The sequence below is a fragment of the Artemia sp. Qi Xiang Cuo genome, chromosome 21 (assembly GCF_049724085.1).
Source record: "Artemia sp. Qi Xiang Cuo chromosome 21, ASM4972408v1, whole genome shotgun sequence".
In the NCBI taxonomy this organism is placed as follows: Eukaryota; Metazoa; Arthropoda; class Branchiopoda; order Anostraca; family Artemiidae; genus Artemia; species Artemia sp. Qi Xiang Cuo.
The window spans coordinates 26,258,759-26,377,779 of NC_142814.1; the positions used below are offsets into that span (position 1 = coordinate 26,258,759).

Genomic DNA, 119,021 nt, shown 5'->3' on the forward strand with positions numbered 1-119,021 from the left:
TTGGAAAGTTATGTGATTATATGTCCACATATAAGAGACTAAGCCTAAGAACACAATTTCTTGGGCCTAGGCATTTTTGTCATATGCGTATTAAAATATGATACTATACTTTTAGGACTGTTCCGCAAGTCTTGACTGAAACTTTGCATGAAGTTCTTCAATTCACAATTTGATAGGCCTTCTATTCTACGAATATTAAAGCCAATGAAATAAAGCAATGAAAATCATACTAATAAAGCAATTCATTTAACTACATCACAACTATTTTTTAGCATCCCAACCTAACAAATTCCAAAATTTGGCTCCTCTATAAACAGTGGCGTCAGTTCAAAAAAAAAATATTTTTAAAACCTAAGGGTGGCGAAAACCCATTTTTTCTATGAAAATACCAAACACCGCTATTCTTAAAAACACCACCCCTTCCCTCCCCCCTCCCAGAAAAAAAAACTTTTTGAATCTAGGTGGGGCCAAAAGTCTTGAGTATACATGTCTCCCCCACCCCTAACTTCACCTAGGTGTAACCAAATTATTAGCATAAATTTTATTGGTCGACTTATTACCATGGGAATGAGCATCATCAACATGTGTAAAAACACACAGAAAAGGGCAGACTTCGACCCAATCATACATGAAAACACAAATTAAAAAAAAAAATTGCAGACACCAGCCTATGGAGTATTTTCAGCTTAACGTGGACCTGTCGACACGGTTGAAGAAAATTGAAGAAAGTGAAGAAAGTGTGGTTTATCCACAAAGATTCTGCTTGGTACCAGGCAAAATTTTAAGATACGCATTTTAGTTAGGATATTTCAAAAATCTTGAAGAAGTGTATCTAGGGACGACAAAATGCAAAGCATTGGTAAAGTGAGTCTTCTTAGATACATTTAATCGACAATTGGGCATGTCCCCGGTCGTTTGCGTAAGGGTCATTTATGGAGCTGCAATACCAAATTTGGCGTATTAGAAAATGCTGAACTAATTCAACTCGACTCAGAGGACTCAAAACAGTTAACTCTGAGGAGGTACCTAAAACAATGGAGAGCACAACACTAATGACTCGACACATGAAAAAACACCCTTGTCATCACTATTTAAAAATCTATAATTTAACCCAGGCCAATCAAACCAGACGAAGGATGATTTAACTCAACAATAAACAAGTCAAAACATAAACAATTCAACCAAATTGACTCAACACAGATAAATCAAACAAGGACAACTCAACAAAACTAGCGTCTCAACAAAGGTGACTCGAAATTCAGTCAACACAGACAGGAGGAGGAGGAGGTTAATTTTCCGATTTTTCCGATTAAAATGCCACAAAAGATATTTTTCACTAGAAACACCAAAAAAGGTAAATTTTAAAATCCAGGGGGCAGAAAATCCATGGGGGTAACCGTTCCTCTCTGCCCCCCGATTGATTCGCCAAAAAACAGAGAGCAACTTGATATGCCGAAACCCTAACCTATTCAACTCACAGCTAACTAAATAAAGCAACTCAACCCAGAGCAGATTCGTGAGGATCGGAGATGTTCCCCCCAATTTTTTTGTTAACGCAAGAAGTTTCAATATTGACTTAGATCTGAATCAGTTTCGAAGATCTAATCAGTTTCTTAGTGCCCAATTTTAGAGACATGCTAAAAATACTGAGTTTCAAAATCATGTTATACTTTTTTTTTTATCTGACTATTTTTAAAATAACTTTAAGCGATGATCCAGAAGTAAAGAAGGAAAATATTCTGTTTGGACTTTTGCACTATAAAGTTTAAAGGTTGCTTTTGAAATTAAGGCTTAGGCTTTTTAATCATATTTAATTTTACAGAAAAAAATGTTCTTTTATTTCTCATAAAATAAAATATTTCCTGTTTTAAAACTCATTCAATGAGTCTGCCTCTAACGTTTCGGAGACCTCAGTTTTAACACGCTACTTTAAGGTCACGCCAGTGAGGGTTAACCAAAATCGTAAGTTATTCAGAAACCTCTATTCTACGTGATGACTATTAAAAGGAAGCGTGGGAGAATTAATCATTCAACAACTTTCGCTTCTGATTTTTAGCCATAAATCGCCTGAGCTAATTTTTACTTTTCAAGGTTAATCCAAATACCGCATTTAGGCTTACTTGCTTCAATGAAGATAAGCCTAAATAGCACTACTTGCAAAATATTTAAATTAGGGAAGTTGTAACAAAAGTATGTTTTGGTGTCACAAGGAAATACGGATGCTGCATATTTAACAGGTATAACCAACTAAGGAATAAAGATACTTTCTCCTCTCAGTTGAAGTTAGTTAGTGAAGACACGAGGGCTTCGTCTTAAGGATTGAAAGACTTGGTAAATATTATATTTAGTAAAGCTTGGAAATAAAAAATTTTCAACCCTAGTATCTAAAATTGTTTGACTGTGTGACACTTGGATCCAACAGAAGTTATATTCAATTATCACGGCAATTTCGTTGCCAACATAACCAATTTTTGTCTGCTCTGCCAAGCAATTTATTGGAGTTGAGAAAATTCACTTTTTATCCAATAACTAGGTAGTTATTTTTAAACAGCATTATCAGCTATGTGCATCGTTGTTTACATTCTTTGTAAATAACAAGAACAATCCCGGAAGAGACGGTGTAGTTTAAGCCTAATGGCAATTGAAATTGCTCAGTGCTGCAATTTATAAATCTTGGCTATCGCAACAAATTCCGTCTGGGAAACTGAGAGCTGGATCTTAGTTTTAGCTTCTAAACAAGACAATTCCTAGAGCTGTCCCAAAAGGACGAATTTGTGTAAGAAGGAAAACCTTGGATTGTTGCAAAAACCAGAACAAATGCAAATAATTGGCAAACTATGTGGAGATAAGACATTTTGTGCAAAATCGTAAAGATCTAATAATCTCAATGACTACAAGTGAAAAACTTCTTTCTCTCTCATCTTATGTACACACCAATTATAGTGGCATCTATTGCCACAGTACTTCATATGATACCAGATTCAATCCCTCGGTTAGTGTCCAGCTTTGATCAATTGTGTCAGGTTGTAAATCAACGATTATGTTCTGCAAACTAACCTGTTAAACTCGAACTCTCCGTTTCTCTCAACTAATGAATCCGGAACAGTCACGTACTCAGTAATTTGCCCCGCCTGTTTCCTAGCGTTTAGAAAATATAGAACTTACTATAATAAAGAAAAGAAAAATGACATGATTTTGCAAAGTCTTGAGGCTTTAATGTATTATAAATCCATGCAATACAACCCTTTGCTGTTATTCATTCCAAATGAAAAGAATAATAACATAAAACAAGGTTTTGCTTATACAAACATTACGACATCTTGTAACATTTCTCAACAATGTAGAAAGTAAATTGGATATAGCCGTTGAAAATAATATTTTTGGGAAACTAGAGTTTTTTTTTAATTGTATATTTCTAAATAAACTGGTAGTATTGTTGCACACAGCATGATTTACTGACCATAGTTCTTAAAATGAAGAATCAATTGTGTTAGCCAGGGCCTTAGTCAACAATTGAATAATAAAAAAATAAGTTTCTCCAGCTGAAATTAAGGAGCACCACAAAAGTTGAAACAAACAGAAACTGTTCCGTATATGAGGAGGCTGCCCCCTCCTCAATCCCTCGCTCTTCATGCCAAAGTTTTTTAGTACTTTAAAAAAGCTTCTTATTCTAAATGAACAGCCATTGTGTTACAGGAGCCGTTCTTAAAGAATGGGGGCAAAAAGTCAAACTTTAGCATAAAGATTTAGGTATTGGGGGGGGGGGGGGAAGCCCCTCTAACATTTGGAATAATTACTGTTGGTTTTAAGTTAGTGGTTCCTCACATTCTGCTGATAAACTTATTTTTTTGTTTAATTTCTGATCATTTTTCAAATAATGACGGGAGATCCACCCCATCCTACCCTTCAAGGAAAGCCCCCACGAAAAAGCCTCCATAGAAAGTTCCTGACACTTAAAATCCCCCACCCCTAGAAAATTACCCCCGGACACTTCTATCATCGCTGAAAATCCCCCCCCCCCCAAAAAAAAAATGCGAAAAATTCCGCCTAAAAAACTCTCCTTGGTCTATTTTCATTTGAAAAAAGCTTATTTTTCATTTAATTTCTGATTGTTTTTCAAATCATACCGACCCCTTCCCCGTGGAAAGTTTCTCCCGTGGAATAATCCCCAAAGGAGAATTCTAATCTCCCTGAATAATCCTCCCAGAACACTTGCAAAATTGAGTCGCCAAAGAGAAAGTAAGACAAATAAAAAGAATTTCGTTTGGGAATTCTGGCATATTCCACCCGTGACAAATATCCTCTGGAAAAATTACCCCTGAAATTTTTGTTTCTCATGGAAAATTCTCCCTGTGGAAAATACCCTTTGCAGAAAATTACCCCACCCCCAAAACACGTAAGTATGCATCCCAATAGCGAATACTAACTGAGAACAATGGGCAAATTTCATGCGTTGTAGCCCTTTTCCAAGAGTCTGTGGAGGGTCATGTCATCCCCAGAGGCATAATTATTTGACCTTTCAATTAATTTGAACAAAATTTAACAATTTTTCTTACCTAATATTTAGCTTTAGTTTTAGTTAGATTAGTTTTAGTTACCTAAATATTTAGCTTTGCTTTTTAGGATCGGAGGAGGGCTATAAAGAACTTCAACATGCAAAGATTCCTCCCTTACACATTCTTGCTGGTTGAGGAGTTATTTAGCTTTAACTGCACATTTCAGCTAAATATGTGATTATTACTACGATAAGAAAAACTTTTTTTTGGGTCACCCCCAAAGCCAGTCGGAATAATCGGTGACGTTTTGGGTTATGTTACTCATTAAAAGTTACGTATCTGGACGAATAAACTCGACTTTGTGTTACACGATGGATCTTTTCCAGATTTTTCTGTTTCTGAAGCAACGCACTGGTTTCGTCCTATTTTTTTTTTTTTTTTCTTCTTCTACCAATTTCAGGTTATTGCAAGAAAAGTCATAAGAGTATTACCTCTGTGACATCTGGCTAGTTTGATAAATAGAATGTTAGATTTTGAAAAGCTGGACATAATTCTTATATGGGGCCGAAAAGGATGGTTTTCACTTGTCCTTGTCCTGTGTCAGATCCAACAGTGTGAGAGCTGAGTTTTAGTTTTATATTCTGCATCGTATGAGGACTATCTGAAGTTGTGTCTAAAAGCTTTCCATGACTTTTTGAACGATTTTTCTGCTTTCGAGAAGAAAGCTCTGTTCAAGTGTGGGGCTAGGTAGTAAAATATTATCTTCAATTCACGGTTCATTTATAACTAAGAATATTGATTGAAAACAACGAAATAGTGAATAATCGAGTTAAACATGTTAAATCCGAAAAAATTGCAAGGTGTTATATTTTGAGGCGAAATAACTTAGTCTTAGCCTTTTAGAAATAGCCAAATATATTATGTTGGGTTTAATTTTTGGGGCTAAGTAGTAAAGTATTAGTTTTTTTTTTCACGGTGCGTTTTGCAACGAAGAATATTGATTAAAAACCACAAAATTGTGAATAAATTAGTTTTAAGAATATATTATGCTTTGAGACAGTTTTAAGGGCAAGTGGTATTGCCTTTTTTAGTATAAAATGTTTCTTGCTGTTTTTTCGAATTCAACCAAGCAATTTCAATACCTTGAGGTGTTGACCACTACGATATTTAATCGATGAGGAAGAGACAAAATCAGAATGTTACTTTTCCAACACGTTTGTCGGTGATGCCTTACGTTACCTTGCAGCGTAAATCTAGTTAAGTTTGGGCTTATTCACCAAAAACAGGGGCGAATCTCCAGCATTTTATTGGGGGGGGGGGTCAATAGGGGTCCATATCTGGATAGTCAAATGGCATGGGATGTATAAACGTTTTTTCTCCACACTATTGGGGGGGGCAACTTAACCCCCCCCCGTTGCCACCCCTGAAGTTAGGATGGTAAAAACGGCAATCCCCATCATGGTATTGGAACCATGGAGATAATGTAACATAATTTATTGACAGTATTACTAGCCAATCAGAGTCTAAAAAAGCTGCACACACATCTGCTCTGCCTCTTTGTTTTTAGAGCTTCACTATTTGCTCCCACCCATGAAGTTTTTGCTTCCTGCCAAAGCACGTATTTTTGTGCTGAATTTGTCTGGCAAAACAAGCAAACTTTAGCTCTTGATTGATCATAAAAGGTCAAATAACCATTGAAAGCCTTTTTTCATTTTAGTCCTAAATAGCAGGGTCGGACCACATATTTCGTAAAGCTTTATATCTAGTACACTGTCGCTCGAACGAGTATCAGTGGCTATTTTTAGCTAATTGTCCCTAAGCAATTCCTTCTAGTGTATCTTCCTCAGTTTTGCGACCTATATTGCAAGACCTTTTATTACTGCGACATTCTAATCGTATCTTTGTTAAATCAAAAAACATTTTTTTTCAGTTGAAGGTAAGTAGCAACATTAAAAAATAAAACAAACAGAAATTAGGTAGACATATATGAGGGAGGCCGCCTTTCCCTCGACCCTTGTTCTTTACGTTAAAATCTTGAAGTTCTTTAAGAATACTTCTGATTCAAATTCAACGGCCCTTGTGGTACGCAGTCTTTCTTAAAAAATTGTGGCAAAAAGGCAAATTTATGGTAAAGAGTGAGGGCTGAGGAAGGGGCATGCCCCTCATAATCTCCTGGAAAATCTCCTTCCTTCCCCGTGTGAAATTTCCCCTGGAAAATTCTCCCTAGGAAAATTTATCCCAGTGGAAAATCCCCTCCCCGTAGAAAATTTCCCCCAATAAGTTTCCGTATATTTCTCAATAACAAATACTATGTTTGAACAATGGGCAAATTGCGTTGCTTATAGCCCGTTTCCCAGGGACCATGGAGGGTCATTTCATCGCCAAAGCATAGATATAGGACCTTCGAACTATGCTAAATCAAATAACTATCTCAAGATTTTGATCAGATGTCTGTGGGGAAAATGGATGTTGTAAGGTGGCTGGTTTTCCTCCAATCCTTTTGGCCACTTAAATACGACACAAGTGGGTTTGAATGAGCCCACTCTTGTTCTTTTAGGACCATTGGTTCGATACGATAACCCTTGGGAAAAAATATTGGTATCTATGTTCTATTCTCCACATATTCCTTACTAATATCAAAGAACTTTAAAAAGGAGAACAGAGGGAGATTCATTCCTATTTCTTCCCTTCCCCTCTATAGAGAACCAACAATATACAAAAACGTAATTTTCAGAATATTTTGAAAAGCTTATCATGCTGTTCTAGAAAAAAGAACCTTTTTTAAACAGTGACTGTCCTAGAATTTTTTTCCATTATTGCGTCCTCCTAAAAAAAATATCAGCGGGTGCTTAAGCTAATATGCTAAACACAAACCAATGGTGGTTAATTCTATGAAATCAAACTTTCAGTTGCATAATTTTAAGAGAATTCAAGACAGTAATGCTTCGCAATACACAGTTTCCTTAACAGGTGTTGCCTTGGCATTGTAGTGTCTTCTTTCCTTCTTTTTTCTTTTTTTTTTTAGTGAGGATGCTCAAAATTAGAAAATGGAACTAGATCAACGTAATTACCACGAGGTAATGCATGTTTAAATATGTCAAACTTGGGGCTATGGATTTGTTACCCTTAACAATTTGAGAGCCTTTTTTTCCTAAGAAGTGTTCTTACATATTATGATCTCTTATCTTTCTAGAAATGAAAGGATTTACTCAAGCCCTGTTCCTCTTTGGAGCGATTGTTGCAGCTACTGCCATCCCCAGACCTAAATGGCCTTTACGATCGGAAAGAGCCCAGCTTTCAGAATCTATAGAGAAGCCTCACTATGAATACAATCTAGACGTTCCACAAAGACGCCAAGCAAATGGATGGACTGTGGCCCAGAGCGTTGCCAAGTGGGCAATGAATACATTTAAAAGAAGAAACGACGAGCCAGCACCAATGGCAGTCCAAATCTGGCGGAAATTCTCACCAATTATGTCAAGGAATGGGTCTCCCTCATTAAGAAATACTCCATTCAGTGCAGTCAACACTGAAATGATTGATAACATGATTCAAGTTATGGAAATGTTTTCACAAATGAGAAACAACAGAGTAACAAGATCTGCTGATGACAACAATGGCATTCTTGAGCACATTTCTTACTGTTTCGAAAATGAGGATTGTATCGAAAATGTACTAAGTGCAATTGTTTAGACCTTGTAATTTTTTGTTATTCTAATTTATTTATTTATGTATTTATCTACGCTACCAGTGATGCTTACGTTGAATAAATTTTTACAGTAGTTGTTGAAATCAAACTCCTAATTTTCCATTATCACAAGAAATTTTCTAATAAGAAATGCAAGTTTTCTGGGAATGACCAGGTCGAAGAGACAGTTTTCAGGAGGGCTCAAACAAACTATTTTGGAACATTGCAAATATTCGTCTCCAACAAAATCACTACTATAATTACAATACAGTTTGGGTCTTTCAGAAGCCAACTTGATTTAGTCTACTTTCCTTACTTGATATTTGACCTAAAGTAATGGTTCATCACGATTCGTCCACCGTCACCTAGTGTGTATATCGGATCGGAGTTCCAATTGCTCTATCGCACGGAAAGCACTCTACGTCATTACACACTTCTGCAATAACAAGCCACCCCAAATGGCAGACTTACTTTAGACACGGCACGTGTATTATAATGTGCACGATTTTTCAAAGATGGTAGTTCCTCAATAAGTGTTTGAATAGCTCTGAACTGTGTGCGCTCATAAGAATATTCTCAAAGAGTCAAAGTGCTTGATCGACACTCAATACTGTGAACAAAAAAAGATTGAAGGCTAAACACTGGCCTTACTATAGCAATAATCTTTAGAACCTAATTGGATTAAGCTCAAAGCAAATAAATATTTTTTGTTTTTACCATCAAACAATTAACATATTCAAACACGCAGGAAGATGAGGAGAGATGTCTAATACCAAGAATTTTAGAAATCTCCCACTATTGGGAACAGAAAATGTATTTTACTTAAGTGTAAGATCCTATGACAGGCTTCACATACCCCCCCCCCCATTATAAGGGTCTAGTTTTTGCGAACTTACGGAAATTATAAAAAAAATATGCAAGTATGCTCTCGGCTAAGAAAAAAAAGACAGACGTAATTAAGATAAGAAGATAAGATAATATTTAATCTTCATTAGATACACATATAATATTACATGTTATTATTCCCCCAAAGGCTCATTGGCCTGTAATTAACTCTCAATAGCGCACTATTTAAAGCAGCAACACTAGTTTGACAGGATCGAGTTTAATTTCAGACTGTTCTTCAAACCATGCTAGGAAATCCCCTCTCCCCCCTGTGTAAATTTCCCCTGGAAACTTTCCTCTCGACGGAAAATTGTTCCAGTGGGCAATCCCCCCTCCCTGCAAAATTACCGTATATTTTCCGATAACAAATATTTTATTTATGCAAGGGGCAAATTGCATAATTTACAGCCCTTTCCCCACGGTTGTTTAGGGAGAGTTTCAATTAAACAAAAAGACTATGTGCATGCAGGTTATCAAAAGGGCACATAAGCAGTATTCTAGGCAGCACTGCTCTATCATAACTAGTAACCTCGTTGAAAATTTTAAAAGAGCCAATTTGATTGGAAAATAAAAGTTGTAGTGCCATTTTAAGAGTCAAAAGTAATTGCAGGGCAAGCAGCCCTCCTCCCAAGCCCATTCATTTTCCAAACACATGCAATCAAAATTCTCAGACAGTCAATTTTAACAGCATAGTTGAATTGTCTGGTAATTATGTCTCTAGGGATATTGGGTATGTCAATAACCCACAGTTATGCAACCTGCCCATTACACTTTAAAACTAAATATTGCTTTAAAACTAAATTAAAAGGCACTGTGTGTATACCGGTTTTCAATAAGACATCTCAGCAATATCCAAAGAGTTACAGAGGGTATTAAGTTGAAATTTTCAGGGCTATTATTATTTCAACTTCTGATCTTACAATTTGACTAAATCAAAAGAGTGTAAGTGCATTCAGGTTGTCAAAGAGAATAGATATAATTTTTTGAGATAGTATGAAATTCATTTCTGGTCAACTAGAGGATGCATAAAACTAAACTAAACAAAACCGTTTGCGTCAAGATTTTCAAAAGGGTGATGGCCTGTTTTGTTGAAAATTGTTGAAAAAAAAAATATGAAAGAAAAGTAAGGAACTCCATTAAATCAAAAATGAGCAGAAATAAAATCAAATAATCTACCAAGTGAAAACTACCACAAACCACATCAATAAATAAATGAAAATCAAAACGAACAGAAGTTACAATCATTTACCAAGTCAAACTCTAAACAAGCGGAAATTAACATAAGTAGGGCTTACGACCCTAACACCTTCTCAAGACCAGAATTTAATATTATTTGATGCTGTTTCTGCTCATTTCCGGTTCAATAGAGTCTTTACTTTTCTTTGAAAAAATTAGTTAGTGGGAATTTTTTTTACTGCTCAGCATAAAAATCCAGTTCTTTTCATGTATTGATTGTTAACATTTTTTTTAAGAGTTCCGGTAATTATTCCGCTAGTCGCTTTTATTAGCAGTTTGTTCCCATGAACTGTTTGATTAAAAGCTTGTTTTAAGTTTTTTTTTTATTATACAAAATATACGCTTTATGCATTAGCATATACACCTAAGTAAAAAGGGGTGAGATGCATGTCGATCGTGACGTTTCTATTCAAATCATAGGGAGCACAGTAGTGCTGCCGAAGTCAAGAGTGATTTGGCTCCAATGTAATACTGTTTGGGTTTTTTCTTTTCTCAGTGCCGCTTTGTATCGAAGGACTGGCCGCAAAGACTTCAGTGGGGGCCGCTACCACTACATTTATCTGTAATGGCTAGTTCTAGGGATGATAGATTATTTACTAGATCAATATTACGCAGTAATGTAATAAACATTTTTTATGGCAATCTAGGTTGTGGGCACATAATAAAATTGTTTTTAACATCAAACACATCAGAAACAAATTACTAGGGTTATATTTTCAGGAATGTTAACGAAGCCATAAATTGTCCATGCTAATAAAATAAAAGTTCAAAATAGGGATAAAATAAAATTACTACTGATGACGGTCACTGCATATGTGACCGAAATATCTGGTATTTTTGTGAATTTCAGTACACTGTCTATTAAAAAGGATATTATCCCTATTTTGAACTTTTATTTTATCGTCATGGAAAGGCAGTGTGGTCTCCGAAATTATCTATGTCCATGCTACGTTAAAAAAATACAACGGCAAAGATTAGTCCTCATTTCATGTTTTGAGGGGAAAATTATACAGGATAATATTGTATAAATATTGTGTTTTTAGATATCCCTGATGACTGGGTTTTGGGAAAATAGAGAAAAAAGGTGGTTTAAGCAGAAACGCAGCATGTGACAATTCTTAAGGAGCTTGTCATTTTTTTTTTTTTTTTTTTTTTTTTTTTTTTTTTTTTTTTTTTTTTATAGCAAAACTCTTCTTCGGTCAATCCATTCTAAAAGTGTCAAAGGAATGGTGGCCACAACAACACTTAATCGATGAGTTAGAAGTAAAACCAAATTGGTGGTGCATTTGCTCGAATAAAGTCAGGTGTAGTGTGCTTCAAACTCTGTGCAGGGGCTTGGTTCCATGTCGCAAACAGTATGCTACCCAGCCGCATATATCGAACTTAAGAAAAGCTCAAAAAGTCCTATCAGTTAAGGCACGCATGGGCGCCCATATGGGGGGGCAGGGGGGGGGGGGCTCTTGCCCCCCCTGGCTGAATGATGCTGCCTTATTTTTATATTTTTGTTCTGAGATTTCTATTATATAGCATTAAAAGTAGCAATTCGACGCAGTTTGCCCCCCCCTGGAATTCAGCTTATGGGCGCCCATGAAGGCACGCTTTCCACTTCATGGTTATACGACATGATATTTTTCTAATTTTTCCAATAAGGGTAGAAATGAGAAGAAATAAGGGTATTTTCATATCATGGAGGCAAAAATAAGAAGTTTGAGAGCCAGTGGACGCAAGTATTATTTGTGCTTTACTAAAAAGGAAGTGTACACTTAACAGTTTTTTTGTTTTTGTTTTTTTTAGTAGGAAACTCAATAGTGGTGCAACCATTTCGACTAACCGTCACAAGACGTCATAACATCTAGCCGTCAGAACCACTAACCGTCATAACATCGACAAAGAATTTATAAGTTTATATAATAGTAATAAGTATATAATAGTTTCGAAATAAATTTCGGCTATATATTTGCACATCAGGGGGGTAGGGTAAAGCATAGCATATATTAAATACATAAACTAACCTAGGTACCTTTCCCCCCCTAAACCCCAAAAAACTAAAGCTTTAAAATTCCAGATGTTATGACGGTTAGTGGTTCTGACGGATTTTTTTTGCCGATGTATTAAAGTTTTTTTCGATGTCCTGACGTGAGTGGTCCAGACGGTTAGATGATATGACGCCTTCCCAACTCAATATACTCCTCAAACTTGAAGAAAAACTTTTGTTTGTAATGCTAGTTTAATCGGCTTAGTTTTGACAGTCTAATACCATTTGTCTGACTCACTTTTGTTCTTTTTCAGTTCATCCCTTTCAAATGTATAAAAATAAAACTGTCTGTATTGAAAATGTCTATTTTGAAGAGAAAAAAATTGCCGTGACCAGGATTCGAACCTGGGTTACTACGGCCACAACGTAGGGTCCTAACCACTAGACGATCACGGCTTATCTAATAAAATGATTATTTCAAATTGTCCTAATTGAAGTAAAATTCAATTACATAACCATAGTATAGGACCAAAAAATGGTGTAACCAGAATTCGGGAATACGAGGGGGCACTGGCTAAAATTTCAGTATACAATTCTAGATGAGGGGCTTTTTGGTATTGAAGAAAAGGTTAGTTTTTCGCACTTCCTATTATTGACTTACGAATAAAGTAAACATATCTTTTTTTATGCTCTTTTCAAACACAAAAAGGTTTTTTGTCGGAAAGTAGTTTTACCCCCACCCCTATATATACCAAATCAGGGTAGGCTATCTATTTGAAGACTAGGGGGGGGGGTAAAGTTTAAACTTGCCTCTCATTTGTATAATAAATAAAAATTTACCCCCTTCCCCAGGGCCGTATCCAGGATTTTTGTTCAGGGGGGAGGGGGGCTTACTAATTTTTGACTTTTTTTGGGGGGTTTTACTAATTTTTGACTCAGTTTTCGACTAATTTTACTGATTTTTACCTAGGTGTTACTAATTTTCGACTTATTTTCGAGTCGGTCAAAAATTTTGGGGGGGGGGGGGGGTTCAAACCGGGTACCCCCCCCCCCCTGGATACGGCCTTGCCCTTCCCCCACCCCCTAATGTGCAAATATATACCCTGAATCGGTGTAAATAGGGGTGGGGGTAAAATCCATTTTTGACAAAAATGATTATTATTATATTTAGAAAGAGCATATAAAAGGCATCGAGTGGTATGTTTATTTTATTCGTTAGTCAATAATATGAACTGTGAAAAATTTACCGAAGAAAATAGTTGCCTTAGAAGAAAATAAAAGAAAGTTCAGGATAGGGGCGGATCCAGGATTTTTTTTTAGGGGGGGGCAAAATAGATTGATCTGATAAACTTGCGTTAGGAGCAAGTTAAATTTACGCAAAGTTGCGTTAATTAAGTAAATTACACTACTTTAGACTACGTTAGGGGGGCACACTCCCCTCGCCCCCTGAATCCGCCACTGGTTCTGGATAAGGAGCTCCTCGTTATCTTGGGAAGCAATTGCGTTAAAGTAGGTAAACGAAATTTCTTAGTAATTCTACTATCGATAAATATGCAGTTTTCAATATAATTTAGCAAGGATGAAAGTGCACTTCACTTGATGCCTTTTTTTAATGTTCTTTAATAATCCAATAATGGTTTCTAGGGGAATTACATTTTGAACCCTTAGTGTGCCTCCAAAAGATAAAATAGTCCGTAATAACCATAAGTTTAAAAACGTGTTTTAAAAAAAAACTGTCTAGTGAGGAAAAATCGTCATTTGTAGCTCATCGAAAGGTAAGTATTATTTTCCTTAGTCTTAATAGTAAAATGTTATTTCGAAAACAAATTTGCGCGAAGACTAATGAAAATAATAATTACCATTCCTGAATCAGCTAAGAATGACAATTTCTTCACTAGCCAGCTTTTTTAACACAGAGTTTTAAACTTTTGATTACTATGGGCTGTTTTTAGCTCTATAAGGCCTAAAAATTTAATTTCCCCAGATGCAATTATTGAATTAAAAAAGAGCATAAAAAGGTATCAAGTGATGTATTCACTTTCATCTTAGCTAAGTTATATTGAAAACTTATCTACCCTGCTCAGGGGCGTCGTTTGGGGGTGGAAAGGGGGAAGGTCGCCCCCCCCCCCATAATGGGGAGAAAAAAATATTATACATCCCGTGCCCTTTGACTATCCGGACATGGACCCCTCTTGCCCCGCCCCCAATACAAATGCTGGAGATTCGCCCCTGACCCTGCTATCTACCCTTTCCCCATTCCTAGTGTTTAAAAGATTGCATACATGATTAGTCTATGTCTTCTCTAAATTTTGATAGAAAATTTTACCTTAAATTTGGATTTTCAATCTCTGATTGATTCCTGGTTTTGAAAATCTAATTCCTATTATTATAGTACTATTTTAAGTCACAGGATATCAAGTGCTTTTTCCTAAATTTAAAAAGTAGATTTAAAAATCTTCAAAACAATATAAATCAGGATTGACTAAAGGCATGAGGCTCAAAACACTCTTCTTGTGCTTCATATGGGCAGTAAATCTATTTTTTAATGTTTCACAGCTTGAAAAAGTATTAAATCTATAGTAAATAGATAGTTTATTTTATCAAAAGTGGGGGGACAGGAGATTATATTACCCTAATATTGAGCACAGCTCGTGTGTATGTAAGAATTCTTCAATTTGTTTTTCAGGGTAAACATTTTTCAGACGCTAGACTTCAGTTTGCGTCTTTTTACTGTACCTGATCTTTGGTGTGTGTAATGAAAATTGCACATTTTTGTTGTAAAAGTGAATAAATGAAAAAGCTACCATATGGTGCGATAGTGGAAAAAATTAAATGCGACAATCATGCTTGTAAATGACTGAAAAAAGGGCTTTATAAAAAATGCGAAATAAACGCAGAGTATGGCAGGGAAAAAATTGCAGCGCCACTAAACACTTATTCGACATCTCTTCAAGAAAGGTATCTAGCTGAAGGCATAAAAACTATGGTCCCAACTCAAATGCTCAGAATCTTGACGAACATCTTTTAAAAAATACAGGATTGAATTTTTAGCAGCACTTAAAATGTTCAGTCATGGCTCCTTTACACATGCGGAAGCAAATGCGGAAATCCGTTCATATCTTTTCGAACGATGCCCCAGAAAACGCCACGTTTTCTGGGGAAAAGTTTTCAAAAATGCGTCAGCGTGGATGAGGACAAGTTCTGAAAAAAGAATACTGGCTAATTGACTCTCGCTTTAGTCCTTATACTGTGAAGGAGACACAGAAGACAAAAGGAGACGGAAATTCAGTCTGAAACAACAAGGATTTTGATGTTCTATAGTCATGGTATTATTCATTTGAAAACCTTGTCAAGAATCCGTCCAAATTTGGTGAAATCGTTGCGGAAAACTAGAAAGTTTTTCAAACACGAAAACAGACGGGATCTTTGCACGGATTGCTAAATCAGGACGGGTTTCAGCCATGTGTAAATGAACCATCAGAGATTTTCCAGACTGAGGAAACCACACACCTACAGAAATCCTACATCGACAATAGAAGTCAGCTGCAGAGAAGAAATAGAATAACTTCTTCAGTACCAGGGCTCATTTCCAAGCGGCGTGTGAGGACAGTAGCTCCAGTAGTCAAACAACTTCTTAATCCTAATTGATACAGAGTTAAACCAATTAAATACGGTTGTATTTGTGAACCGAACGTAAGAGTGTCTTTAGAAATAAAGTTTATCTGTAAGTTCAGTCCTACTGGGTTATGTGCTCACAAATACTTTGCATCTAGGTATGCTAGTCTTGACAGTATAACACTGTTTCTGTTTGGTTACGGAATACCTTTTTACTTCCGTTTTACTTCTGAATGTCCTATATCAGAGATAAGAGGTAAAATGTCCCATAACAGCCAAGAATCAGTGTACGACTGAGTGGATGGAATCTCAAGTCAATGTGTGTACAAATTAGATACAAAAAAGTTTTTTTTTCAACTGAAAGCAAGGAGAAAAATTCAAACTTAAAACGCACAGAAATTATTATGTGTATGAGGGGGTTCACCCCCTCGTCAATACCTCGCTCTTTACGCTCAAGTTCGAATTTTGTTCCAATTCTTTAAGAAACCTCTGAATCCCGAAGGTCGTTTAATTAGATTAAATAGCTCTTTTGAAAGTCTTAAAAAAATTTAGCGTAAAGAGCGAGGTATTGGCGAGTGGGTGAACCCCCTTATGTACGGAATAATTTCTGTTCGTTTTAAGTTTTAATGTTTCTGTTCATTTTCAGTTGAAAAAAACTTGTTTTTATTATTTAATTTCTGATCGTTTTTTAAATAATGCTGGAAAATCCGGCACGCCCTTCATGGAAAATACCCTTCCCCATGAATAATTCCTCCATGAAACGATCCTCCCACGCAACCTCCTCCTTATAACCTCCCTCCCCAGAAAAAATCCTTCCTAAAACGTCTGTATACTTCCCAGCACTGTAGATAAATTTAAATAGTATATTTATTCCCTATCTCCATCAGTACCTAAAGCCGGACAGAGATGCCCCTGCTCCGGAAAATTTATAAACATGTAGAAACATATGCGAAATTAGATTTTTTTTTTTTTTCATGGATAGGCACGCGTTTGACATTGGTGCTCGCAGCCAGGAAAAGAGACGAAACGGGTGGCTAGGGGATAAGGAAGAATGCAATACATTGAAGAGATAAATAAGGAAAGGAGAAAAATTGGTATAGCTGTGATAATGCAAAAGGTAAACATAACATTAGTTAAAACTGGAAAGAAAAAAAGAATGAATTTATTACGATAATCAAGTTAAAAATGAGTTTTATTTGAACAATGCCACAGCGTAATGACATTTGATTAGGAAATTTGACGCTTCTCATTGATATTTCAGTTCCCAAGTCTTACCAATTTTTCTCAAATGGAAATTACGTGGTGAACATGAATGCGGACTTGCAGCTAAATTAAACATAGTCACTCCCTTTTTTCACATATATTTATTGATATTGGTTTGATCTTTGTTGTGTATAGTACTGAAGAGCTCATTAAGGAGATAATCGAACACTAGTTTTTAAAAATTTGGCCTCTTTGTTCAAAAGAGGAGAAAATCAAATATTTAAACTACTATAACTAAAATAATTACTTGCTAGTTTATTTTCCTTGACAGGGATCTTTCTTGATTTCCCGATTCTTAAATTACACTTCGTAATATGCACGTGTGCACAAAATATATCGTATAAATTGTTCAAGGGGGAAGTCATCGCAGCCAGTTTCCCAGTTTACAACTTATTCTTTTGATTCAGATATCTAAGCTCCAATGTTCTTCTCATCGTTGTAGCTTTCAACTCTTTGAAATTTAGACTATATTGTCCTTTTGCACATTTTGAACGCTGCAGTGCAGGCTAAGCCGAATTTAAAGCAACTACTCCTCGTTGAGCTACATTCCAGTTCACGGGACCAATTCATGATTTTAGCAACAGACGAAAGGCTGGTGGGACGTGAGTAGTCAATGGATACAAGAAGTCATCTTTATTTCTCGAACTCTATTCCTTGGCTTTAAGTTCAGAATCAGGATCTCCACTCTGTACTTGAATTTGGTAGAAAACTCTGTAACTGTGGAACTTAGCCGCAACAGAAGTTGGTGTTAACTGTTCTGGGTGTATGAACGAGCTAGTAATAGTCATTTTCTTTTTAAAGACTTCCCAGGGGAGTTCATTTAAATTTTCCCCTTTTGATGATCCGTTTATCATGAGAAGAGCTTCTTCTCCAGCAATTCTTACTTCTTCCTTCGAAGCTGGCCTCAGCATGAAAACTGCAGCTGATTTACGAAAATCGGCATCTGCCATTAGCTTCTTCAGAGCAAGGGTTTTTCCCACACAGTGGATTCGTGAAGTAAAGTCAAGCCTAAGATATAGTGAGCGAAAAAAATCAGATGGCATGTCTCTTGGCCCAGCTTCTCTTTCAATTTGTGACTATCCAATAATCGGGGAGCTTTGATCGACTTTGGCCCAGATGAAAGCTCTGGCTTTTGCAAGCTCTGGCTTGTTCGGAGACCGGAGCATGGAAGATCTGTCAAAAAGTGATGCCGGGTATGAACACAGTTCGTGTTGAAAGTACTCAGATTCCGTGAGATTGATCCTCTTTACTAGCGTGATGAACCTCTGAAAAAAGGGAGTGGGGTCTAGTTCTTTGCAATCTCCACCTGGATTCTCCTTTGTAGTAGTTTGAACTGCCTGTTGTTTTCTTCGAAATAAAAATCAGCGACCAGCTTTCCAGACATAAATCAATGATTTTTTGGCCTAACTCTCTAGCAGAATCAACATTGGAAGATTCGTAGGCTGTCAGACCGTTGGTGATGTTTAATAGTTGAAGATCCTCATTAAATAGCGATCCTTTTTCTAGGAAATCGATAACGATCTAGATGTCTTTACAGTCTCTTGGCTGCCTCGGCTTGGACGTTTCCTCATGTTATCATCTAGTTCCATAAATAACTTGTGAGATACCCTCCATCAGATGATTTACTGCAGAGCAGACTGGTCGAGACAGAACCTATAAAGACCTTTGAACCTCTGTCATACCACTTCCATCGGTAAGGCCACCAGCTGTTTTGAGACAACACATGAGCTCCTGCTCAATGATAAGATCCCTGGAGAGCCTATCCCAGAATCTATCAGAATGTCTGATCACGTGCATCACATTCTGGAAGGCTTGATAAACGACAGGATGGGTTTCATACAGCTTGACCATTCGCTGGAGGCAAAGCTGGCAGGATTTTGTGTGATTTTTTGCCCAGATGGCGCAAGATAAGGTAGCATGTCAGAGGTGGATTTTAAGTGGAGGTCCCATGACCCAGATTGTTCGGCTCTTTATGAATTTCGCAGTACAGATACCATATCGGAGTATTGGAACTACAGTTTTAAGGTTATATACTGGAATAGTTCCAGTCTCTTCTTATCGATGAATCCCACAATTATTTGTATGGAAGGGTTTCCTTCTATATCTGCAACGGCCGCTTCTTTGTTCATAAGCTTTGTGTACAGGTTTCTGCGTTCCACTATTTCTTTAGGCTGCGGAATTGATAAAAAAACACTAAAACCTTCTTCGAGAAAGACCTCGGAGAGTAGAGCAGCATGTAACACAAAGTTAACTAGAAAATGGCCAAGTATTACCTTGGCGATTGCTTTCCCTCTAAGAAGATGGGGGACAGTGTTAGGTGCGTAGACAAATTCAAGAACCTCTCTAAGTTGTGAACCCTCCATGATGTAGCCAACTGATCCAAGGAAGCTCCTCATGGTGTGGAATCCTCCAAGTTTTGGAACAATATTTGAGAGCTTGGTATAATTTATTGCATACCAAGGTAATGAAAGTGGTGTACCTGCCTTCTGTGCGTTAACTGGTCTTCTAAACGATCCAACTATAATTTATCAGCCCACTTATTTTTTTTCTTACCAACAATCGCCGAATTAGTGGACAATAAGTGCTAAAAGAAACATGTCAAATGAAAATAACAAAGTGCATATTGATGAATATGAAACGGGCTTTCTAGTCGACACTACATGAGGTTGACTTGATTTTTGGGCTCAGCTCATCATTTTATGTCAGAATCGTCGCCTTCTGATAATATGGTGAAAAGAGGTCCCAAGGATGAGAAGGGTGAAGTCCCGTATTGATTATTATGAAACTCCTTTCTGGTACATTGTACATCAAATTTGTTTTCATTTTCGGGCTCAGCTCTTCTTTTTATATCGGGACGGTACTTCATATACAAAAAAAACGAGCATTTTCCGACGGTTTATTTTTTTAGACAGATCTGAAAAAGTTGAAACGAAAAGCAAATAGAACTGGTTTTGCGTTGACCTAGAATATGCAACATTGGATATGTTGTTCAGCTTCTTTTCCTCTACGCATGGTATAAAAATAATTTGTGTTGCAATTTGTTTGAGATCAACCCATATTTTTGGCCAGTTTGCCTATACTATACTGTCTGATATTTAGGAATGCAAATAAATATTTGATATCCAACAAATTTGAAGTTCTTTTAAACTCAGATATAAGTCTTATGTTCTTGACAGGTAAAAACCTATTCACAAAGAAAACTGAACAAAGAAAACCATATTTTGTAAAATGGTGGCAGTACTAAAAGATTTATTAGTTGCTAAGTTTATTGAATTTGATCGTATTTAATCAATACTTTTTCGAAATATGACTTCGAAAGAATTGATTTGTGATTGTTTGGTATGGAATGTAAAAATTTACTTACAAGAACGACGTATCGAGAAAAAATCAAGTATGTGAGTGTTGTTCCCGTCACAGAAGTAGTTAAATGTCAATTAACGATTGAGTTCTAGTTAACTAGAAAATGGTCACGTATTGCCTTGGTGATTGCTTTCCCTCTGAGAAGATGGGGGACAGTGTTAGGTGCGTAGACAAATTTAAGAGCCTCTCTATATCGTGAACCCTCCATGATGTAGCCAACTGATCCAAGGAAGCTCCTCATGGTGTGGAATCCTCCAAGTTTTGGAACAATATTTGAGAGCTTGGTATAATTTATTGCATACCAAGGTAATGAAAGTGGTGAAGCTGCCTTCTGTGCGTTAACTGGTCTTCTAACCGATCCAACTATAATTTATCAGCCCACTTATTTATTTTTCTTACCAACAATTGCCGAATTGGTGGACAATAAGTGCTAAAAGAAACATGTCAAATGAAAATAACAAAGTGCATATTGATGAATATGAAGCGGGCTTTCTAGTCGACACTACATGAGGTTGATTTGATTTTTGGGCTCAGCTCATCATTTTATGTCAGAATCGTCGCCTTCTGATAATATGGTGAAAAGAGGTCCCAAGGATGAGAAGGGTAAAGTCCCGTATTTATTATTATGAAACTCCTTTTTGGTACATTGTACATCAAATTTGTTTTCATTTTCGGGCTCAGCTCTTCATTTTATATCGGGTCGGTACTTCATATACAAAAAAAACGAGCATTTTCCGACAGTTAATTTTTTCTTATAGAAAAATCTGAAAAAATTGAAACGAAAAGCAAATAGAACTGGTTTTGCGTTGACCTAGAATATGCAACATTGGGTATGCTGGTCAGCTTCTTTTCCTCTACGCATGGTATAAAAATAATTTGTGTTGCAATTTGTTTGAGATCAGCCCATAATTTTGGCCAGTTTGCCTATACTATACTGTCTGATATTTAGGAATGCAAATAAATATTTGATATCCAACAAATTTGATGTTCTTTTAAACTCAGATATAAGTCCTATGTTCTTGACAGGTAAAAACCTATTCACAAAGAAAACTGAACAAAGAAGACCATATTTTGTAAAATGGTGACAGTACTAAAAGATTTTTTAGTTGCTAAGTTTATTGAATTTGATCGTATTTAATCAATACTTTTTCGAAATATGACTTCGAAAGAACTGATTTGTGATTGTTTGGTATGTTTTAACCATTTTTCTTTGAGAAAAGTAGAAATCCTGTTCAAACTGGTCCTACGTATACGTGATTACAGGAGAAAGGAGTTTTGGGAGAATTTGCTGACCAGCGAAGTGTCAAAAAATCTGACCATCGCAAACAGTTTTAAAATCAAACCAGAATAACAAATATTTCCAATTCCAGTTTTATGAATCTGAAATTTATTGTGTATTCCTTTTATTTATTCTTTTTCGTTATGCTACTTAGCTAGCTAGAGTTTGAAATACCTGGGGTTCAGGAAATGAGTGTTTGTTGCCTAAAAGTAAAACCACTTTAGAAGGCAGTCAGCGCAAAAAAAGAAAAAGGAAATAAAACAGAAATTAATTTTGCAACTTTTTACTGAAAACGATACAAAAATTCAAGCTTAGACCGCACCCGATATTATGTGCGCTAAGTAGTATTTGCGGAGGGAGAGCAATAGGAATCCTCCGTTTATATGGAGCGTGTCGTCAGATTTTCAAAAGAAAAAATTGCACAGTTGTTGACAATGCAGAAGAGATTGTAGTTTTGAGCAACCCAAGTCACTTTAAGCAATTCCGAAAATCTAATATCGTAGATTATATGCGCCATAAGAGAGGGTGTAGTTGAGCCAAATCTTGTCCCTTTGCTACATTTATGATTAAAGTGAAATAATTTTTAACCAAATTTAGCAAATATTGCTAAATTTTGTCATTTTTTACAAAGTGAAAAATTTGTCAATGTAACATTAGCTGTTGTATACAAATTAACGTGATTGCTGCTTTCCTCACTATTAGTTTTTTGTGATAGCTGATTTTCTTGAACAGTGCGCGGGCGTGAAGTATTACTTCCTTGTTCAAAAAACAGCCAGAGAAACAATTGGAATGTAAAAAATTACCTACAAGAACGACGTATTGGGAAAAACTCAAGTATGTGAGTGTTGTTCCCGTCACAGAAGTAGTGAAATGTCAATTAACGATTGAGTTCGGGCAGGACATCATTCGACGGCTAAAATTAACGAAAATGAAAAAAAAAAAATTTTGAATCACCATGGAAGATCTACAACGGAGTGGTTAAGATTTTGTGAAGAAATCTGGAGTGACTTAGATTTCAGTACGGAGAATTATGACTTAAGATTTAGGGACGATAAGGGTAGCAGTGAATTCTTCCGATGCTGGCTGCACACCGAAACAAAGCCGCGTGGAATCGTATTTTGCTTTGAAGATCAAGTTTTAAAATCATTCAAACTTTTTCTTTCCCCAGGTCATCACAGGTAATGCATCATAGCGTTATGGGTATGATCCTAAAACTCAGCAACAATCGACCTCGCTGTCCAATATTATTAAGCGGACATTAATTACACAGCGCAACTACAGGAAAAAACTTTTAGTACCTTCTCATTTTTAAACTTTCTTATTCTCATTGGTACATATTCAATATTGATAAGCCACTGACTCTTACCAACCAAGAGTTTTTTGGCATTAAGTTGATTACATATCAAGTTTCCAACTCTTTAATTACAAGTCGATTTTACACTTCTGGAGTATCTACGCAGAATTGATATAAGAACATTTCCTTACGACAAAACTTACAAATGAACTTTCAAATTGGGATGAATCCATTTATTTAGACAGTGAAAAAACAGGTACAAAAGTCCAGATATTTCGGTCACATACACAGCGACTGTCTTCAGTAGAAAGTATTTCTACTGAAGACGGTCGCTGTATATGTGACCGAAATATCTAGACTTTTGTACCTGTTTTTTCACTGTCTATATAAATTCATTTATCCCCATTTGAAAGTTTATTTGTTCGTCTTAGAACGGCAGTGTAGTCTAAGAAAACAACACCTAATTTAAAGGTGTTACGTCGAAAATGCGACAAAGCTTGTGACCTCCTTATCTATTGGGATTTATTGGATTGCTTTTAGTCATTGGGTATCAAAAGCTCCCGTCACAGAAGTCAGTGAAGTGGCAAACAGAATGGGAATACTTAAAGTTGCTTAAGCTCTGCAGAAAGAGATTTAATAGTTAAAAAATTATGTTAATTGGTTTAAGGGATGGAGGACTGTTCTTAGTAAATTATAATTCACTGACAGATTTTGCACCAATAGGTTGATAGGTTGCAATGGAAACAGATACTTTTTTGTTTCTGAAGTTGGTCTTTTAGTGAATAAGTTAGTGCCATAAAAACGCACTCCTAATTTAAAAGAGCTCTTAATTCCGAGGCCTTCCAGCCAGTTCGGCAGGATACAGAAATTTTAGGCTTGTCACACTTTTGGACAAAATCGCTTTTTCTGGACAATTTTCGGCTCTAATTTTTCCACGACGGCAACGATTTTAGTTGGTTACCCTGTTCAAAAGACCACGATTATATGGGGAAGATTTGGTTGGAAATATGAGTGAGGCATTAACCAGAATGTACACTTTAAGTTTTTCTTACTTAGCTGGAAAAAAAGGCCTCATTACTCCATGTTTTGCATTATTTGGTGTTCAAGCTCGTACAAAAGCCTTTAGACATGTTGAACTTCCAAAAGTTGGAGCAGCTAGATTGAGGTAAGTGACTTGGGGGGGGGACTCAAAGAATATTTGGGGGAGAGGCATAAGCTTAGAATTGGGGTTGCTGAGAGGGAAACATGCTAAGAAAACAATTTTTACTTTATAAAATGCAGAACAAATGTAGTTCACACATTTTGACTGCAATTCTAGGCTACTCTACCTCCCCTAGCATTCAAATAGGCCAAATTATATATTTCCATATAATTATGCCATGCATCAATGTTGTTTCAACTTTTCTGCCCTTAAATTGAATAAATGCTGACAAAATCAAGAAACAGAAAACACATGGGAAGTAGGGCCTATAGGCTAGGCTATAATTTGGGCTACATGATTGCACATTAGAGAAGGGATTTGGGTTAAAGTATAGTAGAATTGTAGTTAAAATGCATTAGCTATGGTTATTTTGCATAGCCTTTTATAAGTAAGAATAGGGTAGGCTATTTGCCTGGAGAACTAACTGGAGAGAAGTAAACATGTTAAAAAGACAATTCTTACTTCATAATATGCAGAATTTTGTAAGCCTAGGATAACAGCCATACATAAGGAAGCATGTTAAGAAAACAATTCTTACTTCATAATATGCAGAATAATCCTAGGGTAAAAAAAGGTAAATTTTTACCAAATCATAGGCTATTATTGACTTACAAATAAAGTGAATATACCACTTGATGTCTTTTTTTATGCTCTTTCCAAATATAATAATCATTTTTTGGTGGAAATGAATTTTACCCCCACCCCCATATATACCAATTCAGGGTATATATTTGCACATTAGGGGGGCGGGGGTAAATTTTAAACTTACCTCCCATTTACATCAGAAATAAAATTTAGTGGTATATTTCCTTTATTCATAAGTCAATAATATGATTTGGTAAAAATTTACCAAAAAATCAATATCCAATTGAGCAAAATTATATAAAACTCAAACCCTCACACCATGTTCCCAAATAGGAATTGAGAAGAATTAAATATGTCAATTAATATCTAAAAATCTAAGGTATAAATCAATATGGTTATTATTAAAATTCTTTAAAATCAAACACTTAAAATTCTTAGTTTATTGACTTCCCTTGAAGGACCTCTTTTGGAAATACCAATTATCCTTTTTTGGTGTATATATCCTTTCATTGTTTGAGTTTTTTTCACATAATAGGCAGTGCAATAGCTCTGCCTAAGTAATGAATAATGTTGGCACAATGTATTATTTATTTTTTGGTTTGTTGGTCTTAGACCAGGGCACTTTGTACTGAAGGAGTTGTCATAGAAACTTCAAAAAGGGCTCATTTGAATTGACATTGGAGTGGCTTGTGTCCTTTTTAACAGTTGAAAGTGATTGGAAGGCAACTAACACCCCTTCCACACCCACTAATTCCCCAAACACATCCAATCAAAATTTTGAGACAGCCTTTTTGCTCAGCATAGTTGATTTCCAGATAGAAATTATGTTTTTGATGAGGACACTCCCCCATAGCCCTCAGGGCAACGGTTGTAAGTTATGCCCTGGGGACATATAAGGTTTTCATAGAAACTTAAAAAAGGCTTGTTCAAATGGAAATTAAAAGGGCTAGTGCCCTTTTTAATAGTTGAAAGTAATTTGAGGGCAACTAACTCTCCTCTTATGCCCACCTTTTCCCCAAACACATCCAATCAAGATTTTTAGATAGTAATTTTGTTGTTAAAAGTTTTAGAAATTAGGTCTTTGAGGATGATAACCCCTCCTGAGCCCCCAGGGCAAGTTATGCCCTGGGGGTATATAAGGTTTTTATAGATAGTGATGTTGTAGATATTTCAAAAAGGGCTCATTTGATTGGATATTAGAAGGGCTTGTGCCCTTTTTATAGTTGAAAGTGATTGGAGTATAATTAACACCCCTCTCACATCCACCATTTTCCCAAACACATTCAGTCAAAATTTTGAGATAGCCATTTTGTTTGACATAGTTAAGAAGTCTGGAAATTATGTTTTTGAGGGTGACACTCCCCCCACAGCCCTCAGGGCAAGGGTTGTAAGTTATGCCCTGGGGGCATATAAGGTTTTTTTTATAGAAAGAATTGTTGTAGAAACTTGAAAAAGGAATCATTTGATTGGAAGTTGAAATGGCAAGTGTACTTTTTAATAGTCAAAAGTGATTGGATGGCAAGTACCCCCCCCCCTCTCACACTCACCATTTCCCCTGGACACATCCAATCAAAATTTTGAGATAACCATTTTGTTCAACATAGTTGGAAGGTCTGGAAATTATATCTTTGAGGATGACAACCCCCTCACAGCTCTAAGGTCTAGGGTTGTAAGTTATGTGCTGGGGCATGTAAGGTTTTCATAGAATGTGTTGTTGTAGAAACTTGAAAAAAGTCTCATTCAATTGGAAATTGAAAGGGCTAGTGCCCTTTTTAATAGTCAGAAGTGATTGGAGGGCAACTAACCCCCTTCTCACACCCATAATTTCCCCACATCCAATCAAAATTTTGAGATAGCCATTTTATTCAACAGTTGAAACTTCCGGAAATTAGGTCTTTGAGGATGACACCCCCCCAGCCCTCAGGGCAAGGGTTGCAAGTTATGCCCTGGGGGCATATAAGGTTTTTATTGAAAGAATTGTCATAGAAACTTCAAAAAGGCTCCTTCAATTGGAAATTGAAAGGGCTAGTGCGTTTTTTAATAGTTAAAAGTGATTGGAAAACAATTAACACCCCTCTCACACTCACCATTTCCCCACACACATCCAATCAAAATTTTGAGATTGTCTTTTTGTTTAACATAGTTTAAAGTTCTGGAAATTAGGTCTCTGAGGATGACAATCCCCTCACAGCCCTCAGGGCAAGGGTTGTAATTTATGCCCTGAGGTCATATAAGGTGTTCATAGAAAGTGTTGTTGTAGAAGCTAAAAAAGGGCTGATTTGATTGGAAGTTGAAAAGGCCAATGCCCATTTTAATAGTTGAAAGTGATTGGAAGGCTTGAACTTTTTATAGTAAAGATTGATGTCAGTACAAGATATTATCATTTTTTCCTTTTTTTTGTTTAGCCCAATACAAATGAATATGCATTGTCAGTTTAATATACATATACTGATATTTAGTTATCAAATGTTAATATTATTTGATTTAATAAAGTTATAAACGTAAAAACATTTATATTTTTTCAGTAAAGTGCAAATTATGTTCTGGCCTTGGGAAGATGTAGGGGTTTTGAGCCTTACTCATGTTTATTTATGCTTGTTTTGAGTTTGACTCAGTTATTTGTTGTAATTTCTGTTTGTTTTAGGTTTCATTTATTTATCAATGTTGATTTGTGGTAGTTTCACACTTGGTAGATTGTTTGATTTTATTTTTGCTCATTTTTGGTTTAATGGAGTTCTTTATTTTTTTTTGAAAAACATATTTTGTGGAAAAAGTTTTTTTTTAATTAATATTAACAAATAGCCTAGCTGATTGTCTTTGGATTTTTAAAGTTTAACTTTTATTGCTTGATATTTATTCTATAAATTACAAATATTATGGTTACCTGCATTTGACATTATAGAAAATTGTTTCTTTGTATCTGAACAATAGAATATTGTTCATCATAACTATAAAGAAAGCAGTATAAAATCAAACATAATAGAATATTATGTTTTCTTTAATTATAAAGAATGAGAAAAAAAGTTATACAGGTGACTTTTTATGCCTCATTCTTTTATAGAGCAGACATAAATAAAGTCATACAGATGACTTTGTACACATTGTTCTATTTTGAAGCAAACACAAATAAAGTCATAAGGATTGCTTTTTGTATCTCATTCTTATAAGTATAGCATGAAAAAAGTAATACAGAGGAATTTTTTGGTTTTCCTTATTAACTGTAAAGTTAAATGTAGGAATATTGAAAACACATTTTAAACAAAAGTGTATTTTTGTGTTTTATTTCACTGTTGTATTATTTAGTCATAATCAAAATGTTTCAATATAGATATTGTAGACGATGCACCTAAATGTCATACAGAAGACATTATACTGCTCCAGGTCTATATAAAGAAAACAATAAAATAGCTTACAGATGACTTTCTGTCATATCATAATGACACTATTGATACTTGTGTCAAAGAGCGTGGGAGGAGGGGTGGGGGTCAATTTTGAAAAGAAAACCAAAAATGCTCAGAATAAAATTAATGGGATCTGCCTCTCAAAGGAAAGGCTCACAGGCCCTTCTTGCTCCGTTTTTGATGGCAGGTAGAAGGGGGAGTCAATTTGGGAGGGAACACCAAAAATGCTTGGAATTAAAAATAAATGGCATCTTTCTCAAGAGGAAGGCCAAGAGACCCCTCCTTCCCTGTTTCTGAGGGGAGGGGGTAAATTGTGAGGTAAAACTAAAAATGCTTGGAATTGAGAAAACAATAGGTTCTGTTACTGAGAAACCCCTCCTTCCCCATTTCTGAGGATAGAGGGGGGGTCAATTTTGGAGGGAAAACTAAAAATGTTCAGAATTGAAAACAAATGGGGTCTATCTCAAGAGGGAGGCTTAGAGACCCCTCCTTGCCTATTTCTGAGGACAGGGGGAGGTGTAATTTGAGAGGGAAAACCAAAAATATATGCATGTATTGGAAAACCAGTATATACTTTTATTCAAGATATATTTTTTATATTCCTACATGAAGTTTTGTAATGAAAACCAAAAAAGTGACCTGTATGACTTTTATCATTCTAAATAATGAGAGAAAACAAAATATTGTCTTTTGTTTGACTGTATACTGCTTTCTATATAGTAGTAAATGACAACATTTGATCCTTAGTACCAGTACATAAAGGATCCATGACCATTATGGTCAAATGCTACAGACCCCAAATATTAAATATAACTTTTTCTTTTCAATTGCTTGTCAAAACAGAGACCACATTTACTCCCATTGGACTGGCTCTAGTGAGAAGTGATTGGCTCTACACTTGCATTGTGTTGTGCCATAGCTACATGGGGACTGTCCAAAAACCTGTCTCTATTTTTCTGAAATACCAAAAGAAAATTGGTCTTTTGCAAAGTGAGGTATTTTACCCTAGTTAACACATTTTGCAGGTGGAGAACCTTTATCTTCACTCCTTTCACTGCTTTACAGTTTTTTTTTTTAACAAATTGCTGAAAAATAAACATGGATTCCACCCCATTTTTCTTTTTTCAAATACTGTATATGTAATTTAACACCATCAGTGCCATCTAATTATTTCTCACAAAAAACATGTCAACAGACATATAGTGATAAATTAGGTTAAGTTAGGTTAGATGGTCTTTGGGCATTTGTTTACAAACGCTTTTCATGATTTGGACAATAAATACAGATATTTAGGAATATGATAGAAAAATTGGATATACGAGGAAAGTAGTGAAGACAAAGTTTCTCCCCATGCAAAATGCGTTAACTAGGGCTATTCTACATATTATGAAGCAAGAATTGTTTTTCCTTATGGATAGCTGGAAGCCTAGGCTTATACCTGCATAATAGTGGTAGTTAACACATTTTGCATGCAGCCTCTCTATTCTTTACCACTACTCCCTGCCCCCATAATGTGTAAAGATATAGCCCAAATTATATATATCCTATCTTAAGAAAACAATTCTTAATTCATAATATGCAAAATAATCATAGTTAACACATTTTGCATGCAGCCCTGCTATACTTTATCCTCCTCCTCCTAGTGTGCAAATATATAACCCAAATTATATATTTCCTATCTATTCTTGCAATGTGTCTCAGTTGTTTCAACCCATGTACCTGTAAATTGAATCAACTGTGACAAAAAAATAACACTGGAAGAACAAGTTATGGGTGGCAGAATTCATTGAAAATATATAATTTGGGCTATATATTTGCACATTAGGGGGGGGATAAAGTGAAGCAAGGGTGCATGCAAAATGTGTTAACTATAATTTATTCAGCATGTTATGAAGTAAGAACTGTTTTCTTAACATGTTTCCTTCTCTCTAGTTAGTTTTTGAGGCAAATACCAAATTATCTTGCTTGCTTGGTTAGGCTAGGATAACAGTTGAAGATGGTGATTATGCTGAACTACTAAAACAAAAATTTTGAAACTGCTATGGTTACACAGTTAAGGGGCAATTAAGTTTTTGATACCTGCCATAAATGTAGATGCCTTCAGTTTATGTCACTTTAGAGGTAGGGAAGAGACAGTATCACTATGCTTATTATGACACTACAAAGCCAGACATACCTGTTGTACTTGTAACTAGTTTCATTTGTCTTGTGCTATTCCGATTGGCTACAAATGCCATTTTCAGAACTTTATATTTTCATTTGTTGAATTATTTCCTGAACTCAAGCATGAAAGGGGCAAGATTGGACATTAAATTTGGAACAATATTGAATATTGTCCAAAGTTGCCGTATTTCCAAATTAAACCCAGGCAGATAAACTAATGTAGTGCTATTGTGAAAATTGAATACAGTGCTTTCTAAAATGGAATTTGTCTATTTGTGAAGGAAATGAGAAAATAATAATAACAAGAAAACACTTAAAAATCAATAATACAATGAAACACAAGCAATGTAAAAAATCTACCATAGTCCACTATTACAGGTTATTACTGGCTAAGCTTGTCCAGGTAAAATTTAAAAGCTGTGATTAAAACTAACCTCTAATACCAATATCCAACAGGAAATACTTACACTTTATAAAACGATTTTGCCTCTTGGAAAAACTCCTGTTCTTGCACATGCAATCCCCTTAGTTTTAAGGGAATTTGAATGAAATTTTGAATCCTAATGTTAATTAAAGGTTTTTGTAAAGTAGAACCTCACTTAAAGTAAAGAAATAGTCATGATATGTTCTGAAGAAGAATAGTGACACATTTATTAATAAACTAACACTTAACACTTTTTTATTTTTTATTTTATTTTAACCTAAAATAGAGTAAGCCAATCAGAGTAAGGCTTGTCTTGTTACATTTTAACAGTTATCAGAACAATACACAAAAGACAATATACAGGAAATGAGCCCCTTAGTATTGATTGGTACCACAAATAACTAATAAACTCTTTAGGCTGAACACATTACAAAAAAATAAGCAAATACAACAGAATTCACAAAAGAGACCAATTCATTAAACTGTTTTTAGGGTCACTGAGTAAAACAAACCATACAAATGCCACAAGTATTATGGTTCTTTATACTGCCCTTCATAAAAGAGGTCCAACCAAAGCGGTTTTAAAAGCTGTAACATTATTTCTTGAAACAACATCATCAGGTAACATGTTCCATGATCTAATGGACCGGTTTACAAAATAACTTTGTCCAGTCTTTCTTAAAATCCTTTTCTGATACAATTATAATCTATTTTGCTGTGTTGGTGAATAATGGCTAAACTGATAGAAATCACTAATGTCAAATTGTCAACACATTTATTAATTCGAAATGCATTAACTAAGTCCATCTATACCTCCTGAATTGCAAAGAGGGTAGGCTCAAACATCTTAGTATGTGCTCATAAGTCAAGCACTTCCAAATAAGGAATAAATTTTGATACCTGTTTTTGCACTTTTTCATTAAGCTGTGAATCAGATTTTTTTGTAAGATACCACACAGATGTGCAGTATTCAACTAATGGTTGTGTCATTATTTTATACAGCTTAGTAAAGCTTTGCAGGTTAAACCTTCTTTTGATACAAACCACACTGTAATTGTCTTTATGTGATACAGCTAATACTTGTTTATCAAACCTCAACTGGTTATCAAATCAACACTAAGGTCCCAAATAGAGTCAACAGAACATATTACAACTTCACCAATAGAATACTGGTATGCTACAGCATTCACTAGATAATTCACTACATGACATTTTTCCTGATTAATAGTCATTGGATTTAAACTACACCAATTAACCAATGTATTTAAGTCATTCTGTAGAAGAGCCACATTATTCGGGGAAGATACGCCCTTGTAAAGCTTTACATTATCTGCAAACATTTTGATTTACTATGTTGAATTACCTGTGGCAAATCATTTATAAATATACAAAACAGAACTGGTCCTAAGCAACTATCCTGAGGGACTCGGCTCAAAACACTACACTGGTCAGATAAGGTAATAACCCTAACATTCTGTAACCTATGTATTAGGTAATCTGTAATCCAAGCCAGAATTCTCAATCCAATCCCATAATTTTGACATTTTTTCAATGGTAGAGGTATTGATACCCTGTCAAACGCCTTACAAAAATCAACATAAACACAATAAAACTTTTGACCTAAGTCAGCAATCATTTAACAATCATTAATTACCTTTATTAGCTGAGTATCACAAGACCTGTTTTTCCTAGCACCATGTTGTGCTATATGCCAAAGGTTAATTTTTTCAAAATAATTGTGGACCTGATCAACAATTACTTTTTCCATGATTAAAAAAATATTAAAGTATTTGAAATAGGTTTTTTGCCCAAAATTAAATAAAAAAAAGACAAGATTAGAAACAGGAATGATATGAAAACAAATAAGATGAGTTTCTGTACTCTTTTCTAAGAGTTTACAAAACTATTTGCCATGAATGAGCATCTATAAATAATAACATTGGTCTTTTTTCTTCTTTTCGTTTGAGGTTAGGTAGACTGGCTAAAAGTTCTTCTTAAATCATTAGTAAACTATTATTCTGTAAACCCAAAAATATCAGCTAAACTTGAACACCTGGTTTCATCCCAGAAGCCAAAGAAACAGATACTGTTTTGAAACGAAATGACAGAAAAAAATAAATGTTTCCCTTAGAGTTTTTTGTTCAAAGTTTTGTGGATTACTAGAATTGCATAATCAAGGCAGCATCTTAAGACCTATTGTAGCTTGTACAAAATTCCCTATTTCTAAGTTTGAAAAATGGCTGTGCACTGCCTTTAAAGCTCTGCTTTATTCCCAAAAATCTTGTGTAAAATATTCAATGGATCTTGTAGAAACATTTACATATCTGAAAATTCTATATTAAGCAGCTTTGAATTAATCTCTATGTATACTAGTATTGATGTTTCAAAATGGGAGCCAATATTTCAAAACAAACTTGAAAACAATTATCATCTAATCAAAAAATCAGCAATAGGGCTAGACATTGAGGTTCTCATGAATTTAGTTAAGTTATGTTACAAATATTTCTATGTACTTACAATTTCAGCTTGGAATTATGGTGAAGACAAACTTAAAGGCTATCTAGACCATCCAAATTCTTATTATAGAAACCAGCAGAAAAATACCTTTTTTAAATGTGTTTATTATGCATTGTTTAAATAAACTTGATTTTACAGAAAACCAACACAGTATAATAGATGCCTTCACTTCAAGTCTAACCATCGTGCACAGGTTAAAAGAGGCGTGGTAATATGTCTTGTTGATTGAGTACTAAATATTTGTTCAAAGCTGTATATTCAGCAAGAAATAGATTCTTTTAAAGACATTCTTTTGGCAATGACCAAGGAATCAAACAAATTGTCTGCGAAGCAACTGAAATCAAGCAAAACTTAAATAATAATACATCTCTAATCAAAAACTTGGATGAGTACACACGTAACCCTATGTAAACAAATTTAATTATTGAAAACAAGCTAATAAACAATAAAATCAGGAGCCAATCAAAATAAACCCACTCCCAAAAGAAATACAAGAATAGCAGCAAAAAAAACCAACAAATATTACAATAAAGAATTGTACCAATTTTTAATCATTCCAGGTAGCTTGAATGAATAACTCTTTTGTTTTGTAAGTCTTGGCTGAACCTATGTAAGGTGACAAAGCTTGGACTCTTTTGAAGAATTTTTTTAATGGTTTATTAATGTGATTTTTTAGTAAGTTTGTTTTGTTTTAATTTGTTTTATATTGTGTTTTGCTGATGAGAGCCGTATAGCCAAAATATTTGAATAGAATGTACAACCTTATAATTCATTGTCTTCAAAAATTTCTCATTATCTTCTCCTTTATTTTGTGTAAAACCATTTGGTGTGGGAAAGGAAATAGTGCTATTTGAGAGAATGCAGCACTGAAATTGCTGAGTAGCCTATTTGTTTGAATTTTTAAACTCACCAAAAAAAATCTTCCATGGCAACACTAGGATTTTCAATCAAATGTTTCTACAACTACCCCTTCTGCAGAGAGAAGTTTTATTTAAAGGAAGAAAACTCATCTCTACTCTGTGAAGTACAGTCCCACCTTATTGTCTTGGTAATGTTTGCATTGCAATATATCATCAGTTATTCATTGAAATGACAATTCTTGGTAAATAGAAAATTATCTGATATATAGGTGCTTAGCCCACACAACAGGCAAAAGTTCTTAGAGGTAAAGTCTTTTCTGAAGTTGAGCAATACCAAATGACTGTCCATATCCACAGTAATGGTGACTATCCTCAATGTTTGACCCTGTGTTGCTGGCCAAATCCTTTAACAGCAAAGCTTAAAGGGGAATTGATCTAAAAGTGTTTCTTGATTAGAAACAAATATGCCAAATGGAGCCATTCAACTTTCTCTTTGGGTCTCTATTTAATTTAAGTTCATTGAAATTAGTCAAGTGTAGTAAAAAACTAAGTTACAAAATCATTCTCAATGCTTTTTTTTAGCTTTATCCTTTAATTATTGCTTTCTTCCCCCTCTACAAACTGTTCTGTGCTTTTTATCATTGAGCTGCTATAGTGTATTTTCTGTTTTCAGGTACAAGATTCATTTTCCAGAAGATGGCCAGTACACAATAGAGCCACTCAAGGTGACAAAACTTGCTGGCCGAGATCCATTGACAGGTAATCTATTCCTTGTCTTTCTTTGAATGACAACAATATAATTAGGGCATTTGAAAGACTATAGATATCCTTTATACATCTGTTTCATACTCATAAGAGACTTGGGCATTTTATTTAGTTCTTCTGCTAGGCTGAAAAAAGCAATTACATATCAATCGTTCAATCCCATTTTTCAGCCTTTTTAATGTTAAATTAAAAAAAACTTTTTTCCACAAAATAAGTTTTTCAAAAAAAAGTAAAGAACTCCATTAAACCAAAAATGAACAAAAATAGAATCAAATAATCTACCAAGCATACAACTACCACAAATCAATATCAATAAATAAATGAAATCCAAAACAAACAGAAATTAAAATAAATAACAGAGTCAAACTCAAAACGAGCAGAAATTAATGTCAGTAGGGTTCTAAACCCCTATGCTTTCTAAAAGCGAGAATATAATTTGTACTTTACTGAAAAAAATTCAAATGAATTTACTGAAAATATGTGCATTGTCAGTTTAATATACATGTGCTGATATTTATTCCTTAAGATATTAATTACTTTTGATTTCTTATACAAATGAAAATATTTAAAAGGATTTTTTTCAGTAAAGTGCAAATTATATTCTGGCTTTTAGAAAGCATAGGGGAAGGCAGCGCTATTGCGCTGCCTATGATACCAAATACACGGAGGGGTAGACCTGGGGGCATTTATGCTTTCAAAAAATAGCTTTTTTTGTTATTCTCAGTGAAAAATACCCTTTTTTATTTTCATTAGAAAAAAATGACAAAATAACAAAATGCCCCCTTCTGGATTTTAATAAATACATTTTGTCCCCCTCCCTTCCACATGTTTGAGTGTATTCCTTGTTACAAACAAGAACAAAAAAAAAAATCTAAAAAAGTGTTTACATGAAAAGTATAAGGCGAATTTAAAAATCAGAATAACCACAGATTAGCTTATATAAGATGGTTTTTCCTACGAATAAAGAAGTATAACACAAAACAAACGAAAATTATAATGAACAGTGAAGCCAAATTAAAGCCAACGTTAATTACACCGAATGAGAGTGATCACCCTCCAAACACCTCAAAAGGCTAGTGTCATTTATGCTTTATTCAAAACTAAATAGATTGTTTAAAATGAAAGTTTTGTCTGGTCAATTCCCGTTACCAATTTGAAAGGAATGGACTTGAGAGAAAGAAAGCAGTGACGAAAATATTGTCTTTTCAAAATACTACTACTACTAACAACTCACCGCAGCACCAAGCCGCCTGAGGCCACCACAGCTACACACGCTCCTCCTCCATCCTAATCTATTTAAAGCCTCCCTCTTCACACCCTCCCAGGAAGTTCCATTTCCTTTAAATCTTTCTTTATGACGTCCTCCCACCCCAGACGAGGACGACCTGCTTTCAACCCTAGACGGTTGCCCAAAAAGAACAATCTTTGGCAATCTGTCATCCTTCATCTGCACAATGTGCCCTAGCCACCTCAACCTTTCTTTCATTATAGCCCTAGAGAGCGGTATTGAACCGTATTTTTCATACAAATTCATTCATTTTGCTCACACTTTCCTCTAGGATGCTTAAATCATTATCATAATTTAAGTCCAGGAGACTTTATCCTCCCTATTTGGTTCCGTGGTCTCTCATTGCCTTTCCTGTGCTCCTTGAGACAAAATCCACCGAAATAATCCTCATAAAGGGGGATAGAACACAACCCTGCTTAACTCCTGATTTAATACAAAACCAGCTGCTAACCTCATTTCCTACCTTAACCGCAGCAGTGTTATTCTTGTACGTAGTACTAATCACTTTAATGTTTTTGTCTGGTATACCATACAAGGGTAAAACCTTTGCTAAAGCTCAACATAATTAAACGCTTGTTCATAATCTATAAAACTGAGGACCAAAGGTGTTTGACATCTCAGGCACTTCTCAATTATTAACCTAAGAGTGAAAATTTGGTCGACGCATCCTCTACCTTTTCTAAAACCGCACTGTTCTTCTCTTAAAACTTTGTCTACGGCATCTATCAGTCTAAAAAGTATCATATTACTAAGTAATTTACTACCTACAGAGGCCAGACTAATACCTCAATAATTACCACACTCACTTTTATCACCTTTCTTATAAAGTGGCTTAATTAAAGTTTTCTTAAAATCATTAGGTACTTCCCCTTTTTCGAAAATCATATTCATAATCTTCAGTAACTTATTTCTAACACCGGAGCCACCATATTCAAGAAACTCATTTACCACCCTATCAGCACCTGGAGCCCTATTATTTTTTAATCCTTTTAATACTGTTGCTAATTTTCCTTCACATCCAAGGTATCACAAACTTTTTCATTTTCCTCTATATCTTGTCATGCAACTCTATCTCGGTTTAGCAAATTCTCAAAATGTTCTGCCCATCTCTCTTTAACTCTTTCCTTATCGCTAATTGTGGCCCCATTTCTATCTTTAACTGGGCCAAGTCCTGATTGACTACTCCCTCTCAATTTATTAATATACCAGTACAATATTTTACTATTATGCCGTCTAGCTGCATCTTCCAGATCCTCGGCAATTTTATCCATGGCCTCCACTTCACACCTCCTTAGCTCATATTTTAATGCTTTCTCTAATTTCTTTACATTCCTTTTGTTTTCATATGATCTATCACTCAGACTATTTTTGTACAAGTCCTTTCTCCTTTTTATTAAACATAAAGCTTTTTCACTAATATTCTTAACTGCAGTCCTAGCTTTCTTCCCTACGACACTTTCAGCAACTTCACAAATTATTTTTCTAAAATTATTCCAACCATCTTCCACATTATCAAATTTTAAACTCTCAAGTTTCTTTTCAAAATAGTAGACCAAAATTAATTGTCACCAATATTTTACATAGAAAGTTCTGATTAAGACTTAGATTAGACTTAATCTTTTTTTTATTGGAGCAGGGGGGGGGGTGTGTAATTGTTTAGCCAATGCCAATATTTACACCTAATTTCTATGTCAGATTTATGGCTGTTATGGTTGCAATTGTTGTTAAATTGTATTTTTTCACTTTTTGTAAAATATACAATTTAGGTGCACACAGGTTTAATATTTGGGTTGGGTGAGGATGGTTTTCAGAGGATTATCATTGGAAGATGGATCTAAACGCAAGAAAAGAGTGTGGAGATAGAGATCTTCGTGGTTCAATCACATGGCAGGCAGTTGTGTCAACAGGATTTAGTGGCAACAATGATTTCCGTTTGTATAATTCATTCCTAACATATATATATATATATATATATATATATATATATATATATATATATATATATATATATATATATATATATATATATATATATATATATATATATATATATATATATATATATATATATAGTGATGATATATATATATATATATATATATATATGTGTGTGTGTGTATACATATATTGAAAGTAATGATATGCTTGTAATTAGCTAGGAGTCCGGATGCTGAGGTGAAGTTGTTATCAGAATAGGGACTAATATTGACATTATCCCATCACCAATTTCTGTTAGATGCTTGAAAATCCTAATGTAAAAGCTTGAGCAATTATATGAACAGCTTTTCTTGCATTGTTTTAACGTGATTTCACGTCTGACTGTAAAAAATCAGTATTTAAGTTTATCTAGCCAATTTTTTCTCCCTTATAGGTCGAGTTGTCCATGGTAAAATCGGCGGAGGTATTAAAATGAAGCACCTTTGGGTTGATATCCATCGCACAGCACCCAAAGAAGGGCCACCATTAGTTGAGCGAGTGATGAGCATTCATAGAGACTTAACAAGAAATGCTTTTGTAGCTTTGACTGTCAGTGGTGATAAAGCCCGTTATCGATATGCAACAACTAGCATGAAGCCGGGTGACTTGATTACCACTTATGGCGATATCCCTAGGATACCTGGTAAGACTTCTAGATCCTTTGAATTATAAAGATTACTAACTCAAAAAAATTTCTGGCAAACAATTGCCATTGCCATCTAGCCTTTCTACCTACTCCTTGTAGGCCTACTCGAGACAGGGAACAGGCTGCTCAGCCCAACTCGGTGCCGACTATTGTCAGCGTTTCAGTAGCCTTCCTTCACAGGATTGATATTCACAAATGTGGTAATATTATGTATTTCAAATATGGACCGAGCAAAATTATAATGCTTCAGCGAGCAAATCACTCTCCGATAATTTAGCACCTTGTGTACTGATAAGCTAAAGAAATTTGGGTAATAAATGATTAGCTCTATACATAACTTTTACAGGGTAATATATTTTTTGATGTTGGTGGGGTAAATGGAAGCCATCTATTGTTCAGTTTAAGGATGATTTGTTGGAATTTTCTCTTTTAAGGATTATATTTGGTTAAATTTTATATACCAAGCTCTTTTTGGTAAGGAAATATGGGTAAGAATCCGGAGGTCCTAACCTGATGCCCTGTATCTTTTATGTCACTGAGAAAAAATTCGTCATTTAGTTGCGAAATGTCTTTAAGAAAGGTCAAAAATATTTCTAAATCCTAAATCTAGTCCAATTAAGAAATAACTAAATTTCGTGGGTGATTAATAGTTTGATAATCTACAGAAGAATTAAATGAAAGTGGAACAAATGCTATCTAAAATTGCTTTTATGATGCATGATTCAGTAAGAACCTTACCTTAAACCTTAGTTCCTCTGGTGCTTTTGGTGTTGCCTAGGGCGTCGATGCAGCTTCTCCACTCGTCCTGAAGCGGCGCTGCAACGTTTGTTGCAGCGTTCAGAAGTTCGCTGCAAGGTGTTCTTTGGACGACATTGTCTATTCTGTCGTTTTCTTTTCAAGCTGTTGGTATACTTTCCAGCACTTACTAGAGTAGTTGAGTATGGAGACCACAATGCTTTTGGAGAGACGCAGCTTTAGTTGCAGACAATATTTGCTGCTTCTTCAAATAGGCTTTAATCTATGAAATGTTCCAGTTCACTGACCAATTCTGCATTTAATCTCGGTCATTATTTTATCATCACAATGGATCTAGCTACCCAGATATTTGAACTCTTTCTAGATACTTATTCTTGTAATTAAAAACAAATGGTGAGCTTTTGATGGAAATACTCTTTTTATTTGTGAGCATTGACGGTTAACCCAACCTTTCCTGCATTTTCTATGATTGCATCAAGTAACTTTTGTAATCTCTGTTAGCAAGACTAGGGCATCCGCTAAATCTAAATCAGAGTTGCTTACTGCTTTTATGCCATAACCAGAGTTTTGTCTTAATACATAATCCATTAAAACTACATAAAAGAAAAGGGGAAAGTACACATCCGTGATTGTCACCAGACATGATCTTAAAAATCTGGCTTTATCATTCTTGATAAAACAACACTCAGTCTCTTCATATTGTACTTGTACTTGTTGCGGGACCAGACGCGGACGCCTCACCCGGCATCTAGAAGACTACGTATGATTGACTCCCATTTGTCGTGATCTTGTGCCAGCTCTTCAGCAAAACGGAGCAAGCAGCTGTCCCACTTTCTGCCAAACTTTCAAAATCCACCAATGGGGTCAAGGTCGTTTTTGGCAGTTGTCCATCAATTCTCAAATTTACCACCAGGTCACCTGTGCCAATCTGGCAATGCGACAACTAGAAGCACTTGTTTTATGATGCGGTCATTGGGTCTTCTAAGGACATGACCAAGCCAACGCAGTATTTTCTGTATGACAATCATGGCGGTGGGTTCGATATCACAGCAGCGGTGGCGCACATCAACATTTGAGATTTTATCGGAGTATCGAATCCTCAGGATTTTTCGTAGACAGTGGTGGTCAAAGACTTCCAAATCAGGGAGATGAATCGCCTTCAGTGGCCAAGTTTTGACTGCATAGAAGAGAACAGATCAAACAGTCACTTTATAAACAGAAAGTTTTGTCTTCATGCTGTTCTCCCACCGAATCCACAAATGGCGGCGGAGTTGTGAGAAGATTTTTTATGCCTGTATTAATATCAAACTGTAAAAAGGGAGCATCAGGTACGTTTTCTCTGTCTCTGAGTCTTGGTCTTCAGCCCACCTTTCGTCAGTCTTATCTGAATTCGATAGTCATTCCTTTCTCGTCTGACTAGTGTCATTCTTATCCTCTGTTTCTCAAAGGTAGGACAGGACGAGCAGTAAGTAATAATTCAGGAAGACTGGTAACTAAGAAAATACATGATTTGTGCAATGTTTGTTCTCAGGGCTAAAAAATATTGAGAAACACCTGTACAAAGTGGTGTTTGCTATCGCGTATTCTCTGGTGGAAAAACAGAAGCCCCGGGAATTCCTGAACAGACTCGTGAAGAAAGGTGAACAGTTCGGACTACACGTAAATGCCCCTAAAACTAAAGCTATGTCAATTAGAAGTTTATCAAGAGGAATCAAGGAGATGAAGACATCGAACAGGTGACAGACTTCAAGTACTTAGCAATTACAGTAACTTCAAATGGTGGCTCTGAAAAGGAACTATGAACCGGAATAACCCTAGTCAACACAACATTTTGCGATTTATACCAGTCTGGAAATTTGCACTGTGCTCGCAGAACCTGAAACTCAGGCCATTCCAGAGCAATGTTTTGCCTTTTCTAAGCCATTATGGTATGTTTAAGGTTAACTGAAGGACAGGAAACACCCCTTTCTGTCTTTGCTGGGTCCTAACCATCAGCTGGAAATATAGTGAAAAGAATGACGAAATTTTTACCCGCGTAGGCTAACCGGATATTGCCTTAGCTGTGAGACAAAAAAGATAGGTTACCTTGGACATATCCTCCGCATGCCAGACCAAAGAATTCTTGAAATGGTCCTCCACTGGCAGTCAGGAGGTAAACGTCACTGGGGAAGACCAAAGAACACACTCATTAGGACGTGCGAGCATGACAGAAGAGCTCTCCAGACGACTCCAATTGCTGAGTGGGAGTAATACACGGTGGCTTATCTGGGAGGAGGTGGGAGGCTACTTACTGATGCTCTTTGTGCCTCTGGAGACACTAGAGGATCTAAAGTATAAGGCATTTGAATCTGAAATCTGCTCTCTTCAATTTGTCTTAAAAAATGCTACATTTATTTTTTATTTTTATACTATTAGTTTTTTCGTTACCATACCTCTTAGTCTAACTGGTGGTCTTTGTCAAGTGGCAAGACGAAATTTGCAGCTTGAACATATAAATATTCTGAAATATTACTATAGTTTTGGCTCAAGGAAATTGGGACTGTTTGTCTGACTTCAGTAAATTCTAGTGGTTTAGCCTTGATCATGGGCAACAACAAGATGAGTAAACGTGGCGTCTACCCCCTCACACTGGAAGCCCCAAAATATATGAGAAGTGCAAAATTTAGAAATACCTGGGAAAATATTACTTTTCTTTCAAAGAAAGTATTCTTAGAACCTTTGCCCTGAAAGTACACCTCTCACTAAACCCAAACCTCATAGAAAAAATTATGTGCATGCCCTTGATTTTGCTGCGTTTCGATAGCAAAAATTACGTCAAGGATTGGCAAATCTATGCCCTGAAGGGCTTCGGAAAAGTGTCAAAATCCCTTCCAGATGAAAACCCTGAAAACGTAATATCGTAGAGGATAAGTGATATGGCTGAACTGTGATGGCTTTTGTGGGATGTTTTTCGGCGATGTTATGATCATTTAAATTGCACTTGCCAATTCTAGGCCCTCATTGCCAATTCATTTCTCAGATCATCTCCCCATATTTGATGGTATTCCCCAGGGGACTATTCTAGGCCCTCTCCTTTTTCCCTTATGATCAACACCCTTTCAACCCTTTATGACAATAGGTGGAAGTTTTTCGACGACTTGACAGTTTTAGAGATATGTCATAAAAACATTTTTATGACAATGGGCAACCCAATGGGCATACTCCAAGATATTGGCATACTCCAAGATATTGCCTGTGAGGCCTCTTCCCTTGACATGACAGTTAACCCTTCTAAATCCGCAATAGTCTCAGTAATTTTCCTTAAATCCCCTCCTCTTTTTCTTCATCCTATTCCTCCTGAAACCTCTGTCACATCTCTTGTATCCCCCACGTAATGATTGACACGTTAAATTGAATCTTCTAGCTGTATAATCGCTAATAATAATTAAATTACTTTAATGACAATATCTGTTTAAATAATCCTTTCTGCCCTATATAAATTTGGCATTTGAATGGCTCAAATGTAGTTTTTAATTTATGTATAACCAATTTCTTGTGTTGCCATTGTTCCAAGGGTTTCCTAACTTTTTATTTTGATTTTATGTTCGAACTTATTTTTGACTTCAGATTTTTATTTATTTTTTCTTTTACCTGACCTCAGAATTTTGATCTTTTTATTTGACTTGACTTTTTCTTTTTTTTTTTGACTCAGAATTCGGCCTTTAAAGGCTAGTAATATTTCATTTTTTAGATAAATCTTATCTTAAATGAAGATGCTGCGACTCAGTTTATATTGACTCAATTTATACTCAAGTCTATTGCCGTAGAATTAAGTTTTGTCTGTATATGCGTGTTGCTTATTCGTAATCATTTCTTCGAACTAAAAAAGGAGTCAAAATCACTTTTCATTTTCCAAACTTCGATTTTGAGTCTTCAAATCCTATTGCGATCAATTTCTTTTTAATAGTAAGACCCAAAGAAGGAGATGCTCATCCACTTGGTGCCCTTCCAATTGGCACAAAAATATGCTGTATTGAAAATCTACCAGGAAATGGCGCAAGATTTGCAATTCATGCTGGTGTCACTGCAACCATAACTAGGAAAATTAGTGGCCGAGTTTGTTTCACGCTCCCCAACAAACAAGAATTTGCTGTACCTCAAGAGTGCATGGCAACAGTTGGTGCGTATCTTTTCTAGTAAATCAGTATTCTTTTTTTCTTCTTCTGAAATTACGAACTAACGGAAAAACACGAAATTTTTTTCGAAATGAAAATTCAGATACGTTTTTCAAGTAAAAAAAAGGGGATCATGCTTTAGGAAAGTATTGAATTTTACTATTTTGCAGCTACAAAACAAAATTTCCAGCTCGACTTTGGCAATGTCCTATTAAGCCAACATTCTGAGATAGCCAATTGGCTTAGAATTACTAATGACTAAAATCGTAGTTTAAGTTTCCTGTCATGCCGCAGAAAAATGCCAATCGTTTGTTGAAGTAGGTTTTTTTTAGTAAATCAATATCCTAATTTTTTTTTCCTCTAAAATTATACAAGGAAAAAAACATAGCACTTTAAGTATCTAATCTTTGTAGGATTCGTTCGAAAGGGCTTTAGCTTGAGGGGGGGGTGGTCAACTTTTCTATTTAATTTTAGGTACTTTGTGTAGCTTCTAGGTACTTTTTGTCATTTATTATTGAGGGGATATGGGGGGGGGAATAGGCTATGTACCAAAACTGACAAATGTAAGTGCCGCCCCTCAACATATATTGGGAACTCGGCTAAAACCCTTTCGCCAGCCTAAACACGTTAGGAGATAAACAAAAGTGGACTTAGAGAATATAATTCACTTTTGTTTACTAGATTGTCAGGAGAAACTACAACTGAAAATTTATCATCAACACAAAATCGAACTATATAAAACATCTGAAGACAAGATAAGTAAAGTCGCCACTCTCATAGGCCATTGGGACGCTGACCAATCAGGGAAAAGATAAATTTAATTAGCCAAGCTTATCCTCATTATTAATTCACTGGCTTTGAAACTCACGCTCTGGGTTCGTGGACTAACTAATGTAAAGCCGACTTATTTTTTACAGTTAGATTCAAAAAGAGATATCAATGCCTTTGAAATGCAGGTGAACGCAATTTATAGACAGTAGAAAAAGGACATTTATCTGATATTTAAGTACAGGGTTTTGTAACTAGATTTTGCTGACCTTGTGTTTCGCGTCAAAAAACAATAGATAGCAAGGAAAGATTAAAAATTAGAAAATAAATCGATAAATACGAAATTAAAGTCAACAATTCGATAAACGACAGGCAAAAACGGTAAAACCAATTTTTTTTTTAATATTAATTAAAAAAAACTTTTCCACAATCAAGTTTTTCAAAGAAAAGTAAAGAACTCCATTAAAATAAATGAGCAAAAATAAAATCATATAATCTACCAAGCGTGAAACTACCACAAATCAGCATCGATAAATAATGAAACCCGAAACGAACAGAATTTACAATAAATAACCGAGTCAAACTCAAAACGAGCTGAAATTAACAGGAGTAGGGCTCAAAACCCCTATGCCTACCCAATACCAGAAAATAATTTGCACTTTACTGAAAAAATATAAATATTTTTACTTTTACAACTTTAATAAATCAAATAATATTAACATTTTGATTACTAAATATCAGTATATGTATATTAAACTGACAGTGCACATTCATTTGTATTTTTTTCTGTAAAGAGCAAATCCGGAACTTTCAACTACGTTGAACAAAATTGATATCTAAAAATTTTTATTGGATGTATTTGGCGATATGGTGAGCTCGAGAGGGGAGGGGGTAGTTGCACTTCAATCACTTTCGACGATTAAAAAGGGCCCTAGCCCTTTCTATATGCCACTCAATGAGCCCTTTTTGAAGTTTTTAGAACAACACTTTCTATGAAAACCTTATATGCCCCCAAAGCATAACTTACAACCCTTGCCCTGAGGGCTGTGAGGGGGAGGGGTTGTCATACTTAAAGACATAATTTCCGAAACTTTTAACTACGTTGAATAAAATGGCTGTCTAACAATTTTGATTGGATATGTTTGGGGAAAAGGTGGGCGTGAGGGGGGGGGGCTGGTTAGTTACCCACTAAAAGTTACGGGCCTTAAGAAATTTGCCCGATTTTCGAAAGAGGAGCACTACACCTCCAAAAGGGCGATTGATGTTGATGGAAGTTTCAACGCCAAGTTCAGCATATCAAAAAACCCAGGGGGTTACAAGTTTCAAGCCCCTTTCTTCAACAATGCATAATTTTGGATTTTTGAGAGAAGAATAATCACAGAGCCATGTTTTCAGGGTGATTGTAACGAACCAACGGTCCTAGAAAATAGAGTAAAGGCTCATTTGAACAGAAAATACAAGGTCTAGTATCCTTTTTAAGTCAGAGACAACGCTATAGCGTTGCCTATAGTAAAGGCCATACGGCTCCAATGTTTTTTTTCCCATAGGCACTTCATATGGAAGGGGTCGTCGTAGAAACTTCAAAGGGGGCTTATTCGATTGGAAATACAGTTTTCTAGTGATCTTTTTAAGGTTGTAAAAGCATTTGAAGACTCCTTCTATGACCACCCCAAACACATTAAATCAAAATAGTGAAATAGCTGTTTTGTTCTCTGTATTAGCTTTCCTGATAGAAATCGCGTTTTTGAGGAGGACACTCCCCCACAGCCCTCAAGGCAAGGGCTGTAAGTTGTGCCCTGGGGGCATATAAGGTTTTTTACAGACAGCTTTGTCGTAGAAACTTCAAAAAGGACTCATTCAATTAGAAATTCAAAGGTCTAGTACCCTTTTCAATAGTCGAAAATGATTAGAGTGAAACTAACCCCCCTCTCACGCCCACCTTTTCCCCAAACACATCCAATCAAAATTTTGAGATAGCCATTTTGTTCAACATAGTTGAAAATTCAGGAAATTAGGTCTTTGAGGATCGCCCCCCCCCCCACCGCCCTCAGGGCAAGGGGTGTAAGTTATGCCCGGGGGGCATATAAGGCCTTTATAGAACGCCCTGGGGGCGTTTTCGTAGAAACTTCAGAAAGGGCTCATTCAATCTGAAATTTAAATGGCTAGTTCCCATTTTAATAGTCGATAGTGTTTGGAAGGCAACTAACACTCCTTCCACGCCCACCATTTCTCCAAACACATTCAATCAAAATTTTTATATAGTCATTTTGTGCAACATAGTTAAAGGCTCTGTAAATTATATCTTTAAGCAGGGCACTTCCGCCATAGTCTTCAGGGCAAGGTTTATAAGTTATACCCTGGGGGAATGTATGGTTCTTATGTATGGACTGCTGTTATAAGCCTCAGAGAGAGCTCATTTGATTGGAAATTGAAGGTTCTTGTTCACTTTTTAAGCGTCAAAACATATTGGAGGGTAACCAGCTTCCCCCCTCTCCCCAAACCCTTTTTTTGCTAAATGCATTCAATAAAAATTTTAAGATAGCTATTTTGTTAAAAATAGTTCAAAGATCACATAACAAAAACTGCTGAGTCAACATAACCCCCCCAGGGCCCGGGGGTAGGCGTTGTAAGTTATGCCTTGTGGGAATATATGGTTCTTATGGAAGGAAGGCTTGAATAAACTTCAAAGAGGGCTCATTTGATTGGAAACGGACCGTTCTAGTGCAATTTTTAAGAGTCGAAAGAGATTCGAGGGCACCTAGCCCCCCCTCCTCCATGCTCTTTTTCCTCAAACTCATTCGATAAGAACTTTGAGATATTCTTTTTTTTAATATTTCAAAGACCATATAACGAAAATTCCGGGGTCGACACAGCCCCCCAGGGCCCGAGGGCAGGCGTTGTAACTTATGCCCTGGGGGAATATATGGTTCTTATGGAAGGGATGCTCGTAAAAACTTCAGAGAGGACTCATTTAATTGGAAATTGAAAGTTCTAGTTCAGTTTTTTAGAGTCAAAAGAGATTGGAGGGCAACTAGCCCCCCCCCCACGCCACCTTTTCCCAAAATATATCCAATAAAAATTTTGCGATACCCGTTGTCATGGAAATTTTTCAAAAGTGAGATAACAAAACTGCAAGATTGACAAGACCCCCCAGGATACGAGGGCAAGCATGGAAAGTTATGCACTGAGGCATATTATATCCTTATAAAAAAGACACGCACATAAACTTCTGAGAGAACTCATTTGATTGGAAATCGAAAGTTCGAGCTCATTTTTTAATACTTAAAAGAGATCCGAGGGCAGCTAACCCCCTCCCCCCACGCCTCCTTTTTCCAAACCCATCTGATGAAAATTTTGAGATAGACATTTTTAAAAAAAAAAAGTTCAATGGTCGGATAAGAAAAACCCCGGTGTCAGTACAACCCCCCAGGTCCAGGGAAGGCGTTCTAAATTAAGCTCTAAGGGCATGTATGGTTCTTATGAAAGGGATGCTCGTATAAACTTCATAGAGGACCCATTTGATTGGAAATTTAAATTTCTAGTTCACTTTTTACGAGTCAAGAGAGTTAAAGGCAACTAGCCCTCACGCCCTTTTTTCCCAAAACCCATCCGCTACAAATTTTGAGATAGCCAGTTTTTTGGAAATTGTTCAAATATTAGATAACAAAAACTTCCCCCAGGGCCCGGGGGATAGGCGTTGTAAGTGTTGTCCCGGGGGCGTGTAGGGTTTTTATGAAAGGGATGCTCGTATAAACTTCAGAGAGGGCTCATTTGTTTGTAAATTGAAAGTTCTAGTTCAATTTTTAAGAGTCAAAAGATATCCGAGGGCAACTAGTCCCCCTCCCCACACACACCCTTTTTTCCCTAAGCCCATCCATTAAATTTTTTATAATAGCCATTTCATTAAAAATAGTTCGAAGGTTAGATAAGAAAAATTCCTGTGTCGACGCAACCCCCCAGGGCCCAGAGACAGGCGTTATGAATAATGCTCTAGGGGCATATCTAGTTCATATGGAAGGGATGCTCCTATAAACTTCGGAAAAGGCTCATTTGATTGGAAATTGAAAGTTCTTGTTCACTTTTTAAGAGTCAAGAGATCGCAGGGCAACTAGCCCCCCCCCTTTCTACGCCCTAAATACATCAGATAAAAATTTTGAGATAGACCTTTTGTTAAAAATAGTTCAAAGTTCAGATAACAAAGGACTCCGATGTCGACACAGCCCCCCAGGGCCCGGGGGTAGGCTTTGTAAGTTATGCCATGGGGGCATATCTGGTTGTTATGGAAGGGATGCTCGTATAAACTTCATAGAGAGCTCATTTTATTGGAAATTGAAAGTTGTAATTCACTTTTTAAGAGTCAAAAGTGATTGGAGGGCAGCTAGCCTCCCCCCACACTCTTTTTTTCCCCAGAGGCGCTTCATATAGAAGGTGTCGTCGTATAAACTTCAAAGGGGGCTCATTCGATTGGAAATCGAGAGTTCTATTGCCCTTTTTAAGATTCAAAAATGATCGGTGGGCAACTAGCCCCCCGAAGCCCTTTTTCCCAAGTAGATCTGATAGAAATTTGAGGTAGCCATTTTGTTAAAAATAGATCAAAGATCATATAACAAAAACTCCTTTATGTATGGCCATTTCGTTAAAAATAGTTCAAAGGTCATATAAGAAAAACTCCTTTTTCGACACCCCCCCCCCCCCAGGGTCCGGGGCAGGCGGTGTAAATATTGCTCTGGGGGCATATATGGTTCTTATGGAAGGTATGCTCGTATAAACTTCGGAGAGGGCTCATATGAAATCCTTGGAAATTGAAAGTTCTTGTTCACGTTTTTAGAGTCAAAAGAGATCGGAAGGCAACTAGCCCCCCTCTCCACGCCCTATTTTCCTCAAACCATCCGATAAGAACAATGAGAGAGCCATTTTTGTTAAAATATTTCAAAGGTCAGATAACAAAAACTCCGGTGTCAACACATACCCCAGGGCCCGGGGCCAGGTATTGTAAGCTATGTCCTGGGGCCGCATGTGGTTCTTATGAAAGGGATGGTCGTATAAACTTCAGAGAGGGTTCATTTGAATGGAAATTGAAAGTTGTAGTTCATTTTCTCAGAGTGAAAAAAGATCAGAGGGCAACTAGCCCCTCCGGCCCTCCACGTCTTTGGGTTTATCGAATGGATAAACCCATCCGATAAAAATTTTAGGTGACCATTTTGTTAAAAATAGTTCAGCCATCAGATATTAAAACTCCGGGGTCGACACAACCCCCCAGGGCCCAGGGACAGGCATTGTAGGTTATACTCTGGGGATATATATGGTTCTTATAGAGGGGATACTAGTATAATTTTCAGAGAGGGCTCATCCCTCAGAGAGGGATTGAAAATAGAAAGTTCTAGTTCACTTTTAAAGAGTCAAAAGAGATTTAGGTTAATTAGAACCCCCCCTCCCATGCCCTTTCCCCCCAAACCCATCCGATAAAAATTTTGAGATAGCCAGTTTGTTATAAATAGTTCAAACATCAGATAATGAAAACTCCGAGGTTGACACAAACACATTTTTTCACTTTGATATTGTTACTTTGATACCAGTTTTGATACTTTGATGAAGATTTGCTATTTGTTTTTTAAAGTTTGATTTTGAAATAAGGAATTTTTAAAAACTTGAAACTTTTTGCAGTCAAAAACGAACAAAAATTAATTAAAAAAAAACTTTCCGAAAAATTAGTTTTTCAAAAAAATTAAAGGCCATTTTAAACTTAAGCTCAGCAGATACAAATATCTGTTAAAATTCTAACTCAAAACGACCAGAAATCATAGGCAGAGCTCGCGCTGCCTAAATAAAGAACGACGTGGGCACAATGTATTATTTTTTTTTTCTTTCTCCTCCATACCCGGGCACTTCGTATCGAAGGAGTTGTCGTAGAAACTTCAAAAAGAGCTCATTCGATTGGAAATTGGAGTGGCTAGTGCTCTTTTTAATAGTCGAAAGTGATTGGAGGGCAACTAGCCTTCTCCACACCCATCATTACACCAAACACATCCAATCAAAATTTTGAGATAGCCATTTTGTTCAGCGTAATTGATTTCCAGATAGAAAATATATTTTTGAGGAGGACACTCCCTCACAACCCTTGGGGCAAGGATTTTAAGTTATACCCTGGGGGTCTATAAGGTTTTTATAGTAGGTGTTGTCGTAGAAACTTCAAAAAAGGCTCATTCGATTGTAAATTCAAAGGGATAGTCCCATTTTTAAGTGGCGGACGTTACTGGAAGCACAATAGCCCCCCCCCCCCACGTCCATCATTACCCAAAACACATACAATAAAAATTATGAGATTGTCATTTTGTTCAGCGTACTTGATTTTAAAATAGAAAATATGTTTTTGAGGAAGACACTCCCACAACTCTCGGGGCAAGGGTTGTAAGTTATGCCCTGGGGGCATGTAAGGTTTTTATAGAAGGTGTTGTCGTAGAAACTTCAAAAAGGATAATTCGACTTGAAATTCAAAGGGCTAGTGTCCTTTTTAATAATCGAAAATGATTGGAGGGCAACTAACCCCCCTCTCACGCCTATCATTTTCCCAACCACATTCAATCAAAAGTTTGAGATAGCCTGTTTGTTCAACGGAGTTTTGAGTTCTGGAAATTATGTGTTTGAGGATGACAACCCCCTCAAAGCCCTAAGGGCAAGGGTTTTAAGTTATACCCTGGGGGCATATAAGGTTTTTATAGAACGCGTTGTCGTAGAAACTTCAAAAAGGGCTCATTCGATTAGAAATTAAAATGGCTAGTGCCCTTTATAATAGTCGAAAGTAATTGGAAGGCAACTAACACCCCTTCCACGCCCACCATTTCCCCAAACACATCCAATCAAAATTTTGAGATAGCCATTTTGTTCCACGCAGTAAAGGCCATACGGCTCCAAAGTTTTTTTTTCCCCTAGAGGCACTTCATATGGAAGGGGTCGTCGTAGGAACTTCAAAGGGGGCTTATTCGATTGGAAATACAGTTTTCTAGTGCCCTTTTTAAGGGTCTAAAGTGATTGGGACGCAACTAACAGCCATTTCACGCCCGCCAGTTCCCCAAACACATCCAATCAAAATTTTAAGATAGCTATCTTTTTCAGCGTATTTGATTCCTAGATAGAAATTATGTTTTTAAGGAGAAGACTCCCCCACAGCCCTCAAGACAAGGGTTGTAAGTTATGCCCTGGGGGGCATATAAGGTTATTATAGAACGTGTCTTCGTAGATACTTCAAAAAGGGCTAGTGCCCTTTTTAATATTAGAAAGTGATCTGAGGGCAACTAGCCCCCTCTTTCGCCCACCTTTTCCCCAAACACATCTAATAAAAATTTTTATATAGCCATTTTGTTCAGTGCTGTGGATTTCCAGATAGAAATTATGTTTTGAGGAGGACACTCCCCCACAGCCCTCACGGCAAGGGTTTTAAGTTATGCCCTGGGGGGCATATAAGGTTATTATAGAACGTGTCTTCGTAGATACTTCAAAAAGGGCTCATTCGATTGAAAATTGAAATGGCTAGTACCCTTTATAATAGTCGAAAGTGTTTGGCAGGCAACTAACACCCCTTCCACGCCCACCATTTCCCCATACATATCCAATCAAAATTTTTAGATAGGCATTTTGTTTCACGCACTTTAAAGTTCAGGAAATTATATCTTTGAGCAGGACACTCCTCCCACAGTCTTCAGGGCAAGGGTAATAAGTTATGCCTTGTGGCATATAAGGCTGTTATTGAAATCTTTGTCGTAGAAACTTGAAAAAGGGCTCATTCGATTGAAAATTCAAAGGGCTAGTGCCCTTTTTTAATAGTCGAAAGTGATTGGAGGGCAACTAGGCCCCCCTTCCCCACACCCATCATTCCCCCAAACACATCCAATCAAAATTTTGAGATAGCTATTTTGTTCAGCGTAGTTGATTTCCAGATAGAAAACATGTTTTTGAGGAGGCCACTCCTTTTAAGTTATGCCCTGGGGGTATATAAGGTTTTTATAGAAGGCGTTGTCGTAGAAACTTCAAAAAAGGCTCATTTGATTGGAAATTCAAAGGGCTAGTGCCCTTTTTAATAATCGAAAGTGATTGGAGGGCAACTAGCCCCCCCACGTCCATCATTCACCCAAACACATCCAATCAAAATTTTTAGATAGCCATTTAGTTTAGCGTAGTTGATTTCCAGATAGAAAATATGTTTTTGAGGAGGACACTCTCCCACAACCCTTGGGGCAAGGGTTGTAAGTTATGCCCTGGGGACATACAAAGTTTTTAGAAAAGGCGTTGTCGTAGAAACTTCAAAAAAGGCTCATTCGATTTGAAATTCAAAGGGCTAGTGCCCTTTTTAATAGCCGGAAGTTACTGGAGGACAACTAACCCCCTTCTCATGCCCACATTTTCCCCAAACACACCTAATACAGTTTTTGGAATAGCCATTTTATTCAACGTAGTTTTAAGTTCTGTAAATTAGGTCTTTGAGGATGACGACCCCTCACAGCCCTCAGGACAAGGGTTTTAAGTTAGGCCCTGGGGGCATATAAAATTTTAAAGAACGTGTTGTCGTAGAAACTTCATAAAGGGCTCATTCAATTAGAAATTGAAATGGCTAGTGCCCTTTTTAATAGTCGAAAGTAATTGGAAGGCAACTAACACCCCTTCCACGCCCACCATTTCCCCAAACACATCCAATCAAAATTTTGAGATAGCCATTTTCTTTCACGCAGTTAAAGATCAGGAAATTATTTTGCAGGACACTCCCCCACAGTCTTCAGGGCAAGGGTTATAAGTTATGCCCTGGGGGCATATAAGTTTTTATCGAAATCTTTGTTATAGAGACTCGAAAAAGGGCTCATTCGATTGGAAATTCAAAGGGCTAGTATCCTTTTTAATGGTCGAAAGTGATTGGAGGGCAACTAGGCCCCCCTTCCCCACACCCATCATTCCCCCAAACACATCCAATCAAAATTTTGAGATAGCCATTTTGTTCAGCGTAGTTGATTTCCAGATAGAAAATATGTTTTTGAGGAGGCCACTCCCCTACAACCCTCGGGGCGAGAGTTGTAAGTTCTGCCCTTGGGGCATATAAGGTTTTTATAGAAGGCGTTGTCGTAGGAACTTCAAAAAAGGCTCATTCGATTTGAAATTCAAAGGGTTAGTGCCCTTTTTAATAGTCGAAAGTGATTGGAGGGCAACTAACCCCCTTCTCACGCCCACATGTTGCCCAAACACATCCATTCAAAATTTTGAGATAGCCATTTTATTCAACGTAGATTTAAGTTCTGTAAATTAGGTCTTTGGGGATGACAACCCCCTCACAGCCCTCAGGACAAGGGTTTTAAGTTATGCCATGGGGGCATATAAAGTTTTTATAGAACGTGTTGTTGTAGAAACTTAGGGCAAGGGTTATAAGTTATGCCCTGGGGCTTATAAGGTTTTTATTGAAATCTTTGTCGTAGAAACTTGAAAAAGGGCTCATTCGATTGGGCATTCAAAGGGCTAGTGCCCTTTTTAATAGTCGAAAGTGATCTTAGGGCAACTAACCCCCCTCTCACGCCGGCCTTTTCCCCAAACACATCCAATCAAAATTTTTAAACATCCATTTTATTCAACGCAGTTGAAAGTTTTGAAAATCAGGTGTTTCAGGATGACAACCCGTCCCCCCCACAACCCTCAGGCCAAGGGCTTTAAATTTTGCCATCGGAGCAGGTAAGGTTTTTATAGAAGGTGATGCTGTAAAAACATAATAAAGGGCTCATTCAATTGAAAATTGAAAGGACTAGTGTGCTTTCGATAGTCAAAAGTGATTGAAGGGCAACTAACCCCCCTCTCACGCCCTCCATTTCCCCCAAAAACATCCAATCAAAATTTTGAGATATCCATTTTGTTCGACGTAGTCGAAGGTTCTGGAAATTAGGTCTTTTAGGATGATAACCCCATCAGAACCTTCAGTGCAAGGGTTGTAAGTTATGCCCTGGGGGTATATAAGGTTTATATAGAAAGTTGTCTTAGAAATTTCAAAAGGGGCTCATTTGATTAGAAATTGAAATTGCCCTTTTTAATAGTCGAAAGTGAGTGGAGAGTCCACCTCTCACGCCCACCATTTCCCCAAACACATTCAATCAAAGTTTAGAGATAGCCATTTTGTTCAACTTAGTTGAAAGTTCTGGAAATTATGTATTTAAGGATGACAAAACACCCAGAGTCTCCAGGGCAAAGGTTGTAAGTTATGCCCTGGGGGCATTTAAGGTTTTTAATGATAGAGTTGTCGTAAAATCTTCAAAAGGGGCTCATTCAATTGGAAATTGAGAGGGCTAGTGCCCTTTTAATAGTTGAAAGTGATTGGACGGTAACTAATCCCCTCTCACGCCCACCATTCCCCCAAACACATCCAATCAAAATTTTCAGATAGACATTTTGTTCAACGTAGTAAAAAGTTCTGGAAATTAGGTCTGTGAGGATGACATCCTCCCAGCTGGGGAGGATGTCATCCTCACTGGGAGGATAGGGCATATAAGGTATTTATTGGGGCATATAAGGTATTTATTGAAAGCGTTGTCGTAGAAACTTCAAAAGGGCTCATTTGATTGGAAATTGAAAGGGCTAGTGCCTTTTTTAATAGTTGAGTGATTGGAGAAAGACTAACACCCCTCTCACGCCCACCATTTCCCCAGACACATCCAATCAAAATTTTGAGATAGCCATCTTGTTTAACGTTGTTGAAAGTTGTGGGCTGATTTGATTGGAAAATGAACGGGCTAGTGCCTTTTTAATAGTCGAAAGTGATTGGAAGGCTTGAAATTTTTACAGTAAAGATCGATATGGGTATAATGTATTATTTTGTTGTTGTTGTTGTTTAGACCACGGCACTTTGTATCGAAGGAGTTGTCGTAGGAACTTCGAAAAGGGCTCATTTGATTGAAAATAGAATGAGCCAATGCCCTTTTTAATAGTCAAAATTGATTAGTGTACAACTAATCCCCCTCCCACGTTCACCCTCTTATTTTCCTTCATGTTAAAATTCCAAATGTTGCCTTAAGATTAAAGCAAAATACATTGTGTTAACGCTAATTCCCAATAAGACATCTCAGCAGTATCCCAAGAACGACTGGGGGTATTATGTTCAAACTTTCGGGGCTGCTTCTGCTCTTAAAATTTAACCAAATCAAAATAGCATAAGTGTGTCCAAGCTATCAAAGAAAGTAAAAAGATTTTTTTGCGATTTGTGTCAAGTTTTCCATTTCAGGTCAACTAGAGGAGGTATGAAACTAAATTAAACACTACTATTTGTGTCCAGATTTTTAAGGGGGTGTATGTTGTTAAAAATTGCTACAAATTTTTCTCCAGCATACAAATAGCAGGCCAAACTATAGCATTATTTTCTTTTTCCCTGAAAAGACTATTTCAATATAAAACGAGCAGAAATTAATTAAAAAAACTTTTTCCACAAAATAATTTTTTTAAAGAAAAGCAAAGAGCTCCATTGAACAAAAATGAGCAAAAATCAAATCAAATAATCTACCAACCGTGAAACTACCACAAACGCGCATCGATAAATAAATGAAACCCAAAACGAACAGAAATTACAATAAATAACCGAGTCAAACTCAAAACGAGCAGAAATTAATATAAGTTGGGCTCAAAACCCCTATGCCTTCCCAAGGCCGTAATATAATTCGCACTCTACCGAAAAAAATACAAATGAATGTGCATTGTCAGTTTAAAATGCGTAAACTGATATTTATTAATCAGGGTGTTAATATTCTTTGATTTATCAAAGCTATAAAACTAGAAATATATTTTTTTTTGTCACTAAAGTACAAATTATGTTCTGGCCTTGGGAAGGCATAGGGGTTTTGAGTTTGTGTAGACTTTGTCTACACTTCGTTTTGGGTACCCGTCTGACTGACCTTATTTCAAACAGTAAGCTATACGAAAAATTTAGCTCAATCCCGCTTTCTAGGGCTATAATAAGAAAAAGGCTGAGATGGCTAGGACCCGTTCTGCAAATGAAGGTATGACAGATTGCCAAAGATGGTCCTGGCTAGCCATCTAGGGCCAAACGAAAAGCAAGTTGTCCCCAAACAGGGTGGGGAGATGTCGCAAGGAAGGATTTAAGGGATATTGGATCTCCTTGGGAGGGTGTAAAGAGGGAGCCTTTGAATAGATTGGAATGGATGAAAAGCATGCGTAGCTGTGTTGGCCTCAGGCAGCTTGGTGCTGCATTGAGTTGTTAGTAGTAGTAGTAATCTCTTTTGTTACTCGAAAAGAGCACTAGAGCTTTGAATACCTATTCGAATGAACTCTCTTCTGATAATCGTGGGCTACAGACTACGGATGGCCTCATACCGAACGATTCCTCTCAGCAAAAAGTGATATTTTTTCCATACCTCTTTTAGGGTTCTGTATTTTATTGCATAATTTCCATAAAGGCAAAATCGGTTTTTGGGGAGCCTAATTCCTATTTCTAAAATTATACATATTTTCACCTGCCAATAGCTTTTGAAGCGAAACTTGAAAATTATTACACTTTACATATTTAGAATCAGCATAAATAATAGATTTTTTATTGCTGTAAATATCATAACTAAAATTTCTTTTTTTTTAGGGTTTTGGCTTCTATTGACAATGGTAACTCTTATTTAACTTTTTTAACTGCCAACGGTTTGATCCAAGGCTCTCTTAAATTTGAGAGAGATTGCTACTCCCTCATTTAACCCTCTTTTTACATTCAAGTTTAATAGTTGTACAACAATACTTCAAGAATGATAATCATCCTTAAGAATAGCCCGTCCCAAATCTTTATTTGGAAGGAAGAGGGCCTAAAGTATCAAAAATGAGTTATAGTGTCATATTTTCCACAGCATTCAAGGTGAGTTCTTCAAAGAAGTCATTTCTTCTATATGGATGTTTCCCAAGGAGTCCGGCCAGAAAGTCAATCGGCAAAAACAAGACGAAAAAATATATGTATAATTAGGAAAATGAGAAATATTCCCATTTAAATTTCAATAAAAGAAAGTTCATGGTAGCACTTGCCCCATCCCTTTCCTGGCGGTCCCCAAAAGATATTCCCTGGTGCCACTAAACATAAGAATATTATCTCGTATGTTACACAGAATAGCTATTATGCGATAGGGGATTTAGTATCACCCTATATCATCCATGTTACAGGCTTAGTCCAAAAATGCTCTCGCGAATGAAAGGAGATGAGTTTAATTTTGAAGCCCTCCCCCCCCCCCGAAATAATCTTTTTATAACTGTCTAAAGGCTCTTGAGTCTTCAGCACACACACACACCCCTCTCGCTTACGCAAAGATCTAATGACGCTCCTCCATAATAGCTGATTTGCCTAATTTTATCAAGCCACATATGAATCAATTCAGTTTAATGATGTTTTAAAATACACACTAAATTGACCGCTAATTTTATATAGATTATATGCACATTTGAGCGAATGCGCCACGACACAGCATCCTCCCCCGGAATTGTGGCCCGCAAGATATTACAGGGCAAAACTTTATCAAGCAAAAATTTTGAAAACTATTGAAGGGATATTTATTTAGACTCTATGTCTCATAGGCAATACTGGTGTTTGTCCCTAAACATAAATGCAGTCCATACAAATGAGCTGCTGCTCTAGGCCGTGTATCCAATAAAGCTGACGGCTATGGAGTATGGCATAATTCCATGTTATCAAACTTTCTATGAGCGGTGCTTGAGATGAATTGAATTATTTGATCTCTGGCCTTCTTTCATTAGGAAGAAAATAAACTAACACACACACATAAATATATATATATATATACCGTTGATTTTGAATTGAATTTATCAAGTATTTTGGGCAATAGGTTGCATCAAGACTGGGCTGGGTAAATGTAGACAGAGAAAAGCCAAGATAGATAGTCCAAGTAATTGAGAGGCAAATGTTTAAATGGCTGGGGCACGGGTAAATGGCAGGAGTATGAATGACTCTCTTATTGGACACATACTTGTCAGGTTAGTTTTTGGAAGGCATGCCTCCCTAGAGTCTTAGGCATGCTGATATATATATATATATATATATATATATATATATATATATACACACACACTCCACACACACACACACACACACATACACACACACACACACACACACACACACACACACACACACACACACACACATATATATATATATATATATATATATATATATATATATATATATATATATATATATATATATATATATATATATATATATATATATATATACTATATATATATATATATATATATATATATATATATATATATATATATATATATATATATATATATATATATATATATATATATATATATATATATATATATATATATATATATATATATATATATATATATATATATATACGAGTATATGCTCAATATTTTGGAAACCACTGTCCTACATTCTTTGGATCTATGGAGGAATTCATACTAATATTAATTTAGCGTATGACTAATAAGAAAGCTTTGGCCAAGCGGTCGGTACTGCATGTCAGTTTTATTCTCATTGTTTTCTCAATATAAATGTCAAAGGAATCAATAGGCCTTGTGACTGCATAGAAAAGCCATAAATTGCTTAGAAACGATCGGAATAAGAGACATCTTATGTGGCTTAAGTAGACTGGGCCTCATTAAAGCGTTCATTTCCAAACAGTGCTCTTTCTTGAAATACGCTTGTCATGACTTCTAAGATTAGTCAAGGAGTCAATCGATCATATTCCTGAATGAAAAAGCCATGCATTAACATGAAAGGTGAAAATTTATTGTAAAACGTCATTTAACCAATTATGATATATAAAAAAGCTAATTAACATATAACTAGGTTATTGTCCTACTGTAGAGCACGTGAAATTAGTTTATAAAAGTGATTGAAGTCGTTTCTCTTAAATGTCTTCTGCCTTTACCAACAATTTCCTCTTCCAGGTCAAGTTTCGAATCCTGAATACTCGTCAATTCCAATTGGTAGTGCGCAAGCCAATCGTTTGCTAGGTAATCGTCCTTGTTCTGGCCTATGGCATCGAAAGACGGGGATTCATGGAAGAAAAATAAGAAATCCTAAGAAATTGAAAGTTACTAGTGTCGAACCAAAACCCAAGACTGTAATAGGCTTAACTTTACCGGGCCTACCCAAGATTATGGTGAGACCACCAATTAGAAGTTTAGTGCCAGTGTAAATTTATTTTGATAAGTAAACTTGTTTAAATTATTTTCCTTGCATATATTTTTTATATTACGAGCCTTCTAGATTTTGCCTTAAAGTATTACAAGTTGAGATTACAATCTGAAGTTATAATTGAAAACAAATGCATAAAATTCAGGTTCTACATAATATATACAGTCTAGAAATAGAAAAAGCGAAGAAGAAAAAAAATTGGCTAAATCACAGCATTCAAAATATGACCTGACTTAGGTCCCAGATATCCCTTTTGGGCCGTGTGAGGGCCATCTCTATAATACACTTATGGGTCAGCCTCCAATAATTTCTGGTCGTCTGCTTTTTCAGAAGGCATAAGAGGTCGCTTCCAAATTTATCACGCCATCTCTTCCTAGGTGTTCCATGATTGTGTGTGCGGTGGAACCTTCCGTCGGAAACAAATTTGACAAGCACGATTTCTTCATTCGATGTATGTGACCCAACCACTTTAGTTGCTATGCTTGCACTTTTTGAACTATTATGGTTCTTGCTTCAGTTATTTTCTAGAATATTCAATTGAGACTTTATCATGAATGATACGTTATCTATTTGCACGGTGGAAAGCATTGTGTCTACGGCCAAGATTTTGTGTTCGTCTTCAACCTTTGGCGTCGACGTTTCGCAGGTGCATATGAAAACACGGATAATTACCGGACTAAAGAGTGGTATTTTCAGTTATATCGATGTGTGCTTGTTTTTAAGCGATTGACTATTTAAAGCTCGTACTTTCCAAGGCAATTCTCTTAAGTCGTTAGGACAATGGTTGTCTAATGATAGTAGGCTCCCTAGATAGATGAACCCGGTCACTGAAATAGCTTCTAATGTCACTTAATGTAATATGAACAGGGAACGGGTTTGGATCTATTGTGGTGCGTATAGTTTAGGTCTTCTTTTGGTTTAGACACATGCCGAATCTACTTGCAGCAGATTCAAGTTCAAAATTTTGGCCTCTAGACTGGACTCAGTTTCTGATTTCTTGTCGAGATGGTTGACATCTGTAGGGTTGTCGATGTTCACACCGTTAATAGTCAATATGGCATCCAAAAAGATTTATAGGGAGAGTGTCCAGCTTTGCAGTCGCAGGGCACCCAGTTGTGTAGCAAACTCCTCAATTCGGCCTGCTGGGGCTGAAAACGGCCATAGGAATAATTGTAAAAATGTTTTGATATTATGCAGTGTATAAATTCCACACTGGGTACCCAAAAAAAAACATTCAGAAACCTTGGATAACAGACGAGATCATCTCCCTCTGCGACGAAAAGTGCCAAATCACGAACAAGCAAGATAAAGAAAGTAGGGACCGATACAAGCAACTCAAACGAGCTGTAGAGAAAACCATCAGACGGTGCTCATCGTGCTTTTATTAAAGAAACGTGTGATCAATGTGAATCGGCCTCCAAGAAAGGAGACCCCCACTACATGTATAGAAGAGTGCGGGAATTGGCCAAAAAAAAGGAAATCAAAGCGTGTTCCCTTCTCGACGAACATGGAAACCAAATACAATCCACAGACGGAATCCGCTCTCAATGGAAAAACCATTTTAAAAATAAACTGAATCTGGACATCCACCCAGACCCAACAATTCTCGACACTTTCCCCATAACCTCTACAGATTCAAGTCCTCCCCCTCTTCACTCTGAAATAGAAGCAGCTATCAGAGACTTGAGAACAAACAACGCTTTCGGCCCCGATGGAATCCAGCCCGAACTACTGAAAGTAAACTGCAAACCACTCCTTGACCTTTACCACAAAATTGCCACAGCTGCTTGGGAAAAATGTCACTTCCCCTCACCCTTGTGCGAAGCCACGATAATCCCCCTGCATAAGAAAGGCTCTAAAGCTGTCTGCAACAACTACCGCCCAGTAAGTCTTACCAGCCACGCAGTAAAAATCCTCACCAGAGTCATACTCGGGCGTATACGAGCCATTTCCTCAATGGTCATTCCGGAATACCAAGCCGGCTTCCGACCTAATAGATCAACAATTTATCAGATATTCACTGTTCGGCCGATCATGGAAAAGTATAGCGAACCTGGCCGCAGCATATACCACCTTTTCATAGACTTTAAACAAGCTTTTGATCGGATATTGAGAGAAGGTCTATGGCACATCCTTCTTCACTTTGACATCCCATCCAACCTGATCTCGCTGATCAAAGACATGTATAAGAAGTTCAGTAGCCGAGTCATGACCGAGAGCTTCAAAACCTCTACCGGAGTACTTCAAGGTTGCCTAATATCACCGTAGCTGTTAAATCTCTTCCTAACTGCAGCCCTGTCACTCACAGACAACCAACCCGGCGCCCTTGTCGGAGGAGTGGTGATAGACAAACTAGCATATGCTTATGACATAGACCTTATAGCCGGGTCCCTTCAAGATCAACAATTTCAGGCTAAAAGTGTTCATTCGTCCAACAACCTCTTTAGGACGGCCATGAACACCTTAAAAAATGAAACCCATGCTTTGCTCACGCAAGTTCGATTCCCAGGTAAATCTCAGCCTTCAGCTTGGTGGAGATACCATTGAGTGGATGGAAGGCTTCACCTACCTCGGGAGCTTACTTACTTCTGCTAACATCCAACTCAAAGACATCAAGAGACGCCTGACACTTGCGAACTCCAGTTTTAAAGCTCTGATGCCCATCTGGAGGAATAAGAACTTAACAACAACTCTCAAAACGAGACTCTTCTACTCCATCATTATTCCGATCGCCATCTATACCTGTGAATCCTGGACGCTAAAAACAGACGATCAATGCCGCCTAGCTGCCTTTGAAACCAAATCCCTACGACACATCGCTGGTATCACCTACCACGACAGAATCTCCAACTCCAAGCTTCTCCATAATCTGAAAGTCAAATTTACAATACTGGACAAAATAAAACTACAACAACTCAAATGGCTTGGACATACCCAACGCATGGCTAGCACTCGTCTCCCGAAGATAACCTTCGATGGACGAGTACACGGTTCTCGCCCCAGAGGTCACCCTCCTAAGAGATGGAAAAAAAATTTCTCACCCTTCAACCTGCCACAACTCTGCCGGCTGGCCGACAACAGAAGCACCTACAGGAGGCATATTAATGAACTGGTTAAAGAAGAGGCCCCAAAACAACCTTCAAGGACGGATGGGACATAAGTCAAGTCATAGATCAAAATCCAGCCTGAAATCAATAAATGGGTCCAGGATTTCCTTGCCACATGAAGGTACCTTTCTCTGAGTTCCCTTGCTACAAAAGTCTGGTTAGTAGTACGTTCAGTGCAAAAACTAGCCTGATAGTCACTGATACTATGATCTGTTATGGCTTTTATGAATGTGTATCACTTGATGATATGTCTCCACGAAAAATATCGCCGTTGGGTGTGTACACAAGCCCTAGTGCACCCTGCCTCGAAGAATGTGAATAAGGAGTAGAAACTACAATGAATATAATGGACTTATGAGCAATGTTGAACTGCGTATCTGATGATCATCGGTGTCTTCAACTTCCCCGCTATATAGTGAGTTAATGGTCTTGACCTTTCAGCATCTATTACAGTGAACTAGCCTTTCTCGCCTTGTGTGTCTAAGAATTTTCTTCGCCAAATGGTGGATAAGCAAACACGATATCGAGCCACTTTGCCATCGACGGATACTGTTCTCAGTTATTCACTAGTATCTGTCGATGGTGGTTCAAATTTTTGGATTTTTTGCCAATCGTGGATATTGGTGAATGGCTCACTTTTATGGTTGTTAGGTATTTGGTTTTAATTCTTTTAATTTTTGGCTTTTATTGAATTTTGTTCATCTTTTAATTTTTTGGTTTTTCACATTGACTTTCCGCGTTTTATTTTGTTGGTTTTTTCTTCGACACTCTCATTAAATATCTTTTTTCGTTTCGCCACGAAGAAGAGAGGCGTTTGTCCCCTAAAAATATTCGCTTTGTTGTGTTTTATCAGTATTTTCATTTGGCCTTTAAAAAACCCATTTATGCTCGTTTTTCTTTCTTTAACCATTACCTTATATACAAAAGTAGTCCCTTGCTACTTTAAAATTCAGTTTTTAAACTCTGTTGAGTGTTTGAATGTCGAATTGGTTCAAATTCTCGGCTGCCTTTCGATCTTTAAGACCCTACAGCACAGAAGCAGGCTTGTAGAGTACCCAGTTTTAATGAGTCTGTTTGATTTCCATCCCCAACCCTGGCTGTAATTACACACACATATATATATATATATATATATATATATATATATATATATATATATATATATATATATATATATATATATATATTACACGTTTGTTTTTATTTGGAGATGCCTCTCCTCTCAAATTTGTTTCCCAGACATTTTTCTTGGGAGAGAAAACTCATACGAAGGTTTGCCTTTTTGCCTACATTTTATAACCTGCCCTTGTAATGACATCTGGGGTTCATATTGTTTATGTTCTCTACTCAAGCTTCTCTGACTTCATATTTTCATTTCTATGTAATCTAGTGCACTCAGTAACTCAAAAAGTAACCAGCTCATTCAACTTGTTAGTAACATAACCATAATCATTGCTCTACCTATCTAGTTTTACCTAGTTTAGTTTACATTTAACGCTTAAGCGACTCAATGCCAGTGAAACAGGTATATTGAAGCTCTTATAACAGCTAAAAGGCCACCTTAATTGGTATAGTGGCTTATATGGGCCTATCTTAATTGACAGATATCAGTAGTAAAGATCCTTCATTTTTGAGCATTAAAGTAAATAAGGCAAATATCACTAATGAGGCATAAGTAGAAAACCATTTTATTTTCCTTATTTATCTTCGATTTGAAGCAGTTTGCGTTTACAGGCGTGAATTTTTTCAGTTATCTTGTAGGAAAAGTGAAGCAATAAGGATGCTAAGAAGAGGTGGGTATGACTATGGACTCTTCTAATCATCTTATACATGAACTGAGACAAGGTGGGATTCGTTTTCTTTAATTTGTGAACACGATTCTTAAGATATAGCCGCCTTATGGTCAACCTGTGCAGAAAATGGGAAGCGTATGCGCTGGTTTTGAAAATCACACTCTGTCTTCGTGGACTAAATGTAAAGCCGATTTATTTTTTACCATTAGATTCAAAAAGATGTTAATGCCTTTGAAATGCAGGTGACCGCAATTTATATACAGTAGAAAAAGGACAATTATCTGATATTTAAGGACAGGGTTTTGTAACTGGATTTTGCTGACCTTGTGTTTCTCGTCAAAAATCAATAGATAACAAGGAAAGATTAAAAACTAGAAACAAAAATCGGTCAATTCGAACTAAAAGTCAACGATTCAATGAACGACAGGCAAAACGGTAAGCTCAGCATATCAAAAACCCCGGGGGGGGGGTATAAGCTCCAAGCCCATTTCTTCAAAAATGCATAATTTTGAATTTTCGAGAAAGAATAATCACAGATCCATGTTTGTATTGTTGTTGTTGTTGTTGTTTTTTTTTCTTAAGGGTTATTGTAACGAACTAACGGTCCTAGAAAATAGAGTCAATTTGCAGTTGCATTTGCTATAAATGATGATTCTGTGGAACCAACACTTAAACTATCAAAGGTGCTAAGATGTGAAAATTGACAACCTGGACCATCAGTTGCGAGAACACCAATACGGGCAGGTAAAGAAAGGCCATTGTTAAAGTATCCTAAGTAATCAAAATCCAAAAACGTGTCGAAAATGAACAGCGAAGACACGCGCGGTTAGAAGATAAACGAAAACGAGAATTAAAGCGTATGAAAAATGAAAATGAACAGCAAAGACACACGCGCTAAGAAGATAAACGAAAACGAGAATTAGAGCGTATAAAAAATGTAAATGAACAGACAAGACACGCGCAGTTAGAAGACAAACGAAAACGAGAATTGGAGGGCAAGAAAAAGGAAAATGAACAGCAAAGACACATGCGGTTAGAAGACAAATGAAAACGAGAATTAGAGCGTATGAAAAATGAAAATGAACAGCAAAGACACGCGCGGTTAGAAGATAAACGAAAATGAGAATTAGAGTGCATGCAAAATGAAAATGAACAGCAAAGACACACGCGGTTAGAAGATTAATGAAAACGTTAATTAGAGCGTATGAAAAATGTACAGAAAAGAAACGCGCGGTTAAAAAATAAACGAAAACGAGAATTAGAGTGCATGAAAAATGAAAATGAACAGTAGACACACGCGGTTAGAAGATAAACGAAAACGAGAATTAGAGCGTATGAAAAATGAAAATGAACAGCAAAGGCACTAGCGATTAGAAGATAAACGAAAATGAGAATTAGAGCATATGAAAAATGAAAATGAACAGAAAACACACGCGCGGTTTGAAGATGAACGAAAACGAGAATTAGAGCGAATGAAAAATGAAAACGAACAGCAAAGACACGCGCAGTTGAAAGATAAACGAAAACGAGAATTAGAGCGTATGAAAACGAACAGCAAGGGCACACGCGGTTAGAAGATAAATGAAACTGAGAATTAGAGCGTATCAAAAATGAAAAAGAAGAGCAAAGATACACGCGGTTAGAAGAACAGTGGTGTCGTAATAACATGTGGCACAAAACCAAGTACATACGTATAAAGATGCCATAAATTCAGTAAATGTTACATATAAATCTTTGGGACCCTTCAAAGGTGCTTGTATTCACTGTGGAGCCCTCCATTTTCCGGAGGAAAAAGTAGGAAACAAAGGTAATTCGTTTTGAGATTGCTGCTTGCATGGTCGAATTGCAATGTCACCACCTCAATTTCCAAATGAATTGGTTTGCCTTTTTTTAGGACGTCACTTGCTCTGTGAAAAGTTTCATAAACGTATTCGAGACTTGAACTCGTATTTTGTTCTAGCTTCATTCAATGTAAGCGATGGTCAAACCATAAATAGAGTATATTTAGCTTTAAAGTAGCTGGACAAATTTATCACAAAATCAATTTAGCGGCACATCCGTCACAAACTACTGAAGGTGAAATTAAGCCACCTTCATATGGCCAAATGTACTTTTTAGACCCCAATGAAGCTGTTAAGAAACGCCTCGCACATCCTTTAAATTATTGGATCTCTCAAAATCTAATGAATCTCTTGGAAGAAATACTGAGGGATTCAAACTACTAGCCAAAGGTTACGAAAAAATACGAGAACTGGAGGATGATTCAAATCAACTTGCTGTTTCATTGGGACAACAGCCTCCAAACATGCAGCTTATTTTTACTTTGTCAGATGGTGTCGATTATAGGCTGCTTAACCCTCTCACATGTAATGAAGTATGCGCTGTGCTTAATCTTAATGCTGACCATAGTTTTCCACCAAATGATATGGTTGTAAAACAACATGGCAAAAATCTTATCATTTAAAAAAATACCGACCATCGTGTGGAGCCCTTTACCTACCCAATGTTCTATTCAGCTGGAACGTCAGGATATTCAAGGGGTATGCTACTTCAAACACCTTATGTAAGTCGTCCACATATAACACGGCTTGAATTAGCAAGGAATCGTATCGCTTTTCGACCTGAACATGCGAAAAGCCTTTCTGTGCAAGCTGTAACACCTCATATGCGTAGGATTGGTTTTAATGCTTTGCATTTTGGTGGAAGACTTTTCCAACAGTACCTCGTTGATCGTATTGGTTGGATAAAATTCAACCGGAAGACTATTATGTGTGAAAACTACGTAGGTGTTACACGAGTTCTTAAAGACTTAGCCTCAAAAAAGGATGCATTCGTTGGTGAAAAAGCTGTACTACCGTCATCATTCGTCGGATCAACACGCTACTTTGTTGAACAATTTGAAGACGCCTTGGCTGTTTTTCGTCGCCTCGGACCCCAAGATATCTTTATAGCTGTGACTTGCAGGCCTCAAATGCCTGAATTTAAAGAAGCAGCAAGTATTAAACTTGATGATAACTCTATTATAGAGCAGTCCCCTCAAGATCGTCCCGATGTCATTACTCGAATTGCTAAACTGAAATTTGACGAAATAATCAATGATATTGATAAGGATCAGATATTTGGAAAGGTGGCAGCATATATGTGTACGATTGAATTTCAAAAACGTGGACTACCGCATATGTATTTGCTGTTATGCATTTGCCACATAAGCATATTTGGAAAGGTGGCAGCATATCCGTATACGATTGAATTTCAAGAACGTGGACTATCATATATGCATTTGCTATTGACCATGGGTCCTCAGGATCTAATCTATAATCCAGTTGAATTTGATAATCTTATTTCAGCTGAAATCCCAAATTCTAGTGATCCACTATTAAGAGAATTAGTTTTAAAGTGGATGACTGATAATCCATGTGGGAACCTAATCCCAAATGCAAATTATGATTGATCAAAATGGAAGATTCCAGTACCGCTTCGGTTTTTCAAAGCAGTACAATTCAGTCATATCTCTAGCGGATGCTGAAAAACCAAAGTGTCGACAATGTTATGATTCCAAATTAGACGAAATGAATAGAGAAAAATTTTCACATGACCGTGCTGTTTATCAAACATATTTTAATAATCGCTGAGTTGCTCATGAGTAACTACATGTCATATAAATGTCGAATATGTAGGGAATAAAGGCCCGGTAAAATATCTATATAAATACATCTACAGGGGACATGATTGTGCTTCAATCAAGATCGTTAAAAATAAACGGTGCATCGTTTACAATGAAGCAGGAACCTATGTAGAAGGACGCTGCATTACACAGAATGAAGCATGCTGGCGACTATTTAGTTACAATATCCATAAAAAGAGCCATCTTTTCAAATGTTTAAATATATTCATTTGCCAGGAAGTTATCTGATGCAAAATAACATCTAAGTCAAGGAAGATTTGGTAGACATTGAACAACAAGGTTCAATGTTGGAAGCGTTTTTTCAACATTACAAGGTGCTGAAACAAGTGAAAAAGAAGGAATTTCTCTATTATTGTCAAATGCACTAACACTGTAGATGGAATGGCAATACCAGCACATAGGAACGCAGAATCTGTCGATTACGTGTCATTGGACGAATTCACAACGTAAATTTTGCAGCTTATTCCCGAGTGCTTCTATTTACGAGGACTTTTGTATGATGTGAAGAATGCAAAAGAAGCATGCCTGGCTCATGGCCTTGAATTCGATGATAAACAGTGGTTCGATGTCCTAGAAGAGTCAGCGCTATCCAAAATCCCTTCTGTAATGTGAATTCTCTTCACACATATTCTTGTTTTTGGTAATCCTGCAGATCCAAAAGCTCTTTGGGAAAGATTCAAAAATCAGTTGGCAGAGGATTTCATTTTGCATGCAAGACGAAATAATCTACCTAAAGATCTTGCAGTAAAGTGTACTTATCGTATTATTGCATACAAGTTAAATAAGATGGCAATAGAAGGTCGAAATTTTAGTTTTTGGGTGGAACGATACGGCATGGACAACATTGAGACCTATGAAAATGACCAAAGCTTGGAATTTCCAAATTCTAGAGAGTCAGCTGTTACTGAAGATAGTATGTATCGGCTTTTGCAAGGAAAACAGCTTGAAATTATTGACAATATTTTACTGGCTGTCAATGATCCCAATTATTTTGGAAAAAAATATTTTTTCATACATGGACCTGGTTGTATCTCCAAAGCTTGGAATTTCCAAATTCTAGTGAGTCATCTGTTACTGAAGATAGTATGTATCGGCTTTTGCAAGAAAAACAGCTTGAAATTATTGACAATATTTTACTGGCTGTCAATGATCCCAATTATTTTGGAAAAAAATATTTTTTCATACATGGATCTGGTTGTACCGGTAAAAAATTTGTTTACAAGACCATGCATCACATTCTATGTGGAAAAAATTACAAAGTACGATGTATGGCTTACACAGGAGTAGCAGCAACTTTATTGTCATTTGGACTAACAACACACAAGACCTTCGGCTTGACAGTTCCGCTTTCCTCAGTTTCTGTTTCCTGTATAAAACCTGGTTCAAGCAGAGGCTTAGAATTAGCTCAAATAGATGTTTTTCTACTTGATGAAGCACCCATTCTTCCTAAGTATGGCTTACAAAATATGGATCAGTTGTTGCAGTCCATTGCAAATCCAAACCTACTATTTGGTGGAAAAATTTTAGTTGCTGGAGGTTATTTCCGACAGTGTTTACCAGTTCAACCCTGAAGCAACCGCCATGAAACATTCGATTTATCAATAAAAAGGTTGTCTTTGGAAGATTTTCATACATGTTTCCTTTGAGAAAAATATGCGGGTTGATCTGGAACAGACATTCAATTGACATTACTACCACATGACTTAAAAATAAAGAAAAAAGACGATAGTTATGCTTTTACTTAACTTAAATATTTCAGAAGGGATGTGTAATAGGACCTGTCTTATTGTTACGGAATTATGTAACAACATAATTAAGGCGAATATAATTACTGGGGAAAAATCAGGAAAAGAAGTCCACATATCCCGAGTTACAGTAGACTCTAGTAAAGGTCAACTTGGATGTACTGTTCAACGACATCAAATTCAAATTTGACCTGCATTTGCCATGACTATACATAAATCGCAATTGCAAACTTCTGAATTTGTTCGCGCCGACCTTAGTACTCAAGTTTTTAATCATGGAATGTTATACGTTTCATTTTCTCGTGTGAAAAGACAACGTAGCTTGAAAGTTCTGCTACCACCTGAAAATGAACGAAGAACATATATATTAAAGTTAATGATAATGATTAAAAATTTTCATTTTTTATATTGGACGGAAAAATTTCAAAAGAATCCCCCTTAACCACGCTTTATTGCTGGTTCAGCCAGATGCCCAACCAGAATTGCGGCGACTGACTTGTCGTGTATTTTCGGAGAAATTAGCAATAAATTTTAGGTGTATTGCTCGGGAATTAAAAATTTTTCTAATTTTAATCCATATTGGGGTGTCAATAATTCATTGCATGTAGTAGATTATATGGCTATAGGACTTATCTGATTTCATTACATTATATACAAATCTACCAATTAATTTAGTGTTTGGAAATAAAAGACTATTAAGAAAGCTTTCTTTTCGTCTAATTTGTTTTTTCTAAAAATTGACACTTATCTGTATAACCAATCTGTATAACCAATTATTGGAATCCCTATTGGGCGTAATACTAGTCCATTTATAGCGGAACTTTTTTTGACCCATTTAGAATATGAGTTTATGATTGATAAAAAGAACCCAAGTAATATAAAATATTCGCTTTCAAATAATAAATGATATTTAGATGACCTTCTGGCGATAAATTGTGCAGAGTTTTTGAGATTTTGAACAATGTATGCCTACATTAAGTCTGAGACTTAGCGATGGGAAAGGCAATTATGACCATTTTCTAGATTTATAAAATAATATTTCACATAATAATAAATTAGTTTTAAAAACATATAATAAAACGGATGATTTTAATTTTGAATAGTTAATTTCTGATTCTTTAAAAGTAATATACATTCAAATATCACATGTTCAGCTTTTTATTCCCAACTATTTAGATACGCGATAATTTGAACTAATTACATTGATCTTAAAAGTAGATGTCAAATACTTAGCCAAAAATTAATCGTAATAGGTTTTTCACCAATAAACTTGCTTGGCAATTTAAAAATTTAGTTTTCAGTATAATGAACTTTTAAATATATGTAATAAAAGCTATCAGGGAATTTTGATGTTATTTTGATGTAAATTGGTGAAGGTATTTGCTCTCTCCCCTATATTTTTTTTAATTTAGAGTATGTTTCGACTCAATCAGGTGTTTTGTTACAGGTGGTAGGATGAAATAAGTTCTTTGGAAGGTATTGCATGAAAGTGAATAGGCAATTTTTGACAATTTGTTGCTATGTAAATATGGAAGGTAAATTGGCCGAAGGGGTATTCTTTCAGATTTGGGTGAACATTATTTTGAAACGGTTCTGGCTGATTGGTTTGTGGGTATGTTCGTAATCTTATATATATACATATATATATATACATATATATATATATATATATATATATATATATATATATATATATATATATATATATATATATATATATATATATATATATATATATATATATATATATATATATATATATATATATATATATATATATATATATATATATATATATATATATATATATATATATATATATATATATATATATATATATATATATATATATATATATATATATATATATATATATATATATATATATATATATATATATATATATATATATATATATATATATATACATATTCCACTGGTGACACTACACAAGGTGATGCCCTATGTTTCAATGACAGGCACACTCATTTGCCAGGGTCAGGAAATTTAAGCGCCGCGACCCGTATTGGCAAGTGAGTTTTCCTCGGAGGAGCCCTGATGTAAGGTGATCACTTAGGGAATAATTACTAAATAACATGTAACATACTATACAACGAAGCGTGGAAGGAAGCCCTGGCAAGTACCGACGAAACGTCTTATTGTTAGTTTGATATTTTGTTTTGTCATCAATGCCTACCGTACCTTTGGTAAAAAAGCATGTATTTCATAATGACGAAAGACAGGCCGAGGTAAAACGAACCAAATGAATCGAAAATGATAGCGACGATTATTAGCTTTTGGATTTTGACACAGATAAAGTCATCAATGCCTACCGTACCTTTGAAAATTTTTGACCTTTAACATTTGACTCAGCTTGTCTTTTGTCATTATTAAAGACATATCGCCGAACCTTTGTTTCTTTTAATTGTTCAGGTGGTTGGGACAAAAATTCTTCTTTTGCCTCGGCTTGTGTTTTGTCATTATGAATGACATATCGCCGAACTTTTGTTTCTTTTAATTATTCAGGTGAAGGAACAAAACTTCGTTTTCTTCCAACGATTTATCTAGTCCAGGCTTTTTTTTATCTAGTCAAGGTTATATATATATATATTTTTATATATATATATATATATATATATATATATATATATATATATATATATATATATATATATATATATATATATATATATATATATATATATATATATATATATATATATATATATATATATATATATATATATATATATATATATATATATATATATATATATATATATATATATATATATATATATATATATATATATATATATATATATATATATATATATATATATATATATATATATATATATATATATATATATATATATATATATATATATATATATATATATATATATATATATATATATATATATATATATATATATATATATATATATTAATAAGGTAAATAAAGGTAAATAAAACGGTATTGGACTTTACAGTCCCTACCGGCGGTGCTGGCCCTTCAGCCAGGAAGTGCAGTGGGGGGTTGGGGGCCAACCATCCTGTTTATCTTTCCCAGATTTCTCCAGGTATCCATTCAGAGCTGGGTCGACTCTGGCTGAGCTTACAGAGTCACGCCACTGACTCCAGTCCTAAACCAAATAATTGGAGACACTAGGATTCAAACCCTCGCCCTCTCACACAATGAATCCTAATTAAACATTTAATATACTTGAGAGGATATGTGATCCCCGTCCTGCACTGGTATCCGGGATCATTGCTTTTCCTGATGTGAAAATAATTTCAATGATTTAAAGAACATTAAAATTGGAACTTGGAATGTTACGACCTTAAAAAATGACTATCGTATCGACATTTTGACTAACGAACTCAGACGATTCGAACTGAATTTATTAGGATTTTCAGAAACTCATATCCCAGGGGTAGGAAGTATGAAATTAGGTTATATAGAAATTGTAAACTCAGACAGGAAGAATGGGGTACATAGACAGGAAGTAGGGCTCATGATGAATAAGGAAGCTGCTAAGTCTTGTTTAGGCTGGTATGGTATTAATAATAGAATACTAAAATTGCTCATTTTATGACTAAAAAGTTCAGGGTATCAGTTATAGTAGCATACGCCCCTGTAGAACCGACTGACGGAGATCCTAGTGACTCAGATGAATTTTACTTACAGTTACAGGAGCAAATAGACAGGGTCCCAGGTAGAAATAGGATTTTATTACTGGGAGATTTTAACGCCCAGGTTGGTAGAAATAGGGATAGATGGTATCCTAGCCTAGGTAAATTTGGTGTAGGAAAGGAAAACAGTAATGGATACAGACTTTTGCAATTTTGTAGGTATAACAATCTAGTTATAACCAATACGGTGTTTCGTCATCAAATGGCTCATAAGTTAACATGGTAGTCACGTGATGGTAAGACAGCAAACCTTATTGAGTATGCTATAGTAAACCGAAGACTGGCAGGATCAATACAAGATACTAGGGTATATAGGAGCACTGCTATTGATGTTAAATGTAAAGATCAACATCTAGTAGCGTCAATGGTAAACTTAAAGGTGAAATTTCGGAGGGGTGACTACCTCCCAGAATATTATGATGTTGGTAGACTCCAGGATGAGATTTGAAAGAAACTTTCCAGGAACAGTTGAATGCTAAACCTGAGAGTTTAAAATTTGATAATGTGGAAGATGGTTGGAATAATTTTAGAATAATAGTTTGTGAAGCTGCTGAAGGTGTATTAGGGAAGAAAGCTTGAACTGCAGCTAAGAATATTAGTGAAAAAGCTTTATGTTTAATAGAAAGGAGAAAGGACTTGTACAAGAATTATCTGAGTGATAGATTGTATGAAAACAAAAGAAATGTAAGGAAAGTGGAGAAAGTATTAAAATATGAGCTAAGAAGGTGTGAAGTGGAGGCCATGGATAAAATTGCCGAGGATCTGGAAAATGCAGCTAGACGGCATAATAGTAAAATATTGTACTGGCTCGTTAACAAATTGAGAGGGAATAGTTAATCCGGACTTGGCCCAGTTAAAGATAGGAATGGGGTCGCAATTAGCGATAAGGAAAAAACTAAAGAGAGATGGGCCGAACATTTTGAGAATTTGCTTAACCGAGATAGAGTTGTAGGATAAAACATAGAAGAAAATGAAAAAGTTTGTGATATCTTGGATGTGAAAGAAGATTTGTTTTGTGAGGAGGAATTTGCAACAGTACTAAAAGGATTAAAGAATAATAAGGCTCTAGGTGCTGATAGAGTGGTAAATGAGTTTCTTAAACATGGTGGCTCTGAGGTTAGAAATATGTTACTGAAGATTATGAATATGATTTTCGAAAAAGGGGAAGTACCTAACGATTTTAGAAAAACCTTAATTAAGCCACTTTATAAGAAAGGTGGTAAAAGTGAGAGTGGTAATTATAGTGGCATTAGTTTTGTCTCTGTAAGTAGTAAATTACTTAGTAATATGATATTTTTTAGACTGAGAGAAGCCGTAGACAAAGTTTTAAGAGAAGAGCAGTGCGGTTTTAGAAAAGGTAGAGGATGTGTCAACCAAATTTTCACTCTTAGGCTAATAATTGAGAAGTGCCTGAGTTTTCAAACACCTTTGGTCCTCAGTTTTATAGATTATGAGCAAGCGTTCAATTCTGTTGATAAAAGAGCTTTAGTAAAGGTTTTATCCTTGCATGGTATACCAGAAAAATACATTAAAGTGATTAGTGTTATGTGTAAGAACAATTCTGCTGAAGTTAAGGTAAGCAATGAGGTTAGAAGCTGATTTTGCATTAAATCATGAGTTAAGCAGGGGGTTGTGTTCTATTCCCCTTTATATGGATTATTTTGATGGACTTTGTTTTAAGGAGCACAGGAAAGGCAATGGGAGACCACGGAATCAAATGGGGAGGAAAAAGTCTCCTGGACTTGGATTATGCTGATGATTTAAGCCTCCTAGATGAAGGTGTGAGCAAAATGAATGAACTTTTAGAGGTTTTGCGAGTTCAGGGTGCTAGAATAGGTTTGAAAATAAATGTTAAGAAGATTAAGTCACTAAGGCTAGGAATAAGTGAGGATGAAAAGGTGTCATTGGGTAACAAAAAGATTGATCAGGAGGGCAGCTTCACTTACCTTGGTAGTATTATTAATAAAGATGGTGGGAGCTGTGAAGGTCTTAAAAGTAGAATAGCCATGGCTCAGGATGTTTTTTCACAGTTAAAAAAAGTCTGGAAGAATAGGAAGATAAGCCTGCAAACCAAGATTAGAATATTAGAAGCTACAGTGATGACAGTAATCAAATAAGGCTCTGAAGCATGGACGCTCCGAAAAGCGGATGAAGATTTGCTAGATGTTTTCCAGAGAATTGCTTAAGGATTGTTCTGGGTACCCAGCTGACTGACCGTATTTCAAACAATAGGCTATGCGAAAAATGTGGTTCAATACTGCTCTCTAGGGCTATAATGAAATAAAGGTTGAGGTGGCTAGGGCACGTTTTGTGGATGAAGGATGACAGATTGCCAAAGATTGTTCTTTTCGGCCAGCCATCTAGGGCTAAACGGAAAGCAGGTCGTCCCCGTCTGGGGTGGGAGGACGTCATAAAGAAAGATTTAAAGGAAATGGGAACTTCGTGGGCGGATGTAAAAAGGGAGGCATTGAATAGATTGGGGTGGAGGAGGAGCGTGCGTAGCTGTGTTGGCATCAGGCGGCTTGGTGCTGCGGTGAGTTGTTAGTAGTAGTAGTAGCATATGGATAGGGCCCCGCAAAAAAGTTTCAATCGGGCCCCATACCTACTCGATCATCCCTGACTACCATTTAGCCTGGCTTCTGCCTAAGGCCATATTCAAGAGAATAAAGTTCTTTATTAATAAATAATATTATACATCTTTCAAAAGTAATGGAAATAAACTGTGAGTTGAGAAAACCAGCGCCTATAATAAATAGCATATAAAAAATAAATAAATACCATTATTTTTCCAGGAAATACATTCAATTTTCACTTTAAACAAGAATTGTAAACGAGCATTGATGGAGTGGCAGGAGCAGGAAAATCTACATTTGTATCTTCTAAGAAAATACCTAGGCCCAACACTGTTTGATTCTACCTATTGTGCTTTTATGTCCTTGACTATTCTCTTTTCTCTTTTCATTAGATGGCATTTGCTTATATTTTAAAGTAAGAAAAGAAGAACTAAGATTTTGTTTAGAAAAGTTGATTCAAAGATAGAAATGGATCAACTCTGTCTAAAATGGAATAATTACCATTCTAGTATGACTTATGTCATAAATCAGCTGTTAAATGAAAATGTTTTTGTTGATGTGACCTTATCCTGTGAAAATACTGAGATCAAAGCACACAAAGTGAGTGGGACTAGGCTATGCTCTCTTTAAAAAGCTTTTGTTTTGGCTGTAACTAAGCCCTTATTGACATATAATACCAAAAGCTGTTATAAAATTTAGTTTCTGATGCTTTTCCATAAGTGCAAAAAGTTCTGCACTTTTAGCTTGGCAAGTAAATCTGTAAGGATTAGGCCTATAGCCTCTAAGGAAAGGCCCAAACCAGGGTTAGGCCAGGTTTCATCTTCACGTATTCCTAGGCTTAGTGACTTAGTCTTCCTAACATTAATTTTCAAACAAATTTTAGCACCCTGAACTTGCAAAACCTCTAAAACTTTATTCATTTTGCTCACACTTTCATCTAGGATGCTTAAATCATCAGCATAATCCAAGTCCAGGAGACTACCCCATTAGATAATTCAGAGCTATCTTTTGATAAAATTCTACTTTAGTTACTTTTGCCTATCTTGGAAAGGGGCCAGGTTAGGAAAATGAAAAAGTATCTAAAGTAGAATTTTACCCCTTTTTTTATAAGACTAGATTTGAAGCTGTTGGGAAGGAAGCATGCTATGAAAACAATTCAAATTTGTAAAAGGCCTACAGTATGAAATATAATTGTAGCTAACACATTTTGACTAGCCTACAGCTTTACTAGCCTATACTTTACCCTTCCCCCTTATATGGAAATCAGGAGGATTTTTCTCCCTTTGATTACATATCATGTCAAGATACATGAGAAATATATAATTTAGGTTATACATTTGTACATTAGGGGGCTGAGGGATAAAGTAGGCTAAAGTAAAGTTGAAGTCATAATGTATAGGCCTAAGTTACAATTAACTGCATATTGTAGAAAGTCTTGATGTTTATTTATTTGAAATAGAAACCCAGGTCACCTAGAATAGAAAGGTAAGAATATTACATCCTTCCTCCTTTCCAAACTAGGGAGCTGGTACAAAACGTAATAAACAAATTCCACTTTTAAATACTAAACACACTGTCATAATCCGTTACTGTATTTATTTTTGAGGAGGCGCTAGGCTTACTCTTTTTTCTTCTTTTTTTCTTATTTTTTTTTAATTTTAACTTAACTTTTGAAACAGGGGGGTGGTGGTATTCCTTTAATTCACAGATTAACATTTCACAGGTTAGGCCTCTGGACTGGATTCAAAGCGCGACAGGTACGGGTTATGTAGGGGCTATCATGGAGTTCTGTATGGGTCACGTGACTGGTGCTTGGTACAGGTCTGGGCCTGTTAAATGTTGGGCTATGAATACAAGTGAAGGGTTTCAGACAGTTTTCACTTGGTGTTCTAAGGACGGGGGTAGGCATTGTTTCTGATAGACTCAGTGGTGTGGTTGGAGTGTCTGTATGGGGGATCTCTTCAGTTATGGTGGCGTCTGGTGACTGAGGTTGCTGACAGACTATCTTTATGTGGCGCCTGTTCCTTCTGTAGGTTGCTCTGTCATTTGTCTCAACTATGTAGGATCTGGGATTCACATCTGCTCTTTTGACAATGTCCGCCTGCCAGAGTTTGCCGTGGATTTGGGCCTGTACAGGTTGTCCAATTTGTAGGGGTTTCAGTTGCTTTGACTGTCAATCATAGTACTTGCTCTGGCGTGACTGTTGTTTCATTCGATTCTGTCGAAATTGCTTGTGGTTAATAGTCTTTGGTGCATGGGACTATTGATCTGAGATTTCTGCTCATTAGCAATTGTGATGGGGAGGCCAGACCATCAACTGGGGTGTTCCTGTACTCTAGCAACGCCAGCTCAAAATCATTTCCAGCAATATCGGTTTTACTCAGGATATCTTTGGCTGTCTGTACGGACCTTTCTGCCAATCTATTTGATTGGGGGAAATGTGGTGAGGATGTGGTCTGACATATTTCCCAATCCAATATGCATTTTTGGAAGACGGATGATGTAAATTGTGGGCTGTTGTCGGTAATGAGCATACAAGGAATTCCATAACAAGCAAAGTGCTTTTTCAGGTACAGAATTATTTGGTGAGCATATGTACTGCTTCCCAATCTATCGACTTCAAAAAATCGACTGAAGTATTCTCCGTTTTTGTAAAAGAGGTCCCAACCGATTTTTTCCCGTGGTAAGTCAGGGATGTCATGTGGCCTCCAGGGCTCTTTCTGGTTAGAGTTTTGGAGTCTGGTGCATGCATAGCAGTGTTTGATACATTCCTCAATATCTTTTGTCATCCTTGGCCAAAAAATGACTGAGCGAGCACGCTGTTTAGTTTTTTTGATACCCAGATGTGATGTGTGTATGCAGTTGAGTATATATTTGCGGGAGATTTTGGGTATAACCAGGCGATCTCCTTTTAGTATAATTTGGTCTATGACCGTTAGGTCATGCCGGATATACCAGAATGGGATGAGAATTGCTGGGAGGTTTCTTCTGGATGCTGGTCAACCACTTTTGATTGTCTTAGCCAGCTCAACCAATTGAGTGTCAGCTGCTGTCTCTTGTTTGAGCTTTTTAAGTCTGTCATTGCTGATTGGTTGGATTGACATAACAGAAAGTACATATGATTCAATATCTTTTTGCATCTCTCCATCCTCTTCAGGGAGATGCAGCGTACAGGCATCGGCAACTGGAATCTCTTTGCCTGGGTGGAATGTCATGGTGATCGTATGGTTGGATTCCCAGTAGCATCCACTGGAGTCTTGGTGACGACTTTGATATTGGGCGATTCAGGATCACTTGGAGAGGCTTGTGATCCGATATGATTATGAACTTCTGGCCATAGAGGTATTGGTGGTAGTGTATGCAGCCAAAGAGAATAGCATATAGTTCCTTTTCTATCTGCAAGTAGTTCTGTTTGGTGGTGTTCAAAGAGTGTGATGCAAAGGAGATTGACTTCCCATTTTGAATAAGGGTGGCTCCTAGGCCAAACTTCAAAGCGTCAACTTGTAGTTCGATGTTCCCTGCTTTTGGATCAAAAAATGTCAATGAGTTGCAAATGGATTCTTTGATGTTGTTCAATGCTATATCGTATTGTGGCTCCCACTTGAGCTGTCGCTGTTTTGCCAGGTTTTGTAGGGGCTGATTTAGTGATGCTAGATTGGGAATGTACCTTGCTAGGTAGTTCATCATTCCCAGTATGGTCTGCAGTTCATCCTTGGTAGATGGGGGTCTCATTTCTTTCAGTGCACGGACCTTTTATGGGTCTGGGTGGATACCACCTTTTGATATTTTGTGTCCAAAGTATGGTATGCTGTTGCACCCGAACACACATTTTTTTAGGTTGAATTTCACAGTCCTTTTGCGTGCTCTGATTAGTGCACTGCGAACATTTGCATCGTGCTCCTCTATGGTTTCCCCAGATATAATGATGTCATCAACTATGACGGAAAAACCTTTAATGCCTTCAAATGCCTCTTCCATACTGCGTTGAAATTCATCCTACACTGAAATCAACCCAAATGGCATGCGTTTGAACATGTATCGGCCGTATGGAGTGTTAAATGTTCTTAGTTGAGATGATTTGTTGTCAATGATGAGAGACCAATATCCATGACAGGTGTCCAGCTTGGTGAAAAATTTAGCACTAGAGTGTTTTAATATCGCTTCGTCAAATGTGGGCATTGGGGGGTGGGGTCTTTTGATGGCCTTGTTCAGGTCCTGTGGGTCAATGCAGACCCGGAGGCTTTTCGACCACAACTGCAGCATTTACCCAATCTGTGGGGTAAGTAACCTTTTTGATGACCCCAAGTGCCTCCATCCTGTCTAGTTCCTTCTTGAACCTGTTTTGGAGAGATATTGGGATGCGTCTGGCTGGTACAGCCTTAGGTTTGGTTCCTTCTTTGAGTGTTATGTGACACTCACCTTTGAGCTGTCCTATACCTTGAAATACAGTCTTTGAATTCCTTGATGAATGGGTTTGGTTTTGTCACAGTAAGTATCAGCTTAATTAATTTTAGTTTCTTGCTGGTTTCGAAGCCTAGGATTGGGACAGGGGCATCTTTCACTATGAAGAAGGGCTGTGTCTCAGTGCATCCGTTGGTATATGTGCAGTTAAGGCTGCAAACACCAAGCGTTGGGATCTTCTGTCCTCCAAAATTAGTAAGAATTTGTAGCGTCTTATTGACTTTAGGCCTTGGTTTAAGGGTATTAATAAATGCTTCAGGTATGATGTTGGCCTGTGCACCCGTGTCAATTTCGAAAGTGATACTGATGTGTTCGTTGATTATGAGCTTCACATATGGTTGATCATCCCCATTGTTCATGTTTACGGTGTCTATGAAGAGCTCATCATTGCTGTCTGGTTGATGCTCGTTTGTTTGATGTCGTTGATTTATTACGTTCACCACCTTTTTGCTGCTTTTGCAAACCTTTGCAAAATGGTTTGGTTTTTCACAGTTACTGCATATTTTTCCTTTTGCAGGGCATTTGTGGGAAGGTGAATAATCCCCTGCACAGAAATAGCATTGTCTTACAGATGGGGCATGGTTTGATTTCTTTGTCCTCCTGACAAAATCCACTTCATGCTTTATGCATGTTTCTTGATAAGCTTGGCTGCCACAAGTGTCAGGCTGTGACATTGTCCTGAGCTGCACCTGTGTTTCTACATGTGTTCGCACTATAGTAATTGCTTGTGACAGAGTTAGATTGGAACCTGCTTGGAGGAGTTTCTCTCTGACTTTTGCTGAAGAGATGCCACATACAAGTCGGTCTCTTACCATTTCATCTCTCATGGCTGTTGTGGAATATGCACATTCACGAGCCAAAAGATTCAGATCAGTTATGTATTGATCCACTGGTTCACCATCTCGTTGATCACGTTTATGAAAGAGATACCTTTGAAACACTGTATTGCACTGAGAGAGGAAATATTCACTGAACTTGTCCATGTATGGTTGAATTTTGTCCTGTTCATCAGCTGTAATTGTAAAGGAACTAAAAATGTCTCGCCCTTTATCTCTAAGCCAGATCAGCAGGAAGGCGCATTGCACTTTTTCTGTCTTTCCGCTAAGGGGTCCTTGGAACATCAGCTTTGCATGGTTGTTAAATCTTGTCCACGCCTCTTTAAGGTTATCACTTGTCCAATCCATTGCAGGGTAGGGGACGTTGGTTTCCATGTTGTTTTTTTAGAGGATCTGACACCATGTAGAAAGTCTTGATGTTTATTTATTTGAAATAGAAACCCAGGTCACCTAGAACAGAAAGGTAAGAATATTACAATATTATGAAGTAAGAATTGTTTTTCTTAATGTTTTCTTCTCAATAGTGCCTAATCTATATTTACACCAAGTTGTTTCTTGTAAATTGCTAGGTTGAATATGAACACACCATTTGCTACATCTTTTTCCTTGTTCCAAATAGGCCTATGCTAAGGGCTTTTCTTTTTTCAATTACTTAGCTTGGATAAAATGAACACTTCATTTGATGCTTTTTTATGCTCTTTCCAAATATAATGAATGCTTCTGTCACAAATTTTATTTTGAGCCTGTAAAGGGCCTTGAAAGGTAATCTATTTTTGTCACCACACAAGATTGATTTCCTTCTACAAAAATGATAGGAAATGAATAGAAGGAAAGACAAAATGTTTAGAAGAAGAAAGAGAAAATAGATTGGAAAAGGGCTTAAAAAAGCAGTGAGTAATGTTTGTGGGGCGTATCAGAATTTCAGAAATGTTCAACTAATTGAAAGAAGTTTAAAAAAAGTTGAAATGTTTTCAACTAATTTTAAAACTTAAATCATTGTTTAAAATCTATGATGCATACATCCAATTAAAATTTTGAAATAGCCATTTTGTTCAGTGTCAATGAAAGTTCTGGAAATTAGTTCTTTGAGAATGACACTCCTCCTAGAGCCCTTAGGGCTAAGGTTGTAAGTTATGCCTTGGGGGCATATAAGGTTTTTTTTATAGAAAATGTTGTCATAGAAACTTCAAAAAAGGCTTATTCATTTGAAAATTGAAAGTGCTAGTGCCCTTTTTAATAGGCTGGTCGAAACTGATTAGAGGGCAACTAACCTCCCTCTCACACCCACCTTTTCCCCAAACACATCCAAACAAAATTTTGAGATAGCCATTTTCTTCAATGTAGTTTAAAGTTCTGGATATTATGTATTTAAGGATGATCAACCACCCCCCCCCACACTCCTCAGGTTAAGGGTTTAAGTTATGCCCTGGGGGCATATAAGGTTTTTATAGAGTGTTGTAACAGAAACTTTGAAGGGGTAGTGCCCTTTTTAATAGTCAAAAGTGATTGGAGGAGAACTAACACCCCTCCCTTGCCCACTATTTCCCCAAAAACATCCAATAAAATTTTGAGCTGTTTTGTTCAACATAATTGAAAATTCTGGAAATTATGTCTTTGAGGATGACACCCCCCCCACAGCCCTCAGTGCAAGGGTTGTAAGTTATTCCCTGGGGGCATATAGGGTTTTATAGAAAGCATTGTCATAGAAACTTCAAAAAGGACTCATTTGATTGGAAATTGAAAGCACTAGTGCCCTTTTTAATAGTCGAAAGTGATTGGAGGGCAACTAACACCCCTCTCAAGCCTACCATTTCCCCAAACACATCTAATCAAAATTTTGAGACAGACATTTTGTTCAACATAGTTGAAAGTTCTGGAAATTAGGTCTTTGCCAGCGTTGTCATATAAACTTCAAAAAGGACTCATTCAATTGGGAATTGAGAGGGCTAGTGCCCTTATTTACTGTCAAAAGCAATTGGAGGGCAAATGCCCCCCCCATACCCATCATTTCCCCAAACACTTATGATAAACATTTTGATAAAGCAGTTTTATTGAACATAGTTGAATGGTCTGGAAATTATATTTTTGAGTATGACAACCTGCAGCAGTCCTCAGGGCTAAGGTTGTAAGATATGCCCTGGGGGTATATAGTGTCATATAGAAAGTGTTGTTGTAAAACAAATATAAATTTCGAGGTACCTATTCTATTCAAAATAATCTAAATACCATGCAACAAGGCCTTTGGGGTTTAAAAAAACCCCAAAGACCTGGGGCAATAGCTGTAAGTTATGCCCAGGGGGCATTTAAGGGTTTTATGGAAGGGATGGTTTGTTTAACTTCAGAAGACGCTCAGTATTTCTCCTGAGAAGAAATGTCAATATAAAACAAACAGAAATTAATAAAAAAAACTTTTTGCACACAATAAGTTTTTTTTCTTTTTTAAAGGAAAGAACTCCATTAAACCAAAAATGAACAAAAATAGAATCAAATAATCTATCAAGCATACAAGTACCACAAATCAGTATCAATAAATAAAGGAAACCCAAAACAAACAGAACTTAAAATAAGTCAAACTCAAAACGAACAGAAATTAATCTGAGTAGGGTTCTAAACCCTATGCTTTTTAAAAGCCAGAATATAATTTGTACCTCACTGAAAAAATTCTTTGTTTAATGTTTTCACTTATAACTTTAAGAAAACAAAAATTAATTAAGATTTTAAGGAATAAACATCAGCATATGTATATTAAACTGACAATGCACATTTGTTTCAGTAAAGTACAAATTATATTCTCTATTAACATACTCTGAAAACATAATAACTGGAACATACAGTAACATACTGAGCTAACTGAAACATATCTGATAATAACTGAAAACATACTGGTTACAAAACAGCTAATACAAAAAATAAAAATATTCTCAAAACTGATTGTTATAAGACCTAGTATAGAAATCTATAGAGGCTAAACTACTTCTGAAAGACTGGACTGTGGTACTCTCAACTATTTCCAATTGAAGTGTGTTCCAAGTATTCCACACTTGGCTAGATAAAAAGTTTTGGCAATCTTTTCTGTGAACATGGTGCACAAACTTTGTGTTGATATTGATGGGTACTACTATATTCTGTAAAAGTGAAGAAGTGAGTTTGAGTGGTATTATCAATGCTCCTGACAATGCAGAATGTATTTATTAGGTTGGCTCTATCACGTTGGAACTGAAGACTAGGCAACTGTAGTCATTGCATTCTCTGGTGTTATGGTAGATGTCTGAGGTAAGGTATGAGTTTGGTCGGCACTATGTTCCACTTTATCAATCCTCTCTCTTATTAAGGGGATACCATACTGATGAGCAATACTCAAGTATGGGATGTACAGTGGATACATAAAGTGAAATCAATGAATGAAGGTTAAACTTAGAAAATGTATGCACTAGATGTAGTAATTAGTAATTTGCCTTGTGGGTGGTATCCAATACATGTTTATCAAATTTGAGACTTGAATCAAAGCAAACCCCAAGGTCTCAAACACACTCCATGCTTGAAATTGATTTACCATTAACAAAGTAATGGTAATGTTGAGGGAGTCTATGCAAATAGTGCACAGCATTGCACTTGGTTTTGTTAATGAACATAGAGTTTGCTGAACACCACCAGTGCAGAGCAACCAAATCTTCTTGAAGTAAAGAAATATTGTGTTCATTCATGACTGACCTGTAAACTTTCACATCATCTACAAACATTTCTAAGGGTGAATTCCTAACAACAAATGGCAAATCATTGATAAAAAGGCAGAAGATACCAGCCCAAGACAACTGCCTTGCAGAACTCTGCTTATGACAGACATAGGTGATGACAGAGCATTGCCTACTGCAACCTCTTGGATTCTATTTGTAAGATAATCTGTTATCCAGGCTTTAGTTTGTAGGCCATTACCATATCGTTGACATTTCTTTATCAGAAGTGGGATGGAAATCTTGTCAAATGCCTTCGAAAAGTCAGTATAAATACAATCAAACAAAATACAATTATCCGCAATCAATTGAAAATCATGAATCACCTCCAGAAGTTGCGTGTTACAAGATCGCTGTTTACAGAAACCATGCTGAGCTGAATGTCATAAATTATTTTCCTCAAAATGTACCTGAATTCTGCTCACCAGAACATTATACAGGAAAAGATTGATGTATTTGAAATTGGTCTGTAATTTTTAGAATGGGACTTTGAACCATTCTTGTACAATGGCCTAATGATGGCTCTTTTCCAAGCTGAAAGACACTCACCAGACGAGATACAAACATTAAAGAGATATGTCCAGCAAGCACTGATGCAAGTTCACATAACATCATATTTGAAAATCCATCAATATCCAGTGCCTTTCCAGGATCAAGATTTTAGAGTGTTTGATAAACCTGCTGGACCATAAAATCTGAATCATCAAATTGTTTATTTAAATCTGGAGGAGTAAATTGAGCATGTGTTTGTGTGAAAACTGAACCAAATATCTTATTGAAAATTTTTGATTTTACATAATTTGCATCTATATGTGAAAGAGTTTTGGGATCTATAAAGGAAGTGTATGATGGGGATTGTGAAACTTGATTCCTTTTTACATACTTCCAAACTCTTTTTGGGATACTTTGGACTGATGCTATAACATTTGAATCAACCTCTTATAAATTATATGTACTTGTTCAGAGTATATTTCATATTTGGATGGTAAGGCAATAGACCTTTGATCAACCAGTCTTCCAGCACTATTTCATCAGTATTTTACATACCTAGGCTGTGTATATTTTTTGGTTATTTTCCAAAAGTAGATTACAGTAGTTTTTGGTCATGATTACATTAGTCTTTGGCTGTTTATATCAATTGGTTACAGCTTCAAGCAGTTTTCACCTGTCTCACTGGTACCCTTGAGTTCAGAATAATAGCACTGTAAAGACATCTACTTCAGGGCAATCAAAAATTGTATGATGGGATTTCAAAACAGAAAGTCTTAAAATTTTCAAATTTCCTAATGTGTACACTGAGATTGTTCATATTTCTTAAATTTTAATAGACTGTAAGCTAACATATTCTTATTTATAGTCAAAAACATATTATTTGCTATCTGGTTTCTTCTTAGACCAAACCTTAACCTCAATCAGAGACTGGAAAGGTATTTTCAAGCTTGTTCTTAAACTAAAGCCCAGAGCTACTAATAATGCTTTGCAGATTATATGGACAGGTTCAAATTTGGATAAAATTTCTGCTCTCGTTGGAATATAGGCCTTGGCCAATCAGTTCCTAACATTTGAGCTGGGTTTTAAGCCAGATTTGAAGGTTTTAAATGTCCATTTAGAATCTTATTAATATTGAGCAAAGACTACCCTCCTCTAAAGTAGGCTAGCTATAGTAACACCACAATTTTTATTTCATTCTAATCAGAAAAAGTTTATTTAAAATAATTTATATGTACTTCCAGTTTGATTGTATCTCCTCCCCCCCCCCCTGCTAATGCCTTTATATAGCCCTAGGTGAAATGCTAAGTTTGCTGATTTTGTAATTTTTCTTCAATTTGGCATTTGAACCAATTGTTGAATAGAAATAAGCCTACATACAAACATGGGTAACACTCTTGTGCATGTCCTCTATATATGTAAATAGTGATGATCCACTCATGAACTGTGACATGAATATCAAGTCAACATTATCTGGTGATATCTACCAGTTCTTCAACCTTAGTCATTAGAACATGTGATTTAAGGTAACAAGTTCTTCTGGATCATACACTATGATAGCAAACAGTAGAACAATTTGGTTCCCCAGTCAACAGTGTTTTCAAAGATAATATCTACTGCCAAAACAATTGCATCCCAGTTTCCCCGCCACTATTTTACTTTATGAACCAACTGCTGATGCAAATTAAATACAAAAATTGTTAACGGGAAAACTTTATGTATATCCTAGGGCTATATTTGCACCCATTAGGGGGGGGGGGGGGTCTGGGGTGTTACTGTAGCAACCACTGTTTTGGGAACAGTGCTGAATATGGAATCAAGTAGTACAGCTCTTTTGTTGCTATGGGCCTAATGTTTAGTTTAAAAGAGGCCATGCTCAAGGTTGTTGTCTTTTTTCTTGTACTTGGGCTTATTTCTAATCAACAGTCACTTCATAATGCCAATTTGAAAATAAAATGGCAGTCATAAACTTTGTTTTTCACCCCAGGGCAATATTTAGGCGTTAAGGGAAGCAAGGTAATTTATTACATCAAACTGTTAAAAAATATAAACTTTGTTTAAATAGTTTTTTTAATGTTGGTCTAATTTGGTATGTTAGCTGAAAGATAAATATATAATTCAATTTATCATTCAGTGCCCTTTCCAAACATAGTAATTGTGAACATAACAATTGCACCCCAGACATTCCACCCCTCACCTAATGTCTGGATATAACCCTAAACCACATGCACAGAGTTGTGGATTTCATAATTTTCTTTTCCTGATTGGTATCAACTGTTGATGAGAAATAAGATGAGTCTTCATGCAAGATTCTTTTTCAAAACTAGCCAAAATAACAACAAAAGAATAATTGATTGTTCACTGTTTTTTGTTTTTTTTGGTCCAAACTGGCCTTGTGAACCAACTATTGACAAGAAATAAGTATATAAAATAATGAAAATGGGCAAACGTATGTAGCCTAGGCCTATATCAAGATACTAGGGGAAGGTGCTGCTACTGTCACAGTAGCAAATGCTGTATTTATAGGTGTTGAAGTGTTGAATAGGGAACCAAAAACTAGTCTTTATCATTAATTCAGAAAAGGAATTATGAACCAAAATTAATAAAATAAGAACAACAAATAATATAAACCACCAAATTATGAATCTTTTTTAAATTACATAAAATAAAATAAATAAGTACACTTACCACAGAGTTAAGCATGATATTACTATTCCTGAATTATACATTGCTGTTCATGTAATACTGATCATACAAGCTGTTTTGCCTTAAATTCCTTAAATTGCATCCTCCATTGACTAAGGTTGAAGAACCTGTAGATCCAGCATATCCATCAAGATAAGGTGGTGCTTATCCTTTTGTAAAAAAATCTTGCTTGTGGTGTTTTGAGGCTATGATCGGACATCCCAGGCTAGGCTTGATTCAACATTGACCCAGTCTTGATCAACTCCTTTTTTGAGTACTTCTAGGGTTTGAGGCTGGAGGGTGACTTCACAAAGTTTTTCTATTGTGGGACAGAACAGACTGAGAAGCGTTGGTGCTCTTGCTTGGTGGAATGGGGGACCTAGAACTTTCTGGTTTGTCCTCAGTAGTTGAGAGGAATGCAGAAAAGACATAACTTAATTGGTTGCTCTCCAGCAGTTTATATGTTGTTATTACATCTCCTCTTTTTCTACAGTATACTAAAGTAGGGAGTTTTAGTGAGGTGAGACGTTCCTCATAGTTTTTGCCTTGCAGTCTTGGGGTAAGCTTTGTTGCTCTTCTTTGAATACTCTCCAGTACCTTCACATCCATCTTATAGCTGGGAGAGGCTAAAGCTATGCCGAATTTCAGATGAGGGTAGACCATGACCTTTTAAAGTTTCATCATCACACACAGCTTCCTGGTAGCAAATGTTTGTTTTATGAGGGCTTGGTTTTCTTTGAGCTTGAGCTGCAACTTGAGCTTGTATGTGACTACAAAACTTCAACTCATAGTCAACAATGACCCCCAGGTCCCTTTCCTCACCAACTGCCTCAACCTGGATGTCCTCTAAACGATATGGACGTTTTGAATGGTTGCATCCAAGATGTAGGACTTTGTATTTTGAGTCATTGAACTCTAGGCACCTATCTGGTTCATTTTGTCTTGGGTTAAGCCTAGGGGTTATTATTTATTAAAGTTTTGGAATGATGATGGATTTACAAAAAAAATTGCAGCTGTCTCTGGCCTCTTTTTTAGCTCTGTATGAGAGGGAATGCAGGCCAAATCTTTTGCATAAATCAATTCCTGGTACAAGGTTTGCCAGGTAAAGATGTTGAAAGCATGCTGTCTTGTTGAAGAGTATTTGCTATCTAGAAAAATAGGAATATCAAAAATGTCATCAGTATTCCTGCTTGGTCTCTTTGGATCTGAAGAGACAGAAGTGAAAGTCTAAATAGGCTGGATTTAAAGCAGATGACAACATTATGGAACTACTTATTAGCTTTTCTCTGTACAAACTCTACTTTGGAGTGATTGATCCAGCTCAATAAATAATTTACCAATGAAAAGTTTTTATCTTTTAACAGTTGTTATATGTGCTCAACTTTTGTACTGTATGATGTTCAGTTTGTTGTCTATTTAGCAGTTTTTTAATGACCCAATTTTTTTTAATGACTCATTATTTGGTTTCTAACCATTATTATTGTATTATTATAGTTTTTTTTTGTATTACACTAGTGTCTCTGACAATGCATTAAGTTTGGCAGTGTTTGTTAGTGAGAGCCATTTTGAGAATAAAGCTTTATCTTTTTGATCAATTCATGTCATACCAACAAAGATCCAGCGAAATTGAAAATATAATACTTTGCCCCCCCCCTTCTTCTTCTGTTTGCAGCTATGGGATTTCTAGTTTAAACCAGTTAGTCCTCCTCTTGTTTCACTGGTCTTGTTGTAATGAAGCACTAGGGTGCTATTTAGCTACACCTCTGTCAAATATTAGGAAAGACTAGACATATTTAAATATCATTGTTTGCTTTTAGAACATCTCACATTACTGCAGCAGATAATTTTTACACAAGGCTTGGTTTTGTCAACATTCTGCGTGGGAGATCTTTCTCTTATTCCAAACAAGCAAAAAACCTCAAATCAATGCTTATCTTTCAGGTCCATTACTGTTTCAACCAGTTTATGCAAGCTTTATGAACTACTGTGTATAAAAGAGCTAACTCCCTGATCCACCCCTTTATGCTTTTAAGGGCTGTTAAAAGACGAGTAAATCCGGCTATCATTAGATCTCAAAGGGATATGTATGCTAAGCTGCGAGTCCGTCTTAAAATCCCTCTTAAGCAAGATGAAATGGCAAGGCCATTGGATAGAACTATACCAGTTAAGAGGAGCCAGACAAGGTGCAATTGCCTTACCTTGTTAATTCAATAATTATGTCCTCGAAACTCAGGACCAGTGCGAGATGTCATGCATTCTCTCTGGCCTCGATGTCTCCTTAGTCACTTATAATAATAACATTTTTAACATCAGCCAAACTTTGGACAAAATTTTTAAAACTTTCCAAAAACTGCAAGGAGAATACTTAAAATCTGGTCTTGAATTTAATGCTGAAAAGTTCAACGTCATGCTTTTTAACTCGAAAGGCCCACTTACTAATGAGATTATATATAGGACCCATAGGATCAAAGATCTGTCCATCTGACCAAATCGTTTATCTTGGTATTCCCATTGGAAATACCATTTCTCATACTCATCATCTCCTAACAGAAGTCATCAAATTGTGCATATCAGCTTCCTATGCTTTCATAGCCTCTGCTAAGCTTCGTTTCAATTGCCGTTATCTTGCAACGCTGTAAAACATTGTTGTTCTCCGCCATATCCTCTACATTGCACCCTTCTGGAAGATTCTTACAAATGTTGATAAATCAAAAATCTGCTCCACTTTTTTCCGTTTTGCAAAATACCTACTTAGATATCCAACCTGGACATGCAATTTAATACTCATCAACAGTCTTCACATAGCAGATCCTACTATAGCTATTACTAAGCTTATGGAGAAACACAACCACAAGATTTCAAGACGTGCTTAGACACATCAAGATTTCAAGACCTTGGAAGTCATAGTTGTATAGTGATAATTTGCCTTTGTTTTGTTTTTCTTTTTTCTTTGTAGTGCTCTGTAATTTTCTTTTTGTACAACAACAGGTTTTCAATAAATAATACTAATATGGAAAACTTCTGGTTCTACATTTGTGTCACAAGAAGCAGCTTACTCGATTGATTTGATCTTATTTTATGTGCTTTGTATTGTATATTTTTGAATTTTTATTTTATGTTTAGTTTTTTTTTTATGTGGGATTACCTTTAAAATTATAACTCCATCAGAGCCAAAAGTAGAATGTTTGAGCCTCTTTAGCCCCCCCCAACATCCATTATCCCTGGTCTCATTGACTCCTTTTCCCCAAGTAAGGATGCCATACCTGCACGTCAACCCAACTAGAAAAATTCCATATCCCCAGCATTGAAATCTTGACAGCAAACTGATACAAGTAGAAAATGAGCAAAAAATAAAAATTAATTTCGATATTCACAGACTAGGTTAACTCAATAGTAGCTGTAGAAGAAGAATGGCAATCGTTAATGGCCCTGTTGACATAATCAATGCAATAAAAATAAATTGATGGTGTATGTCTTCCTCAAGAGATGTCATATCAAACCTACATGGAGTAAAATTTAAAAGCTGATTAGGTACCAGATCAGTCTATTGATCATTAGTTTTAGATGACAAATCAGCAGGCTTTATGGTATTCAACACTATCATGGTAGATCTTGCTGTATAAGGTAATTCTGACAAATCTTATTCGACACTTTGTCTGCCAAAGATGAAATCCAAAGACAAATTTAGAGAGGTCCTGAAGAATTAAGTAACTTTATGGGAATTCTTGTCTTCAACTTAGTCCTTGAGGGACATGGTGAGCATTTAATAATAACACTAGAGAGAGCTAGGCAAAATCGTGTCACTCGAAAAGGAAAGCTGTCATTTCCAAGTTCCAGCATAGTCTATTTTGGAAACACTATTGGTCCAACAACAAGGAATGAGGCTGGGTATAAAAAACAAAGGCCATCAAAAGTATACATACCCAGTTTAAAGGGGTAGACCTTGTAAGTCTCCTTTGGTAGATTTTGTACTAGAATTCAGACAACAAGATGAAATCAGATATTTATTATCATATTATTCTTTCAATATCTGTACCCAGCATGAGGGAGGATGTAGTATTTGGAACTCACTCGTGGAATTTCAGAAGGCCCCTTCCAGGTGGCAGAATTTAAAATATTAACAAGGAAAGTTTTTTTTTACAAGTTTTACAAAAAGAAACATACTCGCAAAAGATATTCGTATCTGGGCAATATTGTTCTTCTTACTTGAGAAATTCTCATATGTAAATGTCTAGTTAGATAAATCTTTTTTTTCATTTAATTCAAAAACAAGACATAGCTCTCTTGGGCATAGCCCAAATATGACGTCTCTTAGTCATAAATAGCAAAATAAATTTGTCTGATAAAACTTCGTCAGGATAAATAAATTAAAGGATAAAAACACTTGAGATTGAGAATAAAATTATCTGATAAAACTTCGTCAGGATAAAATAAACTAAAGAATAAAAACACCAGAGATCATTGTAATATTTCACAAAGCATGGCACAAAGCTTTTATTGTAGCGCATGGTGTTACAGTGGACTGGAGTCAGTTTCTGAACCTTCTCAGCCACTTCCCTGGGGGGACGAGATCTTATAGGGACAAAAGGTGGGGGAAGGAATGATCAGTCGGTGGGATGTTGGAGGAGGGAGGAGCCAGTCTTTGGCATAATTTTTCTCTCGGCGGGAAGAAAGGGATTCAAGTTTAAATTCTTTGAGGTAAAAGGAGTAAGGTAGAGGGGAACCGCCATGAATAATTTGCAGTGATCTCTTCTGAACTCGTTCTATTTTATCAGTTTCATCCTGGGTAAGGGCAAAGTGCCAAACTGGACAAGCATATTCAACTGAGGGCCGGATGAAAGTGCAAAATATTAGTTTCAGCTTGTCCTTAGGAACTCAAAAATTTTTCAATGTTTTTAGCATTTGGATTGCGCCGTTAGTTTTTTTTTTTAAAGTGTCAGAAGAAATCACAACACCAAGTAAAGTTATTTTATGACTTATTAGCTCGGAAGCGATAGGAGGTTCCAAAGACAGTTGAGTATTCTGAAGAAAAAGAAAATGTTGTGATTGAGCATTTGTCTTTATTCATGACCATGTTTAGTTTAGCCGTCTCTGAGGTAACTTGGTCGATGAAACCAGCAGTATTAGTCTTTGAATCCTCAGATACGACTTCCGTTAAGGACAAGTCGTCAACGTATTTCCATCTGTCCTCCAGCTCAGCAGCAATTTCATTTATCATTAGGAGGAAGACCTATCACAGTTCCTTGTGGAATTCCACAAAAAACTGGCAGAGAAGTGGAAAATTGGTCTTTATACTTTACAGGTTGGTCTCTTTTTGTTAAGAAGCTCTTAATGATTTTAATAATAAAGCTGGGTATATTTTTTCCGCCATTTTTTCTAAAAGGATTTTGTGATCAAAAAGGTCAAATGCTTTTCTGAAATCAATTGCAATTAAATTTATCCATTTTCCAGGTTCATCCAGGTGTTTTAAAATCAATTAAATTACCGAGGTAATGAACTGTCGAACACTTAGGGATGTTACCAAATTGCTTTTGATCAGTTACTCTCAAAAGATATTTTTTCAAGCATGTGGCAACAAAGCTTTAGTATATTCTGCTAAAAACTGACGTAACTGTGATCGGCTGGACACCAGAGAAACCGTTAGCTGCTCCTTTCTTTGGAATGGGGGTAATAAACCCTTTCTTCCATTTCTTTGGAAAATATATTGTTTTTGTTATATTATTGAAAATTATCTGAAGGGTAAATGATAATTCTCTAGCAAATGCTTTAATGAGAGCAACTGGAATGTCAAAAGGGGCAACGGAAGTGTTTTTTTTTTTTTTTTTTTTTTTAAAGAAGAACGGACGTTCTTTTTAACGAAGAGAGTTTACGGATTATATTTGCCGATGAAATATCAGCAATTAAATTATCATCTGAAGGAGTAGTTAAATTTACTGGAAGATCCTCAGGTGGAAGAGGGGGTAAGATTGCACAATTGAAGCAAAATGGGCATTTAAATCATTCGCAGTTTTCTCTAGAGGCTCCTCCTTCATGAAGTCAACTCGTTGAGAACTTTTACCAGTCAGACTTTTTAATTTACTGAAGAACTGCGAAGGCTTAGACTCCAAAAGATGGTCAACTTCATTTTCATTGTAATTTGCTTGTGCCTCTTTGATTTTCCATTTTATTTGGTTTGACAACTGTTTTGCTTGGTTCTCTTGACCTTTTCGTATTAGGTGCAATTGTTTTATCAGTTGCTTTATTTTTGAATTTACGTATGGTTTATCACTACAACATAATTTAGTCTTACGTTTGGGAAAGCACTCGAGAAATTTTGGATTTACCTTATTATGGAATTCTTCTACTTGGGAATCCAAGTATTTAGCTGAAGAGACCGCGACCCAGTTTTCTCCCGTTATCCAGTCACTGAATTGCAGCAGACCATGGTCTGTGATTTGCTTTGAAGTAATTTCGGTTACTGAATATTTAATTTTTACTTTTTTTCCAAGGGGTTCCACTGTAGCATATAATGATAACTTCCACCAAGTGGTGCTAGTTTACTTGGATTCTGGTAATGTTCTGAAAGATTTGTCAGGATTACATCCTTACAACTTATTTCCAAAGAGTTTTGGTGAATAATATAACTGGTCACCCTGTTTTAATTATGCCACCTGGTGTAAAAGCAATGGACTTGAAAGCAATTGTGGAATATATTTATAAAAGTAAAATTTATGTCACAAGGGAGCAGTTATCAGACATAGTACAAGTTGCCAACCTTCTCAAGATTAAAGGTACCTCTTCTATCTTCTATCTTTGTAGTAGCCCTTCAACCTTTCTTAAAGAGGGGGGGGGTGGATTCTTCTCTCACCCTTAGTTGTTGAAAAATCGACTAGTTTTAAGGTTAAGTGACCGGGCCAGCGATTTGCTATCAAGTTCATTAGCATCTCCTAGCATTACTACTCCAAAATATGGGTGAGTTCTCTAGATGTAATCTGTCTCAATTGCTGCAGCTTCTCCCAAAAAGCCTTTCTTGCTGCAGCGGGCTGACCAGTTCAATAATAGAAAACGCACACTGCTATGGCAGAGAGCGGCCTAGGGAGTCGCTTATGTTAGGCTTTGACCCAAATAATTTCATCATTATATTAAAGAAAGGTAAATCTTGAAGGAGGACTTAGACATGTCCATAGGAGACAAGGCCATAGGAGACAAGTAGCCCTTCAACCTTTCCTGAAGCGGGGGGGGGGGGGGATTCTTCTCTCATCCTCCTATGTGTAATATTACTTGTGCTTTGATTATTACACATTTGTCTAAGAGTAAATGCATTATGAATAGGCCACTTATCAAGAAAGCTACTGTCTAGAGTTTCCCTAGGTGTATCTCTTGGATCAATGGTGGAGGATTTCATATCTCTGTTTCTCATTCTTCCTATGTTGTTCAAAGAAAAGCTAATTGATCTTTTGTTTTCTAGCTAATTTTATCTGCCTGTTCAACTTATTTCCAAAGAGTTTTGGCGAATAATATAACTGGTCACCCTGTTTTAATTATGCCACCTGGTGTAAAAGCAATGGACTTGAAAGCAATTGTGGAATATATTTATAAAAGTGAAATTTATGTCACAAGGGAGCAGTTATCAGACATAGTACAAGTTGCCAACCTTCTCAAGATAAAAGGTATCTCTTCTATCTCTTAATTCCTTTACTTTATTTTACTATTATTACATATTGATTAATATAGTTTTGTCTTATTGTATTTCTTTTTCCTTATAGTTAATTTCTCCTTTTAATTATACCTGTTAACCTATGTAAGGGAAAATAACATGTAGTAAATGTACACTTTTGTGGACTTTTGGAAGAGGGAGGGGTGCAAGCTATTTTGTTGTATTACAGGCTTCATTGCAAATTATGATCTGCTGGTTACTGATGAAATGCGCCTCAAGAGAAGAATTTCCGGGAATACCTCTGCTGGAAGGGCATTCCACATGGCTACGGTTCGTTTAGTAAAACTGGTTTTCAAGAATTTGTGCCAGCTTGACTCTACACAAGACAGCCCTGACGTGCTGCACCTTGACAAGTTCACTGCAAAGGTTTAGCTGTGTTTGGAACGAGCCTTGACAACTCTTGATGGAAGGCAATGTGTGTAATTGCAAAACACGGGCATAGGCATCACGTCGAAATGTTCCTCGGTTTGCTGCAGGGTTTTTGCATCAGAGTATCTAGAAGTTGCTGCGTGAACTACTTGATTTGGATACATTGAAGAGGAGTGGTGTTGCTAGTTTGAGCAACAGTAAAGAGGGTACTTGTATATTCTATGGTGTGTCTGATGCATGACGTAAATAGTGCCAAATTGGACTCGTCAGGCTTTTCTATCTTAGGACAGGGCACACTTAGCTTCCTGGAGCAGGAGGACCTCACTTTGCTTAGGTATTGACCCTATGCTAATAAAGCGTAGCATAAGGCCTTACCCTATGTTGTTTATGGACACTAAGAGAAGAGCTGGTTCAAGAATACCTCCTTTGGGTACTCCTGACAGCATTTGGATGCTTTTCTGAAATGAGTTTGTCAAGCACAACACGTAAATGAACGCTGATGAAGCAAGACAACAATCTGCTCAAATTGTTGAACGTCAACTATGTGGCCAATCATATGCAAAGCTCTTCCAAAACTAAGAGGTGAGAGGAATGGGGAGTTCCAATTTATCAGTCAAGAAAAAGTCAAGCCAAGATGATCATGAATGTCAATGTAAGTGTTGAATTCAATAACCTGGTCTAGACCATACGTAAGAATTAAGTCTAACAGAGCCATGCCTTTCATTTCAGTTCTAATGCTTTTCAGCCAGTGACCAAAATAGACATTAAAGTCTCCTTGGTTAATTATGCCTGCTTTTTGAAATTTTCTCTTGACAAATTCCAAGCTATCTTCTAAATGTTTAGTGGTTTTCATTTTTGTTGGATTAAACCCTATTTCATAATAGAAGATTTATTTGGTAGATTTACCTTAACCAAAAGAATTTCTTCATCACTAGGTATATGAATTGATATAAGGAGATATTATTTTTCGGTAGACGGCAACTCCACCTCCACCAAAAGTCAAGCTTCTCTAAAACAATTTTTTATCCAGCCTCAGTCAAGTGTAACCAGGTATAGTGACCTCACTGTCAATAACGCCTAACTTTATATTGTTCCTGCCTACACATGTTAAACAATAACACTAACAAAATAACACTAACACTAACACTAACACTAACACTAATAACACTAACAAAATATAGTACATAACCATAACAATGCACAGGTACAAAACAGAACAAAAATATGATAAAGCACATAATACCGTTAAAGTAACATACATAATTACAGAAAGTCTCGCACACATGATAGATATAGATAGACAGATAGATATTTAATGCTCTAAAGACACATGGACAATGTCTACCAAAAATTAACAAACACACAGAAAAACAGCGTCCACCCCGGCAAAATTATTTTCAGCACTCTGACAATTGAGGATGTTTTTTAGGCTAAAATGAATTGACCTCAATAATTGACCAGCTGTATGGGTAGTTTGCCCAAACAATGAACAGCAGAACTCTGTATACAAACTTGCTTCATTGAATAAGGAGCAGTCGAACTCTTCATACTTACCCTCGGCAAGGATGCAGTGACCCCCAAAAAGGTGTAAAAGCCAGCCTCTTGCAGAATATACCACTTATAAGCTCTGATTGGCAGGGACACCAATCCTTGGGTGGTTTGCCAGAACACCTGGCAAACCTGGTCTACTAATCTCGGGGCTTTGCCTGTATGCTTTGAAATGAGCGGTCCAGAATGTTGAGCCTATGGGTTCACTTTCTTTAAAAATCTTGTTATCTGAACATTTTTTTTTACTTAGAAATAAATCTATTGTTTGAATTCCATACCCAAAATGTGTGTTCTCACTTTTCCTATTGATGTTTGTCATGGTGGCACGCATCTATAGGAATTTAATAGAACCGTCAGTAGCAAAAACTGGACTACAAGTTTCAAATTTGAATCTTAAGATCTTGATTTTTTTTTTTTTTTTTTTTTTTTTTTTTTTTTTTTGGTAAATGAGCATAATTTTTTATTTTTCTCTCCTATTGAATAAAGCAATTCTTTTTATATAATCATAAGTGGCTCAGCCCGCTTATTCAGAGCTCCATAAGACACAAATGGCTAAATATATAGCCAAAACTAGTATATCTATAAAAAGTCACACTCTAAATCAATCTGAAACCTTTTGTAGTATTGAAAGTATTGCAGTATTGAAAAATATAAAGAGATTGGAGATATGCAAAACATTGTTGATTTCATGGTTTTGAATTACATTTTAGTTCAAAATCCATAATTAAGTCAATTTTAAAACCGAAGACAATAAACTGTGCAATCTTTTGCACATGACATTGAAGAATAAAAAGCAAGAAAATCAGCAAACTATTTTTATATTGGTTAGAACAATATTTAGCCCGATTAGTAGAAGGAGCATGGATGTAAAATTAGTTGTTCATGAAATGTCAGGTTCGGATTTGAAGGGAAGAACTGTTAATATCAGCAAAATACTTCCTTACATTCAGTTTTGTTTAATTGATTTTCAGGTTTGCCTCTAGTTTAAGTGCATCTCAGCTCTTTTGTATGCAAAACTTTGATGGCTTTGTGTACTTTTTATTACTTTATAGACTTATTTCGCTCCAAGACAAGGTTCAAAATTTAAATACAGACAATTTAAAAACAAAGACCGGCAAAGTTTTTTTTTTTTACATTAGCTTAGTGTGAAAGGACTTGTTTAAGTAGGAAAAGATACGCTTTATGTAACGTAACTTAATCACTTGGCATGGGGAATTATGTACATAGTATGAAAGCTGCTTACCACTTGCAGGCTTATTAGGATTTAGGATTGAAAAACACTGTTATTTCCCACTTGCAGCAATCTGGACGCCGAAATAAAGGAATTGTTGACCCTAACAAATAAAAGAAAAGGGGGGGGGGAGTGAAAGTATGGACAAAGAGAAAAAGGAAAAAAGATCAAATTGCAGAAGGAAAGATGGTATCAAAAACAAGGGAATATGCTAATTACAATGCCTAAGCTAACAGGAATGGCTCAGGTTAGTCATTATGCATAGATTCTGAGTTGGCAGAAAAGCAAGACAATGAAAAACAAGGATTATCTCCTTCTAAACTATGTAGTGAGAAGCGCCACAGAAAGCTGTTACTGACATGCTTTAATGCGTAGGATATAAAACAAAACCTCAAATTGAGTTAATTAATGGGGTTTTTATTACCCCTTTCTTCTTATGAACCCCGTAAACCCCTCAAAATACCTAAATTATTGTGATCGTTACCGTGTTTTCTTTCGAACTTCTGCTCCACCCCGACCCCCCATACATCAACCCTGAAATTGTTTTGCGTATGTTTCTGATATCAAATACAAGTTTCTGTAAAAATTGGATTCACCATGCGTTTTTTTTAAATCAAACAAATAGAACCTAAGCAGAAAAAGTTAAGTATTCTGCTACCTTTGTTTGTAGTTTAGACATTGAGATTTTCCAAACTGTGTAACGAGTCTTACTTTATCTTACTTTTAACTTGTAGACACATGTAGATATTTAATATTAAGTCTTAACTAAAATGATTAATTTGTAATGGACATAACAGACAACACTGAATATGATATTTTTTATTTTTTTAGAGTCAAATTGGCTGAAAGTTCAAGTAATGAGGATGTCCGCATAGTAAATGAGAACAAAAGACCCAGTTTTTCTTTATTTTAGAAATAAGACTTCAGAGTGGAACTGTTTTTGAAAACCAGGAAACTTTCGTGAACTACGACTACCGGATATCTCTTATTTTCCCGATTTCGGTTAGTCGTCACTACTTTTAAGTTCTAATAATTTCCAGATAACATGGTAATTACTGAGTCTCTCAAATACCAAATTGACTTGTTTCACTTTTTAACCATATGATAATTTGGTGTTAAAATGTTTGATTTATTTTGAATGTTGTGTGCTCATAAGGATCTATCCTGAATTCCAAAACACAACGAAATAACAAAATATTTTGGCTATCGAGCCGTAATTATTCTTTTTAGAAGCTAATTTGACGAAGATTTACGTTGAAATTTTTTCAAGGACATTTTCCGCGTTCAAGCAAATAAGCCCATCAGACATTCCTGGAAATTTGTCTCTTAGTTGGCCAGTATATCAAAGTTTAAAGCAGCAGTGAATCTCCTTTTGAATGTTCCTTTTCTGATTCTGTTGTACCGAGATAATAGAATTACGGCACAATTTTGTTATTCTAATGTTGGAGTCAAGAACCTAATCCAAGGTATGATCTCATCCCCTCGTCTTTTCCTCTTTTTAAGTTTATGGACTACTTAGTTGTAGCACCTTAATCGTTTTAATTTATATAATTCCTTCTTTGTTTAGGACTTAGTGAGTCATCTGAAGAAATCATCCCCTCCCCTGTACCTGGAGCTTCAACAGAACCTGCAGCTCAGGGAGACACTAATAATCAAGGGCTTCAACCACTAGATATGTCAGGATCAGGGTGAGTTATAAAGCCACAGAAGCTTTTGTATTGACCATATCTAGAAAATTGCAATTTTTTTTCGTTAAACTTGTATGAATTCATATTTTACAAAGTAATTTGTCAAATTTTATGTTCTCAGAAACAAAAACAAATGGTTATAAAATATAGAAAATTTGTTTACAAAAACATTATCAATTTGGTTCTATGCTTAAGTCCTATTTGAAGTTTTGTAATATATCGCAAAATTAGGGGTCTTCATTAAGGGAGGAGGGAGGAGAATAGTGCACACAAAGAATACGTGCTCGTTGATATTAGTTGAAATGATTTAATTTTGATGTTATTAATTGATTTGCTTAAATCAAAAAGAAACAATACGAAGTTAACTAATAGCGTAAAATTTCAATTGACTGTAATGCAGACAGGTAACGTGTCGACACAAGTTTAAACTTCAGGGTCTTACATTTTCTATTAGTGATTTTTCAACTGTCAATTGCTCATCAGATGCAATTGTCTATGTGGTCTTTTTTCCGATGGCCGAAATTATCGAATCTTTTAGATTTCATATTATTTTAATGAAATTTTTAATAGACCAATAAAGTCTCCAGAGGGTGAAGCATTTACATGTCTAATAATATTAATTACAGTTTTTGTAAGGAAAACGTCGAAGGTGTGACGGAATTCCTGTTTCTTTAACGTTGTTTTGTTAAAGTAAAAGTGCGTATAGGTATAGTTTAAAGACAATCAAGCGGTTCAGTTCCAATACTGAATGAAATCATAAAGGGGATTTATTTTATTCAGTTCCCGAATTTAATGTAAATCCTTCTGTCATAAGGAATAACTTTAACTTTAGTATTGCACTTAGAAACGGTGGAACTTTTGTGAGGATATGGATAGGTATGAATAATGGAAATGTTATGGAGATTAAGAAGTTGGGATTGCTGGTGCGCGCAGGTATGGAACATAGGCACCCTTTTCTTTAACTAATTCATTTATTTGTATGACCCACAAAGGCTTTTTATGTTAATAAAAATCATATCAAATATCATTATAGCCTGTTGAACATAATACCAAAAAAAGAAAATATTATTTAACAGGGTAAAATCAAGTTAGTTTAAGAATTTAAACTAGGACATACTGGGACACTTGTTTGAATGATTCTAATGCTGCTAATAATTTTAACCAAACTTACATTGTTATTTAAGAATTAGTTTGTCAGTCTGGTAATCAAATACTATTTGTTTGTTCATTTCCAGGGGTTTGTTTCACTCATGAGTAAAGAAATTCAGTTCTGGAAAAATTACAGAAACTCTTCGTGAACTATAAACATTGGTTTGTTCATTTCTTTCAATTATAGGGCTTTTTTATTTTATGAATAAATTTAACAGTTAAAAAAAATACTAGTAAAGTATGTAGACTAATAAATCGTTGCATAAAGAACACATTATCATTCCGGTACAGATTCCATAATCCTGGGTAATATTCAAAATGTAAAGATTATGAAGGACCATCTTGCTTGAAACCAATGTATTATTGAGTATAGATGAAAATGAAACATCCCAAAACTGTTCAGTCACCTGAGAATTTCCTCTGGAACCGGCAGGATCTAATTCCAATTAAGGTTATTAATTTTATCTTATCAATTATGCTGTAACTTAATCTAATTTTACCAGTAATTATGCTATTTATTCTTCAAGTTTAGGAAACTAAAGAAACAATTTAGGAAAGATTTTAAATATTAAGTCATTAAAAATGAAATTGGTCTATTGTTGGAGGGGTTTTGTCGATCACCCATTCTTGAACAAAACGACCCCCTCATTGTTTTGATATTAATTAAAAAACAACTTTCCGAAAAATAAGTTTTTCAAAGGAAAGAAAAGGCCATTTTAAACTTAAGCTCAGGAGATATGAATACCTGTTAAAATTCAAACTTTTATTACAAAAGATTTACTATGTGTTATTCCCATACAAAAATTTACCTTATTAATTTCTTTGGAGTGGGGGTGGCGTAGTTGACAGAAGGAAGAAAACTTTAGCGTAGACAGTAGGAGAGGGGGAGGGTAAGGTTGGAGACTCATCCAATACGGGGCGGAACTTCACTTACCTCCTCCGTTCCCGATTCAGGAGATTAAACAGATTCACTGGGCTGTAGAATGTTGGACCGTTTGAGTTGTGGAAGACGTTAAAATACTCAAAAATACTTTATATTTTCAGTTATTGCAGGATTGATTTCATAGATTGTGGAATGGTGAGCCCCCTGGCCCATCATTTGGGTGAACCTCAACTCATAATATGCAATTTTGATTTAACTGTTCCGTGTTATGTGTATATATTATTCTATATATGTTATTTTGAGTTATACTTTTATCGCATTGCGTTCATTATTAAGGCTTGAGATAAAAACTAAAACCTCATCTGAGACAGTGGGAGGTGGGTGAAGTATCCCACCTCGCATCCAGAATTAACTGGCCCGAGAGACATTAAAATAAATTAAAATAGTAAGTCTTTTTGAAAGGTCTTGTTTCAAAATACATTAAAGAAACCTTTTAAAGGAACCTTAAGTGCTATCTCTGACATTTTTGTTGATTCTTTATTCCCGTTATTTTCAGATGTAAAATTTAGAATATTATCGAATGGGTTTAGTCGTCCCCTCTCTGAATAATTCACATTTGGAAAACCCGCCCCTGGGAAAGTCCTCTCCCCTCAAAGAACATTTTCTTTTCCTGCTGATAATTCCCCCGCATTAAATTTTACCCAACAGAAACTTCCCAGCCGTGGACTATGCTCCCCCAACATATTCCCCTCAGATAATTTCGGATATTCATAAAAATGGAAGCTGAAATTTCTACTCAACTTTTTAGGTCAGAAGCAATGCTATAGCGCTACCTAAGTAAAGAGCCATAAGGGTTCCATGAATTAATACTTATTTATTTTTCCTGGGGCACTTTATGTGGAAGAGGTGGTCGCATAAACTTTGGAACGGGGTTCGTTGAATTACAAATTAAAATTTATAGTGACCTTACACCAGGGGCGGATCCAGGATTTTTTAGTGGGGGTGCAAAATAGATTGATCCGATAAACTTGCGTTAGGAGCATGTTTAATTAACGCAATCTTGCGTTAATTAAGTAAATTACATTACTTTAGACTACGTTTGGAGGGGGCGCCCCCCGTGCCCCCTCCTGGATCCTCCACTGCCTTACACTCTCTGTTTCTTTCCTTGTTAGGGAGGAGAGCAGATGCCTAATAGGTGTGTGTTAATACCAGAGCATTCTAACTCTCTTTGGGCCTTCAGGTATAAACAGAATTAGTTCAAAGGGAGGGGCTGGGAAAAGGGCGTAAGGGGGGAGGGAATTTGCCCTTAGATCGATTTTGACTCGTAAGAGCTGGACTAGAACTTCCAATTTCCAATCAAATGAGCCCTCTCTGAAGTTTATACGAGAATCTCTTCCTGTCCCCGGGCCCTGGGGGGTTTTGTCGACGCCAGAGTTTTGTTACTTAACCTTTCAACTATTTTTAACAAAATTTTTTTTTATCTGATGCATTTCGGGCGTGGAGGAGGGGGTGGGGCTAGTTGCCCTCCAATCTCTTTTGCCTCTTAAAAAGTGAACAAGAACTTTCAATTTTCAATCAAATGAGCCCTCTCTAAAGTTTATACGAGTATCCCTTCCATAAAAAATAATATGAAGGATTCAAAGAATCCTTAAATTACAACCCTTGCCCTGAGAGCTGTGGGGGAGTTGTCATCCTCAAAGACCTAATTTCCAGACATTAAAACAACGTTTAATAAAATGGCTAACTCAAAATTTTGATTGGATGGGTTTCGGAAAATGGTGGCGTGAGAGGGGGGGTATTTGCCCTCCAATCCCTTTCGACTGCTGAAAAAAGCACCTTACCTTTGAATTCCCAGTTGCATTTGCTTGTTTTTAGGTTCATATGACAGCGCCTTTTGAAAAAACTGTATATGACCCCAGGGCATAACTTAAAACCCTTGTCTTGAGGGTTGTGGGGGAGTGTCCTCCACAAAAACATATTTTCTATCTGGAAATCAACTACGCTGAACAAAATAGTTATCTCAAAATTTTGAGTGGATGTGTTTGGGGGAATGATGGGCGTGGGGGGGACTAGTTGCCCTCCAATCACTTTCGACTATTAAAAAGGGCACTACCCCTTTGAATTTCCAATCGAATTAGCCTTTTTTGAAATTTCTACGACACTACCTTCTACAAAAAGCTTATACGCCCAAACGGCGTAACTTGAACCCCTTGCCACAATGATTGTGGGGTTGTTTCATCCTCAAAAAATTATTTTCTATGTGAAACCCAATTATACTGAACAATATGGCTATTCCAAAATTTTTATGAGATGTGTTTGAGGATATGATGGGCGTGGGGGGAGGTGGCTAGTTGCCCCCCAATCACTTTCGACTATTAAAAAGGGCAATATCCGTTTGAATTTCCAATTAAATGAGCCATTTTTGAAGTTTCTACGACAACGCCTTCAATAAAAACCTGATATGCCCTCAAGGCTTAACTTAAAACCCTTGCCCTGAGGGTTGTGGGGAAATGTACTCCACAAAAATATGTTTTCTATCTGGAAATCAACTACGCTGAACAAAATGGCTATCTCGAAATTTTGATTGGATATGTTTGGGGGAATGATGGGCGTAGGGGGGGGGGGGGGTAATTCCCCTCAAATCACTTTTGACTATTAAAAAGGGCACTTGCCCTTTGAATTTCTAATGTAATGAGCCTGTTTTTAATTTTCTACGACAACGCTTTCTATAAAAACCTTATATGTCCCCAGGGCATACCTTAAACCCCTCGCCCTGAGGGTTGTGGGGGATTGTCCTCCTCAAAAACATATTTTCTATCTGGAAATCAACCACGCTGAACAAAATGGCTATCTCGAAATTTTGATTGGATTTGTTTGGGGGAATGCTGGGCGTGGGGGGGGGGGTAGTTGCCCTCCAATCACTATCGACTATTAAAAAGGGCACTAGCCCTTTAATTTCCAATCGAATGAGCCTGTTTTGAAGTTTCTATGACAACGCCTTCTATAAAAACCTTATATGCCCCCACGGCATAGATTAAAACCCTTGCCCTGAGGGTTGTGGGGGAGTGTCCTCCTTAAAAATATATTTTCTATCTGCAAATCAACTACGCTGAACAAAATGGCTATCTCGAAATTTTGATTGGATGTGTTTGGGGGAATGATGGGCGTGGGGGGGTCTAGTTGCCCTCCAATCATTTTCGACTATTAATAAGGGCACTAGAACTCTCGATTTCCAATCGAATGAGCCCCCTTTGAAGTTTTTACGACGACCCCTTCCGTATGAAGTGCTTCTGGGAAAACATTGGAGCCGTATGGCCTTTACTATAGGTAACACTACAGCGTTGCCTCTGAAATTGACCCTTCGACTCAGGGGCCCTCCAAGAAGAGACTTAGTTAATTTTCACTGACTCTTGTAAAAATAATTGAAACGTCTTTCCTAAATTGCTTCCTTAGTTTCTTCAATTTGAAAAAAATATTGCATAACTAATGTTTGTTTTTCAGAAGGATCACCCAACAAAGCATGTATGTATAAATCTTTTGAACTTTATTCGTAGTATATTTGAAATTGACCGAAAAGACAAGCAACATAGAAAGAGCTTCTAGATATTCAAGAAGCTTTGACTGCTTTTCTCATGAAATTTTAGTTAAGAAACTATCCCAGATAGTATTGTGGAATAATTGGCTTAAATCATAACTGTATAATAGATTGATCACTTTGGGTACTGAAGTAGGGCTGCCACAAAGTCCCTAAAGTCTCTTTTCTTGCTTTGGTTTAAAGCTCCGTAATCTGAAGGCTACCAATGCCTATGAGTATACGGTTTTCCGTATTTTTTTTTTTTTCGATTGAGATTTTTAGAACCTGTTTGGCTTGTCTAAGAAAGACAAAACTTGTTGTTACATAGGCTACAGTGTTACTGTCTGGACAGAGCATACAGACTAGTCACGAAAAGGAGGGACACCCTTTGCCTCTGGAGTCAATAGGCTAGGAGACGACAAGGTTTGGTTGGCTTTGTTAATTACTTAGACAACTCTTTTTTGGGTGTCACTTTGTTGCACACAGAGGAAAAAAAAAAATAAGAGAATGGCTTGAAGTACAAAATACGAAGGAGGTGGTCTTAAAACCAGGTTTCTTGCGCGATTTTGAGCTTACATACATTTCTTGAACTATTAGACTGCTTCCTAGCGCCCTTTTTTATTTGAATACATTTCTGGTAATAGCTTATATATTTTTCTACTAACATTTTTTATTTTCTTAAAGTTTAGAGTTTGAAGTTTCAGTTTGAATTAGAATGGGAAAGTGCAAATTCTTGGAGTCTTGGTTGGAAGAGAAAGGTGCGACGGGACACCAAATGAAAGAGTGGCGAAGAGCTATTCTGGGAGATTTATTTTTTTTCTACTTTTCTACCTGTAATGCATTACTTTTCTAGCATAAGAGATCATATGCTATACTGCAGAACGTCAGGACTGCGGAATGTACGAAAAATGTTGCCTTAAGGCTAATGCCGAATTAGCTTCATCTCTCGGCAGCATCTTCCATGGAGAGAGGTGAACCGGCAAAACTGCTCATACACCTAGGTGCTTGCGTAGTGCGGGAAGAAACAACAGTTGCAGAAATTACATGGGCTCCGAAGATTATTGAGTCTGACTATCGTGGGAAATCCGCAAATGGAATAGATGTATATGGAAAAATGTTCCGAGATGCAGTGGTCAAAAACATTTCCTTCGGGTGAACTAAGTTCGCTTATTTTTTAACCGAAGCTCTTGGACTCTATTTCTGGAAGATGACCCTTGATGAAGTCGGCAGAAAGCAATTATTATTATTATTATTTATTTATAACCCGTCGTTACAAAAACACAAGACAGATTAAAATAAAGATAAATAAAAATAAAAAAGAAAAAAAAGGGACAAATAATACATCAACGGATACAAACGAGAAAAACATTAAACTGACAAGAAATAAGAAACAATTCTACACTTAACTACTGCTTGAGTAAACTATACCAGGGGTGGTTACCAATTTTACTGTTAAAACGGGATATCTGATTTTCAATTATAAGAGTGGGATCTGCCAGTTTATACCTATTAATGAGGTATGTGTTACGTGTCCAGGGGGGGAGTCTTAAAAGGTACTTAGCATATTTAAAAAATATTGCTCGAAGTTTCTGTTTAGTGGTGCATGGAAATGTTCGCCAAAAAGGGCTCAGGTATAAAAAATGGGGCAATGCCAGTGCAGTATACAGCCGAGCAAGGATAAACCGGTTGAAGCTGAACTTCGTTGCAACCAATCTGCTGTATGCAAAACCGGTACGCTTTTCGAGATGTTGAATTAATAGCTGTCGTGTGTGTCTCAGCGTTTTACCAATCGGTAGTCCAAGATAAATGATGTGATCTGCTGGCTTAATACTTGTCTGTCCAAGGTCTATGGTAGGCGGGACTTGGTTTTCGGGCCAATTAAACAGTAATACCTCTGATTTTGCAGCGTTAAATTCTAGGCCTATCGCAGCATATTGCTTTTGAAAAATAGCAAAATTGCATTCGATGCCACCAATATTCCGGCTCATATTTAAAATATCGTCAGCATAACACAGAAGAGAAAGGTCAACACCATCCAGAACACACGTTATTTGGTAATTTTCCTGTGCTGAAAGAACACTGTTATTAAAAGCCGGGGCAGAAGTAGGAGCACCTTGCCGGGCGCCTTTTCGTACTGGGACAGTTGGGTAAATTTCACTTATATTCTTCTCGGGTGAAACAACTTTTATTTGTGCCTGGAGGTTTTCATACATGTCCTTTAATGGCATTATGACATCTCGTTGGACGCCTCTCTTTCCCATTTCTAGAAAAATTTGGTCGTGGATAAGGGAATCAAACGCACGCTTGACATCATGAATACCAATCGCGACCGACTCGCCTGAGCTTTCAGCGTCAATAAGGACAGAAGCCACGACGCTTAGCGCATGGCCACAACCAAGACCAGGTTGAAAGCCAAATTGGGAGAGTGGTGCGTAACATTTCTCATTTATTTCTTTAATTATAAGTAGCTCAAAAATTTTGCAAAAAGTTGTTGATATAGTAATGGGTCGAAAAGACGTACATTCTTCCAGGGGTTTCCCCTTTTTTGGCACAGGGGTAAGGGACCCTATGCAAAAATTACTGGGAACGACACCTTGCACAAAAATCATCTGAAAAAGCAGGGCAAGGTGCTGAATGAGCATTGAAGATGGGTTTTTTAAATGAAGAGCAGAAATCGTAACGCAAAAAGACATTTTATTTGACGAGTTAAAGCTAGTCTAGTTATCTGAACCTCCATCGGAGCTAGGAAGGATAGACGATAAGTGGAACAATGTGATCCAGGGAGGAACATATCCCAACTTGTCTGAAGTCGTAAAAAAAATGCTTTGACCATTTCACACGAGTCTGCCAGAATTGATCGAGGTTTCTCCCTTTCCGGGCCAATTCTCAGCAAAGAAAGAGCTTCGATGAATGAGCGAGCTTTGAGTGGCACATCTGTTTGTGATAAATAAGTGGGGCAGATTTGGAGGACGTGTGCAAAATGTTGCTGTCACTGAAGAGTTGATAAAACTGGCCGAATCCGCTAGAAAGAGCTATGATTTATACCTACAGCAGGAAAAAGCCTTGAGAGAAAAACTGCGAAAGAGCGGCAGGATCTGGAGGCAGGAGAACGGCTAAGAGAGCAACAGCAGCTCGCTAAAACCTCTTTGAAAAGACAGACAATAGAGACTTTCGAAAAATATCTCAGAGAGAAAAAAATGTTTGGTTCCAAGGAACAGTCCGCAGACGAGTTACTGAAGGAAGCTCATAACCGCATCAAACACGGCACTGAAAAGAGGACATGGTCAAAATACAGCTAGCGCAGGCTATGATAGATGGAACTCAAAGAACCAGCAGCAGCTAGAGTTGAAGAAACAGTTACTGATCACATATGTGTTCCAGTAGAAGGCAGTGCAAAAAAATGGAAACAAATAGGTTGTGTGTTCTAGTTATCGTACCCGTATCTCTTTCATTATATTTTTGTATCTAATTTTTTAGTATTCGAAACTAAAGTGTTCAGAAAAAAAGAAGGAAAAAGCTCCTCCCATGACATGATGATTCTCAGGTGGTAGGTTTCTTAATTATTACTTGACCTCTAATCATCGAGAGATGTCTGCAAGACATCGAGAGATGTCGAGAGATCATTTCCATTTTTTTTTCTTAGTCAAGTGTCATTTGCTGTTGTGTCACCGCTTTTTCTTTCAAAAGCTTTCTGAAAACTGAGTTTCGAGATGCATTTTGCGCTCAGAATGGTCCCTAGAGAGGTCCCTAAGTCCCTATTTTTCACCAGTTGAATTTGTGGCAGCCGTGCTAAAGTTAGTGTCATAGATTTGGAAAGCCTCAAGGATCTCTTTTAGTATTATCTTCAATATATGCCATTAATCTTTTTTATGCAATAGAAAATTGCCGGTTTGCCTGTCGTAACATTTGTTTGAAGCCTTTTCCTAACTCAGTCCCATGAGTTTGCGTTGCTGATCGAGAAAAAATTTCGGCCATACTCTCATATTTGTTTTCTTGAAATTATATCAAAGCACCATGGTAACCTTAATTTAACATATCTTACATTAAAGCAACGTGTTAGTCTCATTAAATTAAAAACATCCATAAACCTAGGCGTGCTTAGAAAATTATAGGGTATTTATTCCTGTGGGGGAACTATGAAATTAATATTTCATTCTTTAATTCTGTCCCGCGTTTTCTATTGTGCGACAATGTGGATTGCAACTTTTCCGTGTTGTCTAAAATCTCTCACGGCTTTTCAAAACCTGTATGTGCTCGCATATATTTCTGTTGCAGAGCTGCACTTGTTATTATGTTATCTGCATCGTCGATTTCAGTAGATTGTGAGAAAAAGGGAAGGTTCTAACCTCTCTGGTTTATACAGTAAGTTTGAATCTTCTGCTGCATTGATGAATATGACATCATATTTTGGAAATATGCGTTTAGTTCTTAACTAGGGCTAAAAAATAGGATTTTGCCTGTCCTTAAAACAGATCCTACAGTCCGGGTGCTGAGGTGGAGTTTATGACGTGTCAAAGACCAAAGAGTGTCAAAGACAGTCTCTGATATTGTCCCGCCAAGAGTTCATTACTTCGAACCTGGATTCTGTTCTCGAGTAGAAAGCTCTGTTCAATCTGGCAATTGACTAAATTTAAAATTATTTAGATGCGTGAAGGTTTCCTGGCCCATCGCCAAAATATTTTCTCAGAATAATTGATAGAAAAATTTAAGAGATTCAGAAAAGGAGTATTTTCCTATGGGTCAAAGTGCTGCCACCTACTTTTACAAGCCATTTCTGTTTGTAATTTTAATTCAGTTTTTTATTTAATTGTCTACTTTTGGGGCCATTCCAGGAAAAAATGGCCCCATTTTTTTGTCCCTGTCTGAAAAGGATCAAAGTGGGCCAGTTGTGTCTCCCCCTCCCACCATTTTTTTGTAAAAAGTTTGTACGTGGCACGCTGTTTGAATTCAAATCATACAAGTATATTCAGTAAGAATCGTCAATAGAAATGATTTGAGAGCCAAAGTCGACTAGAGGCCCATCCAATGCACTATCGCCGCTCTCATCGCCATTTCTTTTCGCAGAAAAGCGGATTATCTTTTTTTAAGGAGAATTGCACAAGGATTTGATCGGAATCGTACGGGAGTTTTCGATCTGTACTGTTAGAGGAACGAAGCAGGCCCATGACCCCTTAGCTTAAAAGTATTTGTATTAACCATATGATGCCACTAGGCATATGATACTTAAAAGTGAGTTTAAGGATGAAATAACCAAGTTTTGGCGGTTTATTCCAGAAAAAATTGGAATATTTTACTGTGATGATTTGCTTTCTTTATTATGAGAGTGAATAGTTATAAAAATGAACGAAATGGGTTAAGAAAAGAGTTTTGAAACAATTTACTGATCTAGAGGCAATAATTCGTACATGGGGTCCTTGAGATTGGTCTGAAAGGCTCCCCTCAAAGAAATAAAAAAAAAAAATTATTGTTGCAGCTTTTTAAGGTGTAAAATTACAAACTTTCTATGGATGGACCCCATACCTCTTGTTTATATAAGATACTCGATTATCTCCCTCCTCCTATTTAAAAATCGTTATCATTTTACTGATACTCCTCAACTAAATCCCTTTAAAAGAACAAAAGATGGCAGAAACTTGGGAAGAATTGGACAAGAAGTATTGATTAGAGGAGGATGGCTTTACAAAAATTATAGCTCACAAGTGTATGAGCAAATATGTCGAATTACTGAGGAATCGGGGTCTGACTTACTTTGTTCCCCGTTTTTTTTTTTTTTTTTTTTTTTTTTTTTGAGTCAAAAATACAATAGAAAATTGTTAGAAGTATATTCTTTAAACAAACCAAATACTAGGTCAACTTAATCGATTACTTTGACTTAGAAAAGAAAACATGACTTTTATTCCTTAGCAAAAGTTATCATGTTAGTATTAAAAAGGAAGAATTTTAAAAAAATGTGTGAAGAAAAAGTTTACTTTCTAATTTCTCTTCAAGTTCCTCTTTTATTCTAAGGTTCGAATGATTTTCCTAAGAAATTACTGAACGTGAATTTTTGTTCATGGATATATATATATATATATATATATATATATATATATATATATATATATATATGTGTATATATATATATATATATATATATATATATATATATATATATATATATATATATATATATATATATATATATATATATATATATATATATATATATATATATATATATATATATATATATATATAATATTTAAATACTGGTCTAAAATCTGTAGACAAAAAAAACCGTCCAACGCTCCTCAAGTATCGCTTATACTTTTTTTTTCTTTGCCTTTTTCCTCCAGTCTAGCGATAGGTATCTCACATCGTACCAGACTATCCAGTTTTTCTTTTATCCATTGCCAAGCCAAACTACTTGAACATCTTTTTTCATTTTCTTTGATCTTCAACATGAGCCCTATAGAAAACTACTAGAGAACTTAATGGACGACGAAAATCTACAAATAGCGAAATAGCAAAAAATGAAGAGGAGGATAACATTAAAGAATATTGAAGATATTTCTCTAAACTGCAATTGAAGAATTGAAGATATTTCTCTAAACTGCAATTGAAGAATTGAAGATATTTCTCTAAACTGCAACAGCGTGAAGAGAAATAGCTGGCTCCTTTAACCTCCGAATCCCGCTACTCCCCAGGCTACGCATACGACGGGATTTGAAAGTACCATAATGTCTAAATAAACAATAAAACAAAGAATTTTTTTAGTCAGATAGGAAATGGGATCGTAGTTTTTATATTTTGTCTCTTTAGCTCATTTCCTATTTCTTTGGCAGCGGTAACTCTGATGAAACAAAGGAGTAAATTAAGTATCTGTGTCGCAGGGGAAACATGGGGGAATCCAGTTTTTCCAAATCCCCCTTCTATGAAAAAGAGGAAAAGTGCGGTCTAAAATGCACCTTCCCTGTGTTTCCAACTCCCTCCCAAGAAGATTTGGCTCATCCTAAGGGATAGACCTGAGGGAACAGGTTTGAAACCGTAGGTGCATGCTCCATGGAACCATAGGCGTAATTCTTCTAAAGTAAGAGTACACTATTTCTCAGGAAGTGGAGGTGTATGATATTGTAAATGGTGCGCTCTATGCCTAAACACTATTTGGTTTTCTTATGTGGTTTTTGGAAAGAGTGTTAGTAAAAATTATACTAATTCTTGGTGCGATTATTATATGGGAGGGGTTGACTGTTTATGGAAATTGAAATGAACGAAGACGACATGTATATCTGACGTACGGTTTAAAATTGTGTCTTGACCTATTGTCGTATTTCTCAGGACAATGTTTAATGGCGTATCATTTTTCATTTTAGTGTTGCTCAAGCCCGAAAGTTGTCAATAAGTAGCCGTCAAGACAGTAATAGTAGTCAAAAAGATGTCGCGCCAGAAACAGAATGTAACCAAGGTTTGTTATAGTTTTTTTAACGTGTCAAGGCTGATGCAACGAAGTATATAAACTCCTTGAAAACAAAAAGGGTGTTTTTTTAAGAGCAGAAAAGCCCTTAAGTAGTCTGTAGAAAATCAGAGACTAATTTTTAAGGTTCTCAATAGTCATTCACCAGCAATGATATCGATAACTTTTAGTATATACTTTCCATTTTGTAAAAGAAAAAAAAACAAGTTCAATTCAGTTTTATTAATAATAGATTCAATGAGCATATAAAAAATTCATACAAAAAAGATACAATCTTTAAGTAAACGTTTTGAATTACTAAACACTTTTCCTCTAGGCTGCAATTCACGTGAACATTCAAATCCATCCACTCCACACTACCAAAATTGAGACCCAGCTACCAAAAAATCCGAATCAATAAAAGGAAACGAACCCAAAACAACATAATTCCCTTTAACTTATCTTTAGCTACCCTTCAAACCTTTCTTACCCATTTCCCCTCTTTCCCCCAAGAAAAACAACAACAATCAACCCAATGACCCAAAATATGCTTTATCACAAATTTAAATGATTCCACTGCCCTCTTCTCTTTTACATACTTAGGTAGCACTTTCCATGTCTTAGAGTAAACTATATCAATAGAAAAACCGGATCTTACGAAGTGTGTAGAAGTAATGTTAAAGTGATCTGCATTTCTAATATTTACATAATGAAGATTCAATATATTTTGGAACAAAAAAAAACTTAGCTCAGTTTTCATTAAAGCGCTAGTTTTGTAGATATATGTTGCACAAACTGCGAAGTATCAATTTTTGGCCGTTCTAAGTTTTCAACTTCGCTCGTTCTTTCCACCGGGAAAACTTCATTTTTAAAATTAGTTTTGTCTGTTTTGCTTTTTTCAGATAATAAAATAAACTTTACAAAAAGATCCGAAAAGATGGCGAATTTCAAACTCTCCTACGAAATAGGCACCACTTCATCATAAAGCTAAGAGTCTTAAGGGATATATCATTACTGGTTTTCTGTGAAAACTGGCTAATATAAATTTCAGTTATCTATAAAATATTGTCCTTTTGTAACGTTATATATTTTATGCAACATATAGGTTTCACTCACTTAGCAGTAATGGGAAAACTTCCGCAGAAACAGCTACTTCATTATGCAGGCTTTTATCAAAATCGTGTTCTTTAGGGCTATGGATAAGTTCTTTATCAGGCACATTGTGGGAGGGGAATAGTAGTAAATTCGTCAGGGAGGAAAAAAACGGGAATAGTTAAATAAAAACAGCTAAAAAAAAGTGTTTTCTTCTCCGGGCCTATTGCATTTGTTCCTTATTTAAGCAACGGCTTTTCTGAAAATGTAAAAGTCTCTTTCACCTTGTGCAACTGCTTTATAAATTATTAAAAATAAAGTTTGTCCCGAGAACGATTTATTTACCATGGACACCTAAAAAGGGATTAATTTTGAATAAGTGTGGTTTTTATATCGGAGAATAATTTTTTCCGACTTAGAGTACTACCAGAACTCAAATTATGATTAGCAATAATTTTTGCATGGAATAATTTTCATTCCAAGACTGCAGATAAGAAAAAACTTGAAACATATTTTATTAGTGTAAGCACAAAATGGAAAGCAATGTTAGTCCCTTTTATGCACTATGAGTATTTTAGGGTGGCTAAATCCCTTATTATCTGGCAATTTAGGCTGAAGGTAGTAACAAGTAATTTGTCTTTATCTATTTATGAACCTTTGCCATCTAATCCCCCTAAGAATCGACTCTTTGCACACATATCTTAAATATATGGAACTTATCAAATTCGAAAATGCATGAAAATCATGAAGTTTGACCAAGTTCAGCAAAGTTCAGTGCCCTTTAGAGGGGGGAGGGATAGAGGTAGATACAGCAGAAGATTGAACCGTGGAATTATGAGCATTGCCTGAAGCGTGCATTGGAGGAAAATCGTAAAACAAACCTTGAGATTTAAGGGGGGTGGGAGGTTTAAGAAAGGGGTAGATTTTATATACAGCTTTAAAGTATGTTCAGCACTTTGGTGTGACGTCATCTCTTTCGCGAGTGTTAATATTTGTTCAAACAAGACCTCTCAGGATTATCTAATTTGAACCCATAATTTGGTAAAATCATATCTCGAAAAAAAAAGAAAAAGAAGAGATATAACAGCAAACCTCTTGTTAAGGGTTTTAGTAATGGCAAATTGATTGGCAGTCTAAACCCATTCAGAATTTGCAGTTCCTGGTATTCTAAGTCTTTTTGGGCCAAGATTAACGTTTTGTGACACTAAATGGTAGAAAATGCCTTTTTGCTGTGGCATGTTCTCTTTTGTTACTTAAAAGGACACTAGATATTTGTATTTCCGTTTAAGTAAGTCCTCGTTAGATATCTTCCGACCCCTTGCTCGATACAATCACCGCTGAGGAAAAAAGGAGACACATCAGTGCTACCTATACTGAAACGTTTGCCTTGTTTTTTAAGGTGAGGTCAGGTAGGGAAAAAGTTCCAAAGCTGCCAGTAGCAGAGTTCCAAAAGCTGCCGACACTTTAGCAGCATAACTTGGGTTTTGACATTTTTCTTTGAGCAGAAAATATTTTTATATGTAAAAATGGTATTTTCAGACATTTGCCAACACATTTGATAACTGCTAAGTAGCATTGCTATTGGACTACTCCACTTTTTTCACCGTGGAATGGGGTGTCCAGTTAGGGTTTGTGAGAATGAAGTTTTGAATGGTGCACTATACTATTTCAATTCGACGTCATTTTCCCAGAATCTGTGGTGCTTTTTTTATACTCTAAAAACTTATTGCTCATAGTTATTATTCATCTCTTGGACTTGAATGAAAGTTACTATTTCCAGAATAATGTTCAATCCAAAATATGAATCACTAGACCGTTTCTTAAAAATTTTTTTTTTTTTTTCATATTTTGGCTACTATGGGCTGGAGTTCGCTGTTTACTGGGTCATTGCAACTGCTGCAACCATGACCTTGTCATTTCGTGGATCTCCGTCACTGAAAGTGGCTTTTAAGTAAAAATTGCTGAGCATGTTTATCTTCAGTGGTGAAATACAATATAGATTGATAGATAAATAGATATATTCCAACAAAAAAAAACGTACAACAAATATACATACAATATTAATAATCAGCCAGAAACAATCAGGGAACATAGAAACATACAGAAACATACAGGGAGAAAAAAACACGCAATAATATCGGCAAAAATATTTAACATCCAATAACTTCCTATAAGGCTCTATGGCCGGAATTGTGGGGAGAAAAACAAAACATAAGACAAAAATACGAGAAGAATAAACCAAAAAAAAAACTAAAAAAGTCAAACAACCATCCGTGACTATCCTCTGAAAACCAAGCCAGCGCAAATTGCTTTACAAAAATACCAAATCAACCCAAAATTTCCAATTAGGACTAGAGATATCAACCGCATTTGGATGCTAAAGAAGTAATCGCAAAGAAATAAAGCTAAAATAACTAAACAGAAATTTAAATAAATTAATCGAAGACCAGAAATTCTTTTACATTAAAGGTACCAAACCGAATGACGCTTTTTAGCCAACTCAATGTAAGATATTCCAGGTAGACTAACGAGTAGTCAGGGGTTGAAATCTGATCTGACAGATGGACTGAATGGAATTCAAATATCATCATAATTACGACGATAATATGCAGAATTTCAGCGACAAAAGAAGGGTCTAGTTTTAAGGTCTGTTGGAACCTCACTGCGTAATCGAAGAGAAAAAAATAACACACATGAAATAACATAACGTTAATTTAAATCAAGTAATGGCTTATTAATAGAACTATTTGTATCAATGATAAGGTTACTTCCTTTATCATAAACCCTAGAGGGTGGTATCAGAAGGGAAGAAAATGTTGACATTCAATATCATGGGGCAATAAGTTACATAAGACTGAATTAAATTATAAAACAAAATTTTTAGAATCCACCCAGGAAAAATATGTTTAAGCTTCCTAAGATTTCCTAGATCCCTAGATATCTTCATTTTAATATAACTAATGTGATGCCTGAAGGAGAGATTCTCATCAACCGAAATACCCAAGAACCGAATATAACGATCACTAGGTCTACAGAGAGAACCTCTTGCAAGATGAATATCCGAAAGCTGGGGGCAAGCCTGAGAAATTTGAGAGAAAATCAGGAAGCTAGACTTGACAACATTTAATCCCAGGCAATTAGCATCGAGCTACAGAACTAGACTCTCAAACAGTCCACTCAACTTAATACATATCTCGGACTCCGTTCTGGCAGCAGTACTTGTGGGCATGGAAAGTATCAGTTTGACATAGACGACAACAAATTGTTTGCTTTTGATTTATAAATATAAAAATAAGTTCATTAGCTTAAATTAAGAACAAAACTGGCTCCAGAACTGAGCCTTGTGGGACCCCAAACTCGACCTGGGACAGAGAACGAAAAAGAGTAATCACTGAAATAACCCTTCCAGACAAACAAGAAGCAAACCAAGCGTAAGCATTCCCTCTTATACAGTAATGATACAATTTAGAGAGTAGAATTTGGTGGGTCAATGCATCAAAAGCTTTACGGGCGTCCAAAAATACAGCAACTGGAATCAGACCTGAATCAAGAGCCTAATGTAGGGCAATAAAAGAGTAGTACAAGCATGTACAGTTGAGTGCTTTGCTCGGAAGTCAAACTGAAAATCATGAAAAAAATGCTTAACTTCTAAAAAGGAAAGTAGACGGGAAAGCATAGCCTTTTCAAAAAAGTTGCTAAATAACTGACAATATCTGTTGATAATTTGATGGATCACTTCGAGGTCCACTTTTATATG

General features: G+C 36.3%; 3 protein-coding genes and 1 non-coding gene across 4 annotated transcripts; 3 read left to right on the plus strand and 1 right to left on the minus strand.

The window, feature by feature from the left end:
• The first annotated feature begins 2,192 nt into the window (after positions 1–2,192).
• On the plus strand, positions 2,193–8,872 carry LOC148939379 (uncharacterized). Its single transcript, XM_089106612.1, has 2 exons — positions 2,193–2,331; positions 7,690–8,872. The coding sequence occupies exon 2, from the start codon at positions 7,692–7,694 to the stop codon at positions 8,187–8,189; it is 498 nt and encodes a 165-aa protein (XP_088962738.1). The 5' UTR covers positions 2,193–2,331; positions 7,690–7,691; the 3' UTR covers positions 8,190–8,872.
• A 3,792-nt stretch (positions 8,873–12,664) lies between these two features.
• Positions 12,665–12,736, minus strand: TRNAH-GUG (transfer RNA histidin (anticodon GUG)). The gene has a single exon. It is a non-coding gene; the product is annotated as a tRNA-His (tRNA).
• An 11,329-nt stretch (positions 12,737–24,065) lies between these two features.
• mRpL2 (mitochondrial ribosomal protein L2) lies at positions 24,066–59,831 on the plus strand. Its single transcript, XM_089107157.1, has 5 exons — positions 24,066–24,256; positions 34,916–35,001; positions 38,667–38,915; positions 43,621–43,833; positions 59,549–59,831. Exons 1-5 carry the CDS (start codon positions 24,099–24,101, stop codon positions 59,797–59,799), a joined length of 957 nt encoding a protein of 318 aa, XP_088963283.1. The 5' UTR covers positions 24,066–24,098; the 3' UTR covers positions 59,800–59,831.
• Positions 59,832–76,841: 17,010 nt separating this feature from the next.
• LOC148939382 (longitudinals lacking protein-like) lies at positions 76,842–114,211 on the plus strand. The gene is made up of 4 exons (XM_089107058.1): positions 76,842–77,000; positions 96,050–96,251; positions 101,014–101,134; positions 114,093–114,211. Exons 1-4 carry the CDS (start codon positions 76,869–76,871, stop codon positions 114,193–114,195), a joined length of 558 nt encoding a protein of 185 aa, XP_088963184.1. The 5' UTR covers positions 76,842–76,868; the 3' UTR covers positions 114,196–114,211.
• The last annotated feature ends 4,810 nt before the right edge of the window (positions 114,212–119,021 follow it).

Bases quoted from the DNA above. Each gene is read 5' to 3' on its own strand.
- LOC148939379 (XM_089106612.1), top strand. From the start codon at position 7,692: ATGAAAGGATTTACTCAAGCCCTGTTCCTCTTTGGAGCGATTGTTGCA.
- mRpL2 (XM_089107157.1), top strand. From the start codon at position 24,099: ATGAGTGAGGCATTAACCAGAATGTACACTTTAAGTTTTTCTTACTTA. The intron at 24,257-34,915 runs GTAAGTGACTTG...TTCTGTTTTCAG, and splicing joins GTTGGAGCAGCTAGATTGAG to GTACAAGATTCATTTTCCAG. The intron at 43,834-59,548 runs GTGCGTATCTTT...TTCCTCTTCCAG, and splicing joins AGAGTGCATGGCAACAGTTG to GTCAAGTTTCGAATCCTGAA.
- LOC148939382 (XM_089107058.1), top strand. From the start codon at position 76,869: ATGGATCAACTCTGTCTAAAATGGAATAATTACCATTCTAGTATGACT. The intron at 96,252-101,013 runs GTATCTCTTCTA...TTCTTTGTTTAG, and splicing joins CAACCTTCTCAAGATAAAAG to GACTTAGTGAGTCATCTGAA. The intron at 101,135-114,092 runs GTGAGTTATAAA...TTTTCATTTTAG, and splicing joins CTAGATATGTCAGGATCAGG to TGTTGCTCAAGCCCGAAAGT.